At 41.0% G+C, this 142341-nt stretch overlaps 8 protein-coding genes across 17 annotated transcripts in view; 7 read left to right on the top strand and 1 right to left on the bottom strand.

Moving 5' to 3' along the window:
- Positions 1-39025, top strand: part of lingo3b (leucine rich repeat and Ig domain containing 3b) — a 46186-nt gene extending 7161 nt beyond the window's left edge. Inside the window, exons 2-4 of the mRNA XM_013270964.3 lie at positions 28902-29511; positions 30290-31033; positions 31177-39025. Coding sequence (XP_013126418.1) covers positions 28957-29511; positions 30290-31033; positions 31177-31746 — 1869 coding nt within the window. The 5' untranslated portion in view covers positions 28902-28956 and the 3' untranslated portion in view covers positions 31747-39025. The remainder of the gene's footprint in view (positions 1-28901; positions 29512-30289; positions 31034-31176) is intronic.
- Positions 39026-44021: 4996 nt separating this feature from the next.
- Positions 44022-57336, bottom strand: onecut3b (one cut homeobox 3b). Its single transcript, XM_005476162.4, has 2 exons — positions 56256-57336; positions 44022-47903 (listed from the first exon to the last, which is right to left on the bottom strand). The coding sequence occupies exons 1-2, from the start codon at positions 57334-57336 to the stop codon at positions 47524-47526; spliced, it is 1461 nt and encodes a 486-aa protein (XP_005476219.2). The 3' UTR covers positions 44022-47523.
- An 11394-nt stretch (positions 57337-68730) lies between these two features.
- Positions 68731-76479, top strand: LOC100707146 (solute carrier family 22 member 5). 4 transcript variants are annotated; one of them, XM_005476161.4, is made up of 10 exons: positions 68731-69217; positions 69418-69521; positions 70478-70632; positions 71402-71573; positions 73538-73679; positions 73845-73936; positions 74063-74277; positions 74377-74559; positions 75596-75731; positions 76035-76479. In XM_005476161.4, the coding sequence occupies exons 1-10, from the start codon at positions 68840-68842 to the stop codon at positions 76105-76107; spliced, it is 1650 nt and encodes a 549-aa protein (XP_005476218.1). In that variant the 5' UTR covers positions 68731-68839; the 3' UTR covers positions 76108-76479. The 4 variants fall into 4 exon arrangements, with proteins under 4 accessions (XP_005476218.1, XP_005476217.1, XP_025755757.1 ...); XM_005476160.4 differs by having other exon boundaries at positions 68732-69217; positions 73842-73936; XM_025899972.1 differs by lacking the exon at positions 68731-69217 and adding an exon at positions 69240-69319 and having other exon boundaries at positions 73842-73936.
- Positions 76480-77909: 1430 nt separating this feature from the next.
- map2k2b (mitogen-activated protein kinase kinase 2b) lies at positions 77910-84663 on the top strand. Of its 2 annotated transcripts, none has more exons than XM_003438193.5 (12): positions 77910-78175; positions 78663-78828; positions 78906-79116; positions 80311-80457; positions 81124-81201; positions 81504-81555; positions 82097-82221; positions 82485-82698; positions 82971-83023; positions 83133-83194; positions 83342-83387; positions 83593-84663. In XM_003438193.5, the coding sequence occupies exons 2-12, from the start codon at positions 78740-78742 to the stop codon at positions 83701-83703; spliced, it is 1188 nt and encodes a 395-aa protein (XP_003438241.1). In that variant the 5' UTR covers positions 77910-78175; positions 78663-78739; the 3' UTR covers positions 83704-84663. The 2 variants fall into 2 exon arrangements, with proteins under 2 accessions (XP_003438241.1, XP_019203540.1); XM_019347995.2 differs by having other exon boundaries at positions 77911-78036.
- Positions 84664-87247: 2584 nt separating this feature from the next.
- tcf3a (transcription factor 3a) lies at positions 87248-114531 on the top strand. 6 transcript variants are annotated; one of them, XM_013269728.3, is made up of 20 exons: positions 87682-88788; positions 92174-92273; positions 92679-92751; positions 100744-100817; positions 101333-101408; positions 102084-102124; positions 102245-102380; positions 102759-102808; positions 104165-104264; positions 104681-104817; positions 104940-105090; positions 105218-105276; positions 105402-105480; positions 108165-108241; positions 108347-108517; positions 108652-108763; positions 108899-109028; positions 110824-111065; positions 111490-111636; positions 112268-114531. In XM_013269728.3, exons 2-19 carry the CDS (start codon positions 92220-92222, stop codon positions 111627-111629), a joined length of 1902 nt encoding a protein of 633 aa, XP_013125182.1. In that variant the 5' UTR covers positions 87682-88788; positions 92174-92219; the 3' UTR covers positions 111630-111636; positions 112268-114531. The 6 variants fall into 6 exon arrangements, with proteins under 6 accessions (XP_013125199.1, XP_013125198.1, XP_013125182.1 ...); XM_013269741.3 differs by lacking the exon at positions 110824-111065 and adding an exon at positions 109245-109483 and having other exon boundaries at positions 87876-88788; XM_019347993.2 differs by lacking the exon at positions 87682-88788 and adding an exon at positions 88855-88979.
- A 2122-nt stretch (positions 114532-116653) lies between these two features.
- uqcr11 (ubiquinol-cytochrome c reductase, complex III subunit XI) lies at positions 116654-120121 on the top strand. The gene is made up of 3 exons (XM_003438194.5): positions 116654-116795; positions 117633-117763; positions 119759-120121. The coding sequence occupies exons 1-2, from the start codon at positions 116746-116748 to the stop codon at positions 117751-117753; spliced, it is 171 nt and encodes a 56-aa protein (XP_003438242.1). The 5' UTR covers positions 116654-116745; the 3' UTR covers positions 117754-117763; positions 119759-120121.
- A 665-nt stretch (positions 120122-120786) lies between these two features.
- mbd3a (methyl-CpG binding domain protein 3a) lies at positions 120787-129143 on the top strand. Its single transcript, XM_003438195.5, has 7 exons — positions 120787-120994; positions 122748-122904; positions 124700-124837; positions 125003-125093; positions 125188-125365; positions 128196-128342; positions 128458-129143. The coding sequence occupies exons 1-6, from the start codon at positions 120981-120983 to the stop codon at positions 128335-128337; spliced, it is 720 nt and encodes a 239-aa protein (XP_003438243.1). The 5' UTR covers positions 120787-120980; the 3' UTR covers positions 128338-128342; positions 128458-129143.
- An 818-nt stretch (positions 129144-129961) lies between these two features.
- Positions 129962-138520, top strand: LOC100707682 (RNA-binding protein MEX3B). Its single transcript, XM_025900095.1, is given in 5 exon segments — positions 129962-130560; positions 131102-131669; positions 133166-133407; positions 133509-134492; positions 134495-138520. Coding segments are annotated over 4 exon segments (1929 nt in total). The 5' UTR covers positions 129962-130560; positions 131102-131197; the 3' UTR covers positions 134726-138520.
- The last annotated feature ends 3821 nt before the right edge of the window (positions 138521-142341 follow it).

Below are 142341 nucleotides of genomic sequence, written 5' to 3'. Positions count from 1 at the left end.
AGACTTATGTCATCAAACCAGTAGTTCACTGCAATCTCCACACCTCTGCCTGTTTACACCATTGCATGACTTTTGATTCTAAATTTGCTCCAGAGTTTTATCATCTCTCAAAAACCAGACGTCTGGGTACTCATCACTAAGCAACAATGTCTTTGCTATTCAAATCAGCCTGCTGTTGTGCTCAATCAACGGCTGTTTCCACTGTCCAATTGGCCAATTAGAGCTGTACAGACGGGGTTAGTAGCAGCACAGAGCTAGCAGTTTAAGAACATTCATGAAAGGAGTTGTCACATTAAAAGAAAACAAGTGGTAAGACCTGCACCTCTGTAAATAATGAGCCGGCGTCCCACATTAACTCATCAATACTACTCAGACTTCGAGAGAAAACCAGATAGCTTCTGGTATCCAAAAGAGAAATCTTTTCCCCCGCCTGCAGATATCTGTTTACAGAGATTTGTGTACCAAATGTACCAAATCTAAAATTAAAGTGTTTATTTGATGAAGTGAAAAACATTAATCTCTCATGAGAAATCAGCACTGTGGCATATGTTTCAAATGAATTTTACACGGGCAATCATTACTGAATGGTTTAGAGGAAAGCAACCAAACAAAAAACAGTTTGGATTCAGGAGAAAGACGCCCTCTCTACTTTTAAATTAGGATTAAGAGTTTTCTTTTTGATAAAGCATATAGTTAGGGCTGGGTCAGGTGACCCTGAATCTTTATTTATTTACACTGCAATAGGTCTAGGCTGCTGGGGGCTTCCCATGAGTGTTTCTTCTACACTCCTCTTTTTTACTCTCTATGTGTTTATACACCACTATAAATTTAAATATTAGTTGTTGTTCATCTCTGGCTCTCTTCCACACTGTCTCCTTTTCATGTCTTCCTCCCTTAATTCACAGGTGGTGCCCCTCTCTCATCCTGCTTGTGCCAGAGGTTTCTTCCTGTTAGAAGGGAGTTTTTCCTCCCCGCTGTCGCCAAGTTCTTGCTCATAGCAGGTCATCTTATTGATGGGGGTTTTTTTTGCATTTTTGTATTGTCTTTACCTTACAATATAAAGTACCTTGAGGTGACTGCTGTTGTTAATTGGCGCTATATAAAAACATTTGAAGATAAATAAGACAAACTTAAAAGAAAAAATATATATATACATTTTTGAGCAATGTAGAGAAGCCAGCAAATAAAGAGACCATGAAAGGAGGATTTCTGAGATCATGGAAGATCATTGGTTCTCAAATAAATTAGTATGTCAGTAAAAAGCTCTGAAAGCTCTATGTGGGCCTTTAAGTTAGGAGTAATTTGTGATACAACATCTGTGTGGTTGCCTTTTAAATGAGACTGCAACTACCTTGAATTTCTTACTCAGGGGCGTTCAGCTGAATCAGAAAGGCTGACACAAAAGCTGAGCTCGTTTTAAGCCTCACCACCTGTTGCAGTAAAATGAACTGGTTCCAACAACTCAGTGTGTGTGTGTGTGTGTGTGTGTGTTTGTGTGTTTGTAGCAGTCCTCCCCATTACTTCACCTGCATGAATAAAGGAATCATGTTCCTCAGACTTCATTAAAAGTTGATGCAGGTCATGAAGTGTGCGGCTTTGCTCACCGCAGATGCTAATGCAGGTCAAGGAGATAACGTTCATGCGTGCATATGTGCGTTTGTGACAGCGTACCCATCCCTGCCTTTTGTTAATTGAATGTTAATGCAGGTTAAATTGTATAACCTTATCTTTTAATAATGCAGCTGAACTAAGGATCATTACAGGATATTGTGGCTCCACGTTCTTCTCTCTGCTTCTCTGCTTTTCTGTACTCCATCTACGTGTGCGAGATAAAGGAGGTGAAAGTGTTATTACGCAGTTGTGTGATAATTCATTTTTGAATTCATGTGATGCCCTGAAGTGACCTAGTTTGACATTTAAACATACTGATGTACAGTATTCTCAAAACTGCTGATGGAAGTAATTGGCTTCCACAACCTGCAGTGTGTGTGTGTGTGTGTGTGTGTGTGTGTGTGTGTTGCCATGTAATGCCATCTGTAGGCCCAACCTTTTGGGCAGGGGGGACGTTATTCATTAATTCTAACAGCATGATTTCGAGCCATGAACACTCTTCAAGTGTGTGTGTATGTCTGTGTTTGTGTGTGTGTGTGTGTGTGTCTGCAGTGCACGCTCTATACACACATAAGGTCAATGAGTCTCACTCGTACGCTTCATTTTCCTCTTTCTCTCTCTGTCGCTCTCTTTCTCTCTTTCATCTGCGATTCTCAGTAGATGAACGGCTCTCTGATCCATAAGAACTCTGTTAAGGAATGCCGTATTGCTATTGATTCCCTCTCTGATCCCTCAGTTTGTACAGGCACAACACAAACGGTGCGGCGTTGAGAGGACGGCTCGGTTGATAGCTGTGATGGAGTGTTGTGCCCCAGTCCTGCAAATTGGATTTTAATGATTCAAGTATCATTTTGTGAACACTGCTCACTGCTCCCCACAGACATTAAAATGTGATTTCCTCCACAAAAGGCAGAGAGAGAAACGGCTGGAGAGGAAAATAAAATGTTTTGGAGAAGTTGAAATGCCTTTAAGGGCAATTTACATTTGTGTGACTGTGTTTTAGATTAAAGTCAAGCTAACTTACTGAGCAATCAATAGGCAGAACTAAAACTGACAAACTGAAACTTGCAATTACCAGAAGACAATATTTTTTCTTTCATTAGGAGAACTAGCTTTCACTTGTTGATTGAAATGATGGGTCTTATGAAATCTAAACATTGTACAGATGAAACAGACAACGTACGACACTATACATCATAGTTCAAGCATCTGCCTTGTTTTTCTTTTCACCCCTGCAGTCGATCACACCATATCCACTCACCAGGTGTTGTGTGGCTTTATACCTGCCATCTAGCCTTCGTTTTTCTGTCACATCATAGAAGGCTGGTTCCTCTTGTTTCGCTCTTGTTGTCTGCTTCCTTGTTGTCCCAGTTTTCCACTTGTAAGCTTCAATTTGCACTTTAATAACCCACTAAAACTGTTTCTGCCTGCCTGCTCATGTCTGCACTTGGGTCCTCCTTCTTCATCTACATGTACAAACTGGGGCACAGTGGGCTTGTTGAAAAGGGTAAGAACTGTAAATAATCACGATTTGTAAACTACAAAACTATGACAACGATTTGAACCAGAAATTTCCAGTTTGGGTTCATTACTCCACAAGACCTGGAGTTGCCACTTATTTTCAGTCCAGTTCTTGTGCAGCTTCTAATATTTCACCGTGGTTCTTCATCTGGTGAGATTTCAGTGAACAGTAGGTGAATCAGCTAAAGGATACGATGTCTCTCTCAGGTCCTGTGTCAGGTATTTTCCGGATTTTTTCCAGTTTCTGAAGAACATGACTTTCAGATGCTGTTCATCAGATGCTGTTCACATTATCTTGGGCTTTTTTTTAATAGATTCAGCTAAATACATGGGAACAAATGATGTGTTTTGTGACAAGCTGCTAGTAACAAACTGCTAAAGATAAAATGTTGAAATGGTAGTTACCTAAATTATGTGTAAACACAAAACTAGCTCATCACTTGAGTTAGTCTGTATAATAAAGTCTATGTATAAAGAAATGAGAGGTGGCTCAAGACTTTTGCACAGTATTGTACAACTTTTCTAGCTTTGGTACTGATGAGAAACACCAGAATCAGATGAAATGTTTTCACAACAAATACTTTCTTTTTTTTTTAAATCGCTTTATGAAAAAAGTACTTCATAGCTGTGGTATCATGAGTGTTTCTTCAGGCACAGAGTGGAGAAAAATCCAGTTTTCTATAAACTGTATCTGCCTTGCATTTTTTTTCTCACTCCTTTGGGAGTAATTAGTCTTGTTCAGTGTAGATGGACGGATTTTCTCTGCTGTCCTTCAGCGCTGACCCCCTATTCTGCACACACACATACGCACATACATTTCGCTCTGAGGGAACACAGATTCAGACATTACTTCTGCCTCACTGCTACACAAACAGGCTTGCAGAATGCCTCAGGACAGTTCACCATTGGCGTACACACATATATATACACAGACCCACACATTCATCCAGGCTCGCATGTTCATCGTCACCCTTCCTGCAGAACTGGAGGCATGTGAAAGTCACTTGGGCATGCCAGCACATGCGTGTCGTTGTTGTCTTTTATGCATGTCACGAATAAAAAAGGGGCCAACAGTTGAGTCACTGTGCAAATGTATTCAATATCTGTTAAAGTTCGTGTAGACCTGAAGGTTAGCTGCCTCTTCAAAATGATAGCCCTCTTTGGTTGGCTTCTCCTCTCGTTTATAAAGCAAAACTGCCTCAAATCATTCGCTCTATTGCGTGTTGCCTTTTAGCAAGGCAGTTGGGGCATTTTTGTTTTATTATTTGAAAACAAAGTGCAGACAATAGAGGCTGCAACCACAGAGATCCTTCTGTCTCCCTGAAAAGGTAAAACAAAGACAGCCTGAATTATTAATTTGCACATTTACATTCCCATATATAAAGAGCAGCTCCTCATCAGCTCTTGTGTGACAGATTCTGTAGTGCCATGTGTCCCCTGACTCACTTTGTTTCAGCCGCTTGTTAAATTGAGGTTTGTTTAAAAAGGACACAAGCCTGTGGCAATTTTGCCTCTTCTTCTGTAGATCATCTTTTTTTCGTAAATTACTAAACTGACAAAAGTTTTTCTAGGTGCTCTTTTTAGAAAAAAAAGTTAAAGAATCCAATGCAGTGTTTTCAGTTCAGGGTAGCATAATCATCCAAAATCCTCTTTATCATGTACTCAGTTTTCTCTTATTGTTACTATTGGTCCTCATCAAGACTTCATCATTACTAAAGACGCCAGGACATACCTTTAACACTGACCTACACTTACAGTGCTGTGAGATATTTATCCCCTTCAGAATTTCTCTCCCCCCACCCATATTTCTGACACTTAAATGTTTCACATAATCAAACAAATTTAATATTAGTCAAAGAGTAAATACAAACAGAGTTTTAAAATGATAATTTAATTTATTTGGGGGGAAAAAGCTAACAAAACCTACCTCTCATTATGTAAAAAAGCAATATCCATTGGTCGCGAAAAAGCCTCCAGGGACTCCAGGGAACCAGTCAGAGCCATTATACACAAAAGGAAGAAACTTGGACTTGATGTCCAGGAGTGGCTATCTTGATGATCCCAAAGACTTTGGGAAAATATTCTGTGGATTGACGAAACAAAAACTGAACTTTTTTTTTTTAAGTTTGAGTCTGATTACGTCTGGTGTAAAACACAGCATTTCATAAAAAGAACATCACACCAGTCAAACATGGTGCTGCTTTGCTGCTTTAGAGCGACTTGCTGTAACTGATGAAAACATGAATTCTGCTCTCTACCTGAAAATCCTGGAGCATGTCCGGGCATAGGTTTGTGTCCTGAAGCTTAAGCACACTTGGGTTATGCAGCAAGACAATAAAAACACCATCAAGTTCACTTCTGAATGGCTGAAAAAAAATGAAAGTTTTGGAGTGGCCTAGTAAAGGTCTGGACTTAAATCAGATTGAGATGCTTTGGCCTAAACTTAAACAGGCTTTTCATGTCCAGAAACTCTCCAGTGTTGCTGATTTAAAACAATGAATTCTTCCACAGTGATATGAAACCCACTGGCAGTTATCACAAATGCTTGATTGCAGTTTTTGCTGCCAATGGTGGCACAATCAGTTATCAGGTTTAGGGACAATTACCTTTTCACACCGAGCCAGGTAAATTTGAATAACATTTGTCCGTCAATAAATAAAATAATTTCAAAACTGCATTTTGTATTCACTCTGGTTTTCTGCTTAGATTGGTTTGATGATCTGAAGCATTTAAGTGTGACACATGTGTTTAGCAATGTTGGCTCACAGCATGAGGGTTCTTCTGTGTAGAGTTTCCACACCGTCTCATGGCAGCATGTGAAATGGTCTTGACTTTTAAACTCCTGATTTGAGTAGATACACAAATTTTACATATTTTTTTCATGTTCCTCAAGCTGAATTTCCCAACATTATGTTCAAGTCTCTGAACATGACAGCCGCCCACCCCATATGTACAGATTCATGTCCTCATCCACTTTTAAAAGGCAAAAGATTTCACATCTGGATGTTGGAGGGGTCGGTGGTGGAGTGGATCATTTCACACCAGAGAGCCAAGTTCGAGTCACCTCACAGATTTTCAACTCATTTTGAAGGAAATAACTCTCTTGGTTATTTTTAGCCATTAAAAACTGCTTGGTTAGGTTTACAAAAAGATATTGGTTTGCGGTAAAATGCAACAGTTACCACATCTTTTAAGGCTTTGTTGCCATGGTGATGCCGCCTTGCTTTTCTCAGGGCAAAATACATGTTTCTGAAATTAATATCATTCATATTACATTCAAAACTTTGTACTCACTGACACAAAAAAGATGAAAAAAACGTATATTCTTGAACATTAAAAAAAAAGATTATTTTTGTTAGTCTGGGCTAAGAGGCTGAATGTTTTTCCTGCTTTTCTCCAGTTTCTCGCAGCATCAAAACAACATGCTAGGCTTTTGTTTCTTTCTGGGACACTCTGACAAAAATATCAACAGCTTTTCTTCATGGTAAAATCTTTAATCTTTGTAACACATTGTGGCTATAAACAACCTGTAATGCAACACTCTTACACTGTGTTATCCTCAGAAAGAACAGGCTGTCTTATTCAGTTAACATCCAGTCCTTTAATAGTGATAAGCATCATGATCTGACTCAGCCATGACTAATAATAATGGGAGAGACACAACTTGAACCAAATTTTAACAGTTTATTAACCAAACAAAGCATTAAAAAAAAAAACCCAAACAAACTTAACAATATTTAATGTGTTAGTCAGTGTTAAAAGTGTGTCAGCAGCTGGATGAGTGATCAAACATGAAGCTTGTGTTGTTGTGTAGGGTAAGCAGGCTAAAGCCAAACAAACAAATACAATGGTGCTGGGTGAATGAAGAGAAAGATGAAAGCTGAGACACCCAGCTCTTAAATGCTCCAGGGAGACTGGCCGGGCGCTCTCAGTTCCACTAATTAACCCCACCTACCAGGAACCTGCCAGAAAACACAGAGAGACTACAGGGAAAAACAGCAGGACCATCACAAACATGAGTTCACTTGGGGATGTTGTTCATGTAATCACACTCATTTAATATAGTTCTTTGCAACCATTCACCAAACTACAAGGAATTAGCATAAACAATATTAAGCTGCTCCACAATGGAAGTAATTAGCAGCAGCATGTTGACCAGAGACCACAGAGCGTGAATGACGTTTGGCGAGTTCAAGCAAACAAGTGTGAACGAAATAGCTGCTGGTGACGCAAAGTGCACAGGACCCCAGATCAACTTTTTTCCAGGCAAGCGATTGCAGCAACTACCAATGAGAGCGCAGGATACTGTTGATTTACATGTAACCTGCTAGTAACTAGGGTTACCTAGGCAACCAGAGCCTGGAATGTCAAACAGAGCCTTGTTCTTCCTGTGTGGACTTACATGTGACCTTAGGTAGTCAGCTAAATATCGCCGATCAGTCATGTGACCAAGGTGTGGGTCTCTTGTTCAGTCATGACCAAGCAGTAGCCTGTCTGAGTTTCTCCTTCACCCACTCACTCACGATTCTCCGTCACTCCTTCGGCTCTGGTCAGTCTCTAATTTGAGAGGACAAGAATCTGTGCAGTGAATAGTTTGGTGTGATGGCTAAGTTTACCTACAACACCCTTTGAATGTAACATGACTGGGCTTTTTAATCCCCATAATGTGGTGTTCAGTTAGCATTTGATTCTCTCTCCTTTCAGTTTTCCTCGCCGGGTGTCAGCCTCCCTCTCAGCTGATTCTTGGTTGATGTGGCGTGTCTGCTATGGCTTCATGTTTTCGTGTGGGTTTTTACACAAAAGCTCCTTTTGAAATATTTATCTCCCAAACCTGTGCACCCTTTCCCCATTTGAGAGCCTTGTTTTCCCCCTCTCTCTGCCCCTTCCCGTTTCATCTTTGTTTCACACTTTTTGGCGCTCACAGCCTATCCCGAGCCCCCCCCTACTGTCTCCGCTCCTCCTTCCACCCTTGCCTTTTTCTTTTTTCTTTTAAACATCTAGTCATGAATTTATTATGTGAATCAAAATAGAGCAATGACTCTTTGTCCCCTTCGCTGCATGTCATTGGTCTAGAATGAATAATTCAGCCACTGTGGTTGAAATTAGGATCAGGGAGAAAAAGGGAATTATTTTGAAGCAGTGCTATTCAGGCTATTTTCGAACGGCGAGCTGTCAGCGCCTTTCCTGCAGCGCTCACTCTTTCTTCTCCTTCCCCACTTGCTCTCTCTTATTCCTCCCACCAGTTCACTCGCTCTACATGAAGATAGAAACAATTCTTCTATGTCTTCTGCGTCCTTGGGAAGGACTGCATGGTAAGCAGAGAGGATAGGATTGTCATCCTCTGGATATAGTCAGCTGTGTTGTTTGGATGTGTTTTTTTGTCTGTTTTTACATGATGTTTGTGTATTGATAGGTTTGAACATCACCCTGTATGAATCCTCAAGTCAGTGTGAAAACATTATTATGAATACTGTTTGCTTCTGTTTTTTTGCAGATTTCTGTTGAACAGCTTTGATGGCAAAACATGTAGCTGACAGCTTATGTCAACAGCTTCCTCCCTTTCAGAGGCATCCATTGATCTCATTACAGAGCGCATGCCGTCTCACTGCTTGACACCAATTTAATGTTTGCTGTTTAAGATGACAGTTATCGAATGGCCTAAAACGAGTCCCGCAAGCTCTCGGTTTGACTTTTATGATACTTCATGAAAAGGAAATAACAGGAGAGAGGAGAAATGCTCCTCAGTTTGATTCAGATGGCCTTTTCGAGGTCCAAATGCTACACTGACCGCTGCCGGCAATGGATCTGATAACCCTGTGACGGCGTGACAGAGGCCATCAAGCGGTCTGCCTCCTACACATCCATACATGACGCCAGCACTGCCATAAATGCAGACCCGTGGCGTTGTACGCACATAAGGTCGATCACGCAGCTGAGTACACACACATAGACGCAGATGCACACTTGGATGATTATTCTCTGCCTCCTGGGGCATCATTGAAACTTTTCAGCCATGACCTCGCTAAGAGGGAGAGAGGGAGCGAGATGAGCATTAGAGGGAACAAAAATGAGGGATGAAGAGAGAGTCCTTGAATTTTAACTGGATGCTCCCTAGGGAGAACTCCAATCGTCTCTGTGTGTCTTCGGTGCCAGAGTCCCACAGCTTCTTTTAGGAGCTCAAGGACCCTGACAGCTCTACTGTCCTCTCAGGGAGGCGGGTCTGTCATCATTGACTTGATAGCTGCTTTTTGGGAGAGAAATCATCTGACTAATCAGCTGTTAAGGGTTTCTCTTATCAGTTTTTAGTGCGGGGTACTGACATTCCTCCTGCGGTGGCCAAGTCTTCCAGAGAAAAGGATGTACCAGAGGATAAATGTCACGATTGGTTATCACTAAGGTGATCAGGGTTTCAATGACCTCATCTCTTTGGTAGTAGCCCGTGTTTTAAAGGAATTTTCCTGCAATGTGGCGATTTTGAATATATTTCTCTCAGTTATAAGAGACAAATTAGTTTGATTATTTAAAAGTAAGAAAAGAAGTTTGATATAGAGACAAAAGGAAGTTTTTCTAACCAGGTTGTAAAAATATTTAAGTCCTAAGATGGGAGATCTTAACCCTTGGGCAAAGCCAAGTAATGCAAATACAGACTTACAAAGTCACCTTGTGGTTTAATATCAGTGGAAGCATCCCCGGCATACAAACTTCACATATTACCAATTTAAATATTAATGTTAAAATCATGGCATGCAAAACAAACAATGTCATTATGAGAAGTTGGCCAAATGATTTTGATTCCAATTACATGAAAATATATGTTTTTGCTGTTGAGGTGTGTGTGAGTCTGTGCACACAGGCACGCAGGTGCAGACACGGACTGGCAAATAGAAACTGTCACAGTGCTGTGAGTCCAGATAGTCGGGTGTCAATCAGCAAACCAACCCTGACCTATCTGCAACCTGACATCCTATTTAGTGGCCAGAGCTCGCTCTCCCCGCTCTCTGGCTCGTCTTCCTTTATTCTCAGTTTCTTATCGCGAGCGTGCACGTGTGTGTGTGCGTGTGTGTGTTTTCATCATTTCACCTTTTCCTCACTTCTCCCGCAGCTCTTATTTGTTCAACAGCGGTTATGACCTTTCCAGAAACTTCCTCCCTTGTGATCTTTCTCCTCTTCCTCCTCTTCTTCCTCACAATGATCTGTTTCCGTCTCTGAAGCGTTTACAAAGCCTTCAAAGACATATGTGTGTATACGGACATGTGTGTCTGTGTTTGGAGAGGGTGGGGTAAATATCCTCCTCTGGGATCTCTGGTGAGAAGAGGATCCGGAAAGTGTGATGATCACCTAATGTTCTGTGAAGCACCATCATTTTACACACGCACAGAGCTGTTCAACACACAGACACACACACACACATACACATATGCTCTGTTGGTGTTGTACAACCGCAAGCCGAGCGGCTTTATCACTGCTTAGGGATTGTCGCCTTTGTTTCCTCAGTACAGAGGATTCGGCTCTCTCCTCCACATCTCCTGCTTTCTTTTATCCCTCATCTCCAACCTTGTCACTCTCCATTTCTCTCCCCTCCCCACACCATCCATACCCGTGGTTTTTTCCCTAACCTTCACCTCTATTTCACCGTCCTTCTCTCTCCCCCCTTCTTTCTCTTCCTTCATCCCCACATCTGAAACGGTGGCGGCGGCTCTTATTGGTTGTTCGGGCAGAATCAGAGAAATAGACAGCCAATAAGCTTTCAGGCTAACAGGGTCACCATTATCCATGAAGCAGTGCAATTACGCTGCTGTCTACATTCCTGCCATGTACGCATATGCCGTGCTTATCCTTATACCTACTCTGCACGTTTCAGCTGTGCATGAGCATCCTTCTTGATGTGGAACAACACATTTATATGATGTCACGGTCTTCCTCTTTGCCTGTATTTTGCAATATGACCATTTTCCTTAAAAATAGAATAAGAAATTTAGAGAGCTTGAATGAAACTGAAGGTGCATTTGGGATCAGTTTATGCATTCAGGTCAAAGCTATGTACATATTCATCATAAATTCTCCCCATGCGAATCCAGCACCATGCTGCTCTTCAAAGACCGCAGGAGGAAAAGCTGTTACGCTGCTCCCCTCCCCCTTCTTTCTGCTTCCAACTTGTTCCTTTTCTTTGCTGTTTACTTGCCACACAGACAGTTATATATTTGTACCAGGCTCAGTCAGTCAGGCTCTGTTTTGTTCTGTGGGATGATGTGGCCTTTTAACTTGCCACTGCTGCCTTGCGATTAAAAGAAATAAATAAATTAGGATGTTTAAAATGCTAAATTTCAACCCTCAGACAGTTTCACTGTGTGTTATTCAGCAACATCATGATTTCTGGGCCCCTCTTGTGGCATTTGACTGAGCGTCAGGCCTAATTTGCATCATTAGATTCTCTCAACTGTGGAATAGCTTTGACCTTCCTCCATCATTAGTGACAGAGTGAGACAGAGTGTCCCTCTTACCTCCCTCCCGTCTGCCTTTTTCCTCCTCTTCCATCCATCACACTCACTTCTTTACGGTCCTCCATGTCCATTATCTCTTCCCCTGATGCCCAAATCTAGTCTTCACTCATATTGTGGTTATATTATGCAGCTTTACACTTATCTATTTCAATCCCCCGCGCCTCATCAGTTGGTTTTCATCACACTTCGTCCTGCACCCTACATATTTGCGGTGGAATATCAAGGAAGTGTTGGCTATCTTTCTTTTAAATTCCCTGTCCGGCTTTCACCTATCTTAACGAGCCGGAGAATTGAATTAATTTCCTTGCTTCTGATACCACAGGGACGTAACAGCACACTCACACACTGAAAAACACACACGCCCATACACACTGAGTCGTACAGGGTGAAAAAATGGGCTGTTGCCTCTCAGGTGAGATGTCTCCAGGGAAATGTTTTCCTTCACACGAGTCGCCTAGTTATCATCACAATCTGCAGCCGCACGGTTGGCGCTGACAAGAAGACGTGATTTCACTTCACGATGACCGGCCCTGGGGATCGCCGCACCATCTTGTTATCTGGAAAGTCATTAGCCTTTAGAAGGGAAATTACACCAGAAATGAACTCCCTTCATATCCCGTCTTGAGCCCGGTAATGAGAAATGCGATGACAGAGTCTCCTGTTTGCGCCAAGGAGAAGTTTGTCTATCTGTGTGAGATCTTGTTTTATCCCAGTGACCCACTAAATACTGCAATGCCATGTAAAAGTATGCCACATAAGTACCCTGAATGGGAAAAGAAAAACATAAATAGGAAAATACCATACTGCCACCACATAAAGCTGATGGCGGTGGCCAGTTTGTGTTTTTTTGTATTTGGGAAGCATGTGTGAGATAATTAATGAGTCATTTCAATCCACACCAGTAATAAGGCCACAGATCCCTAAAGGCTGAGACTAATTCAGGGCTGTTCAGTCACTTGTCATTGTGTCGCTCAAAATGATTTCGCGTGTGCTTTCTTTTCGATAAAACGGGTCAACTTTGATTAAAAAAATTTCATCTCCCATTTTTTCTTCCAAACTTGCAACATTGCTAATACTGTAATAATCTCTGCCCTTCATGGTTAATTACACCCGAGCTTAAACAATTGCCAAGCTAAATGCTTTTCCTCAGTACCCTCATAACATGTAAACACAGGCTTATTCCTGTGTGCACAGACACAATCTGTGCAGCTCTGTGTACCTTCAGCAGTGCAGATACCAGACTTAATGACTTGTAAGTCATCACTCTGGATATGGCAGAGCGAGCTCTTCATTATTCCTGAAGAAACATGGTTCATATAAGGAGTGCAGTCCAACTCGCAGATCATTTCCCCGATATCACAGCAGTGCCGCTCAGATCTGATATGAGAATTAAAGGTTGATTCCGCACATCCTTCAGCATGGAGAGCGTGTCAGTATTGGCTCCAACCTGCTGAGTAATCAGGCCAACACTGAATAACAAGACCACACACAGTGTCGTAACTGTTAAATGATGATGAATAAAACGCAAATATGTGTGCAGGGAAAAGCTCACACTTGACTCACAATCTTGTGATAGGCAGTAAAGTGAGTAGAGAGTTTAAGGTGCCTGCACGTAAGTTTGTACAGGTGACTTTTGTTGGGGTGTCACTTTTAGCCCTGGCATTCTACTACTGCTGCCGACTTTGTGGAAAAGGCCAGTGCACACACGATTTATGACCCCTGAACCCCCAGATCAAATCGCATCATTAGGAGCTGATGTCACAGTAAACTGGGAGTCAACTAAAAAATCTAAACAGGTTGAGCAGATGCACACCTGAGCACACCTTAGCAGAGAGCATATGGCGGCAGGACAATCTAATAAGACTCCCAGATTGCCCTCTGTTGCGCTGTTGTTACCACACATACTATACCTATATGTCTGCCTGTGTGTGTGTGTGTGTGTGTGTGTGTGTGTGTGTGTGTGTGTGTGTGTGTGTGTGTGTGTGTGTGTGAGAGAGCATGCTGTGTGTGTTTTTCATGTGTCTGCGCTCTCAGTATGTGTAGCCATGTGCTCAGGTTTGAGCCAGAAAAAAACAGGTCGAAACACCGCGGGGTGTGAAAATCATCAGAATAGCTACAGCTAATTAAATGTGCCATGCCTTTGAGTAAAACAAAAAGATCCATGTTCACTAAAAGTGAGCACTGGCTGAAATGCTTTCTGTTTTCAAAGCATTTCATTTTTGATGAGACAGAATAACCAGAAGAACATTTAACCTCTTCTGTCCCAGTAACCAGTTGATGGCTAATAATCATTTACTTACATTTTAAATTAGCTGTACTATTCCAGTGTTCTAATAATGTGAGATTAGAACTGGGTGTTCTAATCTCCAGATTTCCTATGACTACATGTTTTAAACAAATTTTAAAAGTTTATATACATTATTATAATGGTCCAGCAGTAGACTGGTATGTGGGATTTGCTCATCTTTGCATGACATTATCACATGAATGAAAATGTCAAACAGGATTATTTTTCTAGTTTTTAAATAACAATGAAGGTCAGATCCACTAAGAAATATCATGTATTAAGTTTTGCCTGTACCAAAAATATGTGATATTGGAATTTGTTTGCTTACGATTCTTTGCTGGATTAGTTAAGCATATAGATGTTAAATGTGGCTCATTCTGGGCAAAACAGGGAGATCCACAGCAAAATAAAAACTTTAACTCAAAGCTGAGCCAACAACAAACAAATCTGCGGGCGTTTCCATAGGACATGTGGCACAAACAAAGGATAAGTGCAACGCAATTAAATGAAAACAAAGTTGGATGCGTGAAAGACACCAGCCGTTCAGGTTGGGGGAGAGAGAGAGAGCAAGATAGAGAGAGAGACATCTTGGGAGGAAAACAACTTTTTTAGACCCTTAAACAGATGAAGACATTCCTCGGTGATGACGAGGCATAGATAATGACCTGAAAGGAGGAAACAGAAGGCAGGCCAAACAAGGACCCCAGGCCATCACATAAAATATAACTGTATTATTACAAAAGTTATTAAAACGAATGAATGAATCAAAGTAATTTGAATGTTTTTCACATAGAGCACAAAGGGTTTCATCCCCAACATGTTTTTCTTTTCTTTCTTTTGTTTTGACTTTAGAAACATTAACTTGAGATGAACAACAACGCACGATATATTACGCAGTGTATGTATGACTTCATCAGTCTTTCACATCATTCTGGAGGAATTTTGACCCACATTTATTAACAAGAATTCATTGGGGTTTGCAGCATTCATTTATTCACAGGTCTCTTAAAGTCCCGCCACAGCATTTCAGTCTGTTAGGGTTCCTTGCCCCATCACCCCTCGCTTTCTCACTCTTTCTCTCACCCCTCACTCTCTTACTCTGTCTCTCGCCCCTCGCTTTCTCGCTCTTTCTCTCCCCCCTCACTCTCTCACTCTGTCTCTCGCCCCTTGCTACTGTCCCTCGCTCTGCGACTCACTCTGTCTCTCACTCTGTTCACTGGGTTTCGTCAGTCTGCGTCTCAGTGTGTGTGTTCCTGTACTCCCTGCTTTACTTTGATAGTCTCCTGCCTGGTGCGCGTCATGTTCAGTTTTGGGTCTTCCGGTCTCGTCTGTTAGATTGTTGCCAGCTGTGTTCCGCGGGTGTTTCCTCTCTGTCCTGATTCCCTCTCATGTATTTATTGTCCGTGTTTCCCTCCATCCAGTGCTACGATCTCCTTCATTCGCCAACTGCGTGTTCTGCCCTTTTGCTTTCTTACAAAACAAGTCCAAATCATAACCCTGACACCACCGTGCTTACAAGTTAGTTTAAGAGGTTTGTGCTGACATGACATGTGCGGCTATGTTTTTCTCCAAACTCTGTGTCTGTGTATTTTGGCCAGATATCTCCACTTTGATCAGATCTGACTGAAGGACATTGTTCCAGAAGTTTCGATGCAAATTTATGAATCTAAGCACTTCTCTGAACATTGTATGGTCTGACCTTTGGGTGAATTTGCTGGTACATCCTCTCCTGGGAATATCTGAAACTATCTTGATGGTTAGCCACATCTGAATAAGCTTTTTCACTGTAGAATGATGAACTTCAAATTGTTTGGAAATGGCCTTATAAACCCTGCTAGATTGATGTCTTTCCTCAGTGGGATCCTAGTAAGACAGCTGAATCATCCAGACCTACAAATGTCTAAAACTTTTGCTTTTATTGACATGCTCACACTTGAAGTGGATTTTTTTCTTAGTTAGGTACTAGGTGGGTGCTACTTACCTGCTTAATTCCTGTAGTAGCACTAAAGTCGTATTTAGTTTTTCACACACTGTTGCATTTTGGCTTAATTTTTGTTAAAGACATGATTACACAGTCTAATGTGACCGTGCATGGCCCAGATTATGTTTTTTAGATTAATTGTCATGCATTTCTTTTTTCTGATTGCACATACTATACATACAGCTCTTAAGGGAACACACAAGCTATCAAAATGTTGATTTTCGACACCAGGACTCTTAAATTATTATTTTTCCCCTCAACAAATTACACAATGTATGTCAGTTAAGATTTTTAACTGGAATATTTCATTCATCAAGATTTAATGAAAGGCAACAGATGGGACACAACAGGTCTGCAGATGAATTCATAGACGTTTGTTCTACTTTAGCAGAGAACAAACAGCATTTCAAGTGATTCACAGGATGCTGCAGTGTTTTGTTTTTCCCTTTAATCCCAGCCTCCCTCTGTGTATATTTATCACAGTTGTCAAACAGGACTGTCTTCAGCTTTCAGATTACAGACAGAAAGTGAGAGAGGAAACAAAGGCAGAGGAAGAAAATGAGATGGAAACACTGTGTATGTGTGTGTGTGCGTTTGCAAGAAGGATTCCAGTTTAATCTATTTTAGGTGCACGAGGGATTTCACAGAATGGCTGCTGCGAAAGCCGAGACGCCGAGAAATATTTAGCGCTTGCTTTCGGCTATGAATACTTTCAACCAATTTTCATTCTTTACGATTTTCAGTTATTACTGTAATCTGACCAACTAGACTCGATCAGCTGCAACGCAAGGAGTGTCATCTGTTTCAGAGGATGGATTTATCATGAAGTACCTACAGAGTTTGTCTTTCAGGTCTCGTCTGCAGCCAGAGCACAGTAAATAATTACAGCAGAAAGAACTGATGCTCACATATAATCACTTCAGGGGATTGAAACCTGCCCACACTCTCTCTCTCTGTCACACACACACACTTCATTGATGTTTATCATGGTCTGGTTGATCTGTACTGAGCTGTTCGCTTACTACAGCAAAAAGAAAAATAACAAAGCCAGCAATGTGTGGGAGCAAAAGGAACAAAGTATCATGAGACATCAAAGAGATGGGTTTTCACAATATGCATGTTCACAGGGACACTTTACATGCAGCAATTACTTTTTAAAGTGCAACAAGAACTGCAAAACAACTGCACCTCAGAAAGTGACTTGACCGGAAAAAAATAAGCGAGATGTGCAGAGACCTGTGAAACCAATAAGAAAATTAACTCCTGATTCTCGTCATTTACTCAGACCAGGAGGTGTCCTCTCTGAAATAGACGTATCCACTTAACATTTGAAGATTTCTTGATCGCTTATAGTCAAAAATACAGTAAAAACACATTCATTTGATCTGTATGTGAAGTGTTGTTTCTCTGGGATCAGATTCATAGATGTTAATATTGAGAAATATTAATTTTCTCTTAATACTGAGTAATGTACACATGTTAAACATATGCATATATTAAGAAGTGACTCGGATTCATTTCAGCTGTTTTCAGTGTATGATTTCTCCTGTCTGCTGATATCAACAGAATAGAAATAAACTTACAAAATCACTGAGTGTATTAATAAATTAGTCTTGAATAGCATACATACTGTTTGCATACAGAACTAAGAGAACTGGAGCTCATGTTAATATTCAGGTCATGCAGTGTTGGGTAAGTTACTTTAAATTAGTAACTTAGTTACATTACTAGTTACTTCTCTAAAAAAGTAACTCAGTTACTTCAAGTTACTCGTTACTTTGAAAGTAACTAGTTACTAGGGAAAGTAACTTTGGTTTTACTCAGAATTCTCTTGTTAATGTGTTGCTTCCGTAACTGGATACCCAGCCAGACTGCCAGTCTTCTAGCTTGCTTACTTGCCACAAGTGCACTGTGCCACCTACCAATAGAAAGGAAAAAATAATGTGCACATTTCCACGAGAGAAATCCCACGCCTGGACCGTCGTTGACCGCCGCCATGATTCTAGCCTGCTTTTTACATCCAACACAAAAACTGCAGTCGTGGTGCTTTTGATTGTACTCAGATCTTGGAAATTCTGCCTTCTGAATAGGAAGATGTAGGTAACACCAGACTGCAGATGAGCTGCATCCAGGGCTGGACTGGGACAAAAAAATCATTCCGGGCATTTTGACTAGAGACCGGCCCACCATTATAGGAAAAATCATAAAGCCTTTGAATGAAAATAAACACTGTTGTGACAGTGATGTACACTGTTCTGATGGTATATATGTATCAATCTATCAATTGTTTGTTGTAAGACTCAGATAATTATTTTTTTAAAAGCGAGACATTTTAAATGAGAATAATAAAGAAAAGTATTTCCTTGTCCCCCCCTTTCCCTGTTAATGCCCTACCTGGCCCCCTGGCAACACTTTGCTAGACCCGCCCCTGCACAGTTACCAGCTGTCAGCTACATAGAAAAGGATCCTGGTGTTGTTTGTCTCTCAGAAACAGTTCATAACTTCCCTTCAACTCATTCATGTCACCTAAAAGGTAAACCTGTTTCTCCATCACCTGTTCAGCTCTGATGATTCAGTAAGGACATCTCCTGGTTTCATCTTCATGTTTCCCTCTCACCAGATAACCAAACTGATATCATGACCAGCAGCTTTACAGCTGTGGCTCCAGCAAACATCAGCTGATACTAGAAATTAATATTAAATAAATTCTAACAACAGCTGATCAAGCTTAAACGTGCTGCTGTTGTTTAACGCGACATCCGCTGGTTTCCTCTTTCTGGCGCAAAGTGGGCGATAAATAAACAAGAGAGAAAAGCCGATCAGCTGATCATTGATCAGTTTCATGATTGAAGTAGAAACAGGAGAGAATGAGAGAAGAAGAGGCAGCTGTGCAGCTTCAGCTTTGTGTCTTTTTCATTGTAGCTGAAGTCCGGGACAAACTGTGTTCCTTTTCACCTCAGTACGAAACGCGTAATATTTTCTCTGAATACGAGACGATTCTGTTTTTTACGGGACGGTTGGCAATTCTAATAATTAACCGTATGAACAAAATAAAGTTCAACATCAGTAACATAGCACCCACCCAGCTGTATAGAAACTCCGTCATGCTAGCTAGCACGCAGTACGAAAAAGTCAGCACAACGAAAATAAACTCCACCTAAACTTGGTTTATATCTGACCCAGATAGACTGCAGGTCATAACTTCTTACCTGAAGTTCAGTTCACCTGACACTCGGACCGGCGGCCGCTTCGGGTCTCTCCTCTTGCCTCCCTTTTCCTTCATCCACCTGCTGGCTTCCACCACTTGCTAATGTTATTGAATCTGTGGAAGCTCCGCGATATCCACCACACGAAGTAACGAGTAACGAGCCTATCTAAATCCCAGTAACGAGTAACGCGTTCCTGGTTTTGGCATAATAACTAGTTACCGTGCTCGTTACCACAATAATAACGTAGTTACTGTAACGCGTTACTTAATAACGCGTTAGTCCCAACACTGAGGTCATGGTTATTTATTATTAAACCAATAAAACATGTAAATAGTCGGTTGGGTGGCTGGGTGGTTTGTTTTTCTACTGCTCAGTAGGTTGGTTGGTTGGCCAGGTGATTGGTCTGTTATTTGGTTGCTCAGTCAATCAGTCAGTCATTTGGTTGGTAGTCTGCTAGCCTCGGGTCTAATTTCTCAAAACTAGTACATACCAGTACTACAGTAATATTTTGTCTGTGACATTAGTGTTAGGTGGTTAGGCATCATGCATAATGAAATTTTTGTGGATATAAATTACATGCTCTTGTTGTTTAATGAAAACTATACAATGCTTTTCTAACATGTTATATGTGCATAAACTCTACAAATCAGTCATTTTAGCCTGTTGGTTTGTGGTTGCTAGGAAACATACAAATTGTAATGAAAATTGTATGCAAACGTTTGAAAAAGAAGAGCTTTATCCATACATCTGTCTGCTTCCCAGGTGTCTGGTGGCTAATCCAAGCTTGCACGACTTCCACTTTTCAATACTAACAAGCTCATTGTGACATCACTAGTCTAGTCCAATCATCTTTCTGCCCACCTTCTTCATGCCAATCAGCCTCCACTCTCCATGCTTTAAATCTCACTGCGCATCTGTCATTCTCCCTGGGAGACACTTTTGTGCAACCCACCTACTCTCTGTTTCCACCTCTCTCGTGTTACTGAGGCTCCATCCAAGCCTACATCTTCATCTCCGCCACCAGCGTCTAGACTCAGATGGGTCCTGCACTAATCCCTGTCACAGCTGGGATTCCCTTCGGCTGTGATGGGCAATCGGAGTCTAATCAGCAAATACCTTAATTGAATTCTGTATATCAATAAATCATGTTCAGTTCCTTCTAATTCTCTCTCCTCATTGAAATGTCTGACATAGATTAAAACCTTCAGGAGCCTAAAGCTGTGTCGACACTGGAAGCGATTGGCAGCAACATGATGACCAAAGACTGAAAGTCAGTGACATTTGACGACCAACCACAATAAACATGATGAGTGAATTGCTTCTGATGTACCTGTCACAAATTAAACTTTAAGATATCTTTATATAATACCTGGATGTGTAGCTGAAACCAGATCTGTAGCAAAAGCTCACATCAAATAACTTCAAATCTGACATCTCCTAAAACCCGAAAACACCCCACCTCCAGTTGTGATGACTTTTTTTAACCATTTTACTTAGTATTCAGGTGAAGGAAAGCAAGGTACCATAAACACTTCTGTGGCTATTTGCTGACTAATTGACATTATGTCAGCATATTTTATGGATTAGCTGCATGTGACTAATCACTTTAAGCACCTCCTGTTGCAGCGAGTGAAACTGATACAGACTAAAGCTATCACTGTCACAGCATTTGCCAGTCTGACTCCCTGCTGTGTGCGTCACCCCTCACTAAGGTCTCAGTGTTGCTCAAGTTCAAAGTGAAAGCACGGCACGCACACACAGACACACACACTCGTACGCACACAGATGAAACGACCTTTTGGGCTCATTCCCTTCTAATCCATTTAGCGGTGTCTACCTTCTGCCCACACACCAACACAGACAGCTCCTGTCTGAAATCAGGGACATTTATGGTGTTGGCATTTGGTGTGTGTGTGCATATATATGTGTGTGCAGTCTTTTTTTAACAAACAGTTGTTGCAACATTTAGATTATTTCTGGCGTGATGAAAGTAAATATTTTTTTTGAAGACGCTGTTTGAGAGCTGGAAGAGATTCTCCTCTTAATAAACAAACAGCACATATATTTTTATTTGTTTATTTCTTGTCTTGTGGGGTTTTATCTCAGCTTGTTTTAGCTTTGTTTGTTCTGTTGTTGGTGTTCCTCTGTGGCTGTCAGGCATTGTTCTCGATGCAGTGCGCTGGCTTTCTGTTTCTCTGTGATCGAGGCAGACTTTGATGCAGTTAAACAACTGAGGCAAAGGTTCAGCTTTCCTAGTTCATGCCACTTTTTTGCTAACTAACTAACTCTCAGCATCAGTCGCTGTCTCGCTTTGTAGTGCTTGTCAGGAAAGAAACAGAGGTGGAATCTGAGATAAGTCATAGAGATCTGTGAAGTATTTTGGGGATCGCCTGGTTAGAGGGGAAACAATACAGTAGAATACTGTGAGTCAGAAAGCATCTTTCATTTCATGAAACATCATCCACAGTATGAGGAGACAGTCATCAACACAGGCTGATGATACGCTGGGTGTGCTGTACACGTCTCACTGTGCTGCATTGTCAGGAGTATATGATAGGATTTAGACTGACGGTGCAGATATGTTACTTTGCATCCACAGCTCAACAGCATGAGCATGATGGTTAGTGCAACCACTGAGACTCAGGGCGAACAAGGGTTTTCAGAGGGGTTTTCAAAACAGGGCATTTCGATGCACTGTAAAATAGAAATGTAAACAGAATGTAATAATTTGCAAATCATATAAACCCCCAAATTAATTTAAAAAGAACCGCAGAAAATTGCATGCTAATTTTAAATGTGATCAAAGTAAAATGTTTTTAAAAAATGAGACAGGGCCATGTTTACCACAGTGTTGCGTCACTTTTTTTTCTAACCACCTCTCTGTAACTGCCTCAAAACTGAGGAGAGCAATTCCTGGTAGTTAAAAACTGGGAAAAAAATATCTCTGAGCTGCATTTGGTGTCATGTGTTTCTAGTGGGTGGCAGGTCTGGACCGCACGCTGGTTTAAAGTGAAGCAATGATGTTGTAATGTGTGCAGAATGTGGTTTGATAGTGTCTTGGTGAAATAGGCAAGGCCCTCTCTGATAACTGCCTACATAGAAGAATATCCAAAATTCATATTGCACTGGGACTCTAGGTCTAGCTAGCCTTACACCGCCACCTTCATTAGCTCATCCAGCTGAAGGAGTGATGAGCTTATGCAATGGCGTCTCAACAATTCACAAGAATTGCTGCTCATCCCAGACTGTCAGTCTGATTTTTGTGAAACCTGCACACAATGATCACCTAATGGGTCTTCACCCAAACTTTTCTCAAGGTCAAGCTCATATTTGCTGGTCAGATTTATCATAATTATGACTGTTTGTGAGCCTCCTTGACTTTAATTCTAATTAGTTTGTAAAGTTCAGTCAACTTTTCACCTGCTTGCTGCACATCACACATTACAATAACCTGTGAATTGTGAAGGATCATGAAGCCAATGAGCTCCTACATCATTGAGAATCTGGTTTTAGAGATTCATGGAAAGACTTTTTACCTTGAGCCATTTCAGTGTCTGATGTTTGGTTGAGGACTACAATCTGTGATGGGATGATTGATGGAAGTTTTTTAGCCCCTTTCCTGTTTTCATCGTGTCTTGTATGCCTTGTACAGTACTTGATTCAAGACACAGATGTAACAACATTATTTCTGCCCATAATTCAAACTTGTGCCTTGTAGATTCCTGAAAGTGAGCAAGTGAGTCCATCTCAGGCTGAATATGAACTAGATCTTATATATAGCAATGTGTAGTCCTTTGAAACATTACAGCTGCAGTCGAGTCAAAGGTTTGTGTCTTTGGCTCCAATCAGCTGAAGGTCAAAGCAGACTGTATGTCAGTCTCGATCAGTCCAAACTCGCACACTCTGTGACTCAGAGTACTTCAAGAACGGCAATGATAGGGTAGGAGTGGCACAGAGCACCATCATGAGTATCATCTCTTTATGCAAACTTAAACAACTGCAGTGTCCCTCACGTTGCATTCTGCAGCTCAGTGAAGTGCAGCTTGAAAAATGCTCCGTTTTTACAGACGCTTTGGGAGCTTTGGTTTATGGTCACAGTGTTGCCGTCACTGGATGTTGCAGACAAATGACTGAAAACTTTGAAGATGTTGATCTAGTGACTACATTGTGTGTGTTCCTGTGTACTTCCTGTGTTTTACTTTTGTTCCACTTTATATTTTATATGTGTGCGTTCCCACCGCAGGCTTTGTTCCTCTCATCACTGTGGGGATCCTGCTCTGTGAGCCTCTTCCTCTGGCTTTTCCTCTTTTTTTTTCTTTACCCACCCTAATTATATTTTGATTTCAGTTTTCCTTTGTTGTCATTTAGGATTTAAGTTTGGGCGTTGTTTTTCTCTTTCTGCAATGCAGTCAGGGAGTTGTTGATCCTTTAGGACTTTGATGAAGAGCAGCACAAAAACACTTAATTTGACTTTTTAGGCTTACTTATATTGACTTGTATTAGTTAATATTCACTGTAGATTACAATAATGTGGCAAAACAGAGATTTGTCTGACTCTCATCTTCATTAAAAAGTCTGCCCCCTTACTTTCTTTTCCTCTTTGGCACTGGGTGCAGCCCCACAAGAGACCTGCTAAACTCTATTCCACACTTGACTTGGGCTTAAAATGGAGTGACTAAGCACAGATTTAATATTGGACTTATAGCTACTTAGCAATGGAAAGTACAAACTGTCAGCTTTCCTCTGATATATAAAAACTTGTCAAGTTAGCAACTCAGTTTGTTTGCAGCAATAAAATGTAAAAGCTTTCTCTAATAACATGCTGACTGCTTGACTGCACCTCCATCACGAAAGCTAAAGTGTGATTTTATTTTTGAGAGGTCTTTATTTTGTGTGTGTGTGTGTGTGTGTGTGTGTGTGTGTGTGTGTGTGTGTGTGTGTGTGAGAGAGAGAGAGAGAGAGAGAGAGAGAGAGAGAGAGAGAGAGAGAGTGAAGGAGAGAGAGAAAGCTGAGGAAGAAGGGACACTAAAGAAGGGATATTGGGGAGAGGAGCTCTACGCTCTGCCGGCCAAATATAAAGGCTTATAAAGGCTACCAGTCAACATGCATGACCTATTTACGGTCAGGCACACTGCCACACAAATACACACCAAACCACAATGATGTTATTTTCCCTGCAGTTATTTGGGAAGAGTGCGTGGTGTTTATAATCAGACTAACCTGACTGTATAAAGCAGGTGAAACAACCGGTGTCTGAAACATCTGGCTGTGGTCATCAGTGTCTTGCCTGTGCAGTGGCTGAGAAAAAATGTTGCTCCAAAACATCTGCTCATTAGGTCAGCCATCAAAAATTTAGTTATTTTTAGCTTCTGGGCTGTTTCTCCTTCCATTCTTCATGTTTTTTTCTCCTTGGACAGCTGGCCTGTGACTCTATCTTCCTCGCTGGCTACAGCTGTGGGATTTGCCCCTGTTGTTACCATAACATCTGGAAGATGATAATTTGCAGGTTGTATGGCAGCTTTAGGGACTCCTGTTGTGATTTCCGTGCATGTCCACTGTCCAGGTGCAGGATAAGATGTAAGACTGAGCTTTTAAACTTTGAGGGACAGGCTGCTAATCTAAAAGAAAGCAACTAAAGCAACAACATATAAAAATGTTCTTTTCAGTATGTGGCCTGGGAGTCAGAGTAAAGGTGTGTATTTATCACCTGCTCACCAGATGATGCGCAGAGCACTGGGCCCATGTGCCTGATAGAGAGTGTGTGTGTTAAGGAATCCAAGTCTGTCCTTGAGTCAAGCAGTAAGGACCTTGTCTGCTTTGACGATGTAAGCTCAGTGATTCATACTGTGACTCTGCCACTGACCCGTAGGATGACTCTCATGAGGGTGCGGAGACAGGCTGCATCCATCACAATGCCAAAGAGCTGGGCAAGATGTACACTAACACACATGGAGACACTGGATACACTAAGTGAAGAGTTTATAGTCGTGCAGTGGGCTATGTATGGGAACAGCTGTGTGTAGAGCTGAATGTCTGCCCAGCAACCATGCCCATGCAGGCCCACAGTGGGTAGCTGTGAGGCTGTGTGGGCAACCTGCATCTATTCCACATGGGACCGAAATGGGTTCACAGTAGTTTTGCCCTATGGGGCCCTCTATGGTTTTGTATGTGCAAACCCTGCCCAAACCCAAAATCTATATTAGTATTTTTGCCCTTTCTGGCCCCAAGAGGGAATTCTGTGGGTAGCCCAATATAGGCTGTCTATAGAAAACACATGTAGGGCCCATATAGGATATCCCATGTGGAGTCTGTGTGTTAGGAAACACAAGAAAGGGAAATGTGACAATTGTGGAGAAATAGTGTCAGAATTATGAGGCTGAGATAAGGCAACTGATTCAAAACATCAGTAAACTCTGGTATCAGAGAATATTCTAATTTCTAAAACATACTAACATGTTATGCAGAGGATTTGAGTGGAAGGCTGGTTGGTTGGTTGGTTGGTTGGTTGGTTTTGAGTGAGTCTCTCTATAGTATAGTAGTTTACACACTTGCCTAATAAGCAATAAATCCTGTGGGAGAAAGCACGAATCCACAGAGGGCTGCATCTAAAGGGCATCTGGTGTAAAACTCTGCTAAATGAAGTGTGCAGATCTACCTGTTGTGGTGACCTCCTTTTTATTAAATGAGCAGCTGATAGTTGTTTTCTTCTTTGTTGTAAATGATATTCTGGTTCACACTCCACACCAGTTGGTATCGCTAATGTACCATGGCATTAGCTCCCCACTGTGGGGTCTGGGTGGGGCCCCAGTAGGGCAGCTGTGGGTACGCTGCCTATAATATGCCCCACTGTGGGCCTCTCTTTGCTTAGTGTGGGCAACCCACACTGTTGGTTATCCCACTGGGACCTGTCTGGGCCCCATAGTGCAGAGCCCAGATGTGACCTATATTTCACGTTGGTACTGGGGCCTGTGCGTCTTCCCACAGTAGCCCCACACAGGCTCCCAGGGCACATCTTCGCTAGATGTGTCAGAATTTTAACTCAAAAGGTTTTTTACAGGTAAATGTTCAACATCTTAACATTAACGTGCCAAAATCTTAGCATTTTCAAATGAGCAATAAATCACAAGTACTGGACTATGTTCTGTGTAACCTTTTATAAACCTTTTATAAAACATCCTCAGAGGACCGTGAATGCCAATCAATGTTTTCAAGATATTTTGATTTTTTTTAAAAAGAAAACGAAGAATTTTCTTGCGAAAGTTGAATGTTGTCTTTCATCCTGACAGCAGTCAGACTGTATAATCCACACATACAATAGATACCTGCAAAAATGTACGTGTGTATTATCACTCCCACTACACCTTTTCCAAATATGAAAAATTCTCTGTACAGAGACAATTTGTGAATGGTAGAAATAACGCTTGTATAGTTTTTTGCCTTTTTTTTATTTGTTCACTTTGTCCTTCTGTGTGGAGCTAACATGTGCTTCCTGTGTTTGCGTGGGTTCTCTCTGAGTCCACAGAGTCCAAAGATATGCAATTAGTGGGATTAGATTGACTGGTAATTCTAAATTGCTCATAGGTGTGAATCTCAGTGTGAATGGTTGTCAGTCTCTCTGTGTTAGCCCTGCAACAGACTGGCAACCTGTCCAGGGTGTACCCCATCTCTCGCCCTATGCTAGCTAGGATAGGCTCCAGTACCCCAGCTGAAAGAATGGATGGATTTCTATTTTTTATTTCTTGCTGACACTTGTGCTGCTGTAACAGTGTGGGATTAATAAAGTCTGTGTCCCTGCCCACCAGCCTCTAGGCATGTGTGATTAAGGGTTAAAGATGTAAATTCATTGACTTGCAGCAAAATAATGACCAAACGCACTACTTTGTAACTTCGCGGTTCCCTTAAAATACGTTCCAGATAGCGTCCAGTAATTTGTGTCACTAGAGAAAAATCATTTCATGTTATTCAGATGATAGTTGATGGGATGCAATCTAAATCTTTAGCAGGGTAAAAGGTGCAAGAAGGAGAAAAATCATCAGTGTTTCCACAACAGTCACCCTGAAGACACGAGGACACAGAACCTGATTTGTGATTTAATCTCATTATTTCAGGACTTTGATAGAGTTCTGCTAGTTTTTCTGATCTCTCTGTTTTTCTCCTGGGCACTATTCCACCGAGTTTGCCGCTCTGTTGTTGTGGTCATGGTGAGTTGCTGATGGTTGACAGTGCGAGGCCGAGTTGCTGCTGAGAAGTGGGTCAGTCTGTTTCTGCACAGCAGCTTCTCTGTGTTTTGAGTTTTGTCTCCCAGCGAAAGGAGAGATTGTGCCAGATTTCTACCAGATTGTTCAGATATGGGATCTGTAAACACAGTGTTTTCCAGGCCTGTCAAAAATTGAAGGACTTATCCACCTTGAGGCTTAGTAGATGAGACAGAATCTCTGGAGGATTTTTTTTTTCCTACAGCTTGTGTTTGTGTCATTTTGTGTGAAAAGTATGTGCATATGTGTGCACAGAATTTGTCAGCCGTCATTTATATTTAGCTTAAATCCCATTTCATCCTGTTTGATCCCATTGATGCCAATGCATTGAAACAGTCGGATATGATTAGGCGTTTTAGAGGCTGTTTTCCTGTAAGAAATTTGAAGCAACAGCCTCATCGGCAAAAAGAGAGAGCCTAGCAACTTTTGGCTCTTTTAACTGTGTGGCTGGCCCTCTGAAAACTGCCCATTACGGACAAACCAACCCATATATTATTAATCTGTTCAGCTCTGCCTTCCTCCTCTGCCAGCATCAGAGTGCATTTTAACATGAAACAGCATCAGAGTGCATTTTAACATGATACTCCCTGGTGGTGATGATATATTCTCTCTCATATCCACTTGATCTGAAAAACAAACAAACAGTTTAACATTTGGGGGTTTTTGGTCAGTAGTTTTTGTTTGAGAGAAGAAAAAAAACTTTCTTCTAGCCAAACTTTCTTTTTAAATGGCATCTTCCTAAAGTATGAAACTTCTGCTAGCTGGATGGACACAGAGCCGTGTTCCAGATCCAATGCCAGGTGCTCTTTGACTGTCTTCATGTTGAAAACAGTGTGTGGGAGAGATGACCGGCTGCCTGAAGGAATGCTAAAGCACAAATGATTCATCTCTTTTTCCCTCAAAGCATTTTTAATTCATACCCAGCAAAATGTCAAACTTGCATCCAAGCGTACCTGTTCGAATGCATGCAATGGCTCAAACACCTATTCCTCGTCACAGCGTGCATGGTTTCCACACACACTGTGATTATTAAGGAGCTCCATCTTTGTTTGTGCACGGTGATTATAATAAATTCATTGTGTTTGTCAAAATGGAGCAGACAGCCTCGATGCTGGAAGGGGAGCGGAGGAGATGCAAGATGCATGAATTCAGCTGAAGCAAGAAGCTCCAGGCGTCCCAGTTCTCCAACTGAAACCACAGATAAATTAGTGAAAAGACAAATCTTCTAAACTATCTTAAAGCGCTCCTTGTTCCTGTGACGGGATCTCATCTGCTATAGTGTTGTGTCACGAAATGCCCCAAATCTCCGCAGTAAACTCCTTTACTTAAACTGCTGGAGACATTGATAATTTACAACAATGTGGATTTAGGTCTGTTTTAATGAGCTTGGGAGTTGATAGGTTATATTATAGGCTCCATCTTTCTTTCTTACATCCTCTTTCCCTTCTTCATCACATATTTATTCCGTACTTGTTTTCTATTTCTCCCTTCACTTCTTTTCTGTAACTCCGGTTTTCCCTTTGTCTCGTCTTGCAGGTGTCTGGCGCACTCACCCTGCCTGTAACAGGCGAGGAGTCAGAGGACCAGGGCCATGACTGGCTCTCCTGGCCATGGTGGGCGTGCCTTAGTGCCATGGCCGAAGCTGTGGCGATGGGTCCTGGCGACTTCACTGGTTACCATGATAACCTTGACACTGCCAGGAAACAGCCACGCCTGTCCGCCACGGTGCGAGTGTTCAGCCCAGCTAAGGTCAGTGTCGTGCCAGCGACGGCGGCTCACCAACATCCCAGAGGGTATTCCTACAGAGACGCGGCTCCTGGACCTCAGCAAGAACCGGCTCCGCTGGGTGCAGGCGGGAGACCTGGCACCGTACCCACGACTGGAGGAAGTGGACTTCAGTGAGAACCTCATCTCCACCTTAGAACCGAATGCCTTCTCCACCCTCCAGAATCTTAAAGTGCTGAAGTTAAGGGGGAACCAGTTGAAGTTGGTGCCCATGGGAGCCTTTGCCAAGCTTGGCAATCTTACCAGCCTAGACCTTAGTGAGAACAAGATGGTGATTTTATTGGACTACACCTTCCAGGACCTGAAAAGTCTAAAACACCTGGAGGTCGGAGACAACGACCTGGTTTATATATCCCACAAGGTAAGCTCTTAAGCATCTGGCTAGTAGTGAACTGAGCTTATTGATGAAATGGAAAATGGATACAAGAATTTGCACTTTATTTTAAAAAAAATCCTGGTGTGACATTTTGGCAAAGTCTATTGGTTTTCCTTGCCAAGATAAAAACATTGATACCAGTTACACAGCATCCATGTAACACATTTCCAGCTTCCCCATGAATAAGTAAAAAAGCACTCAGCTCAGTGTTTGGTTTGTTACTTAGACTACATTTACACTACAGACACATCTGAATATTTTTTGTGTCAAAAAATAAAATGATACATTTAAATATTGTTTTATTGTTCAAATACTAACAAACAGCTTAACAGCAGCACACATTCAAATACAGTAGAGTGTGTAAAAATTGATTCTGTTACTTTTATTTGAATTTATTGTTTCTAATTACGTATTAAGAGATTAAGGCACTATTAAAACACCAACTATAGTTAGACCTCAGAGAAAACCAGAAACATGTCTCAGCACTTTTAAAACTCGTCATACTCAGAGCTGGTTGCTATGGCCACAAATCTGATATTTTCCTTTGAGAATGATTATGAAATATTAAAAATTAAACAAGTCTGTGTGTACTTTTCTTGGCATGTACCTCACATACAGTAGCAACAACAAAACGGTGTTCTGGTGAAATACTGAACCAACTTTTGTCTGTTTGTCTTACTTAAACATAAATAAATAAATATATATGTTTATGTATAAGCAAACAGTGATTCCTAAATTCCCATTATGTTTTTCTTATCTCCAGGCATTCTCAGGTCTGCTGGGGTTGGAGGACCTCACAATAGAGCGCTGCAACCTGACATCCATCTCTGGTCAGACGCTGTCCTACCTCCGCAGCCTGGTCACTCTTCGCCTTCGCCACCTCAGCATCACTGCCCTGGAGGACCAGAACTTTCGCAAGCTATCAAACTTGCGGGGTTTGGATATCGACCACTGGCCGTACCTGGAGTACATTTCCCCTCTTAGTTTTCAGGGCTTGGACCTCCACTGGCTCTCCATCACCAACACCAACATCACTTCTGTCCCCTCGGCCTCCTTTAAGAACCTTGTCCACCTCACCCACCTTAACCTGTCCTACAATCCAATCACCACATTAGAGCCTTGGGCCTTCAAAGACTTGCTGAGGCTGAAGGAGCTCATCATGGTAAGCACAGGTTTGATGACAGTGGAGCCCCATGCCCTCGGAGGCCTCCGACAGATCCGCGTGCTCAACTTCTCCTCAAACGACCTACAGACACTGGAAGAGGGCTCCTTCCATTCTGTCAACAGTCTGGAGACCCTCAGAGTGGACGGGAACCCCCTGATGTGTGACTGCCGTCTGTTGTGGATCCTGCAAAGGCGCAAGACCCTCAACTTTGACGGCAGAGTGCCGGTGTGTGCGGGGCCGGTGGAGGTGCAAGGCGTCAGCCTCAGCTCCTTCACCGATTCTGCACTCTTCGATCACTTCACATGCCAGAAACCTAAGATACGCAACCGAAAACTGCAGCAGGTAATGAATGGCGACGGTTTGTTAAACTTTCTACAACCATAAACAAGGTTGTTTTAAGGTTTTAAAATATTCCTACATATAGATTTCTGCTGTGCTTTTTTTAAACTTGTGTATTTATTCATCCGCTCACTCTTTTTCTCCAGATGATCGCTCGTGAAGGCCAAGCGGTGAGTTTTCTGTGTCGAGCCGAAGGAGACCCTCCCCCTTCTATTGTCTGGATTTCTCCACAGCGCAGGCGGATCACAACTAAGAGTTCAGGGCGCATTATAGTTCACCCAAGTGGCACCCTGGAGATCCGCTACGCCCAGCTCACTGACAGTGGGACATACATCTGCATAGCCAGTAACGCCGGAGGCAATGACACCTACTTTGCCACACTCACGGTGCGTGGCCAACCGCTGGATGCCGCCTCAGCCTTCTTTCTCAACCGCTCGCTGTACAGCAGCGAGTTCTTCAACGACACGAATCTAAACAGCACACGCGTTTTCCTCAAGTTCACCTTTGACCTGACCACCATCTTGGTCTCCACGGCAATGGGCTGCATCACGTTCCTCGGGGTTGTCCTCTTCTGTTTCCTGCTGTTGTTCGTGTGGAGCCGGGGACGTGGGCAACGCAGGAACAACTTCACAGTGGAGTACTCCTTCCGGAAATCTGAACCCGCCACTGGAAGCTCTTCAGGAGGGACCAGGAAGTTTAACATGAAAATGATATGAAACAACGCAGCCAGGGGTCCCTCGGGGGAGGCATGAGCACGTCCCATAAACGTGTTTGACACACGCAAACGCACACAGCCTCTGACTCGCAAAGAAGCTTGACAGCACAAGTCCCTGTCCGTGGCTCCACTCATTCGAGCACCCACAACAAAACCGGAGCCACTTCTCAATTTGGTCCGATTTGTGAACAAAAACAATCCGACCCTGATCTCTCAGCAGTTTTATTCAGCTTGTGGTCAAAATTTCCTTAAATTATACCTTAAGGAGTGCTAGCTACTTGTCATTTATGCTTAATAGGCACAGAAGAAAGAACATATAGGTGATAAGATGTAAATTGGCACGATCACTGGCCTGTGGAACAGTGATAGTCCTGTTTCTCATTTACTTTAATGAGAAATGATAAGGTTTCCTTTTTAATTTCAATTTCTCTCTTTTTTTGTAGAGTCAGGGATTTGAAAAGAAATTCAGTACAGAGAGCTTCTGTCCATTAATTACTCTCTCTAAAGCCTGCTGTGCTGCTAATCATGCATGTAGCTTTAAGCTGTAAGTTTGTACCACTTATAAAAACACATAGCTTTGAAAGACAGTTAAATATGTTTTTCTATTTATTCTGACCACCGCTGAGGAGTAAGGATTACAAAGAGCAAAACGTTTTATGAATATTATCATATGGCCTTTGCTTTTATGCACAAAAGCTGAAAAATAATAAGATTTGCATAAAGCAAGAAAAAAAATCTGGCTTTTTCTTCTTTGTGAGGTTTTACAACATTAGCTGTGTGAGTTTGGGACGAGCGCACCGGCTGAGAGTTGCTGTAGCTGCCTGTGGCCCGGTGGGTTTGGTTTGGAAGTCGTGCCCACCGGTCACAGGCCACCACTGTAACCATGCCAACCAACACAGGAGGGACCAGGATGGTGGCCACAGGAGGGTTGCTGGGTAGAAGAGGAGGGTGACTTCTGCTCCCTCTGCCCTGCCTCCCCTTCGTGCTCTTCTTCAACACGAGAGGGTCAACCTGCCTCCTGCCCCTCGTCCCTGCTGTGTTGGTGGACACCCAACCCTACCAGCGCTGCCAGGGGGGAGCAGCCTGGCGAGTTGGTTCATACTTAGAGGCAGACAGAGGACACACGGTCCCACTAGGAGGTGTTCACATTAACGCACATAAACACCCTCATCCTACGAGTGGAAGGCGGCACACGTACAGCCCCTTTTCTCAGGAAAAGTGAAATAACTAGCCTACAGAGTGAGAATGGTTATGCATATTTACTCTGATAAACTGTAAAACATTCCAGCAATACTTTATGTGGAGCCATAAAGCTAAAAGTCCATTCTCCGAGAGAGAAGTGATGTGAATTCGTAAGTGCATAAGCTAAGCCATAGTTGTGTAGGTTGTATTTTTATACAGTAGTGTGTGCATGATTCAGTTATATAATTATTGCCACTGCCATCTTACAAGCTGTCGCAATGATCACAAGACCATCTGCTGTCACCGGGCTTGCATAAAGTTTCACCTCATAGCACGCACACACACGCACGCACACACTCAGAGGAGATAAAACCACATCGAGGTTATTTGGGCTGATAGGAACAACACTCAGCGACACACGGACCAATGAAAATCCACAAAGTGCGGCACTCGCTGCTCTCTGTCTGTCTCTCAGAGGGCCGGTGTGCGAATGTCTCTGCCCCCCTAGCCCAGTGCTTCCCCCCCTCCTCACCCACATCCCCCACACACCCCCACTGGGTCCTCCTTTGGGAGGGGTCCCTGGCTGGAGACCGAGGATTTAAAATGTAAATGAAGTCGTGTTAACCCTACCCACGCCATGTGCATCGTATAGTGGAGAGTAGTACTGTGGTTTTAAAAATGGAAAAAAAAGACTAAAAAGACAAAAAATGTTCTTGTTTTAAAGTGTTCTGTTTGTCCTTCAGTTTATTTTCTTTTTTTTTCAGTTGTTGTTCTCTGTGACCTTTTGGCTGTTTACCGTTTTAATGTTCTTCGTCCTCCATGTGGGATTGTTCTCTTCTCAACACCTCATGCAGTAGCACCCTTTCAGATCTCAAGGTGCACGTAAGCCTAAAGCAGGCAGAGCATTAAGTTCATTCACAGCTGAGACTTGATCTAAAGCTGTTCTGTTGAGAAGAAAAAAATGTTTTCAAAGTTAAAAGATTAAACGGATAGTTACTAGTTACTAAAAGCTGTGAAATTAAAACTTTACACACTAAAGTAAATCATCGATTTACCATAGACTGTAAAACGCAGCCTGATTCACTCATCCTGATGACAGCTTTGGCTTATTGAATACTCAAATTTGACATTTTAGCTGCTGCCATTTTTTTTTAAATGGACATGTCCATACATCACACTGTAATAATAAATGTGATGTTAACTTTAATTACATGAAAAACTGAGCAGCTCACACACTGCGGTGTCTTTTAAAACAACCAAATCCTGAATGAGAACAAATTAGAGGTGCGCCGATCGATCAGCTGGGGACAGGAATCGGCGGATTTTCAGCAGTGACCAGCCAATGAGCCTCATGTGTGGACGTTTCAGCATGCACAACACGTGCACAGCAGCATAGGCAAATAAGCAAAGTTCGCCAAAGTTAAACGCAGGGGAGGAACACCCCAAAAACTTTTGTAATGACAGACCTAATCAGATACTTCAATCACCAAGCTGAACATGAATATTTTAAAGAAACTAACAATGGAAAAGTGGATGTAGCTAAAGCTATCCAGAGCTCAGAGAGCCTCGGTATGAGCAATGTATCAAAGCCACAAAAAAAGGGGGGAAAGAGAAATGGGTTGGTGTCCTGTTATCTGGTGAAATCCTGTTAATATTTATATATATATATAATAATGATTAAAAATAATAATAAAATAAATAAAAGAACCAAAACATTTTTTTCCTGTGGTGAGGTAAATATGTCTATTTACATATAGCTATCACTGCTAATGCCCCTTGGCATACCTTACAGGTATGGCCTCTAAACTCAAGAGAACGTTAAAGTAATGGAAAATATGTTAAAACTAAATGTTGTTTCATAGAATTAAAAAAGAAAACAAATAAATAAAATCATGGTAGACTATGGATAAGCGGAAGAGGATGGATGGATGGATATAGCAATAACAAAAGGCCAAAAGATTAGTTAGATTGGAAAAATAGCTGCTATTTACACATGTCAGGGGTTGCAGAGGGTCTAACGGTGCTTTATATAGCAACTTAATGGTTTGAAAATCATTTCCCCCAGGTAAGAGACACCCTCAGACTCCTTTGCGAAATAAATCTTGCAAACTCCATTTTTGTGGCTTGTAACGAATGATGAAACCACAGCCTCTCTGTCAGAATGAATAACTGAACAGCTCTTAAAGATTCATGAGGCCGAACAAGAATAGATGAACAAATTAGCCTGTTTTTTTGGGGTTTTTGGGGTTTTTTTAACAGCGTCTTTGACAGGGTCTGCAGCCATTTTGGCTCTGGTGGTGTTGAGAACAGGACGTTGCCTTCGTGGATATCTCTTCTCCCTCAGCCCTTCCTTCTGTGTTTCCATCCCCCGGTACTTCTCAGTGCAAACTTAGGTTTAGATGACAGTGAGAATGTGCGTAGCGATTGTTGATGGTGTTATTGTGTAAGCGTAGATGAAGGTGTGTTTTCATTTTTTCTCCTTCTTCCCTCTTTACCGTCCTCATGGCCCCCTCTCCCTTCCCCCGCCCCCGTCTTCTTTCTTCATCTCCTTGTTGTCCCTGTTCACAGTATTAGGCTGGAATATGGTTGTGCGGTAGTAGACACGTGTTCACTGTGACTGGTGAGTAAGTGTTGTTGTCTTATGATGTGTTGCTCCTCGTGATACCATCAAACGCGGAGCAGTGATTAGATCATTGGAGACAAAAGATGAAAGGAAGGGGTGACCCAGGTTCCCTGAAAATCAAACCAAACAAACAAAAAAACCAACAAAAAAAACCCACTGGTTCCCATTTTTCACACACCCATTCCTTAAAATAAAAAATGTCTGGAACTTTTCCCTCTCTGCACAGTGCCACTCTGGGATCTTTCTCCGCGTGTGAAACCCCGTGAACTGTACTGTATACTTTCTCTTCATGATATCTTGACACATTTTAACTTGCAAATGCAGAAAGGAGGTTGGGTTGTTGCAGAGCCGTGACTAAACGCCTATACGCTCGCTTTCTGCCTACTGAGGTACACTGAGTCATCTTGACAAGGAGGTAGTCCATTCATTAAAAACCTGACACCTCCAGCTGATCGGGGTTGGAACGAAGCACTTGTGTCTATTCAAGCTCCAAAAGCTTGCTTCAAGCTAGATGCTGTTTAAAAAAAATGTCCTGCATCTTAAATTTCCTAGCAGAGGTTTGCTTTCAAAGGTTTTATTGGTATGCTAAAGAGTTTAATTGATTAAAAAAAAAGACACTTCTCCCAAAAAAATCCTCAACAGCTCTCCTCAAAAAGGCGGCAGCACACAACACAGCTTTGCAGCTGAGCCGCTGCCTGTCTGACTCTGACTGACAGACTCTCTGTGTTTGTAGATACCAGTGGAGGCGAGCTTGATTCATCTCCTCTGCCACGATTCTTGAGAAAGTAGGCTGAGATATCCCCCGCTCCCTCCGCTGGTTTGTCCTTGCCTGCGGTTGGTACACCGTAGTCTAGACGTCCCATTTACAGCAGGAGCAGAAGCAACCTCACCGTTAGCGTACCTTCCACTGAGGAAACTCTTCAAAGACCCACAACAAAACAAGAAGAAAAAAACCCTTTGGACACACACCACAGTCGTGGCGTCGAGCCTGAATTATTCATTTTTGGTTTTTTGGTGTGTGTCCCATTGTTTCCATTCCATTAGCACACTGAGGGAGGCTTTCCTTTAAACGCTTTAAGCTTACAATTTTGGCCACAACAACAGCAAAAAAGAACCATGTCAGTCTTATCTCCAGGACTACATTTCTACATTTTTGTCTCGTGTCATTTCTGATTCCATGTTAGCTCTAAATAAATCCATCTCTTGCTCCGCATCCTACAGCTGCTGGTTTTGATTGGATTAGACTTGAGATTTATCAGAGCTGAGACGAGCAGTAATAGGATGACAGAGGAGCGAGCCTGGCTTGATTGGGTGATTACTTGGCTTATTAGTCCCATTTCCATAACAGGCCTCTCAGACAGAGTGTCATGCAAATAGACTTTTAGCTGTTTAACAGCATCAGTGTCAGACAGAGATATGACCTGTGATGAGTTTCTCAGGCAAAGAGGCGGTGATGCAAACAATCGCTGCCACCTGATATAAGTGAGCATGCTGCAGAGCTTTGCTGAAACACTTTAAAGCACCTCGGACAGACAAATGCTTCATCTTAACCTTGACCAGACCCCACCCCCACCCCCCATTCAACAGACCCACACACACACACACACAAAATCACCTCCACTTCCTTCTGTGTGACAATACTGACCCCCAGTGGTCACTGTGAGTATGAGAAACAAATCCTGAATGCTGTTGTACCAAAGCAACAGCTCGGGGTCTCAAGCAGGTAAGCGAGAAAATTGACTGTTAGCTTCATAAGTCAGTGCTTCACTGATTTTCTTATAGCCATAGCGTGTCCCCCGTCTTGGCACTGGGTGTGTTTCTGCCTGCAGTGGGAGCAGGAGAGGCCTCCATCTCATCAAAAAGCAAACTGCTCTGACTCAGTCTGGAGATTACACACTTAAACCCCCACCACCAGTCTCACCAAACCCTCCCCCCAAAAAACTTCACAGCATTATTCTTTCTCTGTATATGATTAAGTGCTGCTCAGCAAATGATCGGCTACTCTCTAGAGAAGAAAAAAAAAACAAGTTTCTTTCTTGTGGTCTTAGCAGATTAAATCTATGCATGCCTTTTGTATACAGTGATTGGTCTTGCCAAACTCTCACCTACACTTGTACAGAGAGCCATGGGTGCCATCGTCGCTGGCCATGGGACTGGCTGAAACGACTAACGTGTGTTTTAATCTGGTACAAGTTAAAGCCAGGGGGCAAAGAGTCACCGGCATTCACGAATATATATATAAAGAAGCATTTGTTTACTTGGGATGATTGTACTTTTACACATATCTATCTTCAAACAGATGATCTGCTCTGATGTGTAAGCTGTTGATAAAGCTATTGATATTCCAAGCAGGATGGTGGGACTGATCAATCATGCTGTGTGGGGACAGGATTATTAATGGCATACTTTCATTGATCTATCTTGAACCTTGTCACTCTCTCAAAGTCTCTCTGGAGTAGGAGGAGGCATACAGAGCTCACATAGACCTGGTTGGCACTCATTCCTAGGTTTCTGCTCCTCTTTTTTTTTTGTTGTTGTAATGATTTCCTCTTAAAACGAGATGGTGCCAGCTTTTATGCTTTTTTTTTCCAGGTCCGCGGTAATAAAACGCTCTGTTGCCTCTCCCACTCTTTAGAGGAAGCTTTCATTTGGTATAGCTCTGTATTTCTTGGCGCTCTCTTATTCAATACAAACAGGTAAAATAATACTAATACTTAAAGTATCTGTCTGTTTCTCTATCTATCTATCTATCTATCTATCTATCTATCTATCTATCTATCTATCTATCTATCTATCTATCTATCTATCAATCAGCCTGGCACTGACCTCGTTGAGTATCTCAGAACATCTTTCATCCATCACTCTTTGATATTTGTTCCTCTTTCGCGTGACTGTCGCTGACCGCTGAAACCTAGGAATGGGTGCCGAGAGCTCCAACTAAATGCAGAGCCAATGTAAAAACAGCAGCTTATCAGGTCGAATGGCGTTAAAACGATCAATCATTAATATCAAAGAGACTGTTATACAATCAATACCAAACCTGGACTCTGATCCTCTCCGGCTTCTTGAGCGTCTGAGTGTACGTGAATATTTCTAGCATGTAAATTTTGTGCCATAGCAAGTGGATCCTTGGAGAAGAAGAACAGGAACTGTACATATTAGATCTATTAGCCATATCATGTCATCCAATCTGTAGACCTCCTTGCCATGTCTGACAGAGGAAAATGACTGTTGAACTGTAAATAGTGTAGGTATAGTAAAATAGGATTTATCGGCTGTTTCTTTTCTCCAGGGATCGCCCATGTTTTGCTCAGTCCCATGGCTGCTTGGTCTCAAAGGGAAGGATAAGACAATAATGTATTTGTCTATAGAACACATATGACTTCTTTTTTAATTTAAATGTATGTTTTATATACCGTCTGTCTTGTAAATGAGCTCCTTTTTCGTCATAAAAGCATGATGTGACTCGACTGAATCCTGTGTGCCTCCCTGTTTTGTGTGTGTCACATTAGTGTCTGAGGCTCATGAGAGTGATTCTATAGTCAGGGTTAGAATTCATATCAGCCAAAAAAGTGAAGAAATCAGTGTTATTTTTACTAAGCAAGCAAGTTGTTTCCACAACACACCCGAGTAGTGTTCAAAATCCTTTAACTGTCAAGCTGAAGCTCTGACAACTTTTGAAATATTTAAATAAAATGAACATTTAATATTTGGTTATAGAGAATCTTAGTCATAGAAGTCGTGAATGACGCATTCATTTTGGAGGTTTTGAAAGTATGAAGTTTGGGCTTGATGATGGATTTCTGAGAGCTGATATCAACCTAAATCCGCATTACTCTGAATTTAGAGGGTTTAATAACATCTATATACTATTCCCCCCCTCTACAAATCTACCTCATCAATTTTATTGCCGTTCAGCCAACATTTATAAGATTGATCACACAAAAATCACAGGAGAAAAAATAAAGACGTTTTCATTTTCTCTCTGTGTTTCTATAAACACGGAGCATGAATGTAATGATTTAAAGGAGCACTTTGCAGTTGTGGATCAGATTGTGCAAATGTCAGCGGGAAGCCACCTCATCAAACCACTGAATCATATCAGAATGAGCCATGTTTCATGAAATAATTGCTTTGTTGATATATTGCTGAAGATAATACAGATGGAGCACAAATGCTCCTTTAATCAGGTAGTGAAGTTTAGTGTAATTATTCACTCAGTGTAATATAAATGCTGTACCTAGACTATGAACTACAGTTTAGATCAGCTACGTTAATCCTTTCTAAAAGTATCCAGTGAATTACTATGAAATTATCCTTTTTTAAGGTTTTATGGTAGGTAATGTATTATTTTTAATGACAAACACTAAATGTAGGAATAAACTATGACAACAAGCCTGTTCCCTGATAACCTGTCAGCTGTGTTCCCCAAGGCTGACAGGTAACATGGTTGGCATTTCTTTCATTTCCTATGTGCTTATGGTCTTAATCAACTCACATTTAAATAAAAGGTCTCTACATTTCTGTCAAACTAACATCTAAACCAAGTACACAACATGTTGGTGTCACAGTTGATGAGCAGTGAAACGCTCTCTGTGGATACAGTCACACTGAAGAAATGTCAAAGAAGAGAAGAAGAAACTCAACACACTGTATTTAAAATTTGCTCCACATAAGGGGCTGAAATCATTTGATGCTGGTTATGTGACTTTGGGGCAAACTATTGCTGAGTAATAGACATTCGTGGTCACAAAGAAAGTGAATAATCCACATTTTCATTGTTCATGTACAATGACAGTGAAAGGCTATTCTATTCTATTCTATTCTATTCTATTCTATTTTCTTCTATTCTATTCTATTTTCTTCTATTCTATTCTAAAACAATGTTCTCATGTTTTAATGGTTATTTTTGAACAAATAATAATGAAAATAATATACATAAAACATGCATCCAAATGATAATTATGAGTAGTAAAACATGACATTTAGCAAATTGAACCACGCAAAAAAGCTAATACTAATTCGAGTGTAGTGTATTGTATTGTAATGATGGAACCGGTTTTTGTTTTGTTTTGTTTCTTTTTTAATTAAAAGTTGATCATTGCTTGAAATTGATATTGATATTGATATTAATTACCGTAGTAAGTGAGTTACAGCCATTTCTATTCCCAGTTCCCAATTTTCAGAAGCTCAGAATTACCTGGACAATTGATGATAATTAGGCCTGTTATCCTATTATTTCATGATTAATTAAGGCAATCAAACATCTGGTTCAAAGAGCTCAAAGACACGTCTGTACAAGTGAAGGAGGCCATCATCAGACTACCAAACCAAAAACCTTTCGGAGACAAAACAAAACCTGTAGAAGCAGCCAAATCAACAATGTGATTCATTCTTTAAAAGAAAGAATGTACTGACCAGCTCGGCTCAGAGGATAACTAACATGCATGATGGCATGGTTAAAAACAGTTTCACAATATCTAACCAAGTCAAGAACTCTCCGGAGAAGGTAGTAGTATCTACAGTTAGTCTGCAATTAAGAGACACCTTCACAAATATTTACAGCAAGGTCCAAACCACTGGTTACACACAAGAACGAGAAGGCCAGATTAGACTTTGCCAGACAAGCAGCAGAGAGAAAACACAGCATCTGGTAATGTCCATGGTTTCAGGACTTCAGGCAGCCATTGTAAAAATGTTCATTGGTTTGTCCAGTTACTTTTGAGCAGCTGAAAATAGGAGACTATATATAGAAATTCCTATAGCAAAATTTTGTTAAGGCCCTAGAATTAAAGCTGAAACTGTGCACTTCAGTCACATCTCGACTGTTTAATTTAAAAACCACTGTATGACACATGGAGGTAAAATTACAAAGCAAGCCTGATTGTGCAGTTGTACGGTTAGGTTTGTGAGCATTAATGTGACGCTCTGACAGCCAATCCCGCTTCTCCAAAGGCTTCTCTCAAGATTTAGCACCACGGCTCCAGGAACACTCAAACACAAGGTGTAATTAATTTTGGAGACCTAATGTGTTTTAAATTAAAGTGTGTGTAATAAATTACACACACTTAAAAAAGCAATTATGTAAATACCCACAACCAATCAGTAAAATAATAACTTTCCAAAATTAACCAGTTTCGTTCTCAGACATTAAACAATTCTCCAGCAGACCTTTTTTTTTAGAAAAAATCAGAAAGTGTTTATGTTGTCCTTTTTTTAAACCAAAGTCTTTGTTGATAAAAGACCACAGAGCTACTTATTATAATTAGTCTGTACCTACCCTGCTTGTTAACAAAGATTCAGAAAAACATCACATTCTGATTTTTTTTTATTTATGTACATATATTTATTTGGATGGGCTCAGTCTAGATTTTCAACAAGAAAAACTCAATTTTGCATCATGTGCAGTGAAGTAAATCTTAGCTTTGATGTGATATCATCATTCGGTTGTATTGTGCTTCTCTGTCGTCTGTGTTTATTTTAAGGTTGGATGACTCAACTTCTGGAGACCTGAAACTGAGCACGGATGGAAACAAACCCTTATTTATATATGCACTGTTAGCTTTAATATTTTTTAAATGATATTTATCATGGACTTCATAAAAGTTTAAATATTTTAGATGTCAGCATGTTTAAATTAATTTAGACAAATCGATACAACAAAGTCAGGGAGTTCTTCCTCTTCTTCTTCTGCCAGCTGCTGCCTTTAGGGGTCGCCAGAGACAATCATCTTCCTCTAATGTCCTTCTTCACTACATCCACGGACTTCCTCTGAGGTCCTCCTCTAGTCCTCCTGCCTAGCAGCTCTACACTGAACATCCTTTGTCCAGTATATCCACTATCCTTCTTCTGCACATGTTCAAACCATCTCAGCCTTGCCTCTAATTTTGTCTCCAAACCTTCTGCTATACTCATTTCTAATCTTCTCCATCACTTCCAACGTCTTTAACTCTGCCACCTCCAGCTCCATCTTCAGTTTTTGTCAGAGCCACCATCTCTAAATTGCACAACAAAGTCAGGAAAACTACAGAAAATGTTATAATCATTCCATATTATATTGTAGACATTTTTAGAGGCTTTACTTTAGTCTATTTTGTGTAAAGATGGGAGGTTTGTTTTGTTAGTGCACGTTTAAATGCACAGTGGGTACTTTTTAAACTTAGCTGTTTAAGTTTAAATCCTTAGTTATTATAAGTGTAAAAAAAACAAAGGGGGCTATGGTTGAACTATGGAGAATCAGAATTTAGAGATATTTGACCTGAGTAGAGAGAAGCTGTAAATTGAGGACCCTTCTTCTGGTTTCTGATCAAACATTTTCTAAACATATACTTTTATTTTTGAGCCACCAGGTGGCAGCAGAGTACCACAGTAGATAGTAAAAAGCATCACACAAAAGTAAAAAATCATTCATCCAATTGCTTCGTTCTTTATTTGTTTTAGTCAAAACACACAATTTACCAACACTGGTTTTCACCTTGTGTATTATTTGCTCGAGTTATTACTTGATTCTTCCTCCAAAAGCTGAAGGCAGACCCACATGACTGACACCACCCTCACTGTATCAGTGAGATCAGGATCAGAGGACAGGCTCTCATCTTGATGGTCGCATGCATCTGTGTTCATGTGTGCGTGTGTGTGTGTGCACTGTGCACATGTGTGCAGGCATTTGATCAACATCTTCGATTAGATGTCCACTTAACAAGTCAGATCCCCACCACTAGCTCCCTCATTGCCGGGGGAGGGTCCAGGGTGCCTCGACCCCCACCGTAAAGGTCACTCTGCAAGGGTTGAAGGTGATCATGCACACACACACACACACACACACACACACACACACACACAGACTGAAAGTATCACTCCCCCTCTGCTCCCATCTCTCCTGTGCAGTCGGTTTCTCTGCCCTCCTCCATCACTCTCTTTCTCTCTCCCTTCATCTTTCCTCTTTTTTTGTCTCCGTTCTATTTGAAATTGATTGTCTCTACCATCACAAAGACACTTGGCTCTGATTGATTGATTGGTAAGGGAAGAGGGAGAGAACATCGACACTGGGGCTTCAAGAGCTCTAAGGTCTGACTGAAGGAAAAAGCAAATGACGCCATTTTAAAACACTGGAAGGAAGCGTATTTCAGCTGCCTGGCTGTCTGTTTGTTTCAGCTTCGACTGTTTCCTAAAGCAGACAAACAGCCAGGGTGATCAAATTTAGATTAAATGCAGAAAAATAAAAGCAGAGAAACTCCACACACAAACTCACACTCGCGCCTGTGGTATGAAACAAAGATATATAGAGATGGAAGTGCAGGGACTACTGGACACAAAGGGAAAGGTTACAACAAGAGGGGGAAACACACAGTAATGAATCTCAAAGACATACAAATACACATATTTTATACAAATACACAAACAGCACATAAAACACACAGGGGTAAAAAAAAAAAAAGGTACTTGAAAACCAAAACTCGGCTTTTTTTGTTTGTTTGTTTGTTTGTTTGTTTGTTTGTTTGTTTTTCCCCCAGTTTCTCCCCCTCACCTCCACCTGTAGAGGTACAGTTCATCCCGCAGGTTATATACACTAATATAGGATCCATGCATAAAAAGAATCGCTCATCCCACTCCTAAATGACAGAGGTGCTTTGGTTCGTTCTTTTTGTTTTAATATGTGAATCACTTCAACACACATAGGAAACAATTTTCAAACACAAACGAACAAAAAGAAAATGATGCAAAACAGAAATGATTCTGTCTTTGATGTGTTGTTATATATTGATTTCTTCTTTTCTTTGGCTGCATGTGTATTATGTCATTGCTTGCCTCTTTATTTATCCCTTATGCACTTTTCTACCCCCGGTCATACCCCTTCTTTCAGTCCAAAAAAAGGACTCCGTGCAAATCTACACACAATTTTAAAAAAAGAAATAAAAAACTGGAAAGCTGTCAAACCAAAAACCAGCTTACACTCCACACGCTTTTTCATAGAAATTCTAAATAAAACCCCCCAAACAATCATTTTGTTGTGACTTTAATGTCACGCTCATTGCTAAACATTGTCCTTATTGTTTCACTACATTAACTTTTACAGTCAAGATTTGAGGTATATCAAGATGAACTGTCTACCCATGCCTGCCTTGTTGTAATGCTACCCTGGAAAGAGGGACCAGCAAAGAGGGGGGAGCGGGGTAGGATCACCAATGTACATCATGTGTCGTCAGGAGATGGAAGGTTTCTTTTTTTTGTTTACTTGTTTCTGTTTTTTCTGTTTTTAGACCAGTTAAATTGAAACGGTGGCCAACGAGAGACAGGAAAGAGCAGGAGTGCAGGGCATTGTAAACAGTTAAATACACACACACACACACACACACCGACTCTCGGATTACAAATGACACAAAAATATCTCTGGAAGGAGTGTGTGTGCGTGTGTGTATCGTGAAGAGAGGACTTGGTGAGATGACATGATCTCATCGGTGTGTAAAAAAAAAAAAAAAACAGAATGGCAAGCGATCATTTCCCCTCACCGTGTGAAAAGAAGTGCTCAGAGTCCGAAAAAGTGGCCCTTTAATATCACGAGGACCCCTCCAGTGCTGCACCCCCTTCACCCAGTGTGTCCTCCCCCCACACCCCCTCATTTAAACATGTGTGTGCATATTTGTGTGTGATCAGAGCAGTCCATCCCCTGGTTGAAGGAAAAAGGCACTCAACTCTTCCCACATAACAAACAGGCTGTGTTTGCTATGCAGCACGACTGCTCCGTGGAAGTGCGTGCGTCCAAATCTGCATCTGTCTGCAACTCTGCATGTGTGTGTGTGTGTGTATACATCCCAGGTCCAGTGTGAACACAGCAGGCGTGGATTATCTTTGGTATTTACTGCTGGGTCACTGTCTGGTTATTTTCCGTGAGGTAGCCACACACACACATATTTCCCTCACCAACACTCTGCTTTGGGTTTGAACTTTTTAAAAAAAATGCAGTTTTCCTCCCTCTACACTCCAAAATCATTCCCAAATGACAACAACCTGTTTCCGAGCACTACACCTCCCAGTTTATGGGTTTATGGAGGAATATCACTTGCTACCTTCCAGTCTCATGATGGGCCTCTGATGCTCCCACCTCCCCTGCTGCACCCTTCCCCCTCCTGTCTGTGTCTCCTCCCTTATATGATTATCTCCCGCTAGAAGATGCTACACAACAAGTGGCTTTGCCCACACACACACACACAGAGAAAAAAATGTTATAAAAAGACACAAAGAAATCAGGCAATTCATATGGTGACCAAAGAAAACCATCAGCAGAGGAATGCAGTGACTGTCCATTTCAAAGAGGTCAAAGTTTAAAGATCAAGGAAGAGGTCCTTCACATCCACACAGTCCTTTTGTTCCATCAAACAGGTATTCACAAATATGCACAGTTTGTCTCTGTTTGGTATCCCTTCCTTGTCTGTGCATAGGATCAGTCTATGACATGATGATTTGTCTGTTTTGTTTTTGTTTCATTTTTTTTATCTTTAAGTTCTTACATTTTGTCAACAAGGTGCTTCTTTATATATTGTTTCAGCACGACATAGCACAATAGTCACGAGAAAGAAACCATGTGTCTATGGTACTATTATTACCCGCATCAATTAGTTGGGGAGGGGGAAAAGAAAATGAAAGAAAGACACATATCAAGAGAGTAGATAAATTGAGAATAGATAAGACAGAGAGAAAGAGAGATGAAATTAAAGATTATTTACAGACATTTCCATTATGTTTCATCTGGATCACATCAATGTTTTTCTTTTCTTTTTTAGTTTTTTTTCTGAGGTATGAAATAGGCAAACGTGCCGTATAGTGCTCACAATTTGTAGGTGTGTAATGACACAGACCAGACACTGCAGGGCACACTGGGGGTGGGGGGGGACTAAGTGGGCTGCATCTGTTCTCTGATTATCATAAAGAGGCAAACATCATTGGCACTCAGGATCCTATATTGTGACATTTGACCTCTGTGTTTGGCCGCTAGAACAGAATGCACCCACCTTCCCTCACTCCCTTCACTCGAGGACAACACTTTTTTTTATGTGTGGCATGTCATCCCTGTTTGATTGTTCTCCTTTTTGTAACCTGGAAATAACCTTTCAAGTGACTATGCAATCTGTGGCCGTGCAGCCGCTCAGTGTATGTAAAGAAGCAAACATTCAGCATGTGTGTCATTGGATGTTTGGATGAGTGTGTTTGAACCATTTCTCCTCCTGTTTGGTTCTCTGGGTGTTCAATCTGCAGCTGTGTGAGGAGCAACGCCAGCGCGCTGAGAACAGGTTGGCGTGTGGTTAGACTGGGCAGCAGATGACGCTGTTACTCCGACGTGCAGCGGGCTGAGTGGCTGCAGGGGAATAGTAATAATAATAATCATAATCATAATACACCCCCACTGTGGGCGATGTGAACGTTACGCACAGGTAGCAGACGATCTGCGGAGATCGTTTCACTTATACGTCACACATAAACGCACCTCTCAATCAGTCTCAGCGTGTCACTGAAACGCGCGTGTCGCTGATCGCAGGCCTGCAGATACACCTGCTATCTGATTATTTGTGAAGACCGCTCCAGGCCTGCTGTCTTTAAAGCTACTTGTTCCCTGACGCAAAACCCTCCCTCTCTCTTTCTCTCTTTTCCATGCTTCCACGCACACCCACAGCGTGTAGTGCAAATGGATGCTCTTTGGTTTTTCAGGCTGATTTTTTGTTTCCTGACGGCCACATGTGGTTGTTGGATCTTTGGTTTCAAGAGTCACATTTTGAAAATGCAAGTTAGCCCCTAAGAGTGGCATTCGGGTCAAAAAATAACACCGAGAAGGTCTGATCCATCTGCACAGAGTCCTCGGTACTCTGAGCAGATGGACCAGATAAGTGGTCTGAAGCCACAGCGCTCGGTAGCTCTGCAGTGACGGAGAGTCTTAGCGGAAAGGAACCCTCCATCCTCTCTACATCCGTCCTGCAGACGTCAGGCCTTGGAGAAGGAGACAGCAGAGGAGGTGCCGGGTTGGATTGGTGAGGCGCCGTTATTGTTGTTGTTGTTGTTGTTGTTGCTGCTGCTGCTGTTTCCGTGGGGTGTGTGCACGTGGCCGTGCGCCCCGAGACTGTGCTCCTCTGCGTCCCAGCGGTCTGGACAACGGCGGCGTGAGTTCATGAAGAAGTTGGAGACGGTGGAGAGCTCCAGGCCCAGCTGCTGGGAGATGGTGAGCTGCATCTCCTTGGAGGGCCGGCGGTTCTCTCTGAAGATGGCTACCAAGGTGCGACGCTGCAGGTCGGTGAAGACCAGTCGCTGCTTCTTTGGCACCTGGTTCCGCTCCCGTCCTCGGTCCTCCTCCTTGCGTTTACATGCTGGAGAGAAGAAGGAGACGGATAAAGGGAGGAAGGGAGAGAAGAATCACATGTTATATATGTGTCATATATAGTGGAGCACAAAATACATATGATACAGATAATATATACATTTAACATAATACTCAGGGAATAATAGCGGGGGTCGAAGGGAAATAGCAACAAAAAGCAGAGTGTAGAACCAAAAAGTTTAAAAGTGGTTATTTATGATCATGTTTCAGTGTGATGATGAAGTCCTGATGCTTAAGCGGAATGTGTTTAGGCCTGCATCACGATCTCTAATTGGCTATTTGAAAAGGGCACATTATGGGAACAGATTACTCCGTGTGTGTGAAACAGGAACATGCGCAAGCTGCAAAAGAAAGAATGAAAAGCAGGAAGACAGAGAGGAGAGGAGAGGAGCGGATCGAATTTAAATATTTAAAATGTGATTTAGTCTATACTACGGGCTGCCTTCTGAGTGAGAAGATGTTAAACTATATTAAAAATAATATCTAAACCTCACAGGTTTCTGTTTTAGGTGGGGTTATCCTGATATCAATGACCGAGTTTTTGTAGATTTCCAAACTGATGTTCAGCATTTAAAATCCAATATTATTGCTATTTAGGTTGCCAAACACGCTCTAAGTATTGAGATTGATTTCCGAACAGGTCTAGTTTTGTCCATTTAAATCACAAATTTAGCGGGTGTGAAACTTGCTAACAGCGGCCTTATCTTTAAGCTGTGCCGTGTCTTCCCCTGGTAAAGTCAAATTTGAGACTTGGTTAATTAGGCGGGGTTTTTCTTGCACCATTTATATTAATAACCGGAAATGAGCACTCAGATCTCTTACTGTTCCTGAATGCTACACTACATATTCTCGTTGGTTACTACCTGGTGCTGCAGCAGAACATAAAGTGAACAGTAACACTCAAAAGAGTAAACATCTTGCTCATTGAGACGGATCTGAAGTATTAAATCTCTAGACGTTTATTTCAAATGTGTGGTGACATGAGATAAACCGTCAGGCTCCGAGGAGAGGAGGAGAGGAAATATGTCTAAAACCTGTGCAGGCCTGAGTTATAACTCACCTGCATGCGGATTTGAAGTATTTATGTATGTAAACAATTCAGCCTGATTTGATCGTTGTGACTAATCGAGAAATAACGCGGTTATGGTGAATAGAGTGCTGTGATCGTGGATGTGTGTGTGCCTTGCTGAAACTGGTGGAGCTTGATGTGAAATGCTGACAAAGAAGCGGTCTGCCGTGCCTGGATGCACCGTCAGTAGGCTCGGCTCTGGCTGTGGAGACTGGAGGGAGTCTGTTCTGTTCTGCTGCCCTAAAAAGCTGCAATGATCGATTTTCCGCGGTTTTCTCCCGAACACGTGGTCCAGTAATCAGGGCTCCCTTCCCCACCCGATCGATCCCCATCGATCCGCGAGAACTCGGTGTGTTTGTGTGTGTGCGCGTGCGCGCGTGCGGGGGGGGGGACGTGAGCTCGGGCTGGGGAGTGTAGCTCGCGAACGCGCCTTGTGACGGACAGATGAGAAGAAATTGTTAATCTTTGGAAGAACAAAGAAAATGTGGCAGTCATCCAGTCTGGGTGCTTTGAATGGGGGTGGGGGGTGTCTCAGATAGATCACTGATTACATAGTTTTTAGGCCATATAAAGTGTGTGCGGGTGCACGAGATTGAGTTTGGGGATGTGCCTTGAAAAGCACCAAGGAATGATCACTGATATTTACCCCAGTGCCAGTGTTGGATGATTGTCAGTGTGTGTGTGTGTGTGTGTGTGTGTGTGTGTGTGTGTGTGTGTGTGCAGGGAAAGAATGAGAAGAAGGCAAGGTGGGGGTGGGGGCAGAAGATAAATAAGACTGGTTGCAGTGTGGAGGTGGTGGTGTATGCAAATGATTGATGACTTTACAGCAGGTTTAGACAACAGCAGTAAACAGATTTGACTGTGAGGTGGGGATCAATATGAATGTGCACATGTGTATGCATGCCTGCGCGCGTGCACGTGTGCGAATGGTCATTGTTCACGCTTTGTTACTGCAAGCAAAGCACAATTACCAAGATATTTTTCCTCAGCTGAATGTAGGTTATGTGCTCGTCCCTGCATTGTATCCTCCATCCCTCCTCTCGACTTCCTCAACTCTTTTCCTCTTGTTGTTTTTCTCAATTGTTTTAATTTGCCCCCGGATTGATAGCCCCCATATTGATTGATCCGCACTTCAGAACCATTTCATGGAACGTTTATTCAATTGGTTCAGGCCCAGCCATGCCAGAATCTCCTGAAGGCTCTCTAAGTGCTGTCTCAAACCAAACTCAATACTCCCTAATGTAATGACTGAATGCTAGTGCTAATATAGTGATAATTTAATATGTAATGCCTGTTTTCGAACAACTTGTGCTACCGGCCATTTTACAATGCCAACACCACTCTGGGTCTCCTCCATCAGCTCAGATGCAGCTCTGCAGCACAGAGGCCTGTGTGCAGTGCCTGCAAAACACATCTGCCGAGGAGTTAGCACAAGGCCTGGGCCCGCAATGGTCAGTGCATATCTCAGATAATCAATCAATTTCAAATGAGACTCCTTGAACGTCCCTCGCCTCGGTAGGAGACACAGGACCACAGGGAAGGAAAAGTGGGGGGTGCTCATTAAAGCGACCTCTCTTGAGACAAGAACCAAACTGTTATTGGTTATCTTTAGTGTGTCTCATTACTAAATGGGCTTTTCTGAAGAGACAAGCAGTCTCAAGTGGCAGTTGCGCATGTCATCTCTTTCATATGTCCCTGGTGTCAGCGGTGACAAAGGTATCAGGGCAACCGCCACTTTGTTTAATCTCAACCGCTTGCTGATCCAGAGATGAACTCGCTGGCTGTTCGGTGTGTTAAGCTGCACTTGTGCCTCGTTTAAGAGCACCTCGGCTTTATGACTGTGGCTGCCGGTGGCTGCTGTCTCTGCTTTCCCTTTCAGTGTGTGTGAATGTGCGCAAGTGAGCAGGTGTGCACACATGCTCGAACCTACGCTTTTCTACACTCTACTTAGAATAACATAAATAAATCGCCAATTACCCGATTAAAAATGATTGGACTGATATGCACTCTTTCTGTTTTGTTTCTAAACTTTAACTGCTCGACTTTAGAGGTCCCGCACCTGTCACGCACACCACTCGTGATTGGCTCCTGTAGCTCCTGATCCTGTGTTAAAATGAGAATTATGGCGAGCATCTGGAAACTTTCCTGCCAAAAACTCTGCACAGTAAAGGTCAAATGGAAACAACAAGAGGTAAAACACATTTTAGGTGGTTTTGTGTGAAAGCAGTCGATTAGAGATATGTAGTGTTGTTTTGTTTTGTTTTGTTTGTTTATACCAGGAAACGAATAGAGTTTTCGTGTGAAGACTCTCTGGCTGGTGTGCATTGAAATGTTCAGTGTGCAGGAGGAAACGTGAGATTCTCCGATCTCATCAGCTTTATGTCCTCAAGCCTCGAGAGATGAAAGCCAATAAGTGGATGTGAGTTACAATTAAAAGATTTTCTCTGGCCTGTTTTTCCTTTGATTTGGGAAAATGAAAATGCACAAGGCAACTCGTTTAATGTTACAGGAGAGTAGACTATTATGTGTCTTACCTGTGTGTGTGTGTGTGTGTGTGTGTGTGTGTGTGTGTGTGTGTGTGTGTGTGGGGCGTGAGGGGCAGACGGTGAACTAACCGCACCGTGCTGCTGCTAGTCGACGCCTGGACGGACGGATGAGATCGGGCTTTGTGTGCGGTGAGACGGGCCCTCTCCCGCCCTGGACGGACTACTGCAGGCGAGAAACAGTTTGGTGTCAATCATTCTCTGTCACACCTCCTCAGATGTACGGTTATTGATTATATTGATCAAGCTATAGGCCTATTCATTGCATTGCAGGGGAGTAAAGCGCCCGAATGACCCCTGCTCACCACAACACTGCGCAAGGCTGAAGCCAAACCGCCTCTTCGTCCTTTAAAACGGGCTACCCTCGATTGATTAGGATTGGCATATTTGAGAGCTGTCGTTTATTTCCCAGCTAAAGCCCGTGTTGTCCTGTTGAGACTAGTGATCGGCAGCTTTACAGAGTATTAGATCCTGTCTCGTAGTCCATAAAAGTCCTGTAAGCCCTGTAAACCAAGTTTTGCGCCTCTTCGTTTTTCTAAGATTTGTGTTTTTATTTTAAAAACGTAAAAACTAAATGCAGCATTCTCTCCACAGAGCACAAGCCTCAATCAAATATTTCGACAGTTTTTTGAGACCCTGAACACGGCGAATAAAGGAGAACAAAAAGAATAAATCTTTGTAAACTAAGCTACAAAGAAGCCGCTGGGAAATGTTCCCGAAACGCTTAGAAAGACTTACAATCAAGCCGTTGTTTAATCTAGTAGAACTTTATTTCTTCGGTGATGACTGATTCATTTATAAACTTTATATTCAAGCTTTAAATATTGGGCAATCAAAGTGATCTCTCTGTTTCTTTTTCCCTGTGTTTTTTTTTTTTTTTTAGTTATTATCGGGAAGGTTTAATATAATCTCAGCCTTTAATGTAGTCAAAGCAAAAAAACAACAAAACAAAACTGCACAATGTGTCTCTGATTTAGTAAGCAGTGTCCCGTCTGTAACAGACCTGTAATAATATCGAACACACAAACTAACCAAAAAATATTTTTCAAACACTTAAAAATACCTGGTGTACTGTAACTTATGAATGACATTATTATCTGGTGCCTATAAACAAGGACTATTTCTCTTCTCGGCCGTTTGGCTTAATGAATACATTTTCTACTCAAATTAAAGGGAAATTCTAGATAACGATAAAATTAGGTCTGGCTTACACATATCTCCGAGACAAATGCTCTCTGACACACAGAACATCTGCAGGGAATCTAAAGTCAAGTCAGTTTAATTTGTGATAACTTTTAAGAAAGAGCTTAAAAAGATTAAAAGGTTGGAGCTGAAAAGCTGTAATTCAGTCCTGACTAATGCAGTTTTATTGGTTGGGTGTTTGCACCTTTAACACCGAAGTGCTGCTGTGAGGGATTAGAAGGAGCTGTCCTTTCAGCACCACCAGGCCTTTTACAAACTGCCATGAGCAACATAAGGTTTAACAACACAAGGTGCTGCAAATGGATAATTAAGAAACTTTAGGTACTAACAGATGTTTATTTATATGTTTATTATTTAACACAAGTTCTGATTTCTACTCTAAAGCAGGTAAATTTGATATATTTCTACCACATATCCTCCTTACGGGTATTAGCTCTTAAACAAAATGCATCACCTTCTTATTATCACACATCTTTTTTCTATGTATTCTACAACCAGCTCATTTTTATTACTTCTATGCGAATCAAAATATTTGGCTAGAGCTTGTTTTAAATGTTTATGAAGCTATATAGAGCTTCTTTTGGTGTTGTACTGTATTGCCAATCTAAGTCGCAGCACATTAAGCCTCAGTCATACAGTGTGTCAAAATATTTGACACCGCTGTGCCAGGAGTGGCTATTCAAAATGAGTTCTGTCTGTTACAGAGAGAGATGACCAGAGACCAGGGATGAATTAAGGCTGGGAGGCAAAGACTCTGCTCTGCTGGTACAGAGCCAGAAGAGAAGGAAGGGGGAGGCATAGAGGGAAGGAGAGAGAGAGAGAGAGAATATGAGAGAGCTGAAGAGAGCAGAAGAGAGGAAATCAATACCGATTCAGAGCGAGTCAGATAAGCCTGAACAATGTATAGTGCAGACGCACTCTATAACCCAGTCACACACACACACACGTGTGCATGTGGAAGCATTCGCACAGACATACGCGCATGCATGTGTGTACACGCACTCAATGAAATGTGCTTGCAGGCCTTCCATAAAGATGCATTACAAACCTCATAAAGCATAGCAACCTTTAAAATCAAATGACATCACAACCTTGGATTGCTTTGAGGATTCGCTGACTTAAACAGAAAGCACTTACTCTGTCTCGGCAGGCAGCTGGATGCTCTGGTGCCCTTTGTCTACTGTAAGACCCTCCTAGGCTGTGATCTCTTTGTGTTTGTCTTTAGATATCAGCCTTCCAGCCCTGATTTCACTTGTTACAAATCTACAGTCGGGTTTCTCTTCTGGCTTCATAAATATCTGATCTGAGTTCTCAGCAGTGGGAGTCTACAGCATCCTTGTTGGTGTCAGAACTGTGCTATTGATGTTTCACAGGATGTTTAGGGTGTAAACAGCATTTTTGAAAACCACTTACACACCCTGTGCTGTGGGGTTTAGGCAGGAAGACTGCTGTGTGGTCCTCAGCTGTTAACCACAGATTTGACTTTGCTTACCTAGAAGATGCTGTTACAAGTGCTAACACAACCGCTGTCTGCCTCTCTCTTTCTTCCCCATCTCGCCTCCGTCTCTCTTATACTTATCAATTATTAAGGTCGGTATTGATCCTTTCACTACCCTGCCTCTATCTGGCTGTTCACACAAAGCCCAAACCTGCCTGCCCTTACTCAATCAATGGCATCTCCCAGCTCCTGCAGCCCTTTTTTCCACATGTCAGTTTTGCTTTTCTTGCTTTTGCACTTAAACCAAGTTGACCGAAGTTTTGTACATTCCAGTTTGTTCCATTTGGATTCCTCAGAAAATATGAGAAACAGAATACTGACATTAATCTTTCATGGCACGAGTAAGTTTGATGGGCATTAAGAGATGGCTCTGGTAAGAGGTAAGAGGATAGAAAATGGCTCAGTGCATTGTTTGACTATGAAGCAGCAGCTCTCATTCATCCTTTCCTCCAGTGAGCGTTTTTTTTGTTTTGTTTTGTTTTGTTTTGTTCTGTGGCGCCGAGCTCCTCGAGCCAAACAACCTGCCCGTCTGCCTGTTGCCAGGTTAACCACTGAAAGATTAGTGATATAATTGTCATGTGCTGCAGAGAAGAAGAGAGGAGAGAGAGAAACACAGAAGGAGAGCACCAGGGAGTGGGAGAGAAGGGGGTTGGGAAGGGGAAACGGCCTTATTGATCTCCTATGTGCAAAGCCAGGCAAACACTGAAAGGACAGAGCAACACTATTAATGACACTCAAAGCCTCAGCTTCTAATCCTCATCTATCTATCTATCTATCTATCTATCTATCTATCTATCTATCTATCTATCTATCTATCTATCTATCTATCTATCTATCTATCTATTGTGCCCATATTTCCTTATTGGATTGCGTTGTCTTGTCTAAAATCAGAGCGTTTCACTGATACAGTGAAATCTTATTGGTTTGGACAGCTATTCCTTTCAGTTGCACAATCTCATAGCAAATATGTCATTTTAAAGGGGGGAAAAGGGAAAACATTTCCTATTTGTTTTGCTAGTTTTTGTGGCTTTTAGCTTCACAAACTCTATATTCTCTACATTTTCTTGTTTGTACTTGTCCACGTTATCAATCCCCGCCCCAGTTTACAATCAATATTTCATCAGAACAGTTTGTGCAGCTCAAGGTTGCTTTGAAATAGATCTGGTGATCACATCTATGGGCTGCAGTACTATTTTCCACATATTTCATTTTTTTAAATAAATATTTAGGTCTACATGTTTAATTTTCTGAATGGATACCGTGTGGGAGTGTTAGTGATTTAAAGTTTTAAGTTTTAAAAAACTGAAAATCACAGTTTCATTTTGCTGTCTTGACCTGCGTGGATATCCTGAGTTAAAGAAAAAAAGCGCACCCTGGATCATACCTGCCCCTGTTCTAAATTTAAAGCTCGTGCTACATGGCACTAAATGAAAAGCGAGAGAGATCTTGCGGTTATTGCGTCTTTCAGCTCCGATACGGGCATCGATCGGTGTGCCACATTTAAAAGGGAGAGTGGGAACTGGCGCATTGATCAGGCAGCCTGGGGTCACCCCGCTTCTCTCGCGCGCAACTAGTTGGCCCGGAAGCCCCACCGCGCGCGCGCACACACAAACACAAGCTTGTAAAACAGGCGTCGTGGGAGGACAACTATTTCGGGGTTTTATTGTGAATCAATTGCGATTTGCTGTGTGTCGATCAAAAACTACAGGCCTGCAAATTTAGTTTACAACAGCAAGTGTGGTGGACGCAAATGTGCTCAAAGCATTCGCTATCAGGCGAAAACTATTCCTAGAGATCTGAGGGAAACACAAATAGATTTGTTTGCTGTCATTACACAAATCATATTCGCTTCCGGTTGAAGGAATTGCGGGTATGGTTAATTACGTTGATGAAGCTGCTGTGCCTCTGCGCGCCTTTGCTGGCTGAACTGTCCGTGGTGCTGAATCATTCTATTTTATTTGCGAGGCGACGGTGGAAGACTGAACGCTTTCTATGTAAAGTAATAATGCTGAAGGGATTGTATATTACCTGCCAGCCTGAGAGCAGACATCCGCTGAAACTCGGGTTCCTGCAGCCACTTCCACATCCTTCTGAAGGTCTCCCGTCCTGACTTGAGCTTACTCCAAGGTTTGGGGTTCCGTAGCAGGTCCGAGAGGGTGCCCTGCGACCGGCTTAAGATCCTCTGGGCGAATATGGCCTGCGGGATGGAGTAGCGCTTCAGCTCTGCTGTTATTCTCTGTGCCACCTCCTTAGTGTTGATCTCCTCAGCCTGAATGCCTGACCCTGATACTCCTTGGCTGGGTCCATGGCCGTGTCTCTCCCGGTCCCCCAGCATTACTGCGCCGTTTGCTTGCGAGTGAAGGTGACCGTGCGGGTGATGATGCATGCCGCTGATGTTGGAGATCATGCCGTGGCCATGTCCCCCTAAACTCCTGGCCAGATGCTCTTGGTCACTTCGGGACAGCATGGATGCGTGGGTCTCGAAGCCTGACACCGGAGAAAGCATCTTGGCGTCGGCGGGGAGGTGCGCGCTGGGGCCGTAGGCTGAGAGCGGCTGCTGGGAGTTGTGCAGAGAGCCCAGCCCGCTGGAAAGCGGGGACAGCGAGCCGTGGCCCATGCCCGACACGGACATCTCTTTAGAGTAGTGACTGTACAGATTGCCCATGGAGGTAAGACCACGGTGGTCGTCCCGCATCAGCGTGAAGCTCCCACTGACGTTCCCGGCCGAGAGTCGTTGGTGGGCGGCAGCATGGTGGTGTGAGTGCGGGTGGTGAAACTTGTCCGCCACTGTGGATATCGGAGGTAGATGCTGCAGGGGGGTCAGGGTTGTGTATGTGTTGCTAAGGCTCATCCCGGTTTCGCACATGCTGATGGACGGGTGCAGGTGTCCGGACAACGCAGACGGGTCTGTCCGGTAGTCTCCCCCGGACCCCTCCAGAAGCGAGGGCATGCCGGAGACCATGGCCGACCGCGCGCCGGGAGCGTGCGAGACCAGATTCCGGGGAGTAGAGCTGGGGGACGGCGACGGCCGAGCATGCGGGGAGTTCATGAGGTCTCCCGCCTGGGAGTGTGACGAGACGCTGTGAAGGTTCTCCATGGTGAGTTCCATGGCTGAAAGCATATATGTTCCCTTGTCCCACCCTCCCACCCTCTCCCTCTGTCTCTCCCTCTAACCGCTCTCTCACTCTCACTCAAACACACGCACTCTTTCTTACCCTCTAGCCCTGCCGGAGCAATAAAAATACCAACCCGTTAGAATGCCAATCCATTGATAACAATTATCCGACCAGTCCGGTGAGGCGAGGACGAGTTCTCTCCTGTCTGAAGCAGACACAGGACCGAACGCCTCAGCGGCGTCGTGGCGTTCATGTGGCTAGGAGCTCTCCAGGGCTGTATCTCATCTCTGGTCCAACAGCGCTTCCACTAAGAGCAGGCTGAGCCTCGTGCCAGAGAGCTGGGAGCGCGCATCTGTGTACTTAAAATGTTGGGCGGACACGAGCAGAGTCCTCCTCGCGGTCTACCTGACAGAGTTTAAAACACAACGAGTCGAAACAAAAAACAAAATTAGAAAACAAAAAACACAAAATATCCGAGTTTTATCTGAGCCTGCATGATTTTAGTTTGCAGAAGATTTAAAAATCCTCCACAGAGCAGAACAACCTTTGTCATTTGATAGTGCGTGCACGTGCGCCATCACCTGTGTGCGCGTGGCAGACACAGTCAGGACAGGTGAGGTCCAATGACGCGGAATGTGTGTAAAATACCGTTGGTATCTGTTTATAGACGCGGGAGTTCCTAACAGATAAACTTTGTTTTCCCACGGACTGTATGGTTTTGCATTTATGCGCTTAGTGATAAACCTGATCGAAGTATTGATTGACAGAGATTAATGACGTGGCACAGGCCGGTTAGGGTGGTGGCGGGGGCGAGTGAAGGAGGTCACAAAGTTAGGATCGCAACGTTGCAGACCAATAAGAGAAGAGCTTGCTGGTTTGTTCACCAAAGTTCACCAAATTGGGATTTTCACCTCAGTGTCGGATGTGCAAAGTGACGAGATTATTTTTATTCCCAAATCGTTCATCAAGATTTTACAAATTAAAAATTAATAAATAAATAAATTACAGTTTAGGAAAATGACGGGGATATTTTAACAGGCAAATAAATATACAGAACCAATCAGAGCACAGCTTCCTGACTTTTGATAGCGTCGTAATTTTACATGAAATCAGTGATTTGAAGCAATTGAAAGTGAAGCTGTAAGGTCTTTATTGAACATAATAATAATAATAGGAAGAAGAAGAAGAATTGTACACTCATCTTTTTGTTTGCAGACATATATTTATTATTATCTGTCCCTAATTGGACACTCGGACAGTTTCTCGGTGCCGGTGACTGATGTTTATACCATCCGCTTCATTCAGCTCCGACCGATATGCAGATGCTGCCCGTCTTTGTGTGTGTGTGTGTGTGTGTGTGTGTGTGTGTGTGTGTGTGTGTGTGTGTGTCTCACTTGTAAACGGTTTCCTTAGACATCTCAGTTTTAATATTGTGCCAGATTTGTGTTTGTTTATTTATTTATAGTTTATCGAGGCCAGCGTGTTTGTATTATAATATTTTATGCATTTGTTTTGTTTTATTTTACAACGAGAGAAGTGAAGAAATCACAAACCCACGAAAGAAAGACGTGAGAAAGACATCAGCAGTTTTAGGCCTCATCCATCTGTACTGCGGTTAATTTATTACAGAACATAAAATAGATTTTTTTAAAGGCAGATTTAGTTGTGAATGAAGTCAGCCAAAGTACCAAATTAAGAAAAAATAAATAAATATTATTATTATTATTTTACCTTATAACCATTTCTGAAGACATTTATAATGAAAATCTATATTTTTGTGACTGCATGCTGAACTTTGCTTATTTTTCGATATTTTTTTAATTCAACGTGGAGCTTTATTTAGAGGCCTAAAAATAGAAATTGCGGGCTATATTGTAAATATTTCACACCTTGGAACTGTTCGAAATTAAAATACTTATATGTGATCAGAAAAGCGAACATACACACACACACACCCATTTGTTTTATTAGGAGAGGTGTGCTTTGCCCTCTGTGAGGTACGCTCCTCTACAGAAGTAGAAGCTGGTTGCAGTATTTTTGTTTTTTAATTTATATTTGCAGATGTATTTTTACTAATCAATAATACTGATTGCTATTGGCAAATAATACTTTTTAAGATATAATTATAATAATATACTTTTTTATATTTAAAAAAAATCTTCCATTCCAACGAGTCTTTCTGGATTTCATAAAGCTCCGTGGTTAAGCCCCCACCTCCCCCCCGAAGTTGATATTGATCTCATCGCTCTATATATCGATCATCGATCATTTCAGCCTCCATCGGTGCTGTTTCCTAAACACTGAGGCATTTGTTTGAGATCGTTTCAGCGGTGACCTGTAGCGTGTGAATGTTTGACAACAGAAAAATGCTGAAAAATAAATGTCAGCTGTTTGTTTTCTGTTCAAACAACATATAAAAATAAAAAATAAAAAATAAAACCTAAAGTCAGCGCGGTTAATAATAATATCCGTCTTGGCCTTTAATTTAGATTCTTGCATTGACGAGGTCCACAAGCAAGAGTTTTTATTTCGTTTTTATTGTTTAATTCGTTGTCGGTATGTGGTACCGAGCCGGAGGATGAACGATCGCAACACATTACACCACACTTTTGCGCGCGCGAGCGTGTGTGTGTGTAGGATTTTGTAACGGCTCCTGTTACATATACAAGGAGACCATTATAACAGAGCAATAATAAACGTAGCACAACACAGGAAATGATTAGAACCAAATTAAATGTTTCATATGTAGCTTCTGGATGAAAAGAATCTGCTTTCTACAGTTCATCAGCAGAAAAAAAACATACATGGTTATAATAATACACACACAATCCAGATATTTATCAAAGAAAGACTGACTGGCAAAGCCAAAAATGTCCTTTTCTACAAGAACCATCGTGCAAACAAAAAGGCAAACACGAAAGAAGAGCGGCAGTAAATATATTTGTGCTCAGGTGCATCATTGGTCACCTTGCAGCCTATTTATTGGCAAACACAATAATGGCTTTAGAAACTTTGCTGTATGGTTATCAAAACATGTTAAATTGACTGCATTCTGTGCAAATCTATAACTATTGATTGTAATTTTGTTTCTGTGAGATATGCAATCCACAGCCAAAAATCTAAGCCATCCACGTGAGGCAGAAACATGAAAGTTTACAAAAAATAACAAATTTGAAAAGAGCTTTTCAGCGTTTTTTAGCTGGTGTGTTGTCAGGAACTGGTGAACGTGCAGCATCCTGTTGGATAAATCCAGCACAGACATTTCACACTCACAGTTGGGGAGCAAAAAAGTAAAAGAGTGCATGAAAGAGTGTATATAACGAAGAATTAAATGATATATATAAACATTTCAATTTTTCATTTAATTCTTTGTTATTTTTTAAGTAAACACGTTTGTTTTTTGTTTTTTTTGAAATACTGAGTCACTCAGTGTCACAGTATGTCTTTTTAAAATTCATAATGAGAAATGCTTTGATAATTTTTTTTTACTTTCTTTGTTATCAGAAGAAACCTATCTCAGTTTTTCTTACAACATGTGAGACAGTTTAAATTTTGCATGATGTTGAAAACCTTGTTTGGAGTGAGAAAATAAATGTAATCTCCAGTGTTCTGGTTTAAACCTGATATGAAACACTTTATAGATTCATTAAGCGGCGTCTGGGTTTTGCCTGTAACAGTTATATTGCTGTAGTCTGCATATTTTCTAAAGCCTGCTTCTGTCTATAGATATATTAATTTAATTCATCTGAGGGAACAATAAAGCCTAAAGACTGAAACTCTGTAGCCTCACCATAGAAATATGTTCGCCTTATTTAAATGCAACATGACAGATTAAAAAAAAAAAGGGAATCATTTAAATATAAAATCCTCATATTTCTGTAGTGTTTGTAAAACAATTTTTTTTTTAAAACATAAGACTTAAAGTGCATGTTTGCTTTTGGATGTTTTGGTGCCGTTAAGGACTGTGAAGAATCTTAATGGTTAAAGCAAATTAATTTTAATACTGAAATAAAGAATACATATTTTAACTCTATATTTTAAATCAAGGATAAACTCCCTGCTTCAGATCCCGAGACCCCACTTTCTCTTTTATTTCTAACTCTTTTTTTTTTTCAGAATTTCACAACTCAGTAATGGCGACATTTTCATCAATCACATTTCTTTATCAAGTGAAAATGCACAGGAGTACAACTTCTCTAGCATCTATATCCTCATAGGCACCGGTTGCTAAGTAACAGAAGGAGAGATGTATTGAGATAGAATAGTCAATCAATTCTCCTGTGAGGGCTGTGCATGTGTGTGCGTGCGTGCGTGTGTGTGAGAACGCCTGCTGCTGCAGTTTGTTGTAGCCTTTAAGAAAAACACTGAGAACAAATGTGTGTTTTCACAGCTCAGAAGTGATGCAAAAGTATTTGAAATGTCCCTTTATCGTAAAAAATGTAATCTTCCTAATGGATCACAAATGCTAGGAGAGACCACACTTGTCATTTTTAATCCACGAATATAATGAGAGCGACATCTTCAACCGCTTTATATCCAGAGGTCAAAGGTCACCTCAGTTCTCCTCCAGGGATTTGATCAGTTTTTCATCTGCCATTAGAGGCTTTTGGGGAAAAGTCTTATCTTCACCACACAGAAGTGAAGCAACAGCTTGTTAGGCAAACGTGCCACTGGAAAAATCTTGTGGTGCCCAAAAGGGATGCATTGGACCTCATTCGCTTTTCCCAAATCAAAGAACTCCACCAAGAAGAGAAATAAATAAAACAATCCTGACCTCGGCAGACTTTGTTTGTCCTGAAACCAATGAAACAGAACAAGATGCAACACATGACGTGGAAATCAGGTGTTTATTTTTTTTAATTGTGTGTTTGTGGAGCTTTGTAAGGGTTAGGTGTGCTGATTTTAATACATGGTGAAACAAATAAGGGACTTGATGCTTAGAAAGGAAAAATACTTTAAAGGTTCTGCAATCTCTGCAGCCAGAACCTAGTGAGTGCGGTCTGTGCCTGGGAAGATGACATGGAAAATGCCCACGATTTTTTTTCCCAAAGGCACCAAAAGGATTAACCCGAGAACTTCCTGTTTTATAAATTTGGGGCTATAACCAAAACAAAAGGAAAGTGTAAATGTAAACCTCTTTTGTGAGCCACCTTCTTCATGCCTGTTTCCCTCAGGTCTCCTCCAGCAGGAGGCGAAGAAATATGCCGGTTTCATACACTCCATCGATTTTCCCCTCGAACAAAGACAGACAGGGAGAAAGAGCGAGAGAGATGGAAGCGGTGAGCAGAGAGCAGAGTGAAAGAAATGAGAGATAGATGAAGAGCGTTTACCTCGATGGTAAATTTTCTTGTTTCGTCTGCCCAGTGGAATATATCTGGCAATTACTGGCAACTAGAGAAGGAGATGCGAGGATGTAGCTCTATTATTGGGCTAAATTCAAGGTTCTGTGTGCGTACTTCTGAGGGGAACATACTCATCAAGCCTATGTCGAGCTCCAAACGTTGAAAAAGCACAGTTTAATGTGAGAGTGAGTGTGACACAGGGCAACACAAACACAAACACAGAGCAACAGGAAAGACGGCGAAGAGAAGGTGGTGGTGGTGGGGGGGGGGAGTTGGGCTGGTGTTAAGGTGATTAGTCTGGTGGGTTGGCGATAGAGAGAGTTGATCAATAACCTATCGATCGCCCATTGCAAGTGTCAGGGGGGTAGTGGGAAAGAGAGGGAGGGTGAGAGAAAGGATAGGGAGGGAGTCGGTCCTGGCTTGACTTTTAAAAATCCTTTACTCCGCAGATGACAAATAACCCATTAGACTGCAGGAGAGCTGGAAAATGTGAAAATCCCCCCCTGCTGCACACACACACACACACACACACACACACACACACACACACACACACACGTGCACCTGCTTTGCCCCAATGTTGCAAATATTTCTCGGTTTCAAATAAGCGTGCTACAGACCGTTTTTCAACAACGCCTGCGTGGAAAAGAAAAATCATTTCTGTAAGTAGTGTGGAGGAACTATTGAGCTCAGTGCAGAAAAGTTACTTAGCAGACCATTACTTCAAAGAATTCCTCAAGGCTGAAATATTCACTGGAGCACGGAGCACTCGATACCCACCCTAAAACCTTTTCAAATGTTCAGCAATAAGTCTGTTAGAAATGGGTGACAAATTTGAATGCGACCGAAAGCAGTGCAGAAACAGAGTGGGCTGTTTGCGCTCAGATTTTTCTTTAAAGTGAGCTGTGAGTTTTGAGCTGCAAAATTATGTAAAAACGAATGTGTGTTTCATCGGTGTGTGTCTTGTTTGTAGCTTTGGGGAGATAAATGATATGAGGTCTTGTTAAAATAATGAGAGGTGCTGAGAAACGGTCCCTTGGGCGTCCCCTTTGAGACAAGAACAGTGTTAATTAGTCTAAAAAAATGAACGCAGAGAGAAATTTATTTTTTTAAAACTATTAGGACCGGGCTAATGAACCCATTTGACAGTGAAGGACGATACTGCATCCCTATGTTTTTACGCTGAGGTAAATGGACTGGTTCTTATATATCTTATTTTCTACTCTCTTTGGGCAAAACATGCTTCATTCCCTTCCCTCACTTAGATCTAACATTCACATCACTTGGGGTTCAGTATCTTGCCCAAGGATACTTTGGCATGCAGACTGGAGCAGCCAGGGATCGAACCACCAACTACCTCCTGAGCTACAGCCACCGTGTATGTGTCATGTATCATGTATGTGTGTCACCAAGAAAGGGGTCACAGTGTTACAAGGTTTGTTGCTCCCTGGTGTGGTCCAGCCCTACAGGATGGGGTCAGAGGTGAAGAGTAGCTGAGTACTTGGAAAAATCAGAGTATAAAGGACGGCAGCGGAGGACTGAATGGTTATTGAATAAGCCATTATTTTTTATTATCCCCCGGAAGTCTTTCATGATGGGTTAAAGGGTGCGAGATTGTTGTCAGGATTTGGTGTGGGTGCATGACGTGTGCACAGGGAAATTAAAAAGAAAAAAACCCCCAGCTCTTTTCTCGTCAAAGCTCTCAGTTGTAAAACGCTTTCTCTTTGCAGAGGCCCGGAGTTCTGATGGCAGACAGACAATGATGGATTCTCCTCGCGCTAGGCTTCAGTTCTCAAACAGCCATTATCATTACGGACCCTGCTGACTGCAGGGCTCATTTGGACAAACGGAGGGGGCTGTTGATATTTCAGGGAAGCCACGTGTAAGAGTGATGAGGAAAACATAGCCTCTTTGCCCAGTCCTCTCTTTCTCATGCGCACTCTGCTCTCTCTCTTCCTTTTTCCAGCTTTCATTTGCCCCATTTTTTTCTCGTTTCACTTCCCCTGCCTCTCTTTCTCTCGCTCTCTCCTTCCTGTGTCCTTGTCTCCTCTGTGCACGCTGCCCTCTAAGACCGCCCTGCCCCCACACAGTGTCTCTCTCAAATTAATGTGAAGATATTGACAAGTGATGGGCCTAGCAGGTATAGATCATCAGGAGGGAGAGGAAAAGACAGACGAGACCAAGCTGAACTGCTCCTTACTAAATGAGGGCTTTCCCTGTTGCTACCCAGCTGCTTACTTGTCTGTAAGTGGTGGCTGCAGAAGTGCAGCAGTTAATCAGGTGATTCTCATACTCAGTCTTCAAGAAAGCGTGACGGGTGGAGGCGAGAGGAAAAACAATGACTTTTTCAGGCTTACATACACAAAGTAAATGCCAGGCACATAAATATGTGTCGCACTTGCACACTACTCTGTGCAAACTGGATAAAGCTGCTAACAATGTGCAGACGACCACTTGGTCAATACGCCAGTTACTCAGATGAAGGTAAGGAAAGGGCAAATCATAGCCAATCAGTGAAGAGCTTTCACTGTCCTCTAGCAAGAGATGACCCCTGACCCTATTTGATGACCCTCAGGCCAAAGGTCAACACTCCAGGGGTCAGAGGTCATCTCCATAGACTGACCAAAGAGGCATTGTCATGGCAACAGCGCTGGCTAAAGAATGGTAAGTTGTGGCCTTCATGTGGATCAGAAGATCCCTGAGCAGTGATGTGATGGTACCTGATTTGTTTAAGCTGTTACAAACCTAAATTTGAGGGGTTTTCCATTTATTGTTGTGTACATAAAATACATTTTATACCTCTGGTCTGGTATCTATGGAAATTTGCTAACCTGGATTCTTTTCTGATGTCACGGCTCTCATGTCTTTGATTTGTCAGCGGTTTACCAGCTTCGCTCATTTCCCTCATTCAAATGTGTGTTTGAAACTCAATTGGAGAATTATAGACAAATCAATCCACCCAAACCTCTTGCTACCCCACTAAGTCATCTAAGTCATCCAAAGTCTGGTAAGATTTACGTTGTGACCCTTTAAAGGGAGCCTGCACTTTAGTTTTAGAATAACTGAATTGCCCCATGATACTAAACTCTTTAAAAAAAATAATAAGTGAGGTTTTTTGTTCATTTTCTTTTAAGTGTTTGAACTCTTCATATTTTAAATAAAAACTTCACATTTACATAACTGGTATTTTGAATTGGAAATAGTATTTAAGTTTACACACGCAAAAAAAAAAAAAGATTCTTTCCCCTCATATACATAAAGTAACAATTTTGAGTTAAATGTAACTGGACTATATAGAAATCAATAAGGAAATATATAAATGAATACAATTCAAGGAAATATGCTTGGTATACTAATCACACAATTTTCTTTATACTAAAATCCATTAAATTCAAATACATTGTACTTCATTGTACAAAATCACAGAAAATTTTACATGTAATTAAATTACTAAAAGTCAACATTTTATGTCCAAATATATTTTAAGTGCATTTGGGGACAGCTGTCTTTCACATATAGCCTGTTCTGGATGTTTATTTCGTTGTGTTACTTCTGTTAATCACCAGTTTTAAGAGCTGGTGACCTTTTGTACCAGAATCTATGCTGGGTTGCACCATCTTGTGGTGGTTGTGCGCACAGCTCCTGTGGTATTGCGGCTTCTGTTAAACTTTGCTGCTAGTATATCAAGTACAATTTTGTTAGTCCATTAATTCACATAGACTGTTGACTTACCTATGTGCTCTGTCCCATGCTTGTGTTAAATTGCTCCTACTGAGTCACTTATGGACTGTTAAGTTGGTTACCAACATAGAGATGTACTTGTAGGCTGTGTAACTGTGTAAAGGTATAACATGTGGCCTAAAGTGAAAGTAAATTAAAGTGAACAAAGGATATTCAAAAGTCCTGCCCCTAATTGTACACTGTAACGCTTCAGGGATGTATTAGTTGGCAGCCTAATATTACAGAACTGCTACGCTGGTCAAAGTAACTGCTGTTTATTGCTAACAGGTAAGTTCCCAGTAGGTAGATCAGAGGCATGGAAAAGAGAGAGGTTGGTACGAGAAATTGTCCTGAGAGCGCAAGAGCTACAAAACAAACTTTAAAAGAGAAATTGAGCAATAATATTAGCAATTACAGGCCTGCTGCAGCCGATCCCTCGTCTACCTACCTGAACCTTTATTCAGGTTATTCAGGTACAGACAAGAAAGACAGCATATCACATTGCTCTTTCTTTCCGTGTGTGCAGGAATGTACATTACTATGTGTACAGCTACGTAGGTAATGCATATTCAATTCAATTTAGTTCTGTTTTATTTATATAGAACCAAATCACAACAAAAGTTGCCTCAAGGTGCTTTACACTGTAAGCTACACACCCAACAATAATACAAAGAAAACAGAGAAAACGCCAGCAACAGAGAGAAACCCTATGACCAAGCCTTTAGGCGACAGTGGGAAGGAAAAACTCTGTTTTAGCAGAAAGAAACCTGCCACTTCTAATTTCATTGTACCTGTGACAATGACAATAATGACATTCTGATTCTGATTCCAGCAGAACCAGGCTCAGGGAGGGACGGCCATCTGCTACGACCGGCTGGGGGTGAGGAGGATAAAAGGGCCTCTGTGGAAGAGAGCCAGAGATTAATAATAAGAAATAATTAAATGCAGAGAGGTGTATAAACACATAGTGAGTGAAGAAGAAACACTCGATGCATCATGGGAATCCCCCAGCAGTCTACACCTATTGCAGCATAACTAAGAGAGTCACCTGATCCAGCCCTAACTATATACTTTAGAAAAAAAGAAAGTTTTAAACCTAATCTTGAAAGTAGAGATAGTGTCTGTCTCCAAACTGGAAGCTGGTTCCACAGAAGGGGCCAATGAAGAGATGCCAATATACGAGACATATGCTCTCTCTTTCTAGTACCTGTCAGTATTCTTGCTGCAGTATTTTAGATCGATTGAAGGCTTTTGATGGAGTTTTTAGGACATCTTGATAATAACGAATTACAGTAGTCCAGCCTAGAAGTATTAAATGCATGAACTAGCTTTTCAGCGTCAGTCTGAGGCAGGATTTTTCTAATTTTACAGATATTGCGCAAATGGCAGTCCTATTTCTTCAATATGTACATTAAAGGACATATCCTGGTGAAAAATAACTCCAAGATTTCCTATCAGTGTTTCTGGAGGCCACAATAATGCCATCCAGAATGGGCATCTGTCTAGAAACCGCATTTCTAAGATTTTTAGGTCTTTATGTCTTTAAGACATTCCTGCAGTTTAACTAACTGGTGTGTGTTATCTGGCTTCATCGACAGATAAAGTCATATGAGCAACAACAATAACATAAAATGTACATTTAAACAAAGTTAAAGTAACAAAAAATAATTTGATTTTTTTAAATAAAGGTTATGGCGCTGTTTATAAAAATTAGTAATTATGTAATTTAATAAAAGGCAGTGACAAACAAAAATAAACAAACAAAAAAACGTGTTTAGTCTGGATTTATTCGAACTGAGATTTGGAGAGCTGGTGTTTGATGCGCGGAGCAGGAAAACTGAGAACAGAGTGTTTCTCTGCGTTCACAGTCAGTGTTTGTGGTTTCTAACCCTGCGGCAGAATGTGGGAAGAGAAGAAATTCCTGGCAATCATACATTTTATTCCGACGTTGATGTGAATGCTTGTTATGACTAACTAGGCTTGGTATTAATATCTTACTTGACAACTAACAGACTCGTTTATAAGACAGCTGTGCAGATGTGTCCGCAATATAAGTAATCCCGAAATCCCGATTGATCATCGAGCATTCAGAGAGCGGGGAGTAATCAGCATGTGTAAGCGAAAGAAGTAGCCTAAGTGGCCGATGTTATCCGTACATAAGCCAAATACACCTGTGCAAGTGTTAATACCTGCCCTTCCAGTTTTACCTGGAAGTAAAAGTGTGCTTTGTGGAATGAAAGGTTCAAAAGCAATCCAATGACTGAGCAGTACAGTTACAGTCTGGCAGGTGTCTGCTTTTTTTTTTTTTTTTTTTTTTTTTTTTAATTTCTAACATGTCTCTGCACAGCGTCTCTGGTTTGACATGTTGCATAAGGTATCTTAAAGCAACTCTCTAGAAACAGTTCGCTTGCGTTCCTCCAGGTTTTTTGCGAGCATGTCAAATGGAAAAATCAGAGACTTTGACGAAATCACGTCTTTTCTGGGCGACTACGGGCTCTTTCAAATTCTCATTATGGTTCTGCTCAGTGTAAGTACAATGCCCGCAGGATACATGGGTGTAATTGTGGTTTTTGTTTCGGATACACCCGAACATTATTGCAGAAGCTCAAACAGCTCCACGCGCAACGGCACAGAGTGGGAACAGGGGAATGGTTTCCACGAGCGGGACAGCTGGATGGGACCGGACAGCTGCTCTCGATACAAGCTCAGAGAAAACTGGACAGAAAAAGCAGCCGGCTTCAATGACACAGAGCAGTGTTTGGACGGCTGGGTTTTCAGCACTGACAAATACAGCGCCACCATCGTGTCTGAGGTTCAGTACTGCCTAAATACATATGATCAGTGACAGTCAGCCTGTCGTACACGAATTGTTTCTTATGGCTGTGACATTAAAAGACCACGAGAGCTAAAACTTGTAAAGATTGCTTCATGTATTCGAAATAAACTCACTTTATTCTAATATTTTTGTCTGAAAGTAACCCGAATAACCATATTCTCTCCTTTTAACTGAAGTGGGATCTTGTGTGCGACAATGCATGGAAAGTCCCTTTCTCCACCTCTTTCTTCTTTGTGGGGGCACTTATTGGATCTTTTATTAGTGGACATCTATCAGACCAGTAAGTCTGTCATATAAAAATATGTAATCAACCTTTGTTTAAAAAACGTTAAGATAAGAAAAGGAGGCTGAAAGATATCGTGGCTTTAACAAGTAGCACTTGTCTTTTTTCTTTCTTCACGAGGAAAGGTTAAAAAAGATTCTTACTTACCTGGGTGAATTGAAAACATCATTAAAAGCTTTTAATATATGATTGCTAAAGTGGCCTAAAAATAAAACTAGTTGCTTTAAAGTTTTAGGAGGGGGGTTAAATTGTTTTCAGAATAGAGTTGTCCAGATAAGTCATGTAAAAATATTTAATACTGCAGTCTGAAAGATGCAGGAGTGTGGCTCATAGAGGCTCCTAAATTTAGGTCTGTGTATTAAATGTGCATGCTCTTTTGTGTATGTATTTCCTGGCTGAAAATTATCAGGGGTGTATTTAGAACTCTGTAGGTTTGAGGTTGAAGCCTGCAGAGCTGTTTTCACGTTATCTGAGGCTTGTGTTTGTTTCCAGTTTGGACTCTATGATCCGCTTGTCTCAGCAAGTTGTTTGGTAAACGGATCAAAGATCTGGAAGCAGATATTCAGTCTAAATATCCAGCTAGTTGGCAACATAGCAATATCTAGGAGTGTACGCACTACTGTGATAGAAGGGAATCTTTTTCTTAGTTCATAACAAGCAGGCAAAGCTACAAGTAAGGATTGTCTCTTTCACTTTTAGTTATTGGTATTTGGTATTTTTTAACATGTTTTTATATACTTACATATGTATTATTTGATGAGCTGAAACCAAACAATTTTTAACGGTGGTGCTAACAGAAAAAAATTAAAACCCATACCATCTGAGAGATCTCAAAAAAGTAGAGAGAAGAAAAACTGGTAACCAGCCCAGACTCCTTGTGATACTGTTATGTTTTCATTACATTACATCTTTACATCTCTGTATTCCCTATTTCTGCATAACTTTTCTTACAGATTTGGTAGAAAGCCAGTATTTTTTTTCACTATGATCCTACAAACAGTCACCGCCTTGATCCAGGTCACCTCCGTCAGTTGGGTCATGTTCACTATCCTCAACTGTCTAAGAGGACTTGGCCAAATTTCCAATTTCGTTGCATCACTCGTACTCGGTAAGACAGTCCATTTGCTCCTATGACACTTCAACAAGTCTCTGCATGTATTCTCCAGGGCTGAAACAAAGTGTAGCACAGAGCCATGTTTCTGTTCCTCAGTGTGACGGTGGTTCAAAACTCATTGAAACGTTGTGCTGTACCAATTCATTTTGGGTCTTAAAAACCTGGTTGTACTGTGTTGAGGCAGTTTAAAGAAGCATTAATCAGTATTTCTTGTCTTTGTGTTAAACATATCACATTTGCCTAACACGCACCAGAGGAGACACAAGTTTCTAGTAGGGTTACATCATCCAGCGTAAAAAAAAAAAAAAAATCGTGCCAAACACGGTGACATTTTATAAATAAAAGGTCAGCCAATAGAAGCTTTCATGTGAACGAGCAGAATTAAAGTCTACATAAAAGTTTCTCTAACCCCGAGAGGTTTAATCAGCATCTGTGGTGATCTTAACCATACGGTAATTTATTATATTATTTAATCTCTTCTGACTATGATTGCTGACTCCTGTTTGTCTGAACAAAGCTGTATTTTTCAGCTCCAGAGGTATCTGCATGAAATCAGATAAAGTGCCTCAAGCACTGAAGGAGCATCCCTTTAATCTAAGGCTGTGCTCCTTGAAAGAAAGGCGTTTTGGCTTTTTGTAGCTTACTTTTCATCTCCAAGGCTCTAAGCTAAAGTAAAATACTCCTTTAAGCCATTGTCTCAGAAAACCAATCCTCTCATGTTTCCTTTCATTAAAGCTCAATCCTTCATCTTTGTCTTGTCCAGGTTCTGAAATGCTGAGTAAGTCTGCCAGGGTGACCTACATTCTGCTGGGACACAGTCTTGGGTTTGGCTTTGGTTATGCCTTATTGCCCCTCTTTGCTTACTTCATACGTGGCTGGAGGATGCTGCTGGTTGCTGCTGCCCTCCCAGGCTTCCTATTTATTCCAATGTGGTGGTAAATCTGGATGATGATTCATGTATACTAACCAGTGCACAGAGAATTTTATTAGGAATTTGAGAACCCCTGCATTTCAGTGCATTAATCAGATATTAGTAATGCAATTTTAGAGGAACATGTCAGTATTCGGGTTTTAGCATTCAGTTAGAGGTTACGTAAAAAATCTTAATGGGGAAAGATTTTACCATGATATTATTGTAAGTGCTATCGGCTGTTTTTTTAAAAACATATGAGTCTCTTGGGTTAACTCTAATAAAACATATATAATATTGTGGTCTGATGAAAATGACCAGAGTAGCTGAAACTTACCAATGGCATAGCTAACTCACATAACTGCTGTTTATATTTGTGGTGTTCACGACATGCCCAGCCTTGTCAATAAGGAACAAAGTTCCAGCTATACAAAACTGGAAAATTGAGTCTACAGTTACTTGATCTGTGAAACTCAATTTCCATGTAATGCTTCATGTGGATGTCTCGTAATACATATTTACATACTTTATTTGGATTCAATTCAATGTAGACTGTGAAAGTAACTCTGGAACATTTGATGAATGCAGAGTTTGAACAGAAGTTAGTCAATGCCTGCAAGATAATGTTTTTGTTTAGTCAGATACATTACATGTGCATATTCTATCACTCAGTGTAAGGAATTAGAATATTTTATATTTATCCTTCAATCTAACCAGCCAAGGTAATCTAATCTATTTTTTGGTTTTATTTGTCTTTGGGTGTGTGTGTGTCCTGTTAATATATAACATAAAAAACTATTCAAGTGCAAGTTGCATCAAAGCAAACCAGAAGATTTCTGAAATAATGCCCTTTAGGCAGGCAAGGGCAAATTAGGGAATTTTGAAAATAACCATGACAAAACACAACATATCAGCACAAACATGTCATGCATGTCAAGCACGGTGGTGGAGGGTGGTGATTTGGGTTTGTTTTGCAGCCACAGGACTTGGGCACCTTGCAATCACTAGGCCGACCATGAACACCTCTGTATACAAAAGTATTGTTAAGTCATATGTGAGGCCAGCTGTCGGACAGATAAAGCTTCATCCAAATTGTGTCATGCAATAGGACAATGATTGAAGCCACAGCAGCAAATCTGCAACAGAATGGCTGAAAAACAAAAGAATCAAGGTGTTGCAATGGCCCAGTCAAAGTCCAGATCTCACCCTGACTGAAATGCTGTGGCAAAACCTTAAAAGAGCAAATAAACGAATGCCCACAAACCGCAATGAACTGAAGCAACATTGTAAAAAAGAGTGGGTCAAAGTTCCTTCACAGCGATATGAGAGACTCATAAAGTCATGCAGAAAACTTTTACTTCAAGTTATTGCTGTTAAAGGTGGTTCTACAAGATACTGAATCACAGGGTGTACTTAGTTTTCCAAAGGACTGCTTAGAGTGAAAACAAGTGAGAAATGTCTTTTTCACACGATTGTATATATACTGGAGGAGTGTCCACTACACAGACAGAAAGAGAGAGAGAAAACAACAACCCACTACAGGATCTAAATAAACAGGAATAATGAAATAAAACAGGATTAATAAACCTCAAAATTGGTCTTCATGTATATTCTGACATGTAGATTTAGTTACATCTGATATCACACATCAAATCTGTAATAGGTGTTACTGAAAACTCTTATGCTGTCAAATCCACTGATGATTTTGCTGAGTGATGCATTAAGTCTTTTGTTTTCTTTTAGAAACCAGAATGGCAGACACAAAAAACAAAGTCCAGCCTCACTATCTTTTTACAAGCGCATGAAACTAATTTCTCAAAAGCAAAGTTCACTCACGATCAGTTCAGACAAGATAACACTGTTGTCAGTCAGCCTGGACGACATTTGGGTGACAGTTGTGATAGATAACACGTGTTTTCACTGAATCTAGAAAAATCCCGTTTTGAGGTGTGTTTTGCCATACGCTTTTCGCTGCTCTTGTGTGTGCAGCTTGATTCCTGAGTCGCCTCGTTGGCTTTTGCAGAAAGGTCGAGTGGAGGAGGCTGAACTTGTCATACGTAAGGCTGCCCAGTGGAACAGAGTCCCCGCCCCTGAGGTCATATTCAGAGCTGGGGATTGCTTGGAGCTCATGGTACCATTTTTTTATTTCCTTGAGCTATGAAAGCCATTGTGCTCCAGTATAAAATATGACTTGTATTGTAGTAATCACCATGCAATCTGAAATTATTATATATTCAATGTGGACAGACGAATTTGCTCTATAATGTTCTGTTTCTTTCTGTGTCTAATTCAGCAGAATAAAGATGAAGAAGAGCAGACATACACTTACATGGACTTGATGCGCACCCATAACATAAGGAACATAACAATTTTAGGTGTTTTCATATGGTAATGGGCTTTTCAGAAACATACAGTAATGCCAGATATTCTGTTGCATGTTGTAGTAGCAATAATTATGCTACCTACTGTAAAACAAACTTGTTCTGCTGAGTCTTGATTATGCTTTTTTTGCAGGATCTCTGTGGCCATGGTCTACTATGGGCTCTCTCTCAATAGCAGCAACCTGCATGGAAACATCTACCTCAACTGCTTCATTTCTGCAGCCATTGACATTGTTGTGTATGTAGCCACCTGGCTTCTGATTGATAGGGCTCCACGGCCCACTTTACTCTTCACCACGCTGATGTTCTGCGGTATCATGCTTCTGGTTATAAAGCTGGTTCCTGAAGGTATGTGTACAATATCAGCAGTGCAAGGAATTAACTAGAAGACTTGGTAGATTAGCACATTGTTTAAGCTTTTTCTTATCACTGCCTTTTTCTTTCCAGACATGCCCATCATGTTCCAGGTGTTGGCTTTGGTGGGAAAGATTGGTGTATCTGCTGCTTACTGCTTTATCTACGTGTTTTTCACCGAGCTGATGCCCACTGTGGTCAGGAACATGGGCTTGGGGATCTGCGCCACAGCTGCACGAATAGGAGCTATCATATGTCCTTATTTACTTTACATGGGTAAGTGTGCTTTCTTTTTGTTTTTCGGTCAGATAGCTTAGCGGAGGTGCAGGGGCATCAAAGCTGAAGCAATAATATGCATGTTCGGGGCTAATCTGGCATTTTAGCATTGTTGCCTCACAGCGAGAAGAGTTATATCCATGTTGGGGCATTTCTGTGTGGAGTTGGTACATTTTCCTCGTGTGTGAGTAGTCTGGCTCCTTCCTACTGTCTATAGATGTGTGGGGTTAGGTTAACTGTAGATGCGAAGCATCTATGGTTGTCTGTCTCACCCTATGATAATTAAGTCTCCCGGCGACCCTAAAACGGATAAGCAGAAGAAACTGCATGGATGGACTTTGATTGGACAGCCTAACATTGCATCCCGGTTTGATCATGATTTCTGTAATAGGTTTGCAGTTCATGAGCCTGAGTGAAGGAACTCGTGACAACAGAACTGACCTTAATGTGTAAAATCAACAGAGACCACTTTCAAATGACAAAGTCCACATTAGGATTGATGGTTTACTAAATAACACTATGCATGCAGTTATTATCAGAGGCCTCATCCTCATTTCTACTGTGACCTAGAGTTGTCATGTGTGACTTAGGATTTATATCAAAAATTCATGCAACATACAGTCTTGGTTACAGACAACCTCTTATAAGTGGTTTTATTAAGGAAGTCTGTGTTTTCCAGACTTCTCCTGAAATTATTGTTAGTTGGTTACATTTTTGTATATTCATTTTCCCAATGGTTTTCTCATCTTCTCTGGACTCTGTATATCTTTTTGATTCGGAAACACATCTTGGTAACCTGACCTCCTTCCATTATTGTGTACAAAAGAATGTGCTAACACCATTTTTCCATTTTTCCTTTTTGGTTTTTTGTTCCCTGTATATTGCTTTATTGGTCTGGTTTTAAATGTATTTGTAAATTTTGTAATATAATTCTTAATGCCTGTGTATCGTGCACATTTTCATGATGTGGAAATCCTTTTAACAGTGAATAGATCTCTCATAGTTCCATTTTAAATGCCTTTTATTTTTCTTGCAGGTCTATACAGCAAGATCCTTCCCTACATCATTTTTGGGACAGCCAGTATCATGGCTGCAGCCGTTAGCATGTTGTTGCCAGACACCAGAAACAGCAAACTCCCTGACCTTCTCACCCAGACCAAACACATCAGACGGTATGTTGTTGATGGATGTACCGAGTTCAGATTTCCCTTTTTTTTAATGGCGTAATGTTTGTGGATGGGAGTACAGTATAACCATGACCTGAAATTAAAGGATCCGGCTTTTGATAATAAGTCTGTTACTAATGTATTTGTATTATACAGTATATACAAACACACTGACTTGAATCAGAAACATTTTAATTAAAAGGAGCAAAAATTCTTCAGAGCCAACTGAATCACAGCATTTTTTTAGTGTATTTTAGCCATTCTTATTTACCTGTTCATTCTGCCTTCATTTCTCTTTATATCTTTAAGCTTCTCCTGCTGTTCAAAGGAAACTCTTTCAACCCAACCTGATGCAACTGAAGGCTTCAAAGAAGTGAACTAGAGTGCCATCTGCTGAAAGGAAATCACACAGCAAGTGTGGAAGGACCACATGCATTTGAAGATGAGCAGTATTGTTAGAATTAAGATGTGTCTGTAAGACTGTGAGAGGTAAATCTCAGGAAGGTTCACTGAGCTTCTTTGTTCTTGTCAAGGAGAATTAGTGATATAATTACATTCCTGGGTTTACACTTTCCCCATCCAGAGTCTTAAATGGTGCTTTTGGTTTTAGCCTACACAATTGTTTGTTTGTTTATTTGTTTGTTTTTCAGAATGTATTTTTATGGACTCTTGTATTTACAACATTTATTAAAATAAACTGCATCTCACAATGAGGTAGACAAAAAATAAATTGTGTAGATGGTTTTGAAATAGATTTGTCTAATTTGATTAGTCTTCTTCATTTCATTATATTGTGCTAGGAAAATCAGATTATTGAAACATGCAAAAATACATTCGGAATACAAAAATAGTTTGCACAATTCTAAAGAGCCTGAAAGTGGTACCACCCTTATTTTTCAGTATGTCCTGAACTCTTTTAAGCTTTCTTAGGAATAGTTCTCCAGGCTTCTTGAACAAGATGCAAGCTCTTCTTTTTTGTTTGTTGGCTGTATTTTCTTCCCAATGTTGTGGTCCAGATTCTGAGGAGGCAAATCCATCACTGCCAGTGTTCCACTAAAGACATGATTTTCAGATCGTGTTCATTTGTTTCTTCAATATTTTTTTTTTCTCTGAAGAACACACTGAACACCATGCTGACATGCTGTGTTTGAGCTAATAGCTCTTACAAAGTGATTCTTTTCTAGGCTGTCTGTTATGTGTAGACACAACACTGGTTTCAAAGTGCCTTTTTTTGCTTCCATGATTCATAGGCCAGTGTTAAATGGCTTAATACCAATAAACAGATACATAGTCTTCTGAAAATGGTCAGGTACAACGACTTGGCCAAACCTGAGTGAAAAATCAACCAATGTCCAAAGGAAAAAAAAAAGAGGGTCTTTAGAAAGTCTGGAGAATTATTGCCCATGATAACTTACAAAAAAATACATAAATACAAGAAAGGCTGGCAGTGTGGAAGCATGAAATAAAGAAATGAAGGCTGGCTTGAGACCTTCGCACAGTAATGTACATTGGTAATCCGAGGAAGAAGAGCAGTCACAATAGAAAACCTCAGGCCTCCATTTTGTGCTTCTGGTGATCCAGGGATGAATTGTTAGCCAATCAAAACAGGCAGCTTGGCAAGGCTACAGATCCGAAAGACTTTCAAGCTGTACCATCAGCTTCATTTTTATTTATTTATATAAATAAATATTTGAAAAGCCAGCATTCCGGATAATGTTCTAAAGAAATAAGTGTTATTACTGCCTACAAAGACAGATCCCTATGTCTTTGAAGGCAGGTTAACAAATAGAAAGAACTTTAAATCTTTTGTTTTTTTAATTATTTTACAGTATTTTTTACAACTTTATTATTTCCCATTTTAAGAAACAAAAAAGGCCCTCATAGCATGTATTCACTAAAGTCCTTTGTACAAAAGGTTCCACGTTTTAAAAAATGTAATGTAAACACACAAGTAGAGCGATTAAATAAAATAAGTTTTTAAAAAATCTAATTAAATTGAAATGATCAATTAACGTGACTAATTTACGGCTTTTGTTTAATTTTTTAATTTTTCCTTTTTTACTAAAGCGTTTCAATTCATTCGGCCATCTGTTTACGTATGCTTTAGTATCTGTGGTAAGCGTCTACATGTCAGCGTTCATGTCGCGCAGCTGTCTAAAATATCGCGAGATTGGTACTCCGGACTACATAAGGCGCAGTCTTGAGTACACCGCGCCCCCGTGATCATCCCTGCTGAAGACACTAGAGCCCGGTGTCTACAGCAATAACACACCTTCCCCGCTGAACGAAGATATTGGGATAAAACAGCCAGTTAAGCTGATGTTTCTAACTTAAACAAAGGGGGAAGTCACTGGAAGAAAAGTGAACGAACAGCCGCTCGCTTCGACTCGCGTTAAATGTGCGGCTGTCACGCAACAGCTAGCAGATGAAGTTAGCTAGCTAGCTAACGTGTAGGTGCTGATAGTTATGGCTTTAGCTTTGAAAATCTTCTGTTTGCCTTTACGTTGTAGCTAGTTAACCCTCGATTAATTGGACATTTACATTTTGGTGTAAGTGCGGTGACCATTATGCTAGTTGTCGTGCTAACCAGTTCGAACAAGTTACTGTTACGTCTACTCATCTAACATTAACCTAGCTAGCTAAGACTGGTGTTATATTACCGTATTTGTATTCATAATTTGACGTGTCGCTCTTCTTGTAGTAAATTAGATTTAAGCTGAGTCAGAGGTTAAACCGGCTTTGATTTGAAGAGACAAATTAAGTAAGTTTAGCCAGGTTAACTGTCCTACCTGTTAACAGCTAAACTGACAGAAAACGTCAGGTTACTACAGATAACATCTAGTCTACAAGACAGTGTTTGCCTATTATCTAACCTCCCAAAGTTGCACGTGCTAATCACAGGCCCCTTACCTTGTCTGCAATTTCTAAATCATATAGATTACAGGATCTTATCATCTGTAGCTGTAGAGGAAAGTGTCACTCAGTCCAAGTTCATATTTTACCCTCAAGTAAACATGGCTCCTAAAAAGAGACCAGTGCCCTTAAACATTGCTCCTGCTAGTGATGGATTATCCACCTCCACCAATACAGAGATTACATCTGAGTAAGTTGACCTGCTGACTTAAAATATTGCAGTTGTTTAAAAAGATGTTATTCTAAACTGTGTCTTAATTTTATCAGGGCCAATTTAGAAGCGTTGAAGAAAATACTGGAGGAGCTGGACCTGGATGAACAGCAAAAGAAAAGATTAGAAGCTTTCCTTACCCAGAAGGCCAAGGTTGGGGAGCTGAAAGATGATGACTTCCATCGTATCTGCGAGCTGGGTGCAGGCAACGGAGGAGTGGTCAACAAGGAGTGCCACAAACCTTCAGGCATAATCATGGCCAGAAAAGTGAGATTTTGCAATTATAAAACAAAAAACTGTTGGGTCTGTTATACTCAATCTGGTGATAAAATGCTAGAGTTGTTCTTCCTGGTCTTAGTGTTCACCCTTTGATACCCATTTAATTAGAGCTGGGCGATATAAGATTTCATATCATGATATGTTTTTTTTTTCATTTCTGGCGATAACGATATATATCACGATATAAGCCAAATAACTATATTTGTAAGATTTAAATGTGCCGTTGCTCACAAGTAAAATGTGAAATAATTAGCAGCTTGTTTTAATTTAAATATTTATTTCCCATAATAAGTTCAACAGGGTAGATGTACTTAAGGAACATGAGACTTCAGTTTCAGATAAATAAAGGCAAATATTGCAAACTACACAAAACGCAGCCGCTAAAGCGTTTAAGTTTCAAAATAGAACAAACAAAACAGACTACTAAATTGTCAATTCCACTTAGAAACAAAATTTTAATTCTAAAAATAAATCTTAGTTTGTTTTACAGAAGAACAGACAAAATTGACTAACTTTTGTCAATATCAAATAAACTGAGAACTAAAAGCAAATTCTCAATCTCTCCTTGTTGTATAGCTTAGCTTTTCAAACAGTTTTAACAGTGACTTTAGTCTGACAAAAGCCGAATGACGAATTGGCGCTTTCAGTCAGAGATTGAGCATGCACCGGTTTATTGTATTTCCAGACTTGCTTTCGGCACATTTTACAGTGCGCGCTACTCTGTTTTTTGTCAGACTTGAAATAGCCGAAATACCTTCACACTACGGAACTTCTATGGCCCTTCCGTTCGACAAGCTCTCCGGCATTGGAACCATCATCGTTTTTTTTCTTCGGTAACCTTCGCTCACGCTCTCGGTTGATTTTTCTCTAGTCAGCAAACTCATTTCCTTCATTACCTGGGCAGCCCGGCTGGCTGCTTCCCAAACAAATACACATGTGCGCCTTGGCACTTGTGCTGCGCGTAACAAGTCACGTGACGTGACGCTGCGGCTGTGATTGGTTCGGCTCTGCGCTACTTAATTTGGATTGGCTGTTCTTCTCTTTTTTTAAGAGGACAAGAGAGATGAGGCCTATCGCAATAGTTTAATTTTTCTATCGAGAAAAAGTTATTTCGCAATACATATCGTTATCGTTCTATTGCCCAGCTCTACATTTAATATAACACCTTTCTTCTGTGTTTAGCTCATACATTTAGAAATAAAACCTGCAATAAGAAACCAGATCATCAGAGAGCTCCAGGTACTACACGAGTGTAATTCTCCCTACATTGTGGGCTTCTATGGAGCTTTTTACAGCGATGGAGAAATCAGCATCTGCATGGAACACATGGTAAGAGCTCAAAAATTGTATTCCAGTATTGTCTTTTGATCCCGACAAAGATATCATCTTTTCTCTTATCTGTTGTTAACGTGCTGAAGACTTATAGAGATGACAACTGGATTAAAGAGTGTTTTTTTTTACCCAAACAATCAAATTATGTTGTCTAAAATCCCTATCCATTTTGCCTAATGTCTTTGTAAGTGAGTTAATCGTGTGTGTGTGTGTGTGTGTGTGTGTGTGTACATGCGTGTATGCATATGCAGCAGTAATTTGTTGGAAGTGGGTTAATGAGGTACACAAACTGTGTTAATTCTTTACAGTGTACACAAAAAGGATAGAATAATGTAGCCAGTCACTGGCTACATTAGTCGCCTTGAGGTCTTCTTTTCTCTCACCTGACAGTGCCTTCTTCCTTGTCCCAAGATATACACTCACCATCTGATATACTTATTCCTAATCCTGCCAATTCTTGCCACTCTCAATGTACATCTCAGTTCAATCTTTAATTGAATTCCACTTCATTTTCATCATCAGCCCCTAACAGACGCAGGTCATAACTGTTTTTCAGAATCAATCTGTCAACATTTTCATTTACTTTCTGAATACTCAGTCTTCAGGCTGCCTTCTGTTATTTTAGCACTCGTATCACAAGTTGCTGTAATCTCTCTGGTATAGGATGGTGGCTCTCTGGACCAGGTGATGAAAGAAGCAAAGCGGATTCCTGAAGAGATTCTGGGCAAAGTCAGCATTGCTGTAAGTATATTATTTTTTGCTCTCATGTTAATGCACTGATGTGAAACAATGTAGTGTTTTAATTTAATTAATTGAGGCGTTTAAAAAAAAAAAAACAACAAATATCCAAACAATCAAGCTCTGTCATAGTTATGTTATGATTTGTTTTGAGATTAGGATCAAAATAACCATACTTGCTTTGTGCAAGTGCATCTAAACACCTTTCACTCTTAGTTCAGGATGAGTTCTGTCATATTGTTTTCTGTAGCATCAAGCCTGTTTAGCGTCATTGACTTCCTTAATTTTTCTCCATTTTGAAACAGGTTTTGAGAGGCCTTGCCTACCTAAGAGAAAAACATCAAATCATGCATAGAGGTATGATGCATGACGTTTATGATTGTATCTTGAATAAATGAGTTTCATCTGCAAGTATGATGTGGAGCAGTTTCTATTTACAGCCTAGTTTGATCTCAAGTGGGCCAGATCAGTTAAAGAACTGCATAATAACATCTTACTATAACGATCGTTGTGTGCATGTATGTTTGTTCCCAACTCCTCCTAGACCCCGTTCATTATTCTGGATTCAACTTGCCATATACATTTTTTGGAACTAAACTGTGTTTTACTCTTTTTGAAAGAAACAAGTTGGACTAGTAATATTTTCCATACAGATTGACTTGGGTATTAAAACTTTCATCACTTTTCCCAGAAAAGCAGTGTGGCTTGTTGACAATTGAGGATATTTATGATTTTACTACAACTTCGACACTTTGCAAAGCTATCCAGAGGATCTTAGTGGATCCTTTGGTGGTCTGATTCTGGGCCTCAGGCTGTTTGACATCCATAGTATAGAGATTCAGTAGGATAACATTTTCATATAATTTTATAAGTAATAAAATGTCCTTTTTATTCTCAGATGTGAAGCCCTCAAACATCCTGGTAAACTCACGCGGGGAGATCAAGCTGTGTGACTTCGGTGTGAGTGGGCAGCTCATAGACTCGATGGCCAATTCCTTTGTTGGGACAAGATCCTACATGTCGGTATGTTTGAGTCTGTTTATGAAACCAGTGTACAAGTTTGTTCTGCATCAGTGTTCATTTTATGTGAGAATCTTTTAAACTCATTTTAGGTCAGTAGCTTAAATAACAGAATTCTTATCTGATAATTTTGGTGAAGAGATTTATCCACTGATACATATTTAACTTGAGATTAATGCTTCAGCCTTTTGAACAGTGTTCAACAGTTCCATATTACTATAATAAAGAATTGATGATTGTTTTGTGTGTTTATGTTTGATGTCTAGCCTGAGAGATTGCAGGGGACTCATTACTCTGTGCAGTCTGATGTGTGGAGTATGGGCTTGTCCCTTGTAGAGCTGTCAGTTGGACGCTTTCCCATCCCCCCTCCAGATGCTAAGGAGCTGGAGGCCATATTTGGACGACCGATCTTGGATGATGCACAGGGAGAGACCCACAGCACATCCCCTAGACCCAGACCTCCGGGTAGACCTGTTAGTGGTAAGCTACACAATCATCCATGTGTGTTTCAGGTGGCTGGCTGGAAAGTGCAGTAGGCAAACCTTGCATGCGCACGGCTCCAAGTTTCCACATGAGAAATCACGTAACTTGCTGATATCAGTGAATTGGACACTCTGATTTATGAACCTGTCTGCTCCGTGAATGCTCGATGCCCCAAAGGAATGTTTGCCATGTTTTTAATTGAAGGGTTTTTTTCTGACTGAGTTCTCACTTGTTTTGTTAAACTGACTTCATCGTGGCTCTTTCCCCAGGCCACGGTCCAGTAATGGCTATCTTTGAACTACTAGACTACATTGTCAATGAGGTAAGATTACAAGAAGTAATCCAAAGCAGCATTTATTGTCAACCACGTAAAATCATGGAAGGAGTCGCTTTCTGCTGTTTATACTACAACATTTTCTTTTAACTTTCAGCCACCACCTAAACTACCCCATGGAGTATTCACCCCTGATTTTCAGGATTTTGTGACCAAGTGGTGAGACATTTGAAAACTCAACCTATTGCTCACCTTTCCTCACTTACACATCTTAAGCGTCAAGTAACATGACAAGTAATAGTGACATAACATTGGATTACATGTTTACTAACTTGATGGACGATTTTGATCTTCTTTTGTGTCCAGTCTCATCAAAAATCCAGCAGACAGGGCTGACTTAAAAATGTTAATGGTAAGTGTCAGTTTGACTTTAAGTTCCCTATTTTTTTTTTAAACAGATTATCACAAAGTAAAATATGTGACAGGCCTAAATCACTATATCATTTTTTTTATAGTAAAAAAACTTCTCAGCTAAACTGGCAATGCTGTTTAACTTGATAGCAACCATATATTTAGTCAGCTGAGTTACTGTATTGTTTATATTTGTGCTTTTTCAGAACCACACGTTTATCAAGCGGTCTGAGGCAGAGGAGGTGGATTTCGCTGGGTGGCTTTGTAAAACAATGGAACTGAACCAACCCAGCACTCCCACACGCACTACAGATTGAGCTACGTATATTCACTCAGACATTATGTAAAAACATGAAGAAGCTGCTGCCTAAAACTGTACATTCAGATATACTGTATTACACCTTGTGTGACACATCCTCCCTCAGGTGGATCCGTAAAAGCTTCATCTTCAAATCAGCTCTATTGATATTTTATCACGTAATTCACATCCCAGGATAGATACTTAAACAACACACACAAATGATTGTTGGAAATGTTGACAGCATAGATTATTACAGGTTTATTCGGTTCAGGATTTTGACTCATTAAGCCACATATCTGCGCCACTGCTGCACTAATATTATTATTATTTTTTTTTTTTCCCCCAGTAGCTTTCTGACATACAGCTGATTGTACACATACTGTATAGAATTGTAAAAGACTTACTTGGAAAGGTTCATAAAACAGAACAAAAGAAATAACCAATATTTGTAATTTCATCCCCAGCCCCCCTAAATCCAATGCAGTTTTCCAGCTTTCTTGTCTGAAATTTTCTGAAGTGCTCTGAGGCTTACGCTGTTTTCACACATGCACTGGAAAATGTTGAAAGAATCCGGTGTGGATACTCACCCAGTTGCTCTGGGTAACATGCGGCTCCGCTGGGTAATGTCCAATTAAGGGCTGCAGTGGATGTTTGAAAACAGCATTACAGTACAAGTATGTCAATCCCAGTTATTACAATCATGGTTAGGCTTTGTGTGTCTGCAGAAAAATATACTTATGAGTTTCTTTATGTCTGTTATGCAAATACACTGAAAAATGTAAGGATTAGCTTATTTTACTGAACAGGTTGCGTGCATCTGAGATGTTTCTGAAGTTTCTTGCTTTTCTTAACATGGCAGATTTCTACAAATTTTGAGATGTCTTGAGGTGAAGCACAATGTTTCATGCTTTACAGCATGACCCTCTTGTCAAAGCCAAAAATAATTAAAAAAAAAAGTTTTTACAAACGTTAAAAATACTCTCTGTTCTCTGTTCCCTCTGTGTTATAGGGTTATGTTTTATTTTGTTTTGTTTTTAAAGTTAAACATCTCTGCATTTTCCCTCTGCAGGTTTGGTATGTTTAGTAAAAGACTTCCTTTGCAAATCCTAGAAATTCAGCCCTGGGCAGATTCTGCTTTTAAGAAGGCTGCTTTTATCCCTTGAATGAACTCCATCATGGCTCAATGGGCATTGTCAGCTTAAACAAATTATCATTTTTTTGTATACCCTCTAATGTAAACAACAGGATGTGGATTGGCCATGTGCATCCTGCGTTAGGGCATTTTGACTGTGTCCTGTCACCACCAGTTTAAAAACATAGATTGGGGTAAATTCTTCAGAAACTTGATAAATCACAATGCTTCGGAGATGAATAAATGGTATGCACTGTGACTTCCAAGCATGATAGCTTCATTTACTGAAATATCACATCTGTCTTACACTTGTTTCACCAGAAGGGGGAAGCATATTGGGTGTATAGTACTGAGGACCTCCTGAACAAATACTAAAAAATAAAGTATAAGATATAATAGTATTCATATCTAAATATATCTGGGCTGAGAGATGCATTCTGAGGGCACTTCTGCTACCAAGTTAACGATTGCATAATTGAATGAAGCTTAAGCTTGATATTGACCTGAACCACTACCAGGTAAAGAAAAAAAAAAATCCCAAAACTATCTAGTGTTGATTAAGCGCCTTCTCTTAAATGGGTGTCAACTTGCAGGATTAAAATGTAAGACACTGAGGTGTGAGAACGATACGGTGTTGCAGTATGCGTGGTGGCTAAGTGTTGACGGGAGGGGGACTAATGCAGCATAAAAACAGCAAAGTCTGCAGTCATTAATATGCAAATATGCAAATGAGAGGGTAATTAAGATTGGGCGTTTGTCAGTGGCTCTTTGATTGCTAATGAATTCCAATCTGCAAGAAAGGGGGAGGGGATGATGAGCTAAAAATTAGGAAAAAGAACAGGATGACATTGTGCTCCTCTGTCTTTCTTACAATAATAAGGAAACGAGTGCAGCATGAAGGCTTTTACCAAACATTGCAGTTTTGTTTGTTTTTTTAGCTTGCGTCAGATACTAAAAAGGCCGTCGCAGTTGAAAACATGAAAGATACCTCTCACTAGAAACGCTGGTGCTAAAAATCAGTTTCAGCACGAGCAAACATCTCAGAAAAATGGGGTGGGGAGCGTGTGCCAACGACAATTAACCATTCACACCGTCGGTGAGCAGTCAGCATGGCAGGCTTGAGCCACCGCAGGAAGGTAGAATGATTTCTGCTCATTAAGAGTGATGGGGCTGACCCCTGTTGAGAGATGCTCAGGTATCTTGGTGGGGGATGTGCACTGCCAGCATGGTGTGTGTCACAAACAGTGTTATTTTGGCAAATGGGGACCTGCAGTTCACACACGAGCACACACACACACACACACTGCTGTTATTGCTGTTTCAGTGGTCCCCTGACACTAGTACGTCTTCCTCTGTGTGACATGTGAAATGAGAGGACGTATACGTGAAATAAAAACAAATTGGAAGAGAATAATAGTGTAAGACAGCTGCTCAAATGGTGTAATGACTTCATCAAAATGCTACCACTTTATATATTTGAGTCGGCTACAGCTATGATGCTGTGTCACACAAAAAAATCCCACTAAAAATCTGGATGAATCTTCTGTCAGTGAATCTAATCAGCAGTGTGATGTTAGTTTTTTTTTTTTTTTTTTGTGTGTGTGTGTGTGTCTTACTAAATACTTTCCCAAATTCTTGAAACAGGATTGCAAGTACAAGAGCTCAAGCTAATCTATTTGAAATGGTGTGTTAGCAGCTGATCAGAGTTTTGCTCTGTTTGCTGCATGAAAGACTGTGTTTGTGTGTGTGTTAGGAGAGGGGGGGCTGTATTTTTTACAGGAAACAGGAAACCAGAAGTCATAACAGGATGCCCCAGGTTTTGATACTGTACCTGATGCGTGGGTGGCTGTATGGGGGTAACCCATTTACAAAGCCTTAGAGCCTTCGACTAGAAGAAGAAGAAAGGGCCCAGGAAAGAGTAGGTGGTGAGGAGGGTATACGCTTTGGGGTTAGGAAAATGGAGTTCCACTCTAAATATAGCCCTTTTTTTCTTTCTTGCACCATACCGTACAACCTTAACGTCGCATTTCCTCAATTCCCTTTGTCCTACTTCTAAAAAGGCAACAGACCAAAGAACGTTTGATGTTTGGCATAGAGCGGCGATACCATCACTTCCATGCGAATACGTGCACCAACTTTCCCCAGGTGTATTGTAGGAGCTTTGCACTGAATCTGTGACATGAAACTGGTTTTGTCACAATGAGGTTGATGTGCTCACACTGACTGAGCGCTCACGCTGCAAAAAATCTAGAACTGGGTTTATGCCCTTTCTGCCTTTACCCATCTAAGTGCATGTGTCTTTAACAAAACAACTCTGAGCGTGGATGGTCATTTCCTTTGGGCAAGTAAACAATTTGGTTGTAATTTTTTTTTTTTTTTTTTTTTTCCTTGCAACACTGAAAAGAAATATTAAGTCTACTGAAAACCTCATGTTGCCTTGATTGTGTATTTAAAGTACAGCAACATAACCAGTCCCATGGATAATCACATACAGGTGTGTGCTTGAGTTGCATGCGTGCAGGGCATGGTGTGTGTATGTGAGAGAGAGACCACAAAGTGGATGGATGAGTTTTCTCGTAAAGGCCAGCACAGATGTTACTTGGGGTTTTTTTTTCTCCCCCTCAAACCGGTTGAGGTTTTCTCTAGAAAGTCGCAAAACAAGTTGTGTTTACATACCCACTAAGGTACAACTGATGAAAAACACCAGCCACGCTATTTTAGTTAGTAGACACTGGCCCATGCTATAAACTTGTAATTTCTGTTTGACAAAAGGAAGTATCCATGCCATTCCTTTTCCCCTGCAACTTCTGAACTTGGCATGCAGGAACATTTTCGTTTGTTTTTGTTTTTTTATATATCACTGAAAATTAAGTAAAACTATTATACCTTAAAAATTTTAAATATTCTCATAGGTATCACAAGGTAATCTGTATACACAATAGCTTGTGCACATTACTGTACATATGCACATGGTTTTTCTCACTTCCTGCCCTATAACACCTTTACCCAAACTGACGTTGACAATGCTATTTTATATTTAATGTTCACATATGTGATAAGTGGAATTTATTAATGGCAAGGTCACCCCGCAGTTTAGCGTCTTTGGCCACGAATTCAAACAGCATGGCTAATTAAGACAAACTTTATTATATTCTCACCCATGTTTACCTTTAGTGAGGATGGACTCCCTCAACTGTTTGACACTAGGGATCATTTTTCGTAGCTCGGGCGCTATTTGAGAACAAAATTAAAATGCAGGAAAGCCCATAGGCAAAACGAGACTGCCCCTGAGGTCGATATTGAAACATATTTGGACGGCCCACATGCCAATCAAAATTTCCTCGCATCCTATTGGTCCTCCCTCCGATATTATCGTTCCATCTTCTGCTCGTCTAGTCTGTTAGGCTTTCCGCTGTCCCCATCCGCCAGTATACATAGATCCCCTCCAAATTGGTCCTCAGATCCTTTTCTGTTTCGTTCGCAGCTACGAAAAGGTGACATTTTGCGGTGTGTACGACCAACGCTGCATCAATACACAACAACGCTACTGAAGCGTGTTTGGCTCCATTTTTTTTTTCCTTTTTAGATGAAATCGGACACCGCTGATGTTATAGCGTCAATGTCCTCCCGCTGGCTGCGCTGCGGAGTGATATTCCATTGGAACCGACAATGTGGAGGGTGTTAAAATGTCTACTTGGAAAATGAAATTGTTACAGTTTCTTTAACACTGAAGAAACCGAGTAACACAAGAGTTATGGTTCGTGTGACACACGTGTCTTCAGCTTCGTGACAAAGACGACAGCGAGTCGAGGCGACAGAGGAGCGCTTCATATTGTCTTTCCTCTTCATCAAGACCACAGTCCGGACCACGGGGGAAGGATCCTATCCCTAACTTTGTTTTTTTTTCCTCCTCTTTTTGTACTCCAGCCGCTAATTTCTCCCTGTTGGATGCCACATTGTTAAATTCAGGTAAATGCGTGCTAATATACATTCATAACAAGCAAATGCATTTCAAACAGAAGCGGTTCGTCGCGTTGTTAGCGGAGTAATAACCAAGTTTTTAGCGCATCGTTGAAGTTGTGCTGTGAGTGCTACAGCCGGGAAAAGCGGGGTCCTGGATTTTTCGTCCCTTCGGCCTGAGCGAACTTGCACTGTTATTAGTAAGTGCCGGGGGCTTGTGTGGGCTGAAAAAGACTTCTTTGTTTACTTCAAAGAGCTATAACGTTAATGCACAATAGCATATGACCAGACTGAGTGAGCTCCTCCGGGATTTTGCTGTCTGTAGTGATAGTGTGAGGCGTTTATGGACGCGAACATTAGCCGTGAAGCGTCAACGCAGACAGGCGGTGTTTGCTGCTTTTCTCTACTTGTGGGGAATGCTAAACATTTCCAGCGCTTAGTGAAATTAATGAATATATATTTATTTTAAGTTTTATTAATTTATCCGGGGGCACTTATATAAACCATAAAACTACGTATGTAAAAATACCCCAGTTAAAAAACAGTATTACTTAGGTATTATTCATTCCCCCTTCAGCCTCTTAACCGTTAACCACAGCAAAGAAGCAGCGATAAGTTCGCTAAACACTTCAGTTTCTCTTCCCCACTTATTGTTAACCCCCCCGATATTATTTTATAGCGTGTTTACATTACTTATTGTTTTATTTAAGTTTCTACCATTCAGCTGAAACTTTAGGAAGGGGGGGGGGCGAGTCTTTGTGTGCATCAGTGTCTCATTCTGCTGCTCGACGTGAGGGCAGGCAACAGGTTTTTAAGTCCTTTTAAACGTCCCGCAGGATTTTTAACCGAGCGATGAGCCGCTGAAACGCGGGATGGCTCTCTTGTGAAGCCAAGTTTCACCACTTGCATTGCTATTTCTGCCGTAAAACTTTTTTTTTCTTGACACCTAAATGGGCAGGCCAAAGGTGGGGGTGCTCAAGACAAGCGTATGCAACTTCCATTTGTTAGGAGGGGCTGAGCACTTATCCCCCATTTTGACCTCAGCTCACTGAGAGAAAATGCTAGATTATATACTGTCAACGCATTGTTCCTGAACCCACAGTTTCTCCCTGCTGGTAAGTCGTAATGCTGTTGTGTCAGTATTTATCCGGCCTTTCACCATTGTTAGATTTAGTGTGTGCATCTTCTCTTGACTTCGGAGTAAAGTAGGTTTTATTGGCTTTATTGTTAATATCTATTGTTGACAAAGTATTAGGGTTACTCGCAGTATTTCCAAGTCTGCTGTAATGGATATGACAGTGGTATTCAAATTACTGATATTTTAATGGGTTGGGCAGTGCAGTTGTAGTTGCCATGCATAACTAAAATTAACTGGCTTTCCCCTTTTCTGGTGTATAGTGTTTAGAATAAAAGCAAATCTTCAGTCGTGGCATTGAAATGATTTTTTGTAAAAAGAGAAATCATCCTGAGAAATATATTACAAATTATATTAAAGGCCGGCAAGTGTACATCCCACCCTAGCCTTATTGTTGTTGGGGGGTTTTTTTGTTTTGTTTTGTTTTTTGCTAATTTTAGTATTTACTTATCCTGTTGCTGTCTTCACTCAGTGCACTGTGAAAATAACCAAAACATACAGGTTTATTGCTAAATAAAAGAAACAAAAAACATTTTGAGGCACACCAAGGAGGCCTTGGCATCTCTCTGAAGGAAAATCACCAGTACTGTGATTAAAATACAGATAAGTAATTTTAATTTTGACTTCTTTTTTTTTTAAACGAGGTTTATTTTGTATAATCCAGGGGAAGAAAAACAACAGAAAAATGCACTTTTTGTTAAGTAAGGTGGCATCAACTCTTGCTCTAGATGAACACCAATGGTGATTATGTGCCTAGTCACCCCCCATGGCCCATTTTAAACCAGGAAAAACCCTGACATGTAACACTCACAGTAGATTGTAGACATGAGGACAGCCTCCCAGTGGTCGTCATCTGAAAATTCCTGAAGTTTATTCAGTATTACGCTGTGCTGGTGACGGATATCTCAGTGTTTTGTTTACAGTATGTACTTTTCACATATCCTGTTATTAGTGTTGACAAATAAGGACCCAAAATTCTACTGTTGCTGGGACTAATAAATTAATTACCTGCTTGTTTAATTTTAAAAAATATCTTCAGGTTGCTTTTAGGTACAAATGGGTATGCTGGTACAAAATATTTTAAAGTGGCAAGTTTTAAAACTTGAAAATGTCTTTATGTCAGAGTCATATTGCTGACAATCGTTTTTGAAAGATTGCTAAAGGCTGGATATTTGTTTGTTGTAGCCTCACTTTACTTTTGCTTAGCACTAATGATCTCTGAGTCAACTCTGAATTTAATCGACATCTCTGACGCAAAATCAAGATGCGATTTCCTCCAAGTGGCATTTCTTCTTCTGTTTTTCTTTCTTCTTTTTGTTAGTGACTTTGTCCACAGTGTGTAGAAATGATACTTCTCAAGGTGTTTTCCCCACTCAGACTGCATTTGCTTTGATATAGGCTGGTACTGTTTAGGACTCCAAAATAGTGTGTTACCACTCTGTAAATTTTAGTGAAAACAACACTTAAAACATGTTGGGTTTTGAGGTGGGAGGGAGGGGTTTGAGTTCAGTGCCTGACTGACAACAAGTGCAGTGTGGCCTGTGGCCAACCATGGTCACTCAGTTAGATGTGGCCTACCAAGTTCAGTTTTTCATAACTTTGTCAGTATCTTGCCTGCTTTGTGGTATTTGAATGGTAAAAATATAAAGCAGATGAATTTGAAGTTTATGTATATCTACTGCTGCACTATGCTGTTTAATTGACTTCCCTCCGTGCTTTTACGATGCCTGCATTACTACAGTGTAGGACTGTGAGAAATTTCATATGGACATTGTAGTGCAGATCGACATATCTGGATTTTTGTAATATTACTTAATTTTTTTAGAGAGACAGGAAAAGAGGTTTTGAACAGCCTCAGCCATTTTTACACACACAAACACATACATCATTTCTGCCGATTGAGATTACATTTTATTTAACATCCTAACATTTTTTTTTGTCTGTATGTCTCAGCTTTTTAATTGGGAAATAAAATGTCATCCTAACCATTAGGAGTGATGAATGGCATGGTGAAAATGACACCGTATTTATACAGTTGAACGAGCTAAATGATCAAATTTCCTGGAAATCTGAGCTGAGTGTAATAAGCAGTAAATATTTTTGTCTGGTTACTATATTCATATAAGTAACGTTTTTATAATTGGACCATTTCGCCTCCATTTTTGGATTAGATATTGCAGAAAGCACCAGTTGTCAGAACAGTTAACCATCTAACAAAGAGGCAAAATAAACTTACACGCTCCTTACCTTTGCTTGTAGTCGCTTGCTGAGACTGAAAAGCCCAAGTGAAGAGCAGCAGCAGAGAATGGCTGCAGTGGAAACAGACAAGGAGCTCAGCGACTTGCTGGATTTTACCGCGGTAAGATTTCTCTAGAGATTGCTTGAATTTGTTGAGTGAGCATCTCATACAATTCATCATATTCTCACAGGTGGCAGATTTTAACTTTCATAACAGATTTTGAACAGTTGTCAAGTAGATTGAAATATGTATTGCATTCATGTTTGAGCAGGAATTGAAGGACTGCAGCGGGTACATGAGCAGGTTTTATATGAGACTCTTGTTGTCTGTTTAATTTTTGGTGTTACTCAGGCAAAGCTGTATTGTCGAGATTGCTTTATGCCTGTCATACCTGCTGGTTAAACAGGATAAGATAAAGGATAGGGTAGTATAAATTATTACCTAACAATCCTTCCCACAAATGGGGAGGGAAAGTCTTACACTGAATTCCAGTGGTTTGTTTACAGTGTCGTTCCTCTCTTTCAGATGTTTGAGCTTCCAGTTTCAAATGGCAAAAACCGGCCAACAACTCTCAACAGCCCTAAATTTGGAGGTTCAGGTAAGAAACAAACCTTTTAGACATTTGTTTTATCTCTGAGCCTTATGCTTCGGGTCAAATTTTCTTTAAAGACGTAATGATATAAATGCCAATACTGAACAAGCAATACCATTCTCATCTTTTCTCTCAGCTAAAGCTAGTGAGAAATATTGGGGGGTTTTGTTATTATGCACTGTAGTACATTTCCTGACAGTAATCTGAACCACTGAGGGGCTTCTTCCAGTTTCAGTATCCAACCTTCGCACACTTTTTGTATTTTGAATTAAAATAGAATAGGAGACAGTTCCTTCTCACCTTTGCTTCTTATAAACTGTTTTTCAGATCAGACTATTTGAGGCCATGTCCACACTAATACGTTTTCGTTTGAAAATGCATCTTTTTCTCTCCGTTTTGGCCTTCTGTCCACACTGAGACGGCGTTTTTGTTCAAGGAAAACGCAGCGCTTTGAAAACGCTCTCCAAAGCGGATACATTTGAAAACGCCGTTTTCGTGTCGCAGTGTGGACAGTGAACCCGGAGCCTTTTCGAAAACGATGACAAATTTTAGTCATGTGACCAATTAAACTAAGATAGCGGAGGGCATTATACAGCAGTTGTTTTGCTTGCTCTCAATTTTGACAGCCCTATTAAAGATTAATATCAGTTTGTACATGCTCCAGATAGCTTTTCTTCAAATTCTTTAATTCTCAATCGCTTTTGCAACTTTGTGCTTTTGTGTTACTCGCAGCAACAACTCCACCTCATTGTTAGTCCATTTAAAAAACTTGGTGCTTTTCCTCAACATTTTGCCGCGACGTTTCAAACAACCGGAAAGTAAATAAATGGCAGGTCGAATCGTTTTGCGTTTCACACATGCGCAGTCCTGGAACATAAGCGTTTTCGGCCGTTTCAATGTGGACGCGCAACTCTGTCAAAATGACTGAAAACAATAGTGTGGACACGGAGCGTTTTCATACAAAAACGCCGTTTTCAAATTTATCTTGGCTAGTGTAGACATAGCCTGAGAGAACTTCAAGAACAATTGTCATCTTATTTTACATTATGCAGAACAAGCATCATCTCCCTTACACTTCCTCATCCTCCCCTTGCAGGTGTCCATTCCCTCACCTTCTCAGCTGTTGCCATTCAATCACTTAAGGACAAAGGCAGAGGGTGGGGGTGGTGGAAGCAGCCCAATTAATCTCCTGTGCTTACTCTGTGAAAAAGTGTATTCCCTTGTCCTGCAATCTCGCACCCTACTTTTTTTCTCCACATAACTCATTTTCACCTAGATCTATTATCTCTCCCCATCAGCAACCCCACCAGGCGGACACTTGCAGTCAGTTTTAAGACGCATGTGTTGCTTGCAGTGTAAAAAAGAGCCTCAGAGATGCCTATGACCACTGGGTTTTCTTTTGGTTTTTAGTTGGTTCTGAAAAATGAACTACTGTCCATGCTGTACCAAACTACTCGCCCAGCATGGACCTTGCACTGCAGCTCTTGAACTTCTGGATACGCATTAGGTTTTTCAGCTGGCTTCACTAACAAAATGGGATATTCAAGCATAAGATGAAAGACGAAGGCATTCATTGGCTGGGTGGGTAAACGGGGCTCTGTTTCATCTGTTCATTTGAGGACCACTTACGTGATCTTTTGTCAAGGCAAGGTGCTTGTTTACAAAATGGACATGGACGTAATCAATCCAATGGCTGCTGATGCTGTTGTGCTTCAGCTCTTTCTTTTGTGGTTTTAAGCAACCACCCTGTTTAGTCTTAAAAACCAGCAAAAGTTTTTTTATTTTACTCCGCATGTGTTCATCCATTGGCTTTCCATGTTCTTAGTTTATGGAGCCACATTTTAGCAAAATGATGAATCGTACAGAGAGTAAATTAGCTGATGTGGATCTCTTAGTTTTTCCTGCTTTGAAAATGTATCTGTATGTGTATTTGCTGCAGTAGGCCTGCCTGAGTTTTTCTTCATCATGTTGATTGATAAGGGTAGGACTGCAAAAGAAACAGCAGTTGTTATTCAGTGTGAGTGGGCAAACAATCAGTGTCATAGATGGAGCAAAGGCAGTTGTTAACTTGTGGGCCAGAACTAAAGAGGAGATATAACAGGATTCATTTTCATTATCCCCTGACATTAGTTTGTTTTTACTTTTGCTTTGCTTCACTCTTAAAAGCCAACCAAAACGAGCGTATCAACAAGGTTGCACATCAGTGTTGGCTTACAAGCAGATACAGCAAGGTGACAAACTTCAGCAACTTACAGACAGGATTTCAAGTTGATCACAGTGATTCTTCTTCGTGGCATGACCAACAGGATTAACTCAATATCCTTTGCTTACACTGGTTGAACTTGCGAGACGCTATCAAAAGGGTTACTTATGTATATCTGGGGCATAGTGTTATGTTCTTTCTGCTGTTAAATCATATGATCTATACTGTTCTTTGAATTAGAAGATGTTAGGCAGTTAGCTTAGTGTGGCATCAAATTTAGAAGAAAGAGGGAAACATTGTTTCAAAGTTTAAAAGTACACCTTTGAAAGCTTAAAAATTTGATCTAATCTTGTCAGTCTAAGAGAGTGTGACTTCTGGAGAAATTGGCAGCGTGTGTGTGTGTGTGTGTGTGTGTGTGTGTGTGTGTGTGTTTTTTTTCTTCTTCTTTGTACGATGAAATGACTTCCTGAAATCGTGTCATGTCAATGATGTTACAAGGTCTGCCACCATCAGCCTAGCCACAGAGACCTATACTAAACCGACCATGTTTCTGCAACAGGCCGACATACTGTTGCGCAGATTGATTGTTGACTCTAATCAGGAAATGAGACAGATTCTTTGTTGATGTTTGTGTATCTCAGTGTGTTAAAAGATCCTTGCTTTTAATCTTTAGAATGAAAGCTTTGTTTCCTACATTGTTTGTTTTGTTGTTTTTTTGTTGTTGTTTTTTTTATGGAGTACTAAATTGTACTGTTTTCTGACTTTTGGGGTGGGTCAGAGTGGTACACCTACACAATAATAAGGAATAATTTTAGAGGAAAATGTATCTAAAAAAGTAAATGTAATATAAAACATTTTGGATACTTAGATAGTGGTAGGATTAGGGATGGGTACCGAAACCTGGTAGTAAACAGGCAGCAGTGCTAAACACTTAAGACCTTAATACTGACAAATGTCAGTTTTCTTCTCTGTACTGGAGAAATCATGGCGTATGTTTGCTATTCCTAATTCAGAAGAAAGCTGTTCTGCGCAAAGAGCAGTGGCAGCACTGGGTACCAAACATACAAGTTCAGCAAGTCTACCACATTCAGTGGGGGACATGAACAGTCTATGGAAACATGGTCTAAATGCATCACATACAGGGATGAGGAATGCGTGGTTTTCATCTTTCTGGCTCTTAGTTCATCTCTCAGTGACCCGTGTATGTAGTGTTTGGTTTCATGGTTTAATGATTAACAGCAGGCAGCTGATTGGGTGTTTCTGAATTTGGTCTGATATAATCGTGTCATCACTTGTCATTCTGATAGTCACGGTTTCGTTTTCAGAGCACTTAGAGCTTAAGCAGATTCAGTGATAAGATCCATGATTTGTACAGTTGAGATAAGAAAATAAAACTCTAAAACAAAAAAGGTACTGTTAAAATACTCATCCAATAAGCAGTATCATTAGTAGTAGTGCTGTTTAAAACCTAACAGTACAACTAAGTATGATTTCTTTTGCAACCCAGCTTACTCAGACCGTTCTTTTGTGTGGAGCAGCTGCTGTTTGTTTTCTTTAAGGAGTTCGTTAGATGCCTTTTTTTCCCCCTCAGTCTGATTTAGGTTTGGGGTATGTGGAAGTTTAACATGTGGGGCTGTGGGGAGCCTCCCTTTTTAGAGGCTTCAGCACTGATAATGTCTCTGCTGTGGTCTTATGTCTGTTAAAACCCTTTCACTCGTTTTTCTCTTTTTTTATTTAGTGCACTTTCATTTTTTTGGTTGCTGGAAACTGAGAATCCTAAAATATATTTTTAAACTTTGGAGAGAAATGCAGAAGAGAAGGAGGTAAAAAAATTTGCATGAAATGTTTCATTTTTCAAACGTGTTCATGATTCTCAGATACTGAAAGTCACAAGTTAAATCCATCTGCCAATACATTTTCTTACCCACTTGTCCAACTTGGAGGCCATTCCAGGTGCCACAGAGTGGGAAGCAGATTTGATCTTTAACATTTTAATCCATGGCACATATTGCTGTTAAAATTGTTTAAAAAAAACCCCAAACATCACCTGGTTTCAGAAGACATTTTAATGTTATCAAAGCACTATATGGTAGTGGGATAGGGTGGATTGTGTTGTGTTTGAGAAGCTGTCGGTGACTCACAGGTTAAAAACACTCAGAGCTTTGCTATTGTACATTGTTCAGTATTTCATTAACAGTGTTCACTCTCTTGAGATTTATCTGACATCATGCTTTGTGTCTGTGTGACTCACTTTGCCGAGGGAAGGAAGAAGTTGTGTAGACAAATGGCACACTCAGTTATAGGTGCCTGGGGCAGTGTTCCTGTAAAAACGAAGACATGTCTGCAAGTTTGGTCAATGTATGTGCCTGGGTTTTGCTCATGAAGCCTATGACTCAGGCTGGCTGTCTGTTTCCAGTGTCTTTCTTCCTGTGTAATTATAGACTAGCCATGCTTAAAGGGGCGTTGCATGCTGGGAGGAGAAGTGCATTGGGGTTCTCCAGAGACTTTGTCTGATGTTACTCACCCTTCTCTTCGTTTTCTCTTTCCAGTTGTGGTAATTTGTCTGAATAGCGCGCTACTCATTATTTTCTCACGATTGTAGCACTTCAAATGGTGTTAACGGAAATGTGGTCTGTAGAGAGCCATGTAATTTTGTCCTTTTTTTCTTCTTTTTTTTTTTTTATTCGTAGCCACACAATTGCTCAAAATCCTGTGGATGTTGATGTATGATGAGGTTTCTTGCAGTGTTAGCAGTTTGATCATTTTTATCTGTTAAAGCACTCTAAATTTTCCTACAGAGCGGGATGAGCATAGTTTACGAAAAGGAGGAGGAAGATGAGTAATACATTACAAAAAATATGATTTGTCAGAAACATGAAAGCCCTGTTGGAGGTAGTGAGGAGGAGAATAGAAATACATCCAGTATGTGCTTTTGTCAGAGAGAGGGTCACATTCTGTGGTTTTTACAGATTTAAACAGGGTTATGACTGTTGAATTCCTTTAAATATAGAGTAAGTACACAGATTTATCTGTTCATATGAAATTACACAAGAATCCCACATGAAAACAAGATGATATACATTTAAGAAAATGACCCGACATCAGTTTTTCTGAATGAATTACATTCATTTTTATTGCATTGATAGTAAGATTCTTTTGAAATGGTAGTAGTTCAGAGAGGGTAGGTTCTGTTATAAAAATATAATAAGTAATGTCATTGTTTTATTTACTTCATCAAAGCAGTGCAACAGATTTGATTACTTTTTAAATAACTTTTCTAAAATGTTTAATTGGGATTGATTCTGGTTTTTAGTAAGTTATATTAACTTGCATAATTAAACGATGTAATGTCCTGTAAGTATCAGGTCACAAACCTTTTACTTATTATATAGTGGCAAAAAATCAGGACAGGTGTGTGTTTTGCTTAATATGCTGAGGTTGGAGAAAACCATCGGGAAGCAGCAGCGTGGCAGGAACAAAAATCAAGCTGTTTTGAAAAGGTAGCATTTCTTCTTTTTTTTAATAAAAAAGGTGCATTTATTTAAGTTTGAATTTATTCATTGATATTTTTTTTTTAATTTATTTTACTTTTCTAGAGGTTCCTGAAAATCAAACCCCCTGAGAGGTTTTAGTGATCTGGCTAACAGATCTTCTAACACAGTCTAAATCACAGTTTATCCACATGGATTTTGTTGAACATATGGTCACATGATCCTAAATGTTTGTGGGGTTTTGTTTTGTTTTTGTTTGTTTGTTTGTTTGTTTGTTTGTTTTTTTCTGCAGAGATGAGTAGAAATATTAGTATGTAAGTTACATAGAGACAGTGTGAAATGAGTGTTGCCTCCTGTTTAGTTGCAGCATTTATGGACAAACATGGTAACAGTGACAGTGTAAATTAATACTTTCAAAAGCGCAGCACTAATTAACCTCACCCGTCACAACGCGTTGGGGTTGATTAGAGCCTTAACAATAACAAAAACATGAAATATACATCCAGCTAAATTGGATATCAAAGTTTGATGAAAGTGTAAACAAATTAAAAAGAACATAACGTTACGAGATACTTCATTACAGCAGCTAAAAATTAAAAGTTAAACACAACTTATAACCATGTAGCTTAATTAAAACACAATAATATATAGTTGATAAAATACAATTTGACAAAACAAATGTGAAATGTCAACTTGCACAAATAGCTGAATAAGTGGCTGAGTATATTCACAGTCTAGGAAATCTGTTTTCAAAATCAATTTGCAGCTGTTCTTTGTCTGCCAAGCAGTTTTTAGGTTAACAAAATAAGCTGCACCTCTGAGATACACAGTGGGCCCAGTGAATTTTATTTAAATTGTGTCACTATCAATCACTCTTTTGCTTACGTTAGTAAGAGTAGGAAAGCATGGACAACACATTTAATTTTAAAAAAAAAAAAAAAAAAAAAAAAAAAAAAAAATACTTTGAAGCAATGCGGCAGTGTGCAAAACAGACCACTTGGTAAATAATACCATCGATGATAAAAAAGATTGTAGATTGACCATTACAAATCAGGTTTCTCTTTCTTTTACTTTGCTATTTTTATTCCTGTCAAAGAAGAGAAGGTGCCACATATTAATGTCCTGCTAATTAGTGAGATAGGTGTGATATGGTGTGTGATTTCGAATATGCAGTATTAATGTCGATCGGTCAAATAAAGCAGCTGAAATACTCCACTGCTCTGTAAACCCACATTTCATTCTAATATGCTGAATCTGTGAAGTGGAAATTTGATTATTTAAATAGCTGCAGTGTATTTATTTCATTTTATAAAAAAAAAAAAATTCAGAAATGCACTTGTTATCCACAATAGTGTAAAATGGAAAACACTGAATTGAAGCCTTTTCTTCTCTGTATTGTGGGCACTCATGACTTACAGCAATAGTAATTGTTTTACACATTTTCTTTATCATCTTTGATTGACATGAAGAGTGACAGTCAGCCATAGAGAGGGGACAAGACATTTTCTCCTTCATCTCCTATTCTGCTGCTGCTGTTTGTATAGATCACAGTTGTCACAGCAATCTAGCAGCTCTCAGCAAAGTGGGCCCATCACTCTGCTGTACTGCTGATCCTGTCATGATTCTAGCCCGCCTCTCCCCCTCTCCCCCCTCCGCTTTTTAATTAGACAACAAAACAAAAATATGAATATTCATAGACCTGTGCTTCATTAATATGCACAATTATGCAAATCAGTACGCAATTAAGCTTCAGCTTCCCCCCAGAGATGCTGTGTTGCGGTACGAGAGGAGATTGAGAGCAAGGGGACAGGCAGGAATTTCTGCTTCACCAATCCTTAAAATCACCCCTTTCAAACACATTCACCTCTTTGAACGCTGAGGTGCGCCGGCCAGGGATGACTTGTGCAATTTGTCCGAGATTGAGACCTTGAGTCTGTGTTAAGACGAAGGTGTAGGCCAAGTGTGTGAGAATAGATGAGCTATGAATGACTGTTGCCATGGAAAATGTAAAGGAGTGGAGTGGGAGAATGAAGAATGTCGAGGATGATTCTGGGAGCCTCACACTGGGTGTTAATTATTCAAACTTCCTACAGCTCATATCCACGCTATTTGACAGCACTGTCACTATGCTGTCTCTGTGTGAGCTGCGAAGTGAAGCTCCTCGGCGGAGGTTACTTTGAGCTGCCTGAAAAACTTGTATCAAAGCAAGTTCACCAAGTTAGACATTTCTTTGCAAAGCGACATTGTAAACCTGTGACAAGAATTTAGTGGCTAATAGGCCTAACCCAGTGCTTTGTCTTGCAGGTATAGATGAGAGGAATGGGTCCAGTCCCTGGGGAACAGGGGAACAAAACAGTCCATCTTTCAACCAGGGAAGGGTATGGCTCATTTTCACTTATTGCATTAAGAAAAAAAAAAAAAAAAAATAAACCCTTAATGTTGCAGCCCAGGTTCCTGCCATTCTCAATAATGCGAACAGCCTAAATTAATTTAATTTAAATGGTGCCAGAACTGATCTGTAAAGTCCAGCATGGTGTTAGATATTAATTCTGAAGCTTTTTATGACTTTTTTTCACAGCTTACAACAGTACTGAGTACTTTACAGTGCTGTAGAATCGTATTCAGGGTATCTAGCAGTGAAGTTGTTAAGCTTGAGAGTAGCAGTAGACTCATAAGCTGCATCAGCTTTTATCTGAGATTGAAAAAATAAACAAAAATTCTCAAATCTTTAGGCCCAGCAAGGGGTCTTTCTTAGGCCCAGGAGCTGGGAGCTTGAAATACATTCGCAGAATAATCTACTTTTATCTGCAGGAGTTTATTTTCTTACATGGTAGCTTTGGTCTTTATTTATTTGTGTTTCTATTCCTAATACCTTTTGTTTTCTTTCCCTCAGGGTTATGGAGAAGAAGGCCTTTACAGTGAACAAGAGGCCATGGCTTCTGCTCCCATATTTGAATCAGGGATCGTTGGTGAGAACTTGTTAACTAAACTGAATAAGCCATTGAAGCGTGGACACCACAACTTTCACATTGTCCGTTTTACAAACCAAAGAGAGTCGGGGAAGTGTGAGTCAAATGTTGATGATGATAACAATAGTGCTTAATTATGGAAGAACACTGACTGAAAAACACGAGTTTATATGAATGGGTAGTGTGACTGAAGCAGAACGAGTTGTTTGGCGGACAGAGCAGCTATTCTTAGGTTGGACACTAACATATCAGTTTAAGGCAAAAGGTTTTTAATGGATGAAGTGTGAGTAGGGTAGTGGGGAGGATGTGGAGGAAGGGGTTGTTTGCGTGCAGTTTGTGTGTTCAGTGTGGGAGGGGTGCGGAGTGTAAAGGGCACCCATGCACAAACAAGGCTGTCCCTTGGGATTACATTGGCCTATAGCTCCCCTCTGTTAACTGGCAAGGGAGGGGGGGTGTTTGTGAGCACAATTGCCCCTGAAGCATTTATAATGGGCCAATTTGTCTTTTTTCTTTTTTGCTGTCCGCGGCCATAAATACCGCAAGTCTTCATATATACTCACATACTGGGAGGTACTCAAATAGAGAAAAGGGGATAGACAGTTTGTAATTTAATATAAAAATACCCTCTACATTTTTAGAACCTTAACCTGATTTCATGTACTTTACCCTCAACAGGGAAGGCAGAACGAGGACCATACTCGTCACTTGGAATGCAGGTAAATAAATTTGAATGGTGCTTCATCCCAATTCTCTTAAGCTGCTTTTCACAAATTTAGACTTTTAGTCAGTTTTCTTTCTTTATTTTTAATTTACCTCTCATATTTTGCACTCTGTAGCCGGGCTTCATGACAAGTGAGATACCCATACCCAGTCCTGATGCCCTCTCTCCATCTGGCACGAAGCCAAACTCTCAGTTTTATCCCTCCTATACAGGGAGCAATCCTCGCAGGAGACCCTCACAGGACCCCATAGGTAAGGGTGCAAATCATTATTTCAGGCAGGGTGCTGAACGCTTAGAAACCGAATCTTCTGTCACATTTATCGTCTTGTTCTGATCTATTTTAAGGTTGTGTGTACAATCACTTCTCCTGTTGAGGTTTTTAAAAAGTGTCTGAAAAATCTCACTTCTTCTTAGTGAGAGAAAATGAAAATCCTGAGCTCCCAGGGAAGAAAATTGGCCAATAACATCACCTTAATTATCTTTAGATTAGACATTAATGAGCAGTAACAAATGCAGATTGATGGATCAATTCGGCAGGAAGAATCTCTGATTGTATAGTTACTTGTGCAATAAGGTCTTTTTGTGTAAGTTGGCTGATGTGATTTCCCCTCCTGTCTGCCTCCCCACAGAATCACAGCCAAAAAAGATCAGGAAGGTGCCCCCTGGCCTGCCCTCCTCTGTGAGTACTTACATCCATACTTCAGCCCCATACTGTATCTCAGCCCTTGTATTCACTCCATGCAAGCCCATGTTTTAATGCTTTACGCCCTTTTTCACATTCCATTTGGCATCTGAAGCCGCTCCTTGGCTTGCAGAGCAGTGTAAAAAGCTGCAGTACAGGACTTCCAGCTCTTACAGCTGCGCATCTGCACCACCAAGTAAAAAAGGAATCGTAAAAAAGCCACTCACTCACCCAGTCCCTCATTTGCAGTATGTATTTATAGTGTGTTGTATTTGTAGGCCCTTTACTTTATGACCACATTTCTTCCCCGCTGCCAAGTATACTCGTTAGATCACTGAAGAGAATTCATACTGGTGTTTGATGCTTCTTACTCCTCCTCATTTTTTTCCTCCCACTCTCGCTCTCTGGGCACCCTATTTCCTCATTTTCTCTACCCTCCACCCCACCCCACGCCAGCTCTCTCTCTCCTTCCCCTTCCACCGCCATCACCCGCAAACAACAGCCCTCCCCTTTCTTTCTCCCTCCCTCCCCCTTCCCTCTATCCCAGCTGCCAGAGAAGTTGGCCGCCATCCAGGATACGGCAGATGGTTCAGTAATTAGGAGTGCATCTCTCCGTTCCCTCTTCTCCTCTCCCCACTTTTTTCTCTCCTTTTTCTCTGTGTAATCAAATTACAGAAGAAAACTTCAGTCCATTTGGATTTGAGATTTTCAGACACAGTTTGATACTTGAATTTACAAAGAATGCCCTTGATTGAGAAAGTTGTGGTGCCATCATAAACATATACCAAATCCAGCTGAAGCTTCCATTATATGGTCACATCGTCCCGTCCTGTCTGTAAACTATTCTCAGCATGTTTCTGTTTAACAGGTTAATATGTAAAAATGGTGGACGGGGCCCATAAAAGTGCTGGCATGATTCATTCAGCACACACACCGCTCTGTGCTCACGCCTGTAAAAATGTTGTAATCCTCTGTTTATTCAATTTAAGTAGTAAAACCAGATAGAAAAAAAATAGATTCTAACCTTGGGTTGAACCCATACTTTTAAGGGCTGTAATCAGGTACCTACTGCATATGTTATTTTAGTTTTGATGTTTCAAATACCCCAGACACAGTTATTTTTAAGAACATAGTTTTGCTTATCTACAGAATTATGTTCAGAGAATTTTCCAGATGAAGTTTGAGCAAACCCACTTTGAGTGTTTTAAGACAAATGTACATTAAGTTACTGCATGCCATGCTTGCAACAAGTCACCATATAATTTAGCAGTTACTTAGCTTTATCACACTGAGCATTCAAGGATTGAGCTAAGCAGTGTTTTTGTTTTGTTTGTGTTTTTTTTTTTTTGGTAGGTTTATACATCAGCCTCAGGGGAGGATTTTAACAGAGACAATGCTTGCTACACAGGCTCCAAGACAGGAAACGTCTACCCACCACCATTCTTCATGCAAGGTCAGTTGAAACAACATGTTTTTTTTTAACACCCCCCTCCCCCCCTTTCTTTGTGTTGAGTTGAAAAGTTCAGCCTGACCAAAACACTTTCATAAGGTTTTTGTGAACTGAGAGGTGAATCGCTCACCTATGTATTTCATGTATTTTATTTTCCTTCATAGCTTTTACAGCAGGGAAATTAGTTGTCTGCTATATTCGTCTGGATGTCCAGATGAACTGTAGATGCTGTCACTGTATGCTAGTAAACACCCTGTGGTGCCGGGGTGTTGAATGGTGCATCACGGTTGAATGAAGTGATCACAGTAATGTGACATGTCTCATATGTAGCCTTCATTGTCCTTTTTATCTCTTGTGGCTGGTTTTCTCTCGCCCTTCTTGCTTCCCCCCCCCTCACTCTGCTGGATGTCCCCTGACAGAAGGCCTCCACCCGCCCTCCGACCCATGGGGCTCTGCCGGGTCGATGGTTCAGCCTGGTTATTCTGCCATGCTGGGCAACTCCCCCCATCTGAGCCAGCATGGTCCCTTTACTGCCATCAACCCCCAAGACAGACTGGTAAGCTCTGCAGTCACACTTAGGTTTGTTGATGAGGTCAACAACACACATTAAGACAAATGCATCATTAGGAGCTTCTGTCTGCTTCTCTTTTTAAATGGTTTTGTGTCTTTGCTTTCAAGAAACGGCAGCCACTGCCCCTCTCTCCTCAAAATTACCCCCTGCATGCCAGTGAAGTGAGCGGGGCTCATCCTGCTGGCTTCCACTCTGGCTCCAGCAGCTTTGGAGTCCCCAGCCACACACCCCCCATCGCTGGCAGCGAAACCATTATGGGTAAATACTTTAATGTGTGCTCTTTTATTTTATTTTATTTTATTTTTGAAGAATGCTGGTTTTGTCCTAATTTAAATGATCTGCTATCCTAATTTATAATTATTACTCCGCTCCCCCGTCCATTTAGCAAATCGGGGTGCGATACCTGGAAGTTCAGGTGACGAGATTGGAAAAGCTTTGGCATCTGTAAGTAACAATATATTATAATCAAATACAGTTTTAAATGTTAAACATCATCTCTCTGTTTCATAATACAAATAAATTATTATATTCCATTTCATTAAATTAAAAAACAAAAATTCTGTGTCCAGATCTATCCTTCAGACCCAAACAGCAACGCTTTCCCTCCGTCCCCTTCAACTCCCTCTGGCTCTCCTCAGGCTTTATCAGGTAAGTCAGTGACTGTAGCCCTTTAATCCTGAGGCCTCAAGGTCAGCTGGGCCTCAGCTGGCTATTTTGTACCTTTGTTTGTTCAAACCATGCATTTGTTCTTTCCTGTGCTACCCCGCAAGGCCATGATGCATACTTTGAAAAACCTATTGTTTTTACTATGCTGATGCATGAACAGTTTAAAGTGACAGTGCAGCTCCATCTGTTGGGTTAAACATGGAAGTAATGCATATTATTTAAGCTTTTAATCATGTGTAAAAAAGGGATGTTAACTTTCTTGTGTTAAGTTAAGCCATGAACTGTTTCAGTGCCATCAAGAGATTCTAATACTTCTCATTTCTTACATCACATGGAAAACTAAAACGCTGCCTTGGATATATCTTGTGACCTACGGGACTTTTTTAATGTGGAGAACTTTTGATTACCAGTTCAAGTTAGAAACATAGATGGAGTAATCTTAGTTCATGAACTTTTGCCACACATGTCATTGAGTTCATGAAGGCCTTTTTCTTGCATTGGCACTGTACAAACATAGAACTGAGATAAGTTTGGCATCCAAGACTATCTGGACATTTAGGTCATCAGATTTGGCTGCACGTTAGTTGTAAGAAATGGTTCAGTTATTCACCAAACCCTTACCCCTACTTTTTTCTTATTTTTAAACCCTTCCTGTAAATGCAGGTGTTTCTGGCACAAACAGGGATATTTTCTCTGGACGTACTGTAACTGGGGTGATATAACTACCCCATTCACAGCTTAACCTTCACTTGATCTTTCTCACACACATACACCAGCCAAATATAGCTTATGAGACAGGAAGGGAAAATACCGTAAAAATAAAAAGAGGGTGGGTTGCTTCCTTATTTGAATATGCATTCAGTCCATGCATGAGCTCATCACCACCTAATTAATCAACACTTCTGTTCCAATAAGAAATAAAGTAATAAAAACGATGCGTATTGGACAGAGAAATTATTTTCTTTGAAAATTTTAATAAGTCTATACTCAGTGCCATTCCATATCTATTGTATCTACATCTTCACATTTACTTGATGTCTCTTTCACATTACAGCAGTTTCACATGTTAAGTTTCATAAAATTACAGCCCAGTTTTTCTCAGTTTCTCAGCAGTTGATGGTTGGCCACACATGACAGTGAACATGATTGGTCCACTTACAGTGAAGGCAGTGAGTCTGTGTTACCTTATTCATTAGAAATGTCTGCATTTCTTTTTGAATTTTGGACATTTAAAGATACATTGCACTTAAATGACTAATAATAACCATGGTGAACTGCGATCTGTTATTGGCCATTACACTTAGAGACGGTATTACACATGAGCCATGTTGTTAAAATTAACAACTGTTTGAACAGCGAGTTCAGATCGTGCTTGTTGTTTGTTCAGCAGTCTGACATTATGGAGGTGGAAAAAGCTGGGGATGGTGTCTTTTGCATTCCTAGTGGGTAGCAGTTCATGTTATGGATCAGCGTTTTAGCTAATAGTGCTTTTTGGGACTAGTTGTCAAATTAAACTATGTAACTTGCAAATTGGTTCTACAGTATAGATAGAAGTGAGTATAATGCAATAAAATGTAAACATCAAATGAGTTAAAATTGTATTTACATTAGACAAGTGAAAGGAATTCCTCTTTCGAATAACCAAAAACAACTTTAGTGGGCAAAAATGAAAAATCTAACAACAAAAGTAGTTTAAGTGGTACACAACTTAAAAACCTAATATATGAAATGCAATGTTAAGTACGCATGTTATTTCCACTTGACCTTATTGAACGACCATTACATGACAGTGACATTAACAGAACTTCTTCAAGTTTGGAGCTATGGGTCTGTTTCTATCTGCATGCCTGCATCATGGCTCGTTGTGGAGAACAAATACTAGAATATTTAAAAGCCTGATTAACGACATTCACCGTGATGATAAACACAGTTGGAGAAGGTAAAGAAGAAGATGCTTAACAAGTTGACTTTGATAATTTAGCTTTGAGTCATTAAACACGTGCTAAACGAAATCAAACGTATGTATTGTGCAAAAATCTCCTTGTATATGATGCTTTGCATCTAGGGTGTTGAAGCATCTTGCGAACTTTCCACAGTTATACTGCAGATTTAAGCTGCGTCTTCAGTCGCATACTGGCTTAGTGGTGTTGAAATCGGGGCTGTGTAGGGGCGTATCAGGACTTCCTGTTCTTGTAGTTGAAGGTGGTACTTTTTTTTGACTCTCGTTCAATGTCGTTTTCATATTGCACATTGAACTCGGGAAAGATCAGCGTTAACCTTCGACTGAAAGGCCAAATCTGCAAGGATTGTGTTCAATACGTCACTGCTTTTTTCTTTTTCCCCTTTTCAAGAGTATACGAACATATTTCCTAATGTTAACAGAAAAGAGAACATAACCATCTAAGACAGGATAAAACTTTAGCATGACGACACGACTGTTTGCACAGTGATGCAAAATGTTTTCTCTACATATGGATCTCTCTAAAGGTAAACCTAATACGCCTTTATGCGAGACAAGCATAACATATAGCTAAAGATTGTATGGAGACTGTTACTCACTTTAAAGGACCCCAGGTGCATCAATAATAAGAGAGAAAGCTTCCTGCTGACTACTACAAATTGTAGGGCTTTTTTTTCTGAATAACCTTGTGATCTTTGTTTCTCAGGCTCTGCATCCCAGTGGACTCGATCCTCTGGTCAGGCCACACCTTCACCTAACTTTGATGCGGGAATTCAGCCTATGGTGAGTAAGTTTGTCACTCTTCATTTTTATCAGAGATTAGAGTTATACAACCCTTTATGCCTCATCTTGCCTCATCATTCTACTATTCTTCTTTCTCTGTTACAGAGTAAAATGGAGGACCACCTGGATGAAGCCATCAATGTTCTTCAGCGTCACGCCAGCGGGCCAGGACTTGCTGAAATGCATAGCCTTCTCCAGTCGGGCTTAGGGTTACCGCCAGCCTTGTTGGTTACCGCTGGCAGTGCAGCCGGACTTGCCGGTCGCCTGCAGGGAATGGTGAGATTCATGAATAGTGTGAAAGAAAAGCTGAATAAATGTAATATTTTAGTTTAATTTGAAAATAATAGCAAAAGTGGTATGCCCATTTTTGCTACTGTTATGCCAGTATTAAGATTAATTTCTGTTTCAAGGTGTCTGGTCACCACGAGGACTCTGCTAGTCTGCCATCTAGTGGGGGACTTTTGCATGGGCACCATGGCTCTGCATCTGTGCCACCGGGCTCTCAGCATGAAGGCTTTACAGGTGCGACTTTCTTTTCATGGTGTCTTCCTGTTTTATGTCTTCTAATACTACACCTCTTTTTGACTGTGTAATGTTTCTTTCTGTGTTTCATAAGATATTGTTGCTCAGTAACTTTTGTTTCTGGACTGTGTATAGGCCTACCTGGTAACATAAATCGCCCCACTGCTGCTATCAAACAAGAGCTGAAGGAGGACGATGAGAACTGCTCCATGACAGACAAGTCGGAAGATGAGAAAAAAGAAATGAAGAACCGCTCTCGAACAAGGTGCCCAGATTCTTAAACCTTATTTTTATTAATGCATGTAATCCTGTTTGATAAATCTTACTCTTTATTGTAAATTTGACAGGGACTCAGTTTAGTTGGTACTTACTGGTAAAGCTTTTTAGCTTTAGCGATGGTGTCTTATATCAGATGTACAACAAGTGAACTGTACCCATACTGTTGTTTCCTACCTCCTCCTCTACCATGACTCCTCACTAGTCTGGATGAGGAGGATGACGATGAAGATCTACCAGTGGAGATTAAGGCTGAGCGGGAGAAAGTGCGGAGGTTGGCAAACAACACCCGCGAACGGCTACGTGTGCGGGACATCAACGAGGCTTTTAAGGAGCTGGGGCGCATGTGTCAGCTCCATCTGAACAATGAGAAACCACAAACCAAACTGATCATACTGCAACAGGCTGTTAACGTTATACTCAACCTGGAGCAGCAAGTTCGAGGTCAGTGGGTGTCCAAGGAGGAAGGAAGTGGAGGGGAAGGGCATCTTTACAAAATAAAACATCCATATGGCTTCACTTTCCAGCTTCATGTCCTGCTATTCTAATATTAAAGCAATCTTGTTGGGATGGTTGTTACTCCATCCACAGTCTTAAACATACTGCCTGGTTTTAAACGTTCGTCTTTATGCACCATTTCCTAAAATGGTCAAAAAGCAAGGACATGGAGTAGCAAGTCAAGCTGTCTGGCTGTTTTTAAGACAAGCCCATTCTCCAGTACATCGTAAAACTTTCATTTTCCTGTAACACACACAGGACTGCTGTGTGTTCTGCAAAGCCTCAAAGCTTGTTTCCAGAGAAAGTGCTTACATGTCTGTCTGCTTCATTTTTGGACAACATTAACAACTTTCGTCTGCTCATTTTAATTTTTTTTTTTGTTTTTTGCTATTGTCTCATTATGCTTTTATTCACCTATTAAGTTATTTCAGCATTTTAATGTCTCTAATCTCTCGCAGTGTCCTTTACAGCATGCAAGTAGGGCTCTGTGCTGTGTATTAACCCACCTTTGTAGCACTGTTTTTGTGCTGCACGTGTTGCTCTTTCAAGCATTTAAGTCTTTAACTTTGCTTTACTGTTTAAAATAAAAAGGAATCGTTTCGCCAGTCATTCTCCCATCCCCTTTCATTTTCTTTACAGATGCCAACCGCGACCTACTCTTCCTCTCATTCCGATAAATACATCTCCCGCTGCTGATGTATTTAACATGATACCTTCAGTGTATCTCATTCAGTCTTTCTTCTGTATCTTTCTGCGTAATGCATTTCGGCACAGGGTGTTGCTTCCTCTCTCTCCTTTTCTGTCTCACTTGCCATAACTTCTTTCATTCTGCTGGACAGTCACAATAATCCCCTCAACTTCCACCCTGGACCCAAATGACCGAAAGCTTTTTTTTTGGTGATTAGGTACCCAAAAAACAGACTTTTAGGCTTGGTGATGCTGGTCAACTGTTGCATTTTGATCCAGTTTGGGCTTGAAGTCCCTGAGTGTTGAGAGTCTTCAACCTAAAAACTTAAGTGATTTTCATTCAGGCAGATTTTATGTGCCCATGCGCACACACTCCTGCAGTACAGCTCCGCTGAGATCTTCACTGGACGTTTCACTGGTCTCTTTGTGGGAGTTTGCAGTCAGTGCGAAGGTCAAATTTTTCTGGTAACAGGAAAATAGCTTAAATTTTTTGAACCAGTCTAACTAAAATTTTAGTGAGACCATCTTGCCTAGGTTCAGTGAGGGTTGTAATTTGGGTTTGTTAACCAGCCCCTCCAACCCCCCACCTGTCCTCCCAGCTGCAGCCTTGTCTCGGTGACCGATGAGAACCTGACTGCTGAGGAGAAGGAGCAGAGGGAGCGTGAGCGCCGCCTTGCTAACAACGCTAGGGAGAGAGTGCGTGTTCGAGACATAAACGAAGCCTTCAGAGAGCTGGGCAGGATGTGTCAGGTCCACCTGCAGAGCGACAAGGCCCAGACCAAGCTGGTCATCCTGCAACAGGCTGTCCAGGTCATACTGGGTCTGGAGAAGCAGGTGCGAGGTAGGTCAGCCAATTCAGAACAGTCTGATTCCAACAGGCAGCCAGCCATCTCTCAAACATAGCTGGACGTAAGTCGCCAGGCAGTCACCTAAAGGACATTCTTTTCTGTTCCTGCTGAAAGTGTAAATTGCAGCTTTCGCTTTGCCTTTATCACATATTTTGGGGGTTTTTTTGTTTTTAAAGTGTGTGGGGGGGGGAGAGAGAAAGGGAGAGCATCTGAGGAAGTAAATCCCTGCTTTTCTGCCAGACACCTGCAGCTTCTGCCATACTTTCCATTCTCACACCTTGCTTTTCTTTTTTATATCCCTCTTCTGTAGTAAACCATTTGTATGTTCATAACGCTGCTGTGTAAGGATTTGTCTAAGCTTAAGTCCAGTTTTGTGTGTTTTTTAATGAATACATCTTTTTTTATTTTTGTTCAAAGAGCGTAATTTGAACCCAAAGGCTGCCTGCCTCAAGAGGAGGGAGGAGGAGAAAGTGTCCTGTGTGGACCCCCAGATGCAGCTTAGTGGGGGTCACCCAGCTGTAGGAGGAGATGGACACAACTCTGTGAGCCATATGTAACTCTTAGGTGAGTTTGCAGAATACCTACAGCGTGGATGTCAAACTCATTTTACACTATGGCCCACATACAGCTGACATATTTGATGTGGACTGAACCAACAAAACTCCCCTTTCTGTTACTGGAAAGAAGTTTAACTATACATTCAATCCCTGACATGTCTTAACATAAGAATAATCTGTCAGCATGACTGTTTGGGCATAAATTATAAGAGTGACATGTGTAGAAATGTGTGGCTCACTTGCTTAACATGTCCTGTGATTATAAAACAAAATCTTTGTAAATTCACAGAACTGGAAAAAAGGAACTTCTTTGTTATTTAGTTGTTTATCTATTATTTAATTACTTTGATATGGTATGAATGGCCACGGTGGAGGTCTTTATCCACAGGAAAAGATGTAAAACTTGTAAAAATACATTTGTAAATCCAAACATCTATGCCTTTCTTTATATTTTCCAAAGCCATCCAGTGGGCCAGTTTGGAGTCTTTACCAGGCTCATTCTGTCCCCCAAACCTTATGTTTGATACCCCTGATCTACAGTGAGAGCATCTTGTTCTTCCATCTTTTACGTTGTTTGTTTTCGGTGCTTATTTCAAATTGTAGAAGAAGCTAATTTTTCTTCTTCTTTTCTCTTCTAGTTCCTGTCGATTGTACAGCCCTAAGAACAAGTGGCCTTAGTATTTCATAGTCATGCATCTCAGCGTGTTAATCGACTGTTGGAAAACACACGCACACACCTCATTACTGACAAAGCAGGTGGCCACATTCCTGACGATGAATCCAAGAATAACAAGCACACCGATACAAAAAGCGAAGAAGAAAGATTTATTGATCTCCACACAGAAACACGTTAAACCGAGGACACTGGTTTAAAGAGAGTGGAAACTGGACATAAGGACATTCTTATGATCATCGTGGTTTTGTAAGACATTTAAAAAATTTCTTTATGCTTTGGGAGCACAACTTGTTTGGATCAAATGAAGCGTTCGGATCAATTGCTCATGTGAGTAAAGTTAGGATTTGTATTGGTGGATAATTATCGGCATTCCCATCAGAAAAAAAGGAGGTCTTACATTCTTCACAAGAAGAAAGGGTGGATTTATCTCTGTTTAATTACACCAGAAGTGGGCTTTATGCGTAGTGTTGATGAAAATAATAAATATTCTCTTGACTGAATTGCAGAGGCAGCTTACTCCTGCCAGTGGAAGCTGACTGCTCTTTTTGCCATGCTGGTAATCCAGGCTGTATTTCCTGCATTTATTAAAGCGGCTGAGAAGGCGTCGCACACTCGCGCTGGGTTCATTTTTGCTCTTTAAGCGTGGATCCAACCTGAAAGTCCTGTACATCTGTTACTGTCACTGCCATGCAAGTGGAATGGAAAGACTGGAAGAGACAAACACGTGACTCTGTGCAGAACCCACAGTGCTGTTGCATCAAACATGCACACCGACACGCCAACCCCCGTCCGCCCGTGAGGACTTGAGCATCCTTCTCAGTTTCAGCCGCATCAGCCTGCCAACATCCAATCATATATAAAGACGCTGTTACAGCACGTAAACCTTACTTAACACAAGTCTCAGAGCAGTTTGTGTTGTGGTATATTACATTTTGCTAGAAGACAGAAATAACTGAGTATTTAAAGGGATCATGAGTGTTACTGCCACCTTTTAGAGAATTTATTGCCACTGACTGACTTGTTTTGGTTGCTCAGTGTTTGGTGTTTTGTTTTTTTTCCCTCCCCTTCTGAGCAATTGCAGAGCCTGTTATAAGGATCTTCCTTGTGTAGAACTGATTTGTCATTGTTTTTTTGTTTTTTTTACTCTGTATGATAGTTGTAAGAGTTTTGTTTGTATCATTTAAAATGTTTTTGTTTGTTTAAATTGTTTTGAGTGTAAGATGACCCCGTTTAGATTCCAGGAACAAAGTGAGGTGTTTTCTTTGGTGCCAGATGTGGGGGGATAAAAAAAAAATATCAGAAATGGCTGCAACATCACATGTTGTGACTCTTAATTTTTTATTTATTTCTTTTAACCCTGTTTGAACACAAACCTGTCAGGCCGTTTGTAGTTTGATTGTTCTGCTGTTTGACAGTTTCTCTTAAAATGAAATTTAATGGGGTTTTTATTCTTTAGCTCACCCCCTTCTGCTTTCTCTAATGTCAGACTCTTTTGATGAGCCTGTTGATTAGTTTCTTAGGAAGGTGCAAAAGGGGCGGTCTGCACAATCTGCAACAAAATTTGCTGTTTCATATTAACATGAAGCATAAAAAAATCAAAAAGGGTGGCCTTGGTCATTTTCCTGACTGTGGGAGTTTTGATATTGGTTTCTCACCAGTGCCTGAATATGTCTCTGTTACACGGTGGATAATGTTGCATTTAAGGATTTGTAGGTTATACCTTTTTTCCCCCCTTAAATAATAGAGATATATAAAAGCATATACACTTCAGCAAAACCGGTCAATGTCTCAAACACCTAAATGAAGAATCACACTCTGTGACGTGCTTCTGTGTGTGTATGTCTCATGAGATGTAAGATGACTTATCTGGTCTACAACTTTGATGCTGAAAACTGTACTTCTTGCCTTTTGTGTTCAGATTTTTACTTATGATTTTGTTCTGAATTGGCATGTGCATTGATACATATGTACAGCTGTATGATGTATATGTCCTTGTCAGCTTTATCATTGCAAGCTGATACTGATTTGTCATTATCCTTATTTGTCATTATTTCACAAAGTTGGCCTGTGGAGAAGCCCCCAAATATCATTTTCTTTGCCACTCACTCTGGTCTTTTCCCCTCCACAATAATGTGTGTGTGTGTGTTTGTGATGTGGTTTATTGCTACTGAACACTTTGATTTCTTTACATGAAAGATGCAGTAACCCTGTATCAAAACACATGCACCTGACCCTTTCTGTCCACCACAACAGATGACCTGCTACAGATCTGTCTTCACTCATGTTTGGGGACAACATCTATGTAGGCTATGTCCTCAAAGTGCCTCCAGTTTCCTATTTTTTTATATATAAAGTAGATATTGAGAGCTGTTGTGTATATAACAGTAATGTAGCAATAAATGTGCCATTTTTATTAACAAAACCTTCCCCTTTTTAGTGTCTTGGTTTTTGAATATACTGCATTACCTGGGTGAATCAGGATCTGTTTGATCTACTCAAATGTTTTCCAGCCATGTTTAAAGACGTAAAAAATTATCTGCTGCATTTTTATACATCTTTATAAAAATCTGTTATGTCAGTTATAATTTCTGCACTTTAACTTTCAGTTTATCTGCTCACAAGGTTTTAAAATCAGCACATTTTCTGTCATTACAAATCCTGAATCTGTGACTGCCTGAGACGTCCACACGAACCTTCATTCTTAATGTCTCTGCAATGCAGCCGTGCATGTGTACAGTTAGGTCCAGAATTTGTTGGATAAAGACAATTTTTGCAGTTTTGCTTCTGTGCACCAAAATATTTAACATAATGTTTAATTTTAAATGCAATGATAGCTGAAGTCCTGATTTTCAGCTGGAATTCAAGGGCTTTAATAAAACATTTGCAATAATTGTTTAGGAGTTGTAGTGCCCAATTTTAAGGACCTCAATATTAACTGGACAACACAAAACTCGTAATGTAAGTTGTCAGGTTATGTTTTTAATGCTTGGAGTTAGTGAATATCTGCCTGAAGTCGAGTACAAATAGACTTCACCAAATGCTGTTTCCTCCATTGAGATGCTCTGCTAGCTCTTTGCTGCACACACTGTTAGTACTTGTTTGTTGGACTCTGACTTCAGTTTTGTCCTCAGTAACTGAAATGGATGCACTGTTGTGTTGAGGTCAAGTGACTGACTTGGCCATTGCTTTTGTAGTTTCCTTTTGGGTCATTATCGGTTTACACTGCCCAATTAGTTTTGCAGCAATCTTTACAGTGAGTACACTTTATAATTCATCCTGCTGCTTCTATCAGCAGTCACATCATCAGTAAACACCAGTGACCCAGTATCACTGGCAACCATAGATGGTCAATGCCATGATGGTGCCTCCACCTTTTGGGACAGACCATGTGTTACACGTTAATCTTGGTTTCATCTTTAGTTGTCTTCTGTGGTCTTGCAGGTTTTTTTAGTGTTGCTGAACTGACCCAGTGCATTCCTTCTTTTAAAGAACCAAATTGTTGATTTTACCTCTCCTGATAGATTTATTTTGTTCTTTCAGTCTAATGACGGCCTCCTTCACTTGCACTGACATGTCTGTGGCCCTCGTGTTTAAAACGACAGTGAAAATCTATTAAATGCAAATTCAACACTTAGAATCAGTTTCAGATATCACGTCTGCATCGTTTTTTGTTTATTTTTGAACTGGGAAAAATCAAACCAATCTGAGAAACAGATCTGAGCACACGTTTTGTTTTCTCTGGCCCCTACACAGAGCCAGGTAGGTCTCCACACGTGCTTCACATTTGCAAGTAATACCCCCATACTTCACTAAAAACCTTACACCTTAAACTAATGAATTCAAAAAAATCTTATATACACACGCTTCTCATTTGTGAAATTTGAAAACATTTAAAAGCACAGTAACACCTGAAACCATTTGCAGTCCTTTTTTCTCACAGTCCACTAGGGTGCAGACATGCGCTGTCGGCTGTGTCCATGAAAACCGTCACTGTCCTCTCAAAAATTACACGGCAACTTGTGACAGAAGTCAAGAAAAACAATACCGGTGCTATGCTGGATTACTGCCTTGCCCCTGATTTTTTTCCGTGCAACTTGGTACAATGTACGATTAAAAAAAAAACAACAACACTTTTCTTTGCAAGCACCATATGAAAAACCTCAAAAATGATTTTGTAATTGAGACAGGACTCATTTCATGAAATATTACGATGTTTTATAGATTTGCCACATAAAATCGTGGTCGTTCCTATTTATTTAGGTGCTTACAAGTGCGTCAAAAAATGTCTTCGTCTTTAATTATTAAAGGCTTTTATTTTTTTAAGTAAGCGGAAGTACCTCTTACGCTTGCGCACTAGATATAGGCTGCCGAGAAACTCGGAAGTGCTTCCAATCTTTTAAAGTGGCACGTCCTGCGTAAGGAGGACAAAATTCAGCCAAAATGATCAGTAAAGTAATCGGTCAGAAATATGTGGCCATTGCCAAGTCATGGTAAGAAGTTTTTACGTTGCACCTGTGAGAAAAAGCGGAAAGAAATCGGACCTGTGCTTAAAAGAACCTCGATGTGTCCTTAGCTAGCATTAGCCGTTAGCCTAACTGAGGTCATAGTCGTAGGGACATGCTGACTTTAGACCGTCTGTTGAAGATGTTATGATTTTTATGTATTAAAGCGAGTGTGAACTATCTTTTCGTTATTAACTCTGCCTGTTCACAGAGGAGATTGGGAATCGCTTTTTTAAATACATCGAGCTAAGAGACTAAACCATGCGATCTCGGGCGAAGGTTTTTAATGTTCTTAATAAATCGGCTGCAAAGGCTGCATTAAACTTTATCCCAACTGGATTAAGTTACAGGATCCCGTCTCCTAAACAGATGAAAGTAAAATGCTCTGACATATTTTACCTTAGCAAACAGAAGCAGGTGCAACAGATTTATTGCGGGGGGGGAGGTCATTTACTTACATCATTTTCCAGCATGTTTATAGCTTCAGCAGATAAAAAGGCATCAACCCTTTTGTCTTCTTCTAATAATTTACCTCATAACGGCCTGGATCCTTTGCTTATACCGAGGCTTTAGATTTGGCCACTTTTGCTTTCTTAGCTTCTTTAAATTGTCAGTGATTGTGTGTGGAGATTATAATTTATCTTAAAAAGTTCTTCCTATGCATATGTCATTGCCTCAGTTGCGTTCATTCCCTAAAAACCGAAACCACTAAAATGAATATTTGGTTTTACCCAATAAAAATGTAGTTCTCTCTCCAGTTTCATCAATCGATGCTGAAATTAATAGAAAGACAACGGACAAATTTTCACTGTCTTCTCTCCACAGGCTCCCAACTATGGCAGTATGGGGAACAACTGGAGGTGTAGCCCTAGTGTACTTCACAGACTGGCGTTTGGTTTTGGATTATGTCCCCTATGTCAATGGCAAATTCAAGAAGGATGACTAACATGTGTCAGGTTAGTCCAAGGAATGGCAGCGTGAAACAGTCATTCGGGAGATTATCGTGCACCGTTGAATAATAAATAATCATTTAACAAGCAGGAACCACACCTGAGTTAGACTGACAGTGCTTAAGAGAATCACAGGTGGAGTAAAGGTAGATCTAGGCTTGAGACTTTAGTGAGGACCAGGCATCCCCCAGAGTTAGTGATGATAGTTCCAAAGACTTTACAAATTGTAGTGAATATATAATTGGTTTGTTTGCGATGACCAGCGGCCCATAAAGCAATGGGAAGTCCTTTATGTGAAGTTGACATAGCTGCATGAAAATGAGAACAAACAGCTTATCAGGAAGCATATATAGTGATAGAACATAAAGAGGGGGGGGTGTCCCACTCCTGAAATTCATATTCATATCAGGATCTGATCCTGATCTGATCAGGATACTCAGTACCAGTTTTACTTCTATGTTGACTTTAAATGTGTGGCATTGTGTAACACTAAATGTTTTCAGCTACCTCTAACAGGCAGCACACGTGCGTGATGCTCAAAACAAACACATTCAGAAATATGTTTTTGTTTCTTGTTTTTTAATAATTATTCTTAACATCTTTTGGGATATTTCAAACTGCTCAAGTCTAGCTTTGGTTTTCAGTAATTGTTCTTGACACTGTGGATGTCCAGTCTACAGAGGGATGTATGTGACTTTAAAGAAAAGAAGTCGCAGTACCACAGTCACGGGTTTATTGGGGCCAAAAGTCGAGTCTTTCAGCATACTTAGGTTTTCAAGCGAACAATTTTGAGTCAAGTGAAACACAGACTCATTTCTTCCAATGCATACAGACCAATCATGAGTACTCGCTCCCCAAAATCAAATTGTGAGCCAAGAAAAACCTATAATATTACATGTTTGTTGGGCATAGATGTATATGCGTTTTTCCTGTTTACTGACCCCAGTACACAGGCTGTCCATATAATGGTAACAGTCATGCCTCAATCCAGAGGTAAAAGCATCACTGGGTGGAGTATTAGCCCCCTGTTTCCCAAATAGATTCTTTAATAAGTATTGCCTGAACCGCATGACTCAACCGAACAGAATGGGGCACTACATTAATATAAAAAAACAAACAAGCAGACATACATATTTCCAAAAAAATGTCCAGAGTCGGAGCTGAGATTGAAAAGTCTTCAACTGATAGGAAGGAAACAATGAAGCGGTTTGTCATGAGCTCTGTAAGTGCTTGTCGTAATAATGTGAAGATTGAAAATGTGATTACTAAATGTGAGATGTCATCTGACACAAAGCTGCCAGGCGATCTTTTGGTTTCATTTATTTCTCAGTTACAAAGCAGACATTCAGAAAGGCAGTGAACAAATTCAGGAGCTCATTATGCTCAGTCACTGGAAAACACTAGTCATAAAAAGACTTTCTGGCCTCATCAAATTAAAGAGCTTTAGCATGAATTTTATTTACTACAGCTCTGGAAAAACAGGGGCACATTTCATCAGCTTGCTAAAAGAAAGTATTGACAATTGTGGTGACGTACTCATTGATATATTTTATTTTTCTTTCCAGTTTGTTTTTGTATGTGATTTTTGTTTTTGTCATATTGTATCTTGTTGTCCTTAAAGGTTTGGTTGCTTTAACATAGTAATCTGCAGACTTTGGGGATAAATAAATTAATAACTTAAATGAAACTGGACAGTTCAGAGAGGACACAAGACCAGAATTAAGGAAAGTGGCTTGTTGACTGTATTTGGCAGCTTCTAATGAAAAGACTGTGACCACTGGAAATTTAAAACTCACAGGCATTAACTTTGAGTCAGTTCATTCAGTTGATGTTGATTCAATTTTGAATGATGGTTTTAAACGAGAAAAAAATTACAGTTAATAAACAAAAATGCTTTAATATTCCATTCAGTTTTTCTTTTCCGCTTGCCCTCAGCATCCAGCATTTGATAATTTCTTGAACACATTATAACACATGTACCTTCCTCCTCCTCCTCCTCAGGTCAGCGCTATTTTTTGTTTTTACACAAGGACCTACAGAGAGACCACGGACTGCTGCAGCCAGGACCTTCCACTGCATGGCAGGCCACCGGAGCCCATCATCTTCACCCTGCAGCTCATTCAGCAGCATTTGAACTGTTCACTACCAACGTCCAATGAAATGATCCTTGGGTTTGGCATTTCAGCGTTCTTCTGCCAGTAAAAACATGAACAGATGAAGAAGAAAACAGTCACGATTTAAACGTGCTTTTGGTTTCTTTCCCTGTTCAGATTAAGGACGTGTATTTATTGTAATCATCTGTGCTCTGTGGGTCAAATTTGATTCTTTTTTGTGAGAAGTAAAGTATGTGCGATTTCTCCTATATTATGGCTGTTTATGGATTTATTTACTTTTGCTTGTGTTCCTGCTGAAGTTAAATGTGTAAATGTGCATGAAGCAAATTTAAAAACAGCTCCTCTTGCTCGTCCCTAAAGGCCATAACTGGTCACAATGAAAAGTATTGAGAGTTTCACTCTTTTGTTAAAAAGCTATAAAATATCAAGGCACTTAATCTTTTTATTAACAGCTGGGTAATTTTTAGAAACCTGGTTTTTTTTACTTTTTCCATCTCCTTTTACAAAACGTGGTGTAGTTGAAAATACTGGTCCAGGTATTAAATTCTATACAAAGTGAATAGAAAATGTATTAATGTGTAGGTAACAGTTTAAAACAATTAAAAAAAATAAATAAATACAGTCTGTTAAACTTGGATTTTAATCTAGCTGGCCTACCTGTTACAGCATCAAACTAGTGTAATTGAATTATTGTACTGTGTCATTAAACTTAAAATACAGTCCGTATATCCAGAAATATCCAGTTCACAATAACTAAAAACATATCATTTTACAATTAAATTAACATTTTTTTCCATAAATGCAGTTTTGAGTACAATTATGAACACGATGAAAACGTTACAGTGTCAAAACTCTGTCATAGTTACTTTCCGCCTGTGACAAAGCCCACGTGAGACCTGCGTGAGCTTTACTTTCGGACTACTTTACAGCGTGTGACGCATAAGTTACTAATACGGCGGAGTGATCTGCACTCGAGATCTGCAAGATCTCGAGCTGAGACAGACAGCTAGCAGACAAAATTCATGCCTGTGGTAATATTAATAAGGTAGTGGAGTTTTTGTCGTTTATTAGCCAAAATTAGGGGCCGAAATATTGAGACAGCCGGGACCATGGAAAGAAAAAGGTAGGACTTTGTCATGTTTGACCGAGTGAGTTATTGTAATAACGAGGAAATGCACGCACGCCTGCATACATCCGTGGGGCACTTTAGAAACGCTCATCAGTAAATGAATCGATCTGGGGAGGTTTAATTAATTTATTTGCAGCATTACTTTTGTAGCTAAAAGTTGGCCTTAAAGCGGGTTGAGTTCGTTTGGTTTAAAATACTGCAGCTTCAAGCAACAATTGACACGTTATTTGCTACGACTTTGACGTCCCGGTGCTGCTAGCTTGATTAGCTAGCTAAGTTTCATTGTTTACACACGCTTGACTTGCAGTGCGCAGGCCCGTCACAGCTACAGCAGCACGAGCGCTCCAAACTTCACGTGGGGCTCACCATGAGTACGCTTCAGACACGCTTCAGTTAGAGACGGTCAAACAAAAACAACCACGTGTGTGTTATCAGCTACTGCTGGTCAGACCGCTTTTAACCACAGGGTGGGCTACAGAGGTGCCTGAATGACGTCTCTTGACTTGTTGTCAGCACACCTGTTGGGGTCCCGTGCTCGACAAGTTATTTTATAATATTTTTTTGAAAATATCTTTTTATGTCATTGTGTATTTGGAGTTATTGGCTATATGAGTCTACGTTATTGTGCCTACTGAGTGTTTACTTAATTTATATTTTAAAGCTGTTTTGTTAGATGTGTTGCAATTTCTGATTCCCTTTTGGCCAGGCCTCTTGAGAAGGTTGTAGAAAACCCCTAAGTACTTTCTGGATCAAAATGGCTTGATGTCATTCATGAGAGATAAGTCAACCAGGAATTTAGAACAGTTTAAATATCAGTCAATTTTTGGCAGATGGTCACTAATATCTGATAACCTATTTTAAAAAAGACACACAAATCGTTTCACTTTCTTTTAGTGTAAAGGAGTGTAAATGCACATTTAACAAATCATCCATTTGTACTCTGGTCATGATTATACAATTATGTTAAGAAAAATAAGAGCAAGTTTAACAGTGCCAATGTAGTAAGTCAAATTAAGCTAAATGCACAGCTACGTTTGTGCCCTTCTTCACAATTTTCATGCTAACAAAAAAAACAAAACACATCTACTGGGGTGGCCCCAGATACCAATTAGAAGCATGGCTCTGTCAAAAAGTTTATTCAAAAAAGTGAATGAGAGGGTCTGTGGAGTACTAAACTCTTGGACATCCCAGTTAAAAATAGTGGAATGAACCCAATGACCCGCCTGAGTTAAATGCAATTTTTTTTCTTACTTTGTTTCTACACAGCTTCAAATGTGATTATAAAAAACAGCTGTGTTGATACAGAAGAACTGTGTATTCAGACTTTTTTCCTTTAATCAGGAATCAGTTAGTAATGGGCAAGCGCCTGTTTTTATTCTTGGATTTAATGAGGTCTTTATTGTATTATGGATACAGTAGAATTCATTGAGTGTTTTTTATCTGATTTATTTTCATTTCCTATTTAATTGAGCTGCTTTTGTGGATTTCTTTTTTTTTTTTTTTAACGACTTTAATTTTGACATGTTTTATTTATCTAACTATTTTACTTAAGCTGTTTTGTTATATGTTGGGTTTAATGTTTGGGCTGCTCTCACACAGAAATTTCTCAGCTTGTGGGATAAATATTAAAGTACTTGTTGTTTTATCTTAAAGAATTGTGCCTGCTATAAGCAGAACTGATGTATCTTAAATACTGTTGATCCCTGGTGGACACTTGTTTTGATGGTTTTTCTGTTTTTCTATCTAGTCTACCTGTTAAGCGTATTCTCAACAAGCCGCAGATATTCCGCGGCAGCCCTCACGCTGATGTGAATGCCGGCCACTCCCGGGGCGAACAGTCACTCCTGATCAAAGGGCAGCGCAGCAGGCACAACCATCTCTATGACATCAGCCATCAAATAAGGGTGAGAGAGTTTGGTCTCTGGTGTTTATGAGGCTTAAAAATGTATACCTGTAAGTTTAAGTTGTGCTTCTTCATATTTAGTTTAACTGCATACATCCTTTGATTCTATTTGCATATCCCATATTAAAATTTCATTTTTAAAAAGAAAACATTTTCTTTCAATGCAAAAATATATAAATAATCTCAAGTACAGTCAAATAAAATAAGATGTGTATGCAGCACATGCTATTGGAATCATGTTAAACTGCATTGTCCCTTTTTAAATAAATAAATAAGAAAAAATATATTAAGCTAAACTAAATAAAAATTTGCTATTACTTTGTCTTCCTAGAAGGCTTTTTGACATTAATAGGTGGCTGTAAGGCGTCAACAAGCTGTATAGTTTAACCAGTTTGGTATCAGACTAAGTTATCAGTTCAGCTGCATATTTTAATAAAACCTCTGGAGGCTTACTGCAGATTTTTGCTGTATATAATAAACGCTGGAGGATGGAGCAGCTACAAACTTCGCTTTTCTTCACATCGAGTTTGTTGATCAGGTTCTTTGATGAAGGACTCCCACTAGCTTTTTCCCAGTAAAGGTTTGAATGGTGATTACAGGAACAGCGCTGCTCTTTTGAGCACTGGAAACACCTTTTCTTCCAGTCAACCTGAGCTCACCATCTCAGTAATGGCTCGGCCTCTTTGCTCTCTGCGTTATTTAAATGGACTCCTGCTTCACGTTAAAGTGTGCCAGCGTCATCATCACTGCTGCTGTTGTTTTATCAGTGCTTACGTTTAAAAACTGGGGTCTGTGTCTAATGTTGTCAAACTTTTTATTCATATGCTGCTGCTGAGTACGTTTCTATTGCAGGACTGTGTTTAGTCGCAAATGTGGCTGAAACGCTCACGTTTCCATAGTGACATAGAGTCATGTATTAAAGGAAGTATCGAAGTAACAAATTTATGTTGAGAATTTTTTATAATCAAAGCAAGAATTTTTTATTCTCTGTGGCTAAAATTAAGAGTAATTTCAGTCCTGAATTTTTAGCTCCAAGTCTGATTTTTGCCACTTCATTTGAGTGTTTGTGATAAACATCAAAACTAAAAGCAAAGCTGAAGTCTCATCAGGCTGTACACTGATCACACTGTTTGCCTGAGGCCTTTTAGCAAACTGTGCTTACAATTTCATGACAGTCACAGGAACCTCTCTGTCATGAAGACATCACAGATGACTTGCAGTAAAAACAGACTTGAGTCTGACTTGTTCGCTTTAACTAACCTACATAAGGAAGTTTTTCTCTCATGAATTGAAACTTTAGATTCCTAAACTGAAATATCCAAATTGCACATGATTTTTGGATGGTAGATTATTACCTCTTGACATTTGAAACCTGTAGTTACTTCATAGTTGCTACAGAGTGCATTGTTGTGTCCTTCACCACTAAACCTCCCCCCACAGATGAAGTTTTATGATTGACCGTTGACTGTACAAGTGGTAAATGTTGTAAAAATTAACATCATTACAGCCTTTTATGTCTGCTGTTAAGCTGAAGGAGAGGTGTTTTCCTTGTAGCTATTTACTGCGTTTTTGTTTTCATGCCATATTGTGTCATAGTAGTCATTCCATTGCCTTGTAATGTTTTTATAGCCTCTTCACAATTAAATATGGGATGTGGCAGCCACTGCTATACAGGACTCACAGCAGTAAAAATAAAGCAGTGGGATAACTGTGTTGGCTTTGAAAGTGGCTCTTTATAAAAGTGTCATCAAGTCTGTTCATATGGTAGAAAACTAACTTACGGTTGTCTATTAAAGGCTAAGCCTGATTTAAACACAACGCTGCCAGTTCGACAGACAGCTTCCATCTTCAAACAGCCAGTGACCAAAGTAACAAATCACCCCAACAACAAGGTGAAGACGGACCCCCAGAAGGCTGTGGAACAACCAAAACAAGTAAGTCAGAAGCAGAAAAAGTGTGTCAAGTGTGTTTGGTTTTTTTTCTAATGGTAATTTAAATTTTTTTATGTGTGTGTCAGAGAGTGACTGAGATGTTCAGTTTTGGAAACACTGTGCCTAAAATACACAAGGTATCCTCTTCCTCTTTGCTTCACTCTTTAGCTGTTCTGGGAGAGGAAGTTGAGCGGGTTAAATGCATTCGATATAGCAGAAGAGCTGGTCAAAACGATGGATCTCCCCAAAGGCTTGCAGGGTGAGGTTAACCTTTAAAACTTATCTGTCACATATAATTCAAACAGAAATAATTCTACCAGGTTGACCCATACCACCTGATTTTCTCTCCTTAGGGGTGGGGCCTGCATGTTCAGACAAAACGCTGCTCTCTGCGATCGCCAGCGCCCTGCACACCAGCCCAGCACCCATCACTGGACAGCTCACTGCTGCGGTGGAGAAAAATCCAGGAGTCTGGCTCAACACTGCACAGCCTCTCTGCAAAGCCTTTGTAGTGACTGATGATGATATTAGGTGAGATACTTTCATATTTAACATGAAGGAGCTCTGGTTTTCTAACTGTAATACTGAGTGATATTATTAATGCATAGGAAACTGATGAAAGCTTGAGTCCAGTGCTGGTGGCTTCTTCTGTGAAGGATGTTAAATGTAAATCAAGTGCACTCTAAAAGTGCATTTCAACATGTTCCACCACTACCAAGCAGTGAGGTGGTGTTTCCTTTTTCTTGTTGGGCACACGCTGCTGTTTTCAACAATCAGTGGCGTGACTGTCGGTGACTGTTGTGTTCTGTTCTCATGGAGCATACGCCACCACAGTCACAGTTTTAAAGTGTCAGGTACTCGCAAAACTCTCTACACGATGAGCTTCAGTTTTGGAATCATTTGGATTTTTCTTTTAAAGGAAAAACTCCTAATGCTAAGGCTCCGGTTGCCCAGGTAACCCTCTAATGTTGGGGTTTGCTGAGGCACTCTGTTTAGGGTAAAATCATGTAATCAATTTATTCTTGGAGCGGTTTAGAAACCTAGAAACCAAAACTGACCACCATGTATTGACAAATCCACAGTACTCTTCACACTCATAGGTTGTTGCTTCCATCACTCACCTCAAAATTTAGAGAAGTTTATCCTGCAACCCGCCCAGTTTGCGTCACCACTGGGGGTTTCTTTTGTTTGTCATCTTTTTTTCTTTTTTTTTGTGCTTGTAGTTGTTTGCTGAATGTCCCGGACTTTCTGTGGTCGTTACAAATCACTTCCTGTGTGGAGATGGCTTTAAGGTGTATATTGTCAAAAAGCAAAGACTTGTGACCGGTTTAAAGTAAGAAATAAAATGAAAATGGGCCTTAAAGCCTAAGACAACATAATCATTATTATTATTTAATCAGGAAGTGAAACTTCAGATTAAGAATCTCTTGTTTCTGTGAAGAACGCATCATTAACCTGGGGAGCTGAGCTCTTGGAGGGAAAAACTCCACACAAGGGGCCTATGCTGGGTTCACACACTGGACTCCAATAGTAAAACCATTAAATAGGCTTTAAAATTGCACAGTAATGTCACTGAGGACGACAACATCTTGTTTGAAGAAGCTTTGTCAGAGCTGTCAGCGGACAAATGCAACTGTGGTCTTGGTATTCACATTTAGTATGAGCTGGTAGTCGGTCACTTGACCTGTGAGCACAGAAGTTTTCTATTCCAGTGACACAAGAATACAGATTTAAATTCAGACTCAAAATATAGTGAATCAGCACTTTGTACCTATTTACTGAAGCTCCAGCTAGCATGCTACAGCTGACGATAAAAACGTGTGTACTGCCAAAACCAGCGCACTTTAATTTTTATTCTAGGAAAGTAGATGTTTGACTCACGGAGTGTTCTGAACCAAGGACATTTCGTACTGAGAACAAGTGTTACACACTGAAAACGTAGGACAGTTGTATCCCAAGTCACCATTATTGTTTTCCTATTTGACCTTCAGTTCAGGCACATTATTATATAAATGTTAGAAAAACAAACTAAATTCACTGTGTTCAAAAGTTCAATCTTGAGATTTACTTTGTGTTGTGCTTCTCTTTTATGGCTTTGTAATGAGTCATACTTTGCATTTATACTCTTATACCAAATTCAACTATGGTGTCTTTTTATGGGTCATTGTTCAAATGGTGAGAACAGCACATCAGCCTCAGTCCATTTAGCAAAAAGCAAGATAAAATGCAGATATGTGTTTTTGGGGTTTTTTTTTTAAACGTGACCACTAATCATGTGACGTTAACTTATCTATCATTTTGGATGTGTGACAATCATGGTCACAATGTAGGATCAAGTGACTAAGGGCCCAGTCATACAGGCCTTGAGACCAGTCTGTGACCACCTGGCAACCACTTGTCACTAAGAGAAAATGTGTGTTCCTCAGCCAGCAGGCAGAAACCTCCCTGTCCTTAGTTTGGTCTCTGGTACTTGCTGCGGTTGTAGTTTAAATGGAAGTGATGGACAAATGCTGATCAGCTGTATGTCAGACAGCTCTCGAGTTGTGTGTATGACCTCAGGTGGGAATCAACAATAGAGAACAGGGCTATTTTCTTTGTATATTTAATGGGAACCTGTTATTCTGACTTTTATTCTTGGACTCTGCTAAAGTAGATTTGCATGACTTGAATGCATGAGTCAGCTGTTTTACCTCTTCTTCCATGAAGGCCACCCTCACTTTATGCCACCTGTCTGCTGATTGGCTGCCCCTCAATTGCATACGGTTTGAACAGCACGGCTCTGAAGCTGCTGTGTTCACAGACACAAATGTGTGTCTGAGATTGTATCAAAGATTTGCCCTGTTATTGAGTGTCTACACACACACACACACACACACACACACACTATCCCCCTTCAACGATGACGTTAATTTCCCAAAGCATGTTATCATTTTTAGTTATTGTAATGATGTGCAAAGTTTTCTAGACTGAAGTGTTCATATTAAAATTTAGAGAACACGTCTCCATGTATAAGTCAAAAAAACAGACTTAATTTCCACAGAGGAGATGCACATTTCTTCTGTGTTCATGTGTTGGATGTATCATCTACAGTTATCAAGCTTCATGTGTCTGGGAATTGAATTTATTTATTTTTTTATTGCTTATTTTGGGTCTGAAAATGAAATGATTTTCTAAACTGAGCAAAAATAAATAAATAAAAGTCAGCCTCCTTCTAAGTTCACGTGGTGGGCTGAGGTGTAGTGTGCGGCTCTTTGGTGGACATCAAATGATTTGCACTTTTCTTTCCCTGAAACTTTTTTTTCAAGTCGTGAAAGACATTATGTCATTAATGAAATTACGTGTTCTCGTCTGTGCCCCTTAGGAAGCAGGAGGACCTGGTGCAGAATGTGAGGAGGCGGCTCGAAGAAGCCCTTATGGCTGATATGCTGGCTCATATAAAAGACACCGCTGCAGACGTAGAAGCAGAGGTGAAGGGTGAGCAGGTGGAGAAGGAGGAGTCATAGCCAAGGTACACAGAAAGGCAGTAATCACTACAGTATGGCTGAATTTCTCATGGTTAATTGCATTTAATATGACCTACAGTATATTCCTAAACAAGTAACTCTCCTCTATCTCTCCCACAGACTTGTTTGAGACATTTGCTGGTAAAGTCTTTTCAATGCTCGAATTAACGGCTCCATGAAGGTTTGTATGCAGTTAAACTGAAGCAGACTTTATATGCAGACATTCTGCAGATTTTTTTCCTAACCTAAACAAAGACTGTGGTCTTTAATTTTTTTGTTTTTTAAACATATGACCGTATAATCCTGTAAGGGTGCTCTGAGTTTTCATTTTTACCTCTACTAAAGTCCGGCAGCTGGTTATGGTGCTCTACACAATGCAGTGTTATGTTTAGTTAACAGCTGTTTAAGCTCAGTGTTGAAAACGCAAACCTTTATGTACACGACTGATCTGTGTGTGTGTGTGTGTGTTACATTTTAATTGGTTTTAAGAAGTGTTTTTATTTCCTGCTATTGCTTTTTATGTTTTACTGACACTGTAAGTTTGCATGTCATGTTTGAAAGCATAGAAATGCAGCAGTATTTTTACATGGCTCTGGATGATGATGATTACAGTTTCACGGTTCAAACTTTTTTTTTTGGTCACAATAATTTGAGTTTACATAGCTTTGAACATGAAGCCATGGTATTTGTATTTTCACTAGTCTTTGAACAACTACTATTGCATTTCAGTAAAAGGTGCGTTCCCTCAGATCATACAAACACACTGCTAATGTACTGTTTTCTGTCAAATAAAGGCATTTTTCTTATATGTGTCCTTTTCCTTTTTTCCCCTCCAAGTTTGTATTTAGTGTCTGTTAAAGTGATACCTACAAAAAATGAACTTCAATGTCCCCACAGGGCAAATTTTATTAAAACGTATCCATCCAGGTCATAGGAGAGCAGTGTAAGCAAAGACACCCACACCACCCATCCCCAGCCATCTCCTCCAGCTCTTCAGAGGGGATACCAAGCCATCCAGGGGATACAATCCCTCTAGCATATCCTTCTGCCAGAGGGACATACCTGGAACACTTCACCTAGGAGGCATGCTGGTCAAATGCTAACCACCTCAGTTAGCTCTACTCTGAGTCCTTCCTGTATAACCTTTTAGACAGACCATGAATCAAAAGACAGCCTAACATTCGGAAATAGTTTCTTTATATCGATGAAGAAAGGGGAGGGGGGGGTGTAATAAATTAGTATATTCCTTTTGTCTGTGTTGGCAGTGGAGGGATCGCTACACCCATGTAACCCCTCATCCTTAAATAAGATAAATCAGTCAGCATTAGTAATAAATTTCATCTTTGTGCCTCTGACTAAAAGTATACAAGGAAGCATGCCGATGTGTTTTTTTTTTTAAAACATGTATGCGCTTATATAAAAATAACTTCAATGAAAATCACTAGAACAACCCTGTGGCGCGTTGATGAGTTTGGCTTTTTGTTTTTTTTAACAAATATCCTAGAAAGCAACTAATAGTGCATGAGCATCGCTCAGTGATGATGTTGGACCACCCCAAACACCTCATTGGTAGCCATGATGAACACACCCAACCGTGGTCACATTTTTTTTAAAACGTATATCAGTGCCTTAACAGTTAAGGTACAAAAACCTCCACGGAAGAGGAGAGTGAAATAGTGCTCTGACAGACCCGGCGGGGGTGACAGTAGCCCAGACTGCTGTGCGTTGATGCTCTCTCCTTGCTGTATGTGGCCTTTGAACTCATTGTTGTGTCGCGGGTGACGTCAGTGCCGTGTGCGGGAGACGGAGCGGCGTGCGCCTGGCGAGACAAAGGCGGCGGACCGACCGGGGTCAGGCAGGCAGGAGCAGCAGCAGAAAGCCGAGAATCAATGTTTTTTTTTTTTTTTTTTTTAAACTAAAAGGTAACCGCTAACCTTGGACTTCAGTTGAGCTCTCCCTGACGCTGGGAGAAACTAAGAGGCAGTGACACTCCTGTGGAAATCTCCTGGAGGAGGAAAAACAACAGTGCCCTCTTTTCGGTTTTAAATGTTTTTTTTTTCTTCTCCTCAAACGCCCCCCTTTCGGTTTGCTAGTTAGCCGAACCGCTAGCTCCTAGCGCTGCACTGCACAGCACAGGTCTCCTCCTTCAGTCTGCTCCACGTCTTTCCCTAAACAACTAGGCTACGAGCGAAGATAGGACTTCATCGACAAAAGGTAGATAAAGTAAGTTCTCGTGGTTTCCGCACTTGTTTAATTTTAAAAAACAACACGGCAGTCTGTGAATGTGAGCACAAGTTCGACTGTCAGAACAGAGCTAAAGCAGCTAACCGCGGCGCTCTCAAACAAAGAGGTCGACAACGTGACTGAGTGCCGACTGTGTGGAGCTAGCCTGCTAGCTTTTGCTTCTTGAAGCTAACAACAGCTCATTTATCTGTTTATTTTTTTAATTTTACGTTTAAATTCGGTCAGCACACACCAGACCGACTGGAGACGGCACCGAAAAGGTTCGGGGATATACTGTATATGGTTGTGAGGACGGGCAAAACAGTCAGCCTCCTGGATGAGCTCAGTTGTCAGACAAACAGCAACAACAGACAAAGCAAAGGCGCTCAAATCAATACTGTTAATGCGTGTTGTTGTTGTTGTTGTTGTTGTTGTTGGGTGATCTGAGGCTCCACGGTTCCCTGTTATACTTGTGTTTTGTGTGTTTTAATAGAAGACAGGGAAAACCTTTATTTTTATTGTTGTTTTCTTTGAATTTCAGCAGAGGGTGAGCGCACTCCCAACAAAACAGGCATCCGTGATCTGATGTGAGATCCACGGAGAGACTATGCCTAGCCCTTTATTTCACCCCGAGATTATGGACCACGACGTGGTGATCAGCAGCCAACACAACGGGGTTGGTCTGTCCAGGGAAACGGATCAGGAGTCCCGGGAGGAGGACCACCAAGAGGCGCTTCGCTTCGCCCTGGACCAGCTGTCACTGATGGCTATGGAGAAGGTGGACTGTGGGGGCGGCGGAAGCAGCGGGCTTGTGGACAGCCTGGATGGGACCCAGGTTCCCGGACCCGAGAATTGCAACGGTGTGAGTGGAGGGGGGTTTGTGGATCTACAAATGCTGGACCATCCCAGCGGGTCTCGGGACTCACCGTCGTCCTGCTCTCCATCTCCGGAGTACTATGGCTCAGGGGGGTACCACATGGCCGGCTCCCACGCCATGCTCCACGGGGAACCAAACTCCGTCCTCTGCAGCAGGAAAAGAAGTGTCAACATGACCGAGTGTGTGCCCGTCCCCAGCTCCGAGCATGTGGCTGAGATAGTGGGCAGACAAGGTAAGGCTGTGCTTTTGAGCAGCTTGTTCTTTGTTTGGGTGACTGCCTGGTGAGCTGGGTCTGTGAACTTCAGCTGAGCTTGATGTTGTGGTCGGGCTGCACTTCCCTCTCCTGCTCTTCAGTGGCAGCATAATGCGGATACTCCACTGAAATGAAATGCTGCTGTAGTATTTATGATTTTTTTGTTTGTTTTGTTTTTTAATCAGCCATTAGACAATGCTCTGACAGAGGGTGAGGGAGTGAGCGTGGCTGAGTGGGAAGGGAGGGGGAGGGGGTCAGACAAAGCGGCAGATTGTCGGGAGTCTGGACATGTCTAGCAGCCTGCACCAAACAAAGGAAATATCGCGAAATGTGTAGATTTTTTTCGTACCGCAGATCACAGGCGGCACTGAACTCACACCTTGACCTCACTCATGCGTTTGTGCTTTTGTTCTATTTGCTTCTCAGGGCAGATGTGAGGCTGAAACGGGGCAGCAGCAGACGCACAAACACGGGACTGGGCGGTGTTACGCCCTGCACCCAGCTCAGTCTGCCGCTGCTGCTCGCCGCTACGTTTTACACTCGAGATGATTTCTTTAATTATGATTTCTGCTCGGATGTGCCCTACACTTTAAATTTAGTCACGCCGTGGGTTTATTTTTCCCGTTGCGCTCGCGCTAACGTTACGGCATTGTTCTCTTTGTTTGAAAAAGCCATGCTTTCTGCTTCCCAGAATGACATCACGCTCCGTGCGTCCTATTGGCCGCCGAGAATGAAGCGTCCGCATTTAAAGACACAGAGCGCAGTGTGGATGCTGCTGCTGGGAGGATGCATGCAGTGCAGCACTGATTTAATGTGGAGGGCTTCATGAAGACCTGCTGGCTTTACTGCCCGTTTCATAAAATGATCAGCACTACCTCAGTTTGAGCTGATGATAAAGGAATGGCTGGTTGTTTTTCATTTATGCTGTAGTTGCCAGTTAATTTGGTACACGTTGTGTAGTTTGGTGGCTCTCTGACTGTGGAGCATATACCACTGTTGTGGGGCGGGAGTGTGGATTATGCCAGGAGGATACTTCTCATTTTTACTGAAGCATGTTTTTTGGCTTCTGATGCCAAAGTCTGAGTTTATACTAATATAGTCATGTTGTAGAAATGCTACTTTCAGCTTCTTCCTTTTTCACAAAGAATCACCATAGCAGGCAGATATGCATATTTGATATTGGTAGACTTTTACACATTTTACCCTTCCTGACACATCCTCAAAAGGATTTGTCTCCTCCTGGGACTGAACAGAGGAAATTACTTTATTTATCCCTGCGACAGACTGGCGATCTGTCCAGGGTGTACCCTACCTCTCACCCTGTGCCTAATATAGCCCGTTCATATTAGTTAGAACAACTCAATTTTAGAAACTTTGCAAAGTGCAGCATTCGTAATAGTCAGCAAAATCAGATCAACTAATAAAACAAACAAAAATAAACATTGCAGTTGATTGTGTGCTTCTGAATCTTCCAGGTTGTAAGATCAAGGCCCTGCGTGCCAAAACAAACACCTACATAAAGACTCCGGTGCGAGGCGAGGATCCTGTGTTCATCGTGACGGGACGCAGGGAGGATGTGGAGATGGCCAAGCGTGAAATTGTGTCTGCAGCAGAGCACTTCTCTATGATCAGGGCGTCCCGCTGCAAAGCTGGAGGGGGTGGAGGAGGCGGTTCCCTTCCCGGACCACCAAACCTACCTGGACAGACGACTATACAGGTGCAGTAGCCTTCCTGTGGTGCTGGGTCATGTTTTTGCTTTTTGTCATGTTTTGCTTGAGAATCAGCTAAAAATATCCTTTTATTTTATCACTGATCCAGGTTAGAGTGCCATACAGAGTAGTCGGTTTAGTTGTTGGACCAAAAGGGGCAACAATCAAGCGCATCCAGCAGCAGACTCACACCTACATCGTGACACCGAGTCGAGAAAAAGACCCTGTGTTCGAGGTGACTGGGATGCCAGAGAACGTGGACAGAGCGAGAGAGGAGATCGAGACTCACATCACCCTGCGAACTGGAACCTTTGTAGACCTCCAGGGAGACAATGACTTCCACACTAATGGCACTGATGTCAGTCTTGAAGGCCTCGGCTCCCTGAGTGGGGGACTGGGGGCGACTTTGTGGTCCAGGGCAACTAGCCACCATTCTGCCCCCCCTCCTCCTCCATCATCCCCACCTTCTGCTCTTTCCATGTCCGTGCACCACTCCTCCGGCAGGAAGATGTCCTCATCGGTTCCCTATCACACGCACAATGGGGGGATGAGCGCAGACAGCTTCAGCACCACCCGGAAGGCCACCGAGGGAGGCAGTCCCTCTAGCCCTTTTAGCACAGGCTCCAGCAGCGCTGGGGGATTCACTTTTGGGGGTGACTCCACCCCAGGACTGCCTTCGTCAGACGAGCTGGGCTTCGAGTTCAGTGCTTCCAACATCTGGGCGCCTTTCGTCAACAGCGGATCGGGCAATAAGACGGGCAGCTCCTCCCAGCAGCAGCCTCTGCGTCGCAATAGCAGCGGCCTCAGCGGCGGGGCCATCACTCCACGATTGTCCCCGACTCTGCCTCAGGACACAGGCGTGGTCCCCCTCTGGATCACCCGCTTGCCCGTCGTGCTCAAAGCGACCCCCTCAGCACTCTCTCTTGGCTGCAGTCTGGCAGCACAGGCGGCGGCTCCTTCTCTGGAGCGTCGAGCTCCAGCTCCGGCGGCTCCTCGACCGGTTACTCCTCCTGCTCGGCCTCCTCCCTCCCCGGCGGATCGCCTACCGACTCCGAGGGAGGCGGCAGTGGCGTGGGTCTCACCTCTGGGATGCTGAGCCGACTGAAAGGCAGCTCTGGCTCTGGGGTTGCGGGTCTGGTTGGGGTCGGCCCCGGGGTCAACAGGGACTGTTTCGTTTGTTTCGAGAGCGAGGTGACGGCAGCCCTGGTGCCCTGCGGCCACAACCTGTTCTGCATGGAGTGCGCCGGGCAGATCTGCCAGTCAGCGGAGCCAGAATGCCCCGTCTGTCACACTCCTACCACACAGTGCATCCGCATCTTCTCGTAATGCCCCGGGCAAAGGGATGGGTGGGGGTGGGGTAAAATGTGGGATTGGGGGGCGGGGGGGTCCCCCAAGTGGGGCACCAGCTGCGGCAGAGACAATGGAAGGAGTCACAATAATAACCTTCACACACACGATGGACCATAATAAATGCATTAATAGAGATGACGATACTATAAGGATGCTGATTTATTGCTGGTAACTGTCGATAAATGATGATAATAATTAATAGTGACTTATTTTCAGAGTGAAGTTAATTGAAACTGGTCTGCAGACAGTTGGAGCTCAGCCAGTCTCTTGGTGTTGAACTTAACGGAAGGAAACTAGTGTCTTATCTCTCTTCAGGCCTTCTTTTTGACCCAAAGCGGCCCTTGTGGCCGCTTGCCGGTCTGTCTCGACATTTCTTCACTCTGGCTTCTCCTTCAGATCTCTGCCTGCTTTCTCTCTCTCTCTCTCTCTCTCTCTCTCTCTCTCTCTCTCTCTCTCTCTCTCTCTCTCCCTCTCTCCCTCTCTCTCTCTCACAGCCTTTCCTTTTGACACTTTTGTACTTAACAGATATTTTTCAATGAAGCTGTCGACAAGGCCTGCACTTTTCTACTCCCTAATTTTAATGTTCTCGACAGGGCACCGCCCGTTTCCAACAAATCCCTTTGTCCTTTGCTCTCACTCATGCTGTTGTTTGTGGCACGAAGTGGCAAGGTTCCTCTTTTTTTCTGTAAGTTTGGGACTTTTCTCTCTGTTTTTATTTTAAAGTTCGCCGTGTTGTCAGGCACCTAGAAGAACAATAAACCCAAGGGACCTCTTAACGATCAATTCCAGTTTCTTTGCCACAAAAAAAAATAGCCATCAGTAAGTAAGCCAAATGAATGTTATTAATAGACATCTCTTGAGTGAATTCATGTTGGATGAGTCTGCCCCACATTTCAAATGTGGCTGTCGCATTGATTCACATTAATTATCCTTTAATAGGTGAGAAACGTACCATACGTGAAGTAACGTGTTTGAGGTCAGGTCTCTGTGTTTGGGCAGCCTGACAATCCCTTTACACCTCTCTGTCTCTGCGATATGCGAGTATGAGTGTGTGTGCGAGAGAACAACGCCCACTCGTGATGTTCGTCACACCGCCATGAGTAGGTCTGCTCCCTGTCCCGTTCTTCTTCGCTGCACACTCGGTCTTAAAGGAAAGCGACGCTCTGATCCATCCACACTACTGTAGTTGTCCTCCCATGTCTGTTACGCCCAGAGCCGCCTGTTTCTGGTGTTTTCTACTAGTTTTTGACTCTTGACTGTCAAGTGTGTGGCTTACAGACAATATTTTGAACACTAGGATAAGATGGGGCTTTTCTGATGTCACACGCGAATGTGTTGTCCAGTTAAGGTTAAGGAGAGAGGCCTCCTGCTGCTCCTCCTACACTAAACAATTACAAGGGGCCTCTGTTGAACCTTTTCTTCATGCACTGTAAGGCCGGGCCCCTCTAAACTAAAGGCGAAGAAGAAACCGCTCTTACCGTTTGTTAGGTCTTCCACCCGTCTCTCACAGCGAAGCTGTACGGCACTCTCTGACGTCACTGTTGTCCCCATACAGCGCTGTACTCCTGGCAAAATGTAGTGCACTATGTGGCCGGTTGATTGGGGTCTGTCATGTGTTTCATAGCATTACTGAGTAACTCCAGTGAGGCGGGTACATCCTGGTTTTAAGTTGTTGTTTTTTTTTTCTGTTTGTGTTTTGATTTCATTGAGTTTGCAGTAACTGCCTCCTGTAGTCTTTATACTATGTGTATGATTTTTATGTTTTTAAATTTTTTCCAACGTCGGTGTGACGTGGCACGGTTGCAGGTTTGTTTTTGGGTTTTTTTCCCCTCTCTCCTCTCCCTGACACGCGTGGATTCAGCTCATAGAACGAGACAAAGCCATGACAGCTGAATTTTTAAAAACAAAGAAAAAAAAAAAGACACGCACCTAATTTTCAAGGGCTTCCTCTGAACGCACAGACACACGATCACATTTTCAGGCTCACACAGTAGGAAGAATCAACTTATCCTTTATGGCAGCTAGTAGCTAGGTCATCCAGGGCTTCCAGACACTCGTCGTGTTCAAATCCCAGCAGCTGCAGAATGTTGTGCTTCTTTTTAGTTATTGTGTTTGTTTCTTTTCTTTTCTTTTTTTTGGGGGGGGGTTGTCGTGTGTGTGTGTGTGTGTGTGTGTGTGTGTGTGTAATTGTCCCTACACAGTCATCACATGCAGATCCTGTTTGTGTGTAGGGCGCTGCATTCAGGGTGTCATCACAGATCAGGACGAGTTGCAGGGTTTAAATGTCAAGGAATTAAAGGTAACTCTTGAGTAAATATGTGGGCAGATTTTGCTGTGCTTTGGTGCTGTAGCCTGGATGATGATGATGATGTTTAACTTATTTTTTTCTGTTTCCTACGTGCGTGACGAGGCTGTCCTGGTTGAGCAGCAGCAGCGCACCAAGTGGTGTGCAGATGAGCTCGTGGTGCTTCTAGTGCAACTCCCTGCTCAAACGCAGGAGAAATAAGTCTGTAGAGGGAGGCCGTTTTGTTCTCAGATCAACTTCTCCAATGCACTGTAGACCCAATGACCCTGTTCTCATTCTCGCCCTCACCCCTCCCCCTCTAACTGCCACCCGGCCCTGTGGGGCTGGAGCGTGTTCCTCAGAGCAAACACGGGGCTGCGAGCGCGTCTAAATGAGCCATTCTGTGATGACTGATGCGAGTCTGAGGCCCAACTTAAAGCTCTTAGTTTAAACTGTCTGAGGTGACGCGTTAAACAATAAAATGTGTTGTGATTTCCAGATGGGTTCAGCGTAGATCCTGCTGTTGCAACAGGATGTTTGTGGCCGTCGAGAGAATGTTAGGGTTGATGTACAGTAGTTTAATTGTTAAAAGGTACTTCTTTTTTTTTTCCCAGATTGACTGGTGATTTACTTTTTTTTTTTTTTTTTTAACAAGACGTCTCCCCCTTCCCCCACTTCCTTCCTAAAGGTTTGAAAACAGGGTTTCCTGAGGCATGCTAGCCAGTGACCTCTGACCTTTTTTGTGATTAGAGGTGGGGGGAATGCAAAGAGAGCCACGCCAGTACGGGGTGCCAGACTCCCCTCGAGCCTCTGCTCTCCTCTATTGTTGCTTTAATTCTTTTTTTTATGCAGAACCAAAATGTAAAACGTCAGCAAACTAGGTTTCAGGCCTAACCTGTGTGTATGTATATACCCTGGATACAATCATCGGGATCTTGTTTTTCAAAGCAAAACAACTTAATTGAAGATGAACGTAGTTTCTAAAAAACATGTATTATTATTTGTAAGTTAACCATCTGCATGTCTTTGAGCCTTCTGGCATTAGCTAATAATTTTTAAGATAAAAAAAAAAAAAACAAAATACAAAAAAACAAAAAACTTTTTACACATTTTATTTTTTACAATTTATTTGCTTACCTAAATATCCCAGACAATAATGTGACCCTTTTATTACTTCAAATTTATTTTTGTTTTCCATTTTCTTTTTTTCTTTTTTTTAATTTTCCTTATTTCCTGTGTACTACATATAGGCGATTTATAACAAAATGAGAAAATTATTGAAGAAATTTTAAAATTGAAATATATTTTATTTGAAAGTTTATGGACCTTTTAACCGTGAGCCAGGAAAAATTGTATAATCGTATAATTTGAGCTGACTTGACGGTTATGAGAAATGTATCAAGAGTTTTATTTTTTATGCTTCTTTAATAAAGTCTTGTTTTGTTTTTGTTTTATTTTTGTTTCATTTTTTTACTGGAAAATAAGAACTTGTCCGTGTGCTTGTGTCTTTATTGTCAGAGTGAAACTGTGCACAAGACTGCAGCAGCTGCAACTTCCCGCCACATGGTGGCAGTAGAGATGCACCTGCAGAGGAGTAAACCATAATGACGTGAAAAGTAGCTCGGGAGCGTTTGCTTGTAAATGTGACAACACAAAGTTATTCATTTAGGAACAGGTTTTTCCAGCTTGTGCTGTAAAGGTGAAGCTCGTGTGGCAACAGTATGAATCCAAACTGTTTTCACTCAAACGTCACTCTTAAGTTGCAGCATTTAATGTACTTTGTCTGGTCTCAATCTGAGCGTTAAAAGATATCAAGGACTCGTACAGCTATTGGGAGGAGTGAGTAGGATGAGAGGAGGCAGTTTGCTTTTTTTGCTGCGTTTTATGACAAAATACATTTGGTAACATTTTTTTTAGAAATACATATTTGAAAATCTTTTAAATCTGAATTTATTTACAACAGAACAAAGTATTTTTACACTGAGAACATGTACAACTCTGAGAAAAACGTGATTCAATAGAAGCTAGACGTCTCAAATAAAAAAAGTTGGGAACTAAAAGAGCTGAAGAAACATTTAATGAAGATTTAATTACAGCAGGGCAGTAACATGACTGAGTATAAAAACAGAGGCGGTTTTAAAAATGTGGAATAGTTTCAGAATAATGTTCTTGAATGTAGAATTGTGAATACTTTTGTCATCATCTGCAGTACAAAAGATTCAGAGAATCTCTGCGCGCACGCCTGAAAATTTGATACTGGATGCCCGTGATCTTCCGGTCCTGACGCGTCACTGCATTAAAAACAGGCGTGATTCCGTCATGGACGTCAATGCATCTTGGGGGGCGAGGGGGCGGGTACAGGAACACTTCCATCCACCAGAAACGCTGTTTTCTCTGAGCCAAAACTAACCAGAGAAAAAGTGAAAGACTGCTCTGTGGTCAGATAATTCTAAGTCCCTGCAGGATAAAGAGGAGAGAGACCATCCATTTGGTTTAAAAGTCTGCATCTATTATGGTAATAAGGTGCATTGGTGCCTGTGGAATTGCACATCTGGAAAGGCTGAACGGTATATATAGGTAATAGAAGAGCATATGCTCTGTCCAGATGTCTGTCCGGCTCTTGAATATTTCACTGAGACGATGCTAACCTGCGTACTGCATCTATCACAGCAGAAGAGTTCACATGATGAACTGACCTCCAGCCCAGACTGTTCACCAACATTTGGCACATGAAATGAAGTGAAATGAAAAATAAGACAAAGAAGACTCGGGACTGTTGAGCAACTACAATCCTACAACAGACAAGAATGGAGAACCAGCAGCTGGCCTCCTCACCGTATTCAGACTGATGTTAAAAAGAGGGGACGCTACACAGTGATACTCACTGTTGAGACACATTTCTGTCATCAGATTTGAAATAATCTCACTATTTTTCTTAAAATTGTACGATTTTCTCATTTTAATGTTTGACATGTTTTCTGTGTTCTGTTGTGAATAAAAAATGGATTTATTAGATTTGCAAATCATTGCGATGATTCTACAGCTTTTTCTTGATCTTTCCCCGTCCACACTAGCTGTTCTCACTTTTATACACACTGCTATAGCTTTTATAAATCCTTCACAGCTAAAAATATTTGTTTGTTTTTTAATGCTCTTCACACCAGAATCTCACAGCTCATCAAAACCATTTTTACTTCTGTCGGTCACAACTGAAGAGTGATCACTCACTTTCCTGAAGACTGTCCAGCACTGCATCAGTGTTTTCAATCAAATTACTGCAACCTTTTTCAAATATGTCTGAAGGAGCAAATAGAGAAATACACTGTCAGAGGTTTACTTGCAAAAAACAGAAGTACATACTTTCCGTCTTGTGTCACAACTGCTCATCCAAGGATGCCCTGCTGCTGTGATTGTGGACGACATCTGTGTGCAGTCTGTGCAAAATGTAGCCTCAGTTTCCTGTTCTTAGCTTACAGGAGTGGCCACCACTGTGGTCTTTTGCTGCCATAATCTGCTTTCAGAATGCTCTTCTGCATACCTTGTTTGTAACGATTGGTTATTTGAGTCACTGCTGCCGTCATATCAGCTCAGAGTAGTCTGGCCTTTCTCCTCTGACATCATCAAGGTATATTCCCCCAGAGAACCAGAGAATTTTGTCATTTCAGACCATTCCCTGTAAACCCCAGAGATGGCTGTGTGGGAAAATCCCAGGAGATCAGCAGTTTGTGAAATACTCAGACCAACAACCATGCCACTTTCACTCACCTTTCTTCCTGATGCTCAGTTTGAACTTCAGCGTGCACATCTGCATGCCTCAATGCTTTGAATTACTGATCTGTGACTGTTTGATTTTATAGTTGCATTAAAAAAGCAGTTGAACAGGCATACCTAATATAGAATGTAGTCTGACATGTGATATAAATGCTATTTCAGGACCAAAAACCCGGCACTTCACCGAAAGGGAAACCCATGCATTTGAATCTAACGCCTGAACACGCGCAGACTCTTCAAATGGTTTTGATTTGAACTGATCACATCAGTGTTTATTTGATGCTCTGCAAGACACAGGCTGATAACAGCTGTGCGGGTTGTTGTGGTGGAGGTACACAGAAGAGAGGGCACGGCTTTGATTCATTTTTCAGAAGATGTTTGTTTAATTCCCTTCAGTTTGTGTTTAGATTTCTGAGACGCTGTTTCTGGAAATCTGTTTAAACATTTGGCAAAATTGTAACAGGAAATGTTTAGGCTGTTTAACAAAAAGGCAGCCTTGGAGATTAAATATCTGGATTATAGACTCAGAAAACCAATAACAGCAGTATGGCATCAAGTCACATTTAACAGAAGGTTAAATGGCAAATATCTTAATGTATGACAACTAAACCTTCCAGATTCAGGGATATGGAAACTTGTCTCACACTGGGGTCAATGGAGTGGTAAAGCACACATTTTATAAAGAAAATATTTTATTATTTGATATCATCCTTCTTAAATAAAACATAAATGAAAATACTCATCTGTTACAACCCTTATTAACTTTGGGATAAAACACCACAGTTATTTCTTCCTGACCACTTATCCGGTTTAGGGCTGACAGATGATCAGTGGAAACAGGAAGCACCTTATGTTTTCGTTTTGATTTTTAATAAATTTCGAATTATTTCAAGCTAACGTTTTGTTTTTGTTTTGTTTTGAACTTTTTCATTGTGGGGTATTATGTGCAGAATTTTGAGGTGAAAATAAACTTAATCCATACTGGAATAAAGCTGCAACGCGACAAAATGTGGAACAAATGAAGTGCTGTGAATACCTCTCTGCTGAATCACAATTGTTATTAATCTCTAGCTCTCTTCCACAGGATGTTTCATCCTGTCTTCCTTCTCTCACCCCAACCATTCGCAGCAGATGGCCGCCCCTCCCTGAGCCTGGTTCTGCTGAAGGTTTCTTCCTGTTAAAAGGGAGTTTTTCCTTCCCACTGTCGCAGGGGTCATGTGATTGTTGGGTTTTTCTCTGTATGTATTATTGTAGGGTCTGCCTTACAATATAAAGTGCCTTGAGGCGACTGTTGTTGTGATTTGGTGCTGTATAAATAAAATTAAATTTGAATTTTCTGGTTGGCCAACTTAAATCACCAGTCAGCCTAAACACACGTCTTTGGACTGTGGGAGGAAGAGGAGTAGCCGTGCAGACACAAGAACAACATGCAAACTCTTGGACCTTGTCGCTATGAGGTGACAGTGCTAACAACTGTGCCGCCCACAATATACTAATCTCTGGGCTTAGAGTACAACATGTATAAAGCCTAAGTTTG

The sequence above is a fragment of the Oreochromis niloticus genome, linkage group LG18 (assembly GCF_001858045.2).
Source record: "Oreochromis niloticus isolate F11D_XX linkage group LG18, O_niloticus_UMD_NMBU, whole genome shotgun sequence".
Classification (NCBI taxonomy): Eukaryota; Metazoa; Chordata; class Actinopteri; order Cichliformes; family Cichlidae; genus Oreochromis; species Oreochromis niloticus.
Note: the sequence above shows the minus strand (reverse complement) of the source record. Positions and strands in the feature narration are given on the sequence as shown.

What these genes read in the sequence shown, in the direction of transcription:
- onecut3b (XM_005476162.4), bottom strand. Translation starts at nt 57,336, where the DNA reads ATGGAACTCACCATGGAGAACCTTCACAGCGTCTCGTCACACTCCCAG. An exon ending in GTCTGCTCTCAGGCTGGCAG is followed by an intron (nt 47,904 to 56,255) that starts GTAATATACAAT and finishes TCTTCTCTCCAG; the next exon opens with CATGTAAACGCAAGGAGGAG.
- LOC100707146 (XM_005476160.4), top strand. Translation starts at nt 68,840, where the DNA reads ATGTCAAATGGAAAAATCAGAGACTTTGACGAAATCACGTCTTTTCTG. An exon ending in GCGCCACCATCGTGTCTGAG is followed by an intron (nt 69,218 to 69,417) that starts GTTCAGTACTGC and finishes TTTTAACTGAAG; the next exon opens with TGGGATCTTGTGTGCGACAA. An exon ending in GGGATTGCTTGGAGCTCATG is followed by an intron (nt 73,680 to 73,841) that starts GTACCATTTTTT and finishes TGTCTAATTCAG; the next exon opens with CAGAATAAAGATGAAGAAGA.
- map2k2b (XM_003438193.5), top strand. Translation starts at nt 78,740, where the DNA reads ATGGCTCCTAAAAAGAGACCAGTGCCCTTAAACATTGCTCCTGCTAGT. An exon ending in GCATCTGCATGGAACACATG is followed by an intron (nt 80,458 to 81,123) that starts GTAAGAGCTCAA and finishes TCTCTGGTATAG; the next exon opens with GATGGTGGCTCTCTGGACCA. An exon ending in CAGGATTTTGTGACCAAGTG is followed by an intron (nt 83,195 to 83,341) that starts GTGAGACATTTG and finishes TTTTGTGTCCAG; the next exon opens with TCTCATCAAAAATCCAGCAG.
- tcf3a (XM_013269728.3), top strand. Translation starts at nt 92,220, where the DNA reads ATGGCTGCAGTGGAAACAGACAAGGAGCTCAGCGACTTGCTGGATTTT. An exon ending in ACCCTCACAGGACCCCATAG is followed by an intron (nt 102,381 to 102,758) that starts GTAAGGGTGCAA and finishes GCCTCCCCACAG; the next exon opens with AATCACAGCCAAAAAAGATC. An exon ending in TGGCAGCGAAACCATTATGG is followed by an intron (nt 105,091 to 105,217) that starts GTAAATACTTTA and finishes CCGTCCATTTAG; the next exon opens with CAAATCGGGGTGCGATACCT.
- uqcr11 (XM_003438194.5), top strand. Translation starts at nt 116,746, where the DNA reads ATGATCAGTAAAGTAATCGGTCAGAAATATGTGGCCATTGCCAAGTCA. An exon ending in GTGGCCATTGCCAAGTCATG is followed by an intron (nt 116,796 to 117,632) that starts GTAAGAAGTTTT and finishes TTCTCTCCACAG; the next exon opens with GCTCCCAACTATGGCAGTAT.
- mbd3a (XM_003438195.5), top strand. An exon ending in CTGTGGAACAACCAAAACAA is followed by an intron (nt 124,838 to 125,002) that starts GTAAGTCAGAAG and finishes TTCACTCTTTAG; the next exon opens with CTGTTCTGGGAGAGGAAGTT. An exon ending in TCTCCCCAAAGGCTTGCAGG is followed by an intron (nt 125,094 to 125,187) that starts GTGAGGTTAACC and finishes TTCTCTCCTTAG; the next exon opens with GGGTGGGGCCTGCATGTTCA.